Source organism: Colias croceus, chromosome 14, assembly GCF_905220415.1.
Source record: "Colias croceus chromosome 14, ilColCroc2.1".
Classification (NCBI taxonomy): Eukaryota; Metazoa; Arthropoda; class Insecta; order Lepidoptera; family Pieridae; genus Colias; species Colias croceus.
The window spans coordinates 7,709,768-7,827,499 of NC_059550.1; the positions used below are offsets into that span (position 1 = coordinate 7,709,768).

A 117,732-nucleotide genomic window follows, 5' to 3' on the forward strand; every position below is an offset into this window, starting at 1 on the left:
ACCGTTCAGGAAAGTCGATTTTTCAATAGGTTTGGTTCACCTTTAGGAACAGAAATATGCACGAAAATCTGACACTGTTTTTAATATTACCAATTTATTAGATAACTGCTAATATACCTAAATACTTTGTTGTGATACCGCTAATATATTACTTCCTTACTTCTATATTGCATAGACTTGAGGAGCTAGGCAATAGGTAAAAATTTTATAGCTTTCTTGACTTTGATCGTGTTTCAATGACTCTATCCACAAACAAATAACCTTCATATGACGTCGAATGTAAAGAGGCTTTCACGGTAATCCCTAATCCTCGCGTCTTTAGATTAGCATGGTGCAAATATTTGTGACGTGACACCTGATGGGCATTTCATGGAACCAAGGTTATATTAGATTTAGTTATAATTTCTTCAATTTCTAAATTATTCCATTTCGTCACAGATTTTTTGATGTGAAATTGTTTTGCACTAACAGCAATAACTTACCTTTTTGAAAAGTGTACCTATTCAAAACCCCAGGGTATAGTAATACCTCCCCCCCATTTTTCCAAGCCTTGTCGTGGCGGGGGGGCTTAGTACCTGGGTTGCAAACCAGCATCTTGGGGAAGCTAATATGGAATAGACAAGTGCCGCTCCCGATTTGTTTTCATAAAACTATACGGGATGCGGCTATTTGACGTTTGACGGAATGCCATTGGCATCATTGAAGAAGGTCCTTGGAGACCAACGGCTGCAACACAGCGATGGATGGCGGTTGGTGAACCGCGGCGCGGCGGGCTCAGCGGGAGGATGTCCCTTGCTGGGCATTGGGGCTTTGGCCCTCCGCCGGGCAAACTGTTACCTCTAACGTGCGACGTTGTCATGTCTAGCGGCACGTTAGAGACCAGGGGGCTTGCCTTAATCGGCCGGCCCAAGAGGAAGGTGACCTCAGAAAAAACCCCTCCAATTCGGCGTTGGGGCGCCCCCCGGGGCCAAAGCGCGGCGTCGAATTCCTGCCTCCCGCCGGGTGGCAGGTGGCTTGGCGAGTGGATCAAGTCGGAGCGGCCAACCCCCGGATACCGCCCGTCCTCCGGGGCGTAATAGGGTTACCCGGGAGCAGGGGGCACCTCCCGGGCGGACCGTATACATCCCCCATGCTCGTGGGAACTTACCAAGTACAATATGAAACCCCAACTTGAAGTAGAAGGCGATATGCCGAGAGAATCGGCGATTAAAAGGTGTAATGTTGTGTTGGAACGTGTGACAGGCGCTACCCCAACACCTACCACAGCTGCCGGTGGAACTGTCAACCGCTCTTATGCGGTAACAGATGCGGCCGCAGAGTCGGACTCTCCCCACTCTATGGCGAGCATCAATTCACAAACTACTATGAGTCCCATGGTTCGCCGGGAGGCTCTATGTACCCCGAATAAGGAGTCACGTTTTTGGCGATGTCGAAAACGTTCTCGGTTGGATGATGGAAGCTCTAGTGACACTTCCATCCCATCTTCGTCTGGAAGAAAACCTCGGACAGGCCTGCGCAAGGCGCACAGGGCAGAAAAGGATAGCCAAGAGGAAGTAGAACACAGAGCAGCAGGCTCAGGAGATCCAGAGCCAAAACCTGTGCGTTCACCCGCCGTAGAGTTGCAGACGACTGGCGCGAACACAAACACAGCGACCGAAGATCTACGGAAAAGGATCGAAGTTAATCTGGCGACCGTAGAACAGATCGCCAAAGCGTCCAATCGCCTAAAAACGACCTATGTAGCCGATCTGAGAAACGCTGCTAGGGCAATTAGAGAAGATGCCGATTCCCTTGCTTTTAGGACGTTAACTGACGAAACAAGTGCGCTTCGTGCAGAAAATGAGCGTTTGCGCATAAGGCTTGACTTTCTCCAAAGTGAGATGCGAGAAATGCGACTGCTCATGCAACGGGGCCCGGTTGCCTCTGCACAAGCAGCGGAGTTGCCGCAGGACTTCGAAGCCAGGATGATCCGTCTACTGGGAGAGCTGATCGATGCACGGTTTAATAACTTAGTGCCTCAACCAAATCCGCAATCGCGATCCCGCCCGTCTACTGCGGCGGATAGACGAGGTAGCCGGATCGCTGATATTCGACAGGAAAGTTGCTCTGAAGCCTCAGAGGATACGAGACCAAAACTAAGGGGAACTAAAACCATAATGACCCAAGATGGGACGAAGAACAAAGAAACTAAGGAGAAAAAGAAGGGAGACAAGAAGAAGAAGAAGAAGAAGGGAAAAGGATTAGGTAACGAAAAACAGATGGAAGAACCGGTCCCTGATATCTCCCCCGCGGTGGTGGTCTCCACGCATCTTGACGTGGAATCCCCTGCTGTGCCTGCAGCCACCTGCTCTGAGGAGGGATGGTCAGTTGTTGCAAAGAGGGGCAGAGCGAGTGCAAACAAAGTGCAGCAGGCCGGGCTCACTAAGCACACGGTGGAATCGCGAAAAGCGTCTCAACACCCCCAGTCAGCACAACCTAAGCTAAGGGCTCCGAGGTCCGCGGCAGTCGTTCTGACAATTCCATCCGAGGCCCAGACCAGCGGTGTAACGTATGCTACAGCTATCCAAGAGGCGAGATCCAAAATAGACTTGAAGGAATCCGGAATCGAATGTGTGAAATTTCGCCAAGCGGTCACGGGAGCCACAATCATACAGATTTCTGGACCGGGAAGCGACGAGAAGGCTGATCTGCTATCGGTTAAACTGAAGACCCTATTTAAGGACAAAATATCAAAGTCTCTAGGCCCGTAAAAATGGCGGATCTACGGGTGTCAGGTCTAGATGCGTCTATAACAGCGAACGACCTGAAGGAAGCCATAGTCAAAAAAGGTGAATGCTCGGCTGAACAGATAAGAGTGAGTCAGATAAAAAAGGACAAAACCGGATTGTACGCAGCCTGGGTAAACTGCCCTGTAACAGCGGCCAAAAAAGTCAGCGAGGCACGTTTCCTCGTTGGATGGGTTGCGGCGAGGGTAAGGGTGCAAAAACCACGGGAGCTACGTTGCTTTCGCTGCCTAGAAGTTGGTCACGTTGCTAACCGTTGTGTTGCGGAATGTGACCGCAGCCAGCTGTGCTACCGCTGCGGGCAGCCAGACCATAAAGCCGCCAGTTGTACCGCTAAGCCCAACTGCACAGTATGCGCGGCTGCTGGCAGGAAAGCAGACCATCGCTTAGGCGGCAACGGCTGCTCAGCGGACAAGGGGCCCAAAAAGAGGCCCATAAAACCTACTGCGGGCTCCCAGACAGAAGCATCAAATAATATGGAGACTATGGAAACCGCTACAGTATAGCATGGCTCTACGCTTCCTGCAATCAAATCTTAATCACTGTGCCAGGGCTCAGGACTTATTGATCCAGAGCCTGGCACAGTGGTCAATACACCTTGCAATATTATCGGAACCCTACGCTGTACCCAGCGGGCGTGATAATTGGATCGGAGACCTCGATGAAGTAGCTGCCATAGTGATGACACAGGCGGAGGGATCACCTCCGGTTCGCGCACAGGTGAAGGGTCACGGTTGCGTGGCTGTTAGGCTCATCGACACGGTTGTTATCGGCACATACTTCTCACCTAATAAAACGCTTCCTGAGTTTGAAGCGTTTTTGGGAGAAGTGGGCTCCCTGATTCAATGGGGCCGCCCTCATAAAATCATCGTTGCTGGAGACCTCAACGCTAAGTCTGTGGCTTGGGGTTCTTCTGCCTCGGATGCCCGTGGAGATGTCCTAGTAGAATGGCTCGCGGCCCAAAATCTGGTTCCGCTCAACCAAGGCACCGAAAACACATGTGTGCGAATGCGGGGAGGCTCAGTGGTAGACGTGACTTTCGCGAGTCCCTCTCTTGCCTGTCGTGTCCAAGGTTGGCGGGTCCTGTCGGAGGTTGAGACCCTATCTGATCACAAATACATCAGATTCGAGGTTCTCCCTACGACAGGCGTTGCTAGGAACACAAACCATGCTCCTGTCGAGACCAATCCGAGATGGTCCCTTAAAAGCCTAGATAGAAACCTGCTAGAATTAGCGTCTTTAATCAGGGCGTGGTGTCCAAAACCTGACGCTAAAAACGTAGATACAGAAGCGGAATGGTTTGCCGAGACAATGCGGCAAATATCGGATGCCGCAATGTCTAGACTGAAAAGATATCTCCCACATAACAAAGTTTACTGGTGGTCGACGGAACATGCGCGGCTCCGATTAGCCTGTGTAACCGCGAGACGCCGATATACCAAATATAGGCGAAGGAGGAGGCGTGCGGATTATTCAACTACTGAGGAGACTGAACGATATACCATGTATCAGGATGCCAAAAAGGCTCTCAGAGATGCCATTGCGGTCGCGAAGGAAAGAGCCTGGGCTGAATTGATGGACACGCTGAACCTGAATCCCTGGGGACGCCCTTACAGGCTGGTAATGAATAAGCTGCGTCCCTGGGCCCCACCGCTAACATCTACGTTAGAGCCAGCGCTGCTTCAAAAGGTGGTGACAACCCTATTTCCAGGTCATAGACAAAATGCAACTGATCTTGCAAGTCGAGTCGGAAGCGTTGATCAAGAAGAGCTGACCTGCGAACCCATTCCGGACGTGTCCTTAGCCGAATTGAATGCAGCAGTAGACCGTCTGAAAAGGAAGACTACCGCCCCGGGCCCGGATGGAGTGCACGGTAGAGTATGGTCCCATGCCTTGTCTCATGGATTGGATCAGCGCTTCTGCGATCTTTTAACAGAATGCCTTAAGATCGGTAGATTTCCAGAGCGTTGGAAAACGGGGCGCCTAGTTCTGTTAAAGAAGAGTGGCAAACCAGCAGATTCACCATCAGCATATAGGCCGATCGTCCTGCTTGATGAAGCCGGCAAGCTTTTCGAGCGCATAATCTCCAGCCGCATTCAGACCCACCTGTCACAGATAGGACCAGATCTGCAGGAATCGCAATTTGGTTTTAGGCAGGGACGCTCTACAGTGGATGCAATAGCTCGATTGCGAGACATCTGTGAAGGATCCGTCTCCCAAGGTGGGGTAGCAGTGGCAATATCATTGGATATTTCCAATGCTTTTAACACCCTGCCTTGGGACAAAATTTTAGACGGCCTAGCCCGACACCAACTACCGCCGTATCTACGCCGTATTATCGGTTCTTATCTCTGTGGGCGTCAAATTACCTTTCAAAGGCAAGGCGGCTGGGGTAGTCACAGAGTTGCATGCGGTGTTCCACAGGGCTCTGTATTGGGGCCTCTTCTGTGGAACATCGGATATAACCACGTACTACGAGGAGAGCTGCCGCAAGGAGTTTGCGCTATTTGCTACGCCGATGACACCCTAGTGGTATCCACGGGCCGAGATTTCAGGGAGGCGCGTCTCCGAGCCACAGCTGGAGTGGCACAGGTGGTCGGCCGAATCAAAAGTCTCGGTCTAAAAGTAGCCCTCGAAAAATCTGAGGCTATATGCTTCCATGGCCACCGGAGGGCCCCACCACCGGGGGAAGAGATTGTAGTGAGTGGAGTGCCCATCCGAATTGGGCCCAGACTGAAATACCTTGGTCTGGTGCTCGATTCGCGATGGACATTCCAAGCTCACTTTTCGGCACTGGCCACCAAGCTCGGCACCACGGCAGCGGCTCTCTGCCGCATTATGCCAAATATTGGAGGGCCGAGTTGGGGGTGTCGCCGACTTTTCGCTGGTGTTGTGCGATCACAAGCATTGTACGGGTGTCCGATATGGGCGGACAAACTGCTGACGCGCAATACAATCGTACTACGGCGGGCACAACGAGTGGTAGCCTTAAGAGTTGCTAGGGCGTACCGTACCGTCTCCTACGATGCGGTTTGCGTCATCGCCGGAACGGCACCCTGGCACCTTGAAGCCGCTGCCCTTTCACAGGTTTACTGGCGCAGAGCTGAGGCAAGAGGGAGAGACGAGAACCTGCCTCTCGAAACACTCCAAGAATGGAAACGGGAAGCTCGCGACGCGGTGTTTCGCCGATGGCGTCGAGAACTAGACTCGTCTTGCGTGGGGGCCTGGACTCTGAATGCAATCAGACCAGTACTCAGAGAATGGGTGGAAAGGCGATGGGGGTCGATCAACTACCGACTGGTGCAGGTTCTGTCTGGGCACGGGTGCTTCGGCAGCTACCTGAACAGGATAGGTCGTGAGCCGGCTCCCGTCTGCCATCACTGTAGCAGCCTCCAAGATACGGCTTTGCACACCCTGGTGGAGTGCCCTTCCTGGACAGACGAACGTGGGTCCCTCCAGAGCCTGCTGGGAGCAGACACCCAGCTTACCCTACAAGCTCTTGTAGAGGCAATGGTCACGGACGAAACTGACAATTCATGGAAGACCGTCGTCACGTTCTGTGCGACGGTAATGAAAAGGAAGGAGGACGCAGAGAGGGCCCGGGAAAATGACCCAGCGGCGGACCCTCTGCGACGGCGCAGACCCGGTAGGCGCAGACGTCTATATGACCAGCGCCAGCCGTAACATAACACTTAAGGGAAAAACACGGGGGGAGGTTTTCGTAGATACGCGCATACTGTAGTTATGCTCGCGGCAAGAAAACTGAATCCCCTCGCGTCATAAGATGGTTAGGTCCGGAAATGGACGGCGATATTATTCAATATTGGCGGCCATTGCACACTTCCGGGCGTCGATGAGCCGCGAAGAAGCGGCAGTCGCCACACGGTCGGCGGGGGTATAAGGCCTGGCTGTTAACCCCCGCCGCCCAGGGCGAAAGACGGCCACCGTTGGGTTTTAGTGGGTATGGCTTTCAGCGAGTCCCACATACCCCCTTGGACAGCAAAACTGCCAAGGGGGATGCGTAAATGCATTTCCCAACGTTAAAAAAAAAAAAAAAAAAAAAAAAAAAAAAAAAAAAAGGGTATAGTAATACCTATGTATTGACCAATCAAAATTATTCTTCCTGCAGTATGTAATCCGTTATCGGGGAGAACCCGATTTGAAGAACTTCGGTTTCCAAGTAGATTACCAGAGGTATGTACTAAGTATATTATTATTATCCTGTTTATTCTAGATTTTCCAACACCAGAATCCTGTATAACCTGTAAGAGCTTAAAACGTGAATGCCTACCTATGCATAGCCTATCAATCGTCATTTTTATTCTTTAACATTTTATGAGTATGTTTTTTTCCGTATTAGGGAAGATAACATTACCATTTAGTTTTATAAAATATCTTTATATTATATGAATTGGTAAATAATGTCGCAATATCCTTAAACAAAGTACCGATTGCAAACACATAAAGATACGAAGTTGTGAAATGGTAGTGAGAAATAAGTTATTACAATTATTATTTATGCAAGTCGTAATAAAATTGTTTACAATATTTATATACGCATTATTTATTTCAATGTACACCTTACACTTTTAGTAGGGTCAAATAAAGAAATCAAGTTTGTTCAATTTATGGTAATGTTGAACTTATACAAACATATTTTTGATTACAGATTTCAGTGTTCACACTATACTTTATAATTGGAGATAAAACAATAATTTTACAAGCAGGTTTAGAGCTAGCGTGCAAGAGCAACTTTTGTCTCCGCAACTATTTTGTCTCTCCCATCAACTCTATGGGGGTTGCGTCGCTACGTGCGCGCACTTTCTTACTAGCCCATAGAGTTGATGGGAGAGACAAAATAGTTGCGGAGACAAAAGTTGTTCTTGTGCGCTAGCTCTTACAGTTAAATAGTTAATTCAAACAATAAACTTCGGATTCATAGAGCAACGTTCAAAATCCTAGAATTTCATAATAGAAAATCCAAAATTGTCATGTCTGTTTGTTCATTAACTGGGAAACACGGTAATTGGTTTGAACAATTATAATTTATTATTGTTTAGAGGGCGTAATAAAACCATTTTGTGACTCATTATTACGTGTCGTAGTACGCGTAGCCTTTTGGAAACACGTAAATGAGGGCTTGAGTGGAATTGTTAATAATTCTTCGCAATTTAAATCATTATAGATTTCAGATTCTTATATCTCGTCAATTCTTATATTATATATTCTAGTTATATCATTAATTATTCCTCTAATGTTGTTTATAAGTTTGGTTCTAATTACCTACCTACATTTTTCAGGTATTTGTAGGTTCTTGAATTTAATTAAAGAACCTACAAATACCTTGAAAATATATTCCTAAAGTATTATTGACACTTGACAGGTATCATAATACATTGCCGTACATATCTAAATTTAGAGAAAACATTTTTTTTTGTAATTTAACCCGTACCTACATACGTAATTGGTAACAAGCACAGTACTTAACAACTAACAAGGTATCTAACTATCTACCAGTTTATGTTTATATCGATTGATATTCTGTGGCTACTATAATGCGTTTTGAATTTAAATCGATCATTTATTACTGCTTCAATTACAAATGCTTAGTCATATCGTGATGATCAATATCAAAAATATAACAAGACTAGATGCAATGCGCGCACGCGACAATCCCTAAGTTTTAGGAATGGACTATTGAATATTTTTAATTATTTCAACGTTTTTTGGATGATTATTCCGAAAAGATATCAACGGCATTAGCAAATCAAAGCTTATCTGTAATGTTATTTTCAAATATTTCAATCTTTATTTACACTTTTCCATTAAATACTTACTTACTCATGTTTTTATCATTCGGTTCATATAAATAGTAACAAGCTTAATGAATTAATTGCTCTTAATTACGTCAAACGATGTTAAAACATTTTGGAAGTATTCACTATCACATTAATGATGTAACGCTGCGAGACGACCATTATCAGGCCCAGAATCCTTTTAATCTTCCGTCGTAAACGGAAATCTTTCGTTGGTACGCGTTAGTTTTATCATTACGCTCACCTATACATGTATAATGCTGGCAATAACCTTACATATTATCCTTTACGACGAGTTAATGCGAGTTGCCAGTCAAACATTTAGATCTGTCCGTATAAAAAAAGGACGCGTCCGCCGCCGCGATTTGAAAGCGCGCGCGCCGGTAAAATCATTCAGTCGCATCGACCGCTTTAGTCGAACGTCGTGCAATTAAAAGTGACATCGATTTTCCTAATCGAATAATGGATTACGATCGATCAGAGTGTGCCCGCGTTCAATGATCACTCCGGTATCATGTGCTACGAAACGGCCTACGTCCAAAATGAGAGCGCTAATTTTACGGACACGAAAAATTTGAACTTACGAATGCATTATATTTTATTTGCGAGGACGATGTGGACAACTTGTATTCTGTGATTATCGTGTGTAACGCTCGTTCAAAACTGTGATTTATAGGATTTAAAATTAAAACTAGTCAAGATGATGTCCAAAAAGCAACTCGCGTGCATGTTAGCACTCCATATAGTGTATTTGCTGGTCGGAGCGAGTATATTTTATCACATAGAAAGCCCCTTGGAGCTGGCTCAAAGAGCCGAAGAAAAACTGGAAAGACTTGAAATCCAAAGTAAGTTGCAAATAGAAATAATATACAGGAAGTGTGACCCGCTGCTATAAAAATTATAAAAGATCCTTTTAATTTCTATATAATTTCAAGTTCATACATAATCAAACATACAATTTTTACTTATTTAGTATCCGCTGTAGAGACTAAAAACGAATATATTTAGACAAGATTTTGGTGACTTTTTGAAATGGTTGTTTTATACAAATTATTATGGTATGCCATACAATAGCTTTGTAATCAGATAAGTGAATAAATGCAATTCCTAATACACACTACAAGTGGAGAAAGAGTTGGCGAATATTTAATTTAATTAAACCGCACTGCGCAAAGTTACAGCAAAAGATAGTGGGTACTGTAAATATTTTCATATACGTACAGTCAAATTACGCCGGCTACTCACGTACCTGCAGCAGGGGCAATATTGGAAGAATCTCCGTTGAACGGCGGTATGCCGTATGAGTAATTTTTCGGTTCTCTAATTGCCCCTGCTTGCCTATACACATCACAATTAAGGGAGCAATTCCAAAATTGCCCCTGTAGCAGGTAGGTGACTAGCCGTCATACAAACTGACTAATTGGAAATCATATCGATACGTATTTATTTACAGATATTCTGTAAATTATTTACTTAATTTGTTTGGTAATTGTTTATTAATTGATTATTATTATTAGACCACAATAGAACTATAAGTATCAATTAACTGTTCACGTATTTAAATATAGGTACGTTATATTTCAGTTACATAAGTTCACCTATCCTACAGTAAACTAACTTCTTCTAAGCTGAAATGAGTTAAAATAAAATACAAATAATAACAATAAATACGTTATAAAAATTAAGATTTTTAATATTATTTTTTATTTATGCTTATTAAAATAAAATTAAAAAAATGTTGTGGTGCAATATATGTCACAAATTAACCGAAGTTCATCCTAATTAAGAAATACATAAAATTCTAATAAGAATAATATTTTACCGTATTTTGAACCGGCGTTCACTAATTCGATGTTATTTTTAAATTTCCAATACAATGAATTGAAAATTGCATAAATGGAACAAGTAGTAAGTTGAAATATTTTTATCTAATAAAATTACTAGATATTACATTTTTATTACTTAATTACATATAATAAATATTATCTAGTGGCTCTACTTTTAATCGGCTCTTATACTTTAGTTGCGTACACTTTATCAATCCACTTAAAGGACTGTCGACATAGTGATGCAACTCGACTGCACTCAATAACAATTAATAGTTGTAGTATCAATAGCAATGTTTAACAAACAAAAACAAGATTAAACTAATAAACACGATTGCTTCTGTCTGAAATGAAATTCTAGCTACAGATATTTACTTTAATTTTTTTTAATACTTAAATAATATGTACTTTCAATTCTGTATACTAAGGTAATATTTTGACACCTTATAATGCAGTATTTTATTATTAAAATGAATTATTCTACTTAGGAACGCACAGATAAAGCCAAGCCAAATAGTACCTCCCTATATAATATATTTTTGTTTTGTGACATGTTCTTTTATGATTATTTATTATGCAACTAGCGGTACATTTTTACGTTTTCTCTCCATAAGAACCATCCTCGTACTTCAAGAAATGTAATAAAAAAAGAATTAACGAAATCGGTTCAGTTGTTCTCGAGTTATGCGCTTACTTACCAACACATTTTGTTATTCATTTTTATATTATAGATATAATAAGGCTTATCATTCTACACATGTGGTTATCGTAAAAGTAGAAAATCTTTCAAAATTTATTCTATGAATTTAAATTAAATCTATTCTTGAGAAAATAATAATGTACCTGCGTACTTCATTTTCTGCCATTTGAAGCTAAAAATAATGCTATGATTTAATTAGCCTTATTATTATAAGTAACCACTCCACAACTATATCATATTCTCTATATTATATTCTATCCTTAATATCTAATAATCTAAACAAAAGAAATCAATTGACCTCCAACACATCTTTACATTGATCTTCATTTCTCGGACAAAACTCTTGATTCCAATGCATTGTTATACTTTTCCACGGCCCTCGATAAAAAAAACTTATAAGCGTAAACACTTACAGGCAATGAGAAAATAGACTTAGACAATTATAGACACAATCTAGGCTCTTTAAGGTCAATCCGTATCGAAGAATGCTTAGGATAACACGTGGTTTAATCAAAATATAATTGGCATACATTATTTTCTTTATTAAAATTAATTAAGTCACGTTTAATACTTTTTAAGGTATCGCTTTTAATGAGATAATTTTTTGTTGTAATAATTTTTTGTTGTTGTAGTAATTTTAATTTTTTTATATAGAGTAAACTATTTTTCACAACTTTTAAATTACTAAAGTTTTCTTATGGTTGCGAAAATATGATTTTCAGACGTGTAGGACGTAGCACATAGGTATATATTGTTAATATAATAATTTTTAAATTTATTGGCGTTTTATATCCTTTTGAAATGGAAAGTACAATTTTATATTCTCTTGTTTAGTTGGATTGTAATTTTTCATATTATTCATAAAGGTCATAATTTAAAAATATAATGTAGAGCTAAAAGAAATAATAAAGAACATTCCCCATAAAAAAACAAAGTTTAAATGATACGTAAACAGCACGTTAACTGACACTAATAAAATTTCATAAACAGTGAAATGAAACGCTGTTTTATTCTTTTGGAGTTTTGTTTTGATATTAATTTTTTATGCATTATATTTTCATTCAGAACGTATTATGTATTGTCTTAGTATTGTATATGTTTTTACTCCTATGTTGCACCTATTTCTTCCTAACCAAACGACTATGTTTTAATAGTATAGTAGGTATAATAGATATAATTAAAGATCGTCCAAAGTTTTCGGTTAAAAACAAATCGTTTTCATTTCAAGAAGTTGCTTAAAGGCCAAAATGTATGGCACTACTTCGAGTTGCAGCATCAGATACTATATAATATAATATTGCAATCTATCATCATTAAATACAATTATTACAGACTAGCTTCCGCCCGCGACTCCGTCCGCGCGGATATCGGTCTTCGCGTGGATGGTTTATTTCTCCATTTTGAGTACCTCTGACAATAACATCTTATAAATATCTATTGGACCCAATTCCCAAATACGGCTAGGCCTATAATAATACGCAACGTGTGTTCGCGGTTCTACGAAACAACGTCTATGGATAAAACTGAAAAATTAAGATTAATTTTTTTCTACGTATTTTTCCAGGATAAAAAGTATCCTATTTTACGCCCAGGATAATAAGGTATAATTATACCAAGTTTCATCGAAATCGAACCGCTAGTTTTCACGTGATGCCTTCACATACAGACAGACAGACAGACAGACAGACAAAAATTTTTTTAATGACATATTTGGGTTTGGTATCGATCCAGTAACACCCCCTGGTATTTATTTTTTCAATATTTTCAATGTACAGAATTGACCCTTCTACAGATTTATTATATGTAAAGATTAGACATAATACACGGGTTTCAATGTACGTCAGATTTCAGCAAACAAATCCAATAAAACTGATTATATATCCATAAGGTATTTACTAAGAAAGATACTATCTCTAAAGTCAATGTTAATCAGGACTAAACAAATATAAAATACATATAAGTTATTAATTTATACAAAATCAACTGATTACTGATCACATTCCTACCAAGTTAACAAATATATTATAGATCACAAGCATATACCCTATGCAATTTTTAATTTAAATGAAATATTTTTAAGAAAACCATCTGGTGCTGTATTATATGACCTCTTATTTCCGGACAGTTTATGCCGTGAATTGAACTGACTGGCAAATTCATATCATCTTAGCATAATACGGCTCCAGTCTTATTATGAATCTAAAACTCACATGCTCAAGCCATTTAAGCTAATCACTACCTCAGTATATTATAACTAATTTAAAATGAAAAGAACATAATATTTAGACATTAAGAAACATATCCTGTATTTATCAAAACAAAAGCTTTTCTTTACAGTAATAAAATTTAACGCGAGCGAAATAAAGGGGATCGTTCACTTAATTATTGTCGTTTACAATAATTATTCTACTCCTTATAAGCATTCCAATGATCGTCACTCCTTGTTTATTTTTATACTTTTACGTATATTTACTACTGTGATGAAAAAAGTTATTTAAAAAATAATCAAACCTTAAATGTCGTTTCACTTTTTAACCGACTTCAAAAAAAAGGAGGAGGTTATCAATTCGGCCGGTATATATTTTTTTTTTTTTTCATGTATGTACACCGATTACTCCGAGGTTTCTGAACCGATTTACGTGATTCTTTTTTTGTTCGATGCGGGATGGTGTCGAATTGGTCCCATAAAAATTTTATTCGGATAGGCCCAGTAGTTTTTATTTTATGAGCATTTTTGTCTGTAGGTATTTGTAAATTTTGCAAGTGCAAGTTTGAAGTCGGTTGTTTTTAACGCAGTTATCACTTGTCATATAGATGGTTGATTTAAAGCATAGAATATATTATATTATGTGATCTTGTTGTAACTTATACATATCTTATGGTATTAATTCCTTTAACTATATTTTGAGCTAATTAACCAATAACAAGGCTGCATTGTTGAATATTAATAATAAACTATATGTTTTAAAATTATTATATATCTATGTATGTATAATTTAAATCTTCAAAAAAAAAGACGTGTGCCACTCGGGGACTGCCACGGTAAAGCTATTACATAGCATGCCTTCAAGCCACACCTCCGAGCCCGTCGGAGTGGGGAGCGTGAGGTTTTTTCGTTACGGAATTTCTCGATTCGGTCCCCGCGCTCAAGGCCCGCGATAGAAGCTATGTAATAGCTTAAAAAAACAGATAAAAGTAACGATCGTAAGATACGTCTGCTATGATGATTTCAAAGCATAAGTAAGATATGTAATGGTATACACTATCCTTAAAGCATATCATTTACAAAATATGAATAATTAATTGAATCAATTAAGACCAAGACCATCCCTAACATGAGTTATTCACAGAGGAATCTATAACAAGTGGAAATATTCTACAATTTCATAAGTTTACGGAAAAGTATTGAAATGTCAGCGAATCTTTATTTCCTATACAATAAACAAGTAACGATGAGTATTTGGATGTAATATTGTTATGAAAGAAATACTGTAAAGGTAAATTGCTCCTTGATCATTAAAAAACAACTAACAATTAGAATAAATTTGCATTGATTTCTCATCGGTATAACTTGCGAAGTGTATTATCTTTTTGATCATGATTATTCACTGCGAACGTATTGTTTTTTGATTGAAAATGTATAATTTTATTGATTTTTTGACTCTACATAATTCAAGCTGTACATGAGCTTGTCTCGCGAAGCCTTACAAAATGTTAAATGACAAAAATATATAAAGATAAGAGTCTTATTGCAAACTTAAAAGACATGATTGTATTGGGTTAGAATTTAGATGCTAGAACTTAATAAGAAACCTTTTTAAATTACACAGCGAGTTCAGGATGTTCTTATGATTGATTGTATTATTATCTGTGGTACTAATATAGTGTTGATTGGTAGTTAATTGTGGACATTCAATGCAAATACGGAACCAGACTCTCTTAAGGTAAACAAATAAGCAATTCTCAACTACACTATCAAAAGATTTATATCTCAATTTGTAGACTTTTATTGAAAAAACGTGAACAAAAAAACGCATCTATCGGATCTTTTACTCTACAAGATTAATAAATACGCATTTGTTTTTCATCTACATCCTTAAAGCTAATCGTGAGAACATCAGGAAAATTGCCTTATTTTCATTTTCGCAAAGTGAAGGACTGCTTATACGCGGAAATTTCTAGAAAACATTAACATTCTATAGATGTCTCTTCATATATATTAAGGAAAACTGTGAGGACATGGGACGTAGTTCGGCGACTTCTGAATGTTTGATCGATTGAGGAAGGGATCCCCTTTGCTCTGATGCGTCTATAATTGTCACGTAAATGCCGTGATTCGATTTACAATTCATATGCAATAAGGTAAAGGCTCCTAATACGGCGGTAGTCAAAATCGCTTCCTAATACGGTGGTATTTCTTTTTTCGAGTTTTATTCCTGTTTTATAAATTTTAAGTACACCAAAACGTAAGCTATTTATTCCAAATTTATTACTCCATGACTTAACTAACGTTTGCAAGTATAGCACATAGACAACACAACAAGATCAATCAATCTGTGTAACGGCATCGACATGAGAGGTGTTTCCATACAAACGCGAAACAACAAAAGTAAGTACACTAATATTTATAAACTAAGTTTTTCGTATTAAAAAGCCGTTCAAGTTTGTATATGTATTGTTTATTGCATTTTCCTACTATTACACTCACTATTTAAATAGCTTGTTTCATATTTGTAAGTCATTTTCTACCCAAAAAATAAGAAATAAAATACCGCCGTAATACGATACAAATTTTATAGATTAATCCTAATACGGTGGCATAACTCCGAAATAGGAAAAATACTGGGCATGTTTAATTGTTTATAACTTTAATTTTATTTACTTATTGAATTAATTCCAAGATTAGTTGGAATAATTATTAATCTGATAAATTAGAAATCATATTCTGCGGTATGTTTTCTTAATTAGAAATCCAGTTAAATATGAAAATGGTTGAGTACAAAATGTTTGTTTCTTAGAAGGGGTAAAAATAGGAAGGTGTATTTTAATGTATCACAAATCATTTATTTTGTATAACTGTTGATTTGAGTTTTACACATCTGAGCCAAAAAACTGTTATCATTTGATTAAGCATTTACATTCTCTTGTTTATCGAATTTTTGATGGGTCAGAATTAGGATTATTAAAAACACGAGTAGTTTTCCTATTACGGTGGTAGATATTTCCAGGTAACTCTGTATTAGGTTATATATGATCTCCTATTACGGCCCTATTTCATAGAACTTAAAATTACCAGATTTAGGGTTGCGTAAATAAATAAGAAGTTTTGTGTCTTTTTTTGTGGATTCTTATTTGATATGCGTGTTTTTTTTTCGATAAAACTAAAAGCATAAATGAAACACATTAAAAGTGAATCAACGTAATCAAACCAATGGTTAATGAATAAAAAACTTACAATTTACTTTACTAACACATTCCTATTATTTAACAAATATTATTTGTACGGAACTTCAATGTATATACTATCTGACCCTCCGTATTAGGAGCCGCCTACCGCAGTATTAGGCTCTGACCAAAATCATACCTCCGTATTAGGGAAAATCGACATGACTATTTAAATATTTTTTTAAAATAAGAAATATTATGAAAATAAACATAGACTCAACAGCAATACAAAATTTAAGTTCCACTTTTAACGATAAAGTGGTTTGGCACCTTTACAAATACTTACAAATGCTTATTTTTGATACTTACTTTCAAATGTTGCGAAATACCTCCGTATTAGGTGCTTTTACCTTATACCTACTTTAAAAGCCCGAAAGAAGTTAGAATAGGTAAGACTTAAGAGACTTCATAATATAGTATAGTATGATATTTTGTATCACAATATGATATGACAAAAAAAACGTAACGTATCGGTATAAAATGTTGATAGTAAATTGGATACATTGAGGCAAACGAGAAAGGTAAACGATAAAAGTAGACGGTATTTAGTTTAATGGCCAAGCGCTAAGCCGAACTCTAATTAAATAAGACCCATTAAAATATTATTTAAAATATTATTAGGCTGAAGATTACGATTTAAAACACAAAAAAAAATCTAAAATGTAGAGTGACATAACTATTTCGACTTCAGTATGTGATTGGTAAGTAACCGACGATAGAGATAGTTTATAGAGATATATTTTTTTAAATAATTATACTATCAACATGTATATTTATAATCACAAGTAAATAATAGTATTTAATTATGGATTCTATTTCGGTACCTTTTTTACATATTTGAAGATAGGACAGTTGCATAATACACAGTCGATATGTAGAGCGATATACCATCAGACCATAAACTTATTTAGGTAACTTAAAACTTACATAAATCACACAACACACAAACACACACACACACACACTCACACACTCACACTCACACACACACACATAATCAATACACTTCCTTTCTTTAATATTTATACCTCTATCCATCTTCTATCAACGATATTTACAATGTTTTCTTACTTTAATATATATATATTTTTATTTTAGTTAATGAATATTTACCATGTTTTTGATACCGTTATAAATTTTAGAAAAACTTGCATAGTCTTAGTAATAAATCCTTACGTAAATTGTAACAAAGGACGGATGAATGTCTCCTATAACACAGGTTTTTTTCCTAGCATAGGAGACATTGTTCAAAATGTCACAATAAATGTACCACATATTACCACATATTATAGTTATTATATTATGTAAGTTATCTGTTGTGTTGTTACCATGTTTGATTGCAAATAAATGATTTGATTTGATTTGATTTGATATGTAAAAAAATATATTAAATATATCTCCAATCTCACTGCATTTTTAATAAAATTATTATTAAAGGATACTAAAATATTAAAAATTATGTGTACAGTACATCGGAATTTTTATACACAGTGCAAACAGCGCCGTCCTCCAAGCGACTTCGTGATTTGAAAATTAGGTGTTTAATTAGACTCGCAGTGGCATTAGATTTATTTGTAATATTCATGTTAACAAATAAATATTTTTCCCGTCACGATATCGTCGGTTTAAATACTACTTCCGACAAATAAGTTTTATAATTGCACCTGTCACTATTGTATCTTTAATAATGCAGTTATTTTAAAGGAATAAAACAATAAATGTACAAATAATTCATGTCAACACCATTTTACATAACATTTTCACAATTGTTACGACTGCGTACTTACTGGTTTCTTTAAAATTACAAGACCAATTTTAAACTCTACAATTCCCCACATAATATTATGTAATACGATATTTTAAAAATACAAAAATAGTTTCGAATTCAGAACCTCAAGTAAGAAGTGTAAGTAGAGCCGTATCATCCTTAATCGATGATATTTTAAGTATGAAATTGATTTTATTACTTTGCCCGTGGTTTACGTTTTCTCTACGAACCATCCTCGTACTTCAAGGAATTTATAAAAAAATAATTTACGAAATCGCAGCCAATCGAGTTTTGTGCTTAGCAACACATTAGGCGATTCATTTTTATTAAATAGAAGATTTTATTTGTTAAAAAAAAACACATTTCACTTACACGATGTATCTTTCATGTCTCATAAACACGCAAAGGTACGTGACGTTTCGCACTTGCTAATTTAAAATACCTACAGATACATCGTATGGCTTGCAAATAAAGTTCTTACAGTTGACAAATTGTATGACATTATGTATAAGTACTTTAAACTGGGTTTAAACCTTTGGTTAGGTAAATCGTCGAATAAGTGAACAACATCTTGGAGAAAAACTTGGAGAAAAACTTGCGCGACATTTTTCAGACAAGAAAAGCCAACAGTTTCATAAAAATCAATAGGTTAGCTTTTGTTAATTAATTCCCGAACTATTTTAATTAGTTAGTAAATTCGCAATAATAGATATAATTCATAGAGTCCTACTTAAACCTGTTAAAAAAAAATCTCACAGACGATGAATGTACTATTAGGTATATGAAAATCTAATTCTTTAGTGCATCGGAAAAGCGCTGTACAAAACCCTAGGTTACTCACCCACAATCAAAACATCCTTCATACTGATCTTGACAGTGACTCCGACCTTCAACATCATAATAGATCGATTCAATCGATTACCGTAAATCGATTTTATGTACGTTTAATGATAATCAGTTGACAATGCGCCACTCCTCCCTTTCAAGTTGAACTATTGAATAGGTTGCGTTTGCTATGAAAAAACCACTAATGATTTCCGTGACCGCAAGTAAACCTACTACTGTCTTTATTGCGTATGTTGCATGGAATATAAATATCATACAGTATTGTGTTAAATCTCTGGAAATATTGCGTAAAATACCTAAGAAAAGATTTTTCGAAACGTTAAATTTTTTGGAGACATTTTTTTTCATGTAAGTAGTCATAATCAAGTGGTTTCTAATCTAGCGACAAAATGTTATAATATTAATACATCAGAATTATAGGAATATTTCTCTACTCAAAAACGAATTTTGGAATGGCCAGTCATGAATCAATGGAATTTTTGAATTCTATATCAACAGACCAAAGTAAAGCTCAATTGTTTATGTACCTATTATTATTTTTTTCATTCATTTTTGTATGATACCGAAAACATTGTTATACATTCGGTGCTTAAAATTAAGTTTTCTCGCGGATAATGTAATGGGGCATTTATTATTTATATTTAACTAATACAAAATTATATTATTATGTACTGGCTATTTTGTGATTATCTTAAATGGTTTGCATCAAATAAATTGGCTGTTAATTCAGGCATCACTCAATCATTTACATAAGTAAATTAGATTTAACGAGAATTGTCATGATAAATCACATTGATTTATTGATTCATTTTACAAAGGACTCAATTTGTATATTTACAGGCTCTAAGCATGTTACTGTAGTCTGTAGGTCAGTTTTTAAAGAAGGAACAAAACCAGATTTGTAATTTCGTTAAAACTATAATATGAGGCCGCAATTAAAAAATGTGAACATATTTAAGAATTTTTAGCTTTTTTATCATGCTTATAGGTAGGTAATCAAGATTTTTTACGCATAACATCATTCAATTTCATCCTCTCTGAAAAAGTATAAAATGTAAATGTATTCCAATAGATAAGTATGCTTATTTTTATCTTTGGTGGTAGTTAAAAGTGATATTGAGACTCTGAATGATAGAAACTTAGAAATGCAAGATTTTATCATCGGTTATCCGTTCGTGATTTATTTTATCTTAATAAAAATTTATAAAAGGGCCAGTTTGTAATAAACAAAAAAATAATTGTATCTATATACATATAATAAATCTGTAGAAGGGTCAATTCTGTACATTGAAAATATTGAAAAAATAAATATCAGGGGGTGTTACTGGATCGATACCAAACCCAAATATGTGATTAAAAAAATTTTTGTCTGTCTGTCTGTCTGTCTGTCTGTCTGTCTGTCTGTCTGTCTGTCTGTCTGTCTGTCTGTCTGTCTGTCTGTCTGTATGTGAAGGCATCACGTGAAAACTAACGGTTCGATTTCGATGAAACTTGGTATAATTATACCTTATTATCCTGGGCGTAAAATAGGATACTTTTTATCCTGGAAAAATACGTAGAAAAAAATTAATCTTAATTTTTCAGTTTTATCCATAGACGTTCTGTAGAACCGCGAACACACGTTGCGTATTATTATAGGCCTAGCCGTATTTGGGTCCAATAGATATATAAGATGTCATTGTCAGAGTTACTCAAAATGGAGAAATAAACCATCCACGCGAAGACCGACATCCGCGCGGACGCAGTCGCGGGCGGAAGCTAGTTTAAAATAAATCGACAAGACTGTAGGTAAAAAAGGGATTACATCCTAGGTACCTACTTAATGTTTATTTATAATACCGATTGAGCTAAGTCTATCATTTATCGATTACCTCGAGTAAATTTGCTAAGCGGCTGACAGCAGGATACAAACACCATATACAGTCAAAGTTATGGTAATGAATTGTCGACTTGTCGGCAGCGGTAATGCCATCGATACTAACTGTACTATTTACGTCCAATTAAAAGCGTGTAAGAGCATAAAATACAGGTAATACAATGATTAGTTCATAAACTCATAAACTCATTAGCAGATACTTAGTAGATAATATTTTTTTATATATAAATTAAAAATGTGATTTCACTTTCATTATCGAACTTCGAACTTGTTTGAAAAATCTTGCCTAGCATCTTATCATGCCAGCAATAATTCGATAACTAAGAGAAAAACGTTTAGAATAGGTAGCTAATGCTCAATAGAGGATATCTACTAAAATATACAAATCGAAACATGGAAATACAAAAACCCATCGAATGAATTATTTATTATAATAATACATACAGTGCATACAAACTCAGCCTTTTTGATGTCATCACGATTCAAACCATTTCTGAGTACAGTGTTTGTTACCTTACCAGTACCTAGTAAACATACCAAACTTTTACCACAATACAATAATTCACTCTCACATTTTGTAACAATACTGGCAATAATGTCACAATAATGGTGAAGTAAGAAAAAGTTAATTACCTAATCAGTGTTGAGCCGAGCAGAAAACTGTCCAATACAAAAAGCCCTGCACCTAATTATTGAAATAGACCACTCTTTATCTACCTATTAGTACAGTTTTTGCATGACTTTTCAATTACACGGTCACTAATGAGATTGTCGTGAGACAATCAATTAAAGTTATGAAACAATGTCGCCAATCGCCAACTCAAACCTATAATTATTTCTTTACACTTATAGTCTAATTTAAAATTAAATAGAATTGAATCGACTCTACAGATTAATCATTACAACCAACAATTAACAAACAAATAAAAGTACTAGAGCATCATAAAAGGTAATGATTTTTTCGATAAAAAGCATTTTTTGACTTCAGCTCTATCATTGTTTTTAATGTACTACCTAATCTTTTAATCTCTAAGCTGAAGTGTTCATGTAAATTGTCACGTGATAAAGATGCGTCTTTATAATATATTATGTATTATGTATGTTAAGCATTCAACTGCCAACAATATCATAACTTTTATTTCAATATAAACATTGTTTATCTCTCATGTTCTTAAGGCGTCGAACCTAATCCTTCGAATTGCTCTTTTAATTATAAATGATTAAGATTAGAACAGATTATGTAGAATTAGGTATTTCTTGACAGTAACACCGGTTTTTCTAAACTAATTATAACATCACTGAGAATATATTTCAGAAAAAACTTGAATGAGAATGCCCAATTGACGACGACAATAATTTATACAATGATATTTGGCAGTTTTATAATCAAATGCTTTATAAATTAGATTTTTTTAAAGATCAGAAAAATAGAGTTGGACATATAAAACCAAAAGAGTAGAAGAAATTCGAATGTGGGCGGGCCGAGAGGTCAATCGTTGCCCCGGCAATGCGAAAGACGCTAGTTCAAATCCCGCCTAGTGATCGATTTTTTTCTAATCTTTAAAATTATCTCAGATTTGTAATCACTTATTTAAAAAAATATAGACGCCTCATTTATATTTTTTTTCTCGATTTCAGATCTCCTCTACGAAAACTACATTCCAAACGATCCTCAGAAGCAAGACAGTATCCTGCGCAAACTATCCGACTATTGTGGAAAGTCCATGTATAACTTTACAACGGAAGATGAAGAACCTCCTTATAAATGGGATTTTTATCATTCGTTTTTCTTCTCTTACACCGTTGTTAGTACTATAGGTAAGGTACACAATTGCAATGTTTATCTATTAATTAATAATATCATTTTTATAACCTCACTCAATTTAGATAGAGGGTCTGTCGGTATGTGAATATTAGAAAGTAGTGAGGCAATTCGGAATTCGGTTGTGAGAAAAGGTTATTCGGTGACAATGTTGATAATATTTATATATTATATTATATCCATTTTTTTTGTTTTATTTTAAATAAACTTTCGCTACGGACTACCATGTTATCTTGCCAGTATTTTTCCCAGTGTGGAAAAGTGATGGCACAGTAGACAACCTTTGAAGATTTGTCATTTTCCACACGAGTTATTATTAACTGAAGCAAATCAGTAACAGTCTAAAGAAAACTTTATCGAGATATGACGACGTGACATTGTAAAAATTGGTATTAATAACATTAAAAAAATAAAATGTATCAAGTAAAAATGTAATTAATTTAAAAACTCTGTACATTTCAGGATATGGTAACTTAGCTCCAACTACCCATTTATCCAGAATACTGATGATATTCTATGGATTATTTGGCATCCCCATCAACGGTATCTTGCTTGCCAATCTTGGTGAATACTTTGGTCTACAGGTAAGACATTTTATCTCTTTTAATGTGAAAACCTATGTGTTTTTATCTTTGACCTTTAGGTACCATTAACTAGCTGTGCACGCAACATCGTGAAGCATTGATAAATTTCATTAAATGGACTTTTGAAAAGCATTTCTGCTACGTCCAAAGTAAATTCCGAAATCTTGTATACTAGTTCGTTAGTAAATTCCTTTCACTCTTTTTTAAAAATAGTATTTCGTAAAAATATTGCTTACACTATCAAAGTAAACAAATAAATATCCGCAGAGATTGGAATGTATCAGTATTTAATCTAATTGTATCTTGAAAATTCCAAGAATACCGACAGAAATTATATTTGAATAACGCCAATCAATAATTTCATAGATATTTATCCTCATTTAAATAGTAATTACTGTTTATTGTAATGATTGACGGAAAATTATAGTAGCCTGCGGGCAAGCAGAAACAAAAGGATCTCAAAGACTCGAATGATTTTCCATTTGTATCTTCAGATAAACTCTATTCTAATATCAAAAAATATGGATCAGAATGAACATTTGACATTAATTTTGTTTATTGAATATGCTAATATTATTAAATCTATTTTTATGTAAGTAGGTAACAAATTAACTAACATCACTACTCAATCGATTTTGACATCGAAGTTACATCTTTTCCGAGTAACTTTTATCTCTTGTCACACCAAAACAAAGCCAAGATAATCAGCTAGTACTAAATTCTTTTATTTTTCAAATTACTTTATTCCTAACCTTTTTTTTTTTCAGTTAATATCTGTGTACCGCAAGTACAAAAAGCGCAATGAAAAGCGAGCAGACAAGCTCGACTACTTCTTCATGAACCTCGGCATGCTGGGTCAGATATTCCTATACCTGGTCCCGGGCTTTCTCTTCTTTATATTCTTGCCAGCCTGTGTCTTTGTTGTTTTTGAGGGCTGGGATTTCGTAGCGGGAGTGTATTATGCCTTTGTTACGTTGACTACTATTGGTTTTGGTGATTTGGTTGCTGGTATGTATTTGATATTTGTAGTTTAGTCTATAGATTCATTGAGTTTACATTAAAAGTGGATTTTTGAATTTATAATGTAATCTAACGAAGTGAATAAAATTTTATACACAATAGATTTTTGAGTTACTGTAAAGCATTATCCACAGGTGATCATTTGACCAAGATTTTCTTAAAAAAAACTTTAGTTGGGTAAATTTAGTTGTTTATTGCCGTATGGAATAAAATACGTTGGTAAAAGAAATACCTACTACCTATAAGCAATGGGTTTATTCATTTAAAATAATATTAATAAATTATTACTTTCATTCAAATAAATATTTGTAAAGTTCTCAAAATAACTCATTTACATATTATCAATTTCAGGTACCGTCAACAACGGCTTCAAATATGGCTATTTCCTTACCTACCAAATATCCCTTATTATTTGGATTACCTTTGGTCTCGGTTACATTGTAATGTTACTCGGATTCATCACGAGCGGTATGAGATCAGAAAGAGTTCACAGATTGGAGCAGAAATTCGCTTGTCAATTGAAAACTACGCAAAGTAAAATTCTGCAAGGATTCACGAGAGATATAGCGATAATAAGGAAGATAATAAATGAAGCTAATTTAATAAAATTGAAGGTAAGTTGGTATTATATTCAAAATATTATGTTTATAATATCGACATGAATTTACCTTATTGTTATTATTCAAGTAAAATTACAAAAACTGCTACTGGTTTTAAAACTGAGCGTTTAAAATATATAATATAACTGTTTAAATTATCTTTGTGATATTGCTTAACCGCAAGCCTTCTTTTCATTCTATGGTTTTGTAATATTGGTGTAATTAATCGATGAATTGCTCCACTATTCACATGCCACATAATACATAAAAATGATAATAATAACATATTTAAAATTTCAGCCTGTTTACGTTGAATCGAAACCACACATTCATCGCAGCGTAAGCTGTCCCATTTTAACTTATGATGTTGAACCAAGAGGACCAATTGTAAAAAGGAAAAGAGCCAATTCAGAAAATATATACCTTACTGCGAAAGATATGCTGAGAATTCAATCAGATACTGATCTACTTGGGATTGATAAAGAGAAAACATTCACAGCTTCAGCTATTGTAAAACCAGCCGAACTTTTAGCTAGGGTAGTTAATGTACTAGGAGGATTCAACCAAGTACAAGAAAGAAGAGGCATTAATATATTTGACGATGAACAGATTTTAGCGAGCGAAAATCCTCCAATATTTAGTATAGGAAATGAAGTATTAAATTCTAAGAGAACACGTGCTTTAAGCGTAGCCGTACCTAATTATAGAAAGGAATCTGTATCCAAGTTCAATCACGATTACACTTGGACTAATGGTGATACCGCTGAAAAGTATAGAAAAGAAGCAAATATTCGCAGTGGAAAATTATCACTCCCCACAACAATACAACCCGCTGAAGACATGCAACCAAAGAGCTTGTTCGCAAGATTATTTCGAAAACCAAGTTCTGGCGAGAGTCCAGCCGAATATATAAAGAATACAATGAGAGGCAGAGTTAGTGCAGCTCAAGTATCTACAGATAATTCTAAAGATAGTCAGAAATCATCGAATATATTCCCACTTTCCTATGGCCTAAGTGACGAAGAAAGGAACGATCTAGATAAGTACACAGAAAAGACAAAACGAGGCCGACACAGTATTTTCCCGACATTTGATTTCTCAGAGGACGAAGATACAGCTACAAGGACATCATATCAACAGAGACCAAAACGACACAGCATATTCCCGACCTTCAACTTTAGTGAAGATGAAAACGAAGAAGCAAACTGTTATAAAGAAAAAACGAAACGTGGAAGACATAGCATATTCCCCACTTTTGATTTCAGTGCACATACTAGTAACGATGAAGATACAATGGATGAAGATGAAATTGAAAGATACCAAAATCGCACCCGCAGAGGACGTACAAGCTTATTCCCAACATTTGGCAAATCAAAGAAAAACGACGAAGAAAATCTCCCAGAAAGTTCAGACGAATTAGTCAATTATAAAGAAAAAACGAAACACGGACGCAGTAGTCTATTCCCATCGTTTGGCAAAAGTCGTAAAATTAGCTCTCCCGAAGAATGTCCTAGTGATTTAGAAAGTAGTATTAGGCAATATCAGAACCAGACAAAACGTGGCCGTAAGAGTTGTTTCGCCGGTGACGCATCCAGTTATATGGGCAATCAGTTCGCGAGTGATCTAGAGAATTATAGAAATAGGACAAAACGAGGTCGTCCAAGTTTGTTCGATCCGGACGTAAACATTTCAACGTTACCAGAAAATGAGCAAGTTGAAGTGTTAGAAAATACGAGTGTGGCTGATTTGTTGCGTGCGTTGGCTGTTTTGGAGACGGCAAACGCACAAAGTACAGTTGAACCATTGGGTGATCCTAGACGTCGTGGTTCACTTCGACCTGATTATAACCTTCCTTCCATTCCAAATAGGGATTTGGAAGAACAAATTGGACCAAGACGTAGACGAGTTAGTGCAAGACTTGCGGCACCACAATTTACGCCTACATTAGCTACTGTGGTAGCAGGAGCTGAATTGCAAATAACAGCAGCTTCCCAAAGAGAGAATAGGATGTCTATGTTAACGCATCCACCTCCACCGTATAGCGAAACTGAGCATTACCAGCCAAGAGCTAGGAGATATTCTCCAGCCCCTAGTGAATCTAGGTCTGGTCCTATACCTAGAATGTACTCAAGAGGCCGTAAAGAAAGTAACGAAGAACCTTCTAGACGCGGCAGTCTAACGGATATTGTGATCGATACTAATAAAGATAAAACATAGTGCCTTATAGACTAGATTATGTTAAGTATTTATTCTTAATTAAAAGCCGTCCATGGTTCGCCAGTCATTCCTATTTAATGCATGTTAGTTAGAAATGCCAATCGCTATTGAGATTGTAGGTACTTATGAAATTGTTAAGAATTAAGTGAATATTGAAGTTTATTTTAAGTAAAATTCAGTTTTAAGGACCATTTTTGCAGTGCAATGTCTTGATGTTATTTTCAGCTTGTTTCTTTTTTTTATTTTTTAAACTCAACCTAATTGGTCGCTTTGAGATTAACCAAATACGACAGTAATTTATGTTCAGTTTCGAAGACCAATCTTAATATTATTAAGTCTCGTGTCACAATGTTTGTCCTCAATGGACTCCTAAACCACTTAACCGATTATAATAAAATTCGCACACTATGTGCAGTTCGATCCAACTTGAGAGATAGGATAGTTTAAATCTCAAATCGTTTTAGAGAAAGCGGGCGAAGCCGCGGGTGGTAAGCTAGTATTCTTATAATATGTTGGAAACTGATCAATATGTAAAGCTTGCAATAACACTAGTTAATTTTAGCAAATAAATAGCCAAAGGAGATTAGCTTCTAAAGCATATAAGTACCTACACGGCATTTGTCATTAGTTTTAATTATTTTCATTAAGCTAAAATGTGATCATTAAAGGGTTGTATGACGTCCTCATTAAGTCTTCCAATAGTTTCTAATCATTCCAATATTTTAAGATAATATTAAAAGAAAACAAGCAAATACGTATGTGATATGTTTTAATTAGTACCTCTGCATAATTTTAGCCTTATGTACTCGTACTTATGAATATAATATTTTATCTAGTCGTAACACTAATATAGTGTACTATAACAATATAAATATAACATGATATAGACGTCTCTATGAGTTTGTCAGTGTGTTATTTACAAATTTTCAACTAATTCATATATAATATACAATTGTTTGATTTACAATACAATCTTTAGTCAAATCCAATAAAATATTTGCATATATCAATTGTTTTTTATTTAATACAATACAATGCTTCGTCATATATAAATTGAAAGATATCAACAAAATAGGTGCAATCAAAATTGCGAAACGGCTTAAATTAAATTATGAGTATTTCGAAATTAACGTTATGATTATCATAATACTACGTTTATTTACAAAAATATCTCCCTAAAGCTAGGTACATCGTTATCTCCTTACAAGATCTGTACAACGCAGTTGGCCTGCTTCAATAAAATTCGATACAAAGATCATCCTTTGTGATTACAATGTGGTCAAGTGGCTAAACTATCTCTCCGGATATTTTTATCCAAATTTATATCTGTATAGGACTGGTCTATGTTCCCGTTATCATCTTTTATGAGGGATTCGAAGATATTTATTAAGTTATTGAGTCCGATGAGGTAGCCATCTTCGTGGTTGCCGACTTTCCAAGCAGAGTTATGGTCGATGGTAATATCTTCTGGCACTGGGACGGTTTTGGCAAAGTCGATCATCCAGATTGAAGCCTTTCGCTTGTCGTGGACGAAAAGAAGCGAACTTCCAATAAGTTCGTGGGTTTTGAAGAAGTCTGACTCTAGCAGGGTTGCTCGAATGTCCTTCAATCTTTCTAAGTATTTCGGCTGGAAATAAATAAATTTCAATGAGCTATGCTGTTAATATATTATACTGTTAATATATTATACCTTATAAACTGTTAGAAATAACTATTGAAGATCACTGTTGTTCTTGAAGAAGAAATAATACAAAATCATAGTATCAAAATTAGAGTTAAAAATCTAATTAGGGCTGCATTTGTAACGTATATATGGATTTTTCTGTACTAGAAAGAATTAAATACTTCCAATATAATATGGAAATCGTAAGGTATTTAGACCCTGATTTAATATTGAGAATAGGTATGTATTTTAACACTTATTAGCAAGGTTGTATCACAATAAACTGATTTGAATAAAAAACATTAACTTACCACAGCACTAGGGAAGCTATTCGTAAAGTCCGTGAACGCTTCAACTATCTGGTCCCTCGTTTTCGTAGTCTTAAAATCTTTTGAACTAGTACCATCAGCTTTCTTCACGCCATCTATCCTGAAGCCCAGAGTTGCTGTGGAACTGATTGTCTCCCGCCATATCATGTATCTGGGTTTAGTTACTCCTTTACTACGATGTTCCTCTTCTGTAGGCGCTTTCGGATCTATTTGTATCATTTTCTCGTACATGTCCTGAAAAATTTAATATGCTTATAAGTAAAGACTAAAGAGGAACAGTTTTAGATACGGTTTAGGACAGCATTTAATTACTTGTGTCAACATAAATTAAAGTAATCGTTTTGTTTAAACATAGCAATATTATGATCTTTGCATTCCAGATTTTGTATTCCATCTATTTTTCATACGAATATCATAAAAAGAATTAACATCGTTAATTGTTTGCTGTCGATAATTAATTTAAATAAAAATGAAGTGCATATGGCACGTAATTAATTAGCACAAATAAGGAAAGATCCTACATAGTCATAATATGTTTATCTTTTATTACAGAAGTTTACATTTTATGTTTTCTATTTAAAGATATCAATAACAGTGCAATATAAAGGTTAAAAATATAATAGTTATACCCAGCTATAAATAAACAATTTATTTTACGTTATATCTGTGTAAATATCGCTTTGACGTAGGTAATTACAATAAATAATATTATTGAACTGAGATGATATTGCATGCAACAGTTGCATGATTTATATCTAAGCCTTGTAGCTGGATTCACAGAACTATATCTCGATATAGTTCTGTGGCTGGATTCATGTTATTTAGGTAATTATAGTAATTTGCATTCATCGAGGCTTTGAAGTTATTTTATTTTTATTCCTTATTTTGCGTATTGGAGCAAAATCTAGTTACCTAGTTTTATATTGTCTGTGCCTATACTCACGGTTTTTTTAATCATAAAAAAAAACATCGAGGTCGTTTAATTTTACTCGAAGTTTAGCACCGATACAAACAACATTGCGTACCTATTGTTTGTATCGGTGCTAAACTGCGACATATTAATATAGAATCAGGCACATATTAATATAGAACCAGGAACCACATGTTCAATTTGAAAAAAAATATTTCACTGTTAGATAGTCCTTTTATCGAGAAAGGCTATATATGTATATCGTCAAGTTAAAGCCAAGAGGAGCGCAGTAATACGGGTAAAACTGCGGGGCACGGCTAGAAATTTGATTTCTTTTTTTTAATAAAATATGGGTTTGACATTACTTACTTTTCTTAATTTAGTCTTTTCTTTCGCCTTAGCTAGTTCTTCTTCTAGATATGTTCTAACGCCGATCTTGCAATCCATTACACAGGGGCAGTCGAAGTCACTTAATAGATCTTGTAGTTGTAAATATACTGTACGGTGAGGGTTAAGAAAATTGGGTTTAAAAATGATTGTCGCTTAAAATTTTGCTTCGTTGGAGATTTTAATTACATATCAAAATAATGTCGATGATAACTGTCTTAAAATGAATTGGGAATCATTATTAGCGTAGCTTAATTTATTTTGATTCAAGTTATAACTATATCAGAAAATATAAAATTAGACTACCTAATTCCATGCTGCAGAATGAAATGTCACGTATTTTGTGTAAAGCAGTTTTTTACCCTCTTATAGGTATGTTGACAATTTTACTTATTTCTCTTACATAAGAGATTATTAAGAAGTCATTTTTTTATTTAGGTAATTTAAGAAAGGATACATTCTCCGTCATCGCATGTGACTTGACCTTTATATTCAGGTACAAATGGTCGAAGGATGTCTTTCATCAGCAACTGAAACAAACAAAAAAAACATTATTTTACGTCACTTTAATTTATTCAAATTACGTCAGGAATCACCTTAAGCGTAATGAGTTTTAGTACGCTCGAAATAATTGTAATCGTACTTTCTGTGCATTTTTAAAGTATTTTTCTTAAAAAACAGCGTCAATGTTCAAAAAAATAATCATGATCGTAGGTTACTTTCCGTACATTTTTTAAATACTTTTACGAACAACGTCATATATACAGAAAAATATTTGATAATAAACAACTTACAAAAAACGTATAGAATTAAATATTCAAATATGAAGATACGAGTAGTGTTGTAAAAAATATTTTTATAGTTGTTGAATAAAAGGAGCTCCAAAATATTGTTAGGTTAGGTAATAAGACTCATGAAGGCTTTGGGTACTATTATAAATTATATTCTGTGCTTTGAGCTTGTACCTACTAGTTACTTATATTTCTTGTACCTCTACACGATGTCATTCAAAAGTCGAAGATAATTTAATCCAAATAATATGTGAGATTCAATGAGATTAGAAAATATTTACTATTAATATTAGTAAATATTTTTAATTTTTAAAATTTTAAAGATAAAATTTTTTAAATTTTAAAGATAAGCCTCTAAGTCGTTGTATTCACTTATCTTGTTAAAACATTACATTCAGTAACTGTAATAAATATAGAAATTTATTTCATCATCTGAAATCGAATTGATAAAGACCTCTTAATCAATGTTCGTCGAACGTTGAACCCATACAATAATAATTATCAAATTTACTAACGCTTGTGACGTATTTCAGTTAGCCAACACCAAACTTTATTGACGTCATTAGAAATAGAGGTTATTTCTCGTATTTCGAAATATACAATTTCACAAGTACTTCTGATAGCTAATTTAAGTATTTTCTTCAAATGCGTCAATACAATATAATAAGTCTGGTATGTTATGGTTAAACTGTTATGAACTATAAAACAAAGACCATAACTTTTTTATGTGTACAGTGATGTCAACATGACTCTTAAAATTTGAAGAATAAAACGTTCTAAAAAGTATTTGTTTTAGTAGTCACGTTTTCGTTTCGATATGACTTGATTTTATTAACACTTTTATTTCATTGCTTGCGAATTAGCATTGGCAAATAGAAATATGTATCTTCATATGGGTAACAGGAAAACATCATCCGAGGAATACCCTGCGTAGTTTCTAATCAAATTTACAGGTTAAGGTTAATTCCATAAAATTTAACATCATCATAACTAATTATTTTTAATTTACTTATTTAATTCCGAGCTATTTTACATTGTACGTAATGTTTGGAAATTCTACATTGAGAAAATAATTGTTCATATTAAATTGTCAGTAATTAAATGCATTAAATATTTTATGTTACTCATATTCGAAATATTTATAATTAATATTAAGATTAGACAGACGCCTTTACAAAACGACTCCTATTAAACAGAAAAGATGGATCTATTACATAATTAAAATTAAACCATAAACAATTAGGATTACAAACTATTTTAATAACCCTAATTAGAATACTTATTATTATTAAAAAGGAATGTCGTTAGTTAAATATCCAAAGGATACTCAATGACTAATTTGGTAATTAGTAAAAAACTTAAAATAATCAATAGGCGCCACTGAATCATACTTGGGCATTTGGTCACATGGAATTAATAAATTCGTTAAATATTACGAATAACTTAACTTCATAGAATAAGTTTAGACGATTGTTGGTAATAAAAATGAAATACCTACTTAAAATTATATTTTCATTCCAAATTAAATAAAGCGTTTGTATGAAGCATGTATTTGCTTGACCCGCGGATTTGCTTGACCTAGGAAAGCGTTGCATTTTGCGTGAAGGAGCAACAGATGATAAGAGCATATAATTCAAATTTTACTTTAAAATCAACACGCCATACAGTTAAATCCAAATACCTCTTCTAGTACAAAAAATCAAGAGTAAATTGCCATAGAGATGAAATTCAAGCTATAAAAATCGATATTCACCTGAAAGCACCTCTCCTCTTGCGGACTAAGTTTTTTAAGTATCGTGCCCTGGTCAGGACCGGCTTTGAAGTTGCCCTGGTGGCCTGCCAACTGTATCCAGGGGTACCGTTGTTTTTTGTACGTCTGGAAGAACGGCGTCCATTGCACTATGTTGCGCAGTTTACGCCATCTCTCGGATTGCTGTGAAAATGAAAATAACTTTTTAGTTAGGTATTTTACAGGTATTGGTAGACATATTTACGAAGGTTTCTTGTACAATGTAATGATAACACAGTCAAATTAACATTATTTTTATATAATTATAATAGGTAACTATATCAAATTGCAAAATTTAGAAGTGTGTTTTATTTTATCTAACTAGTCATTGATAATTTCGTGAATACGTCATATTATAGTAAACCTATAAGGCATGATTTTAACAGGATATTTTCATATATGTGTTAACCCGCGTTTAAGGAATAAGTGACAAAAACGTGGATTACGTTTCAGAGGAATTCAGTGGGAAAATTATAAAATATTCCTGACTCCAAATGATAACAATTACCTATTACGTAGGTAATTAGTATAATTGTTGTCCTTAAATTATGTAATAGCTTTATTAATGTGAGCTTTATGTAATGAGTGTTTTCTAACTTTTTTGTAGGTATGTTTGTGAAGAATTTTTTGGTTTCTTGGTTTCAGAAATACTAACATAAATGTTTTGTAATTTATACACATAAATATAAGTTTACAAAATTTGAACTTTAATGCTAGCATATTATGTCTAGAATTCCATTGCATAGTATTTCCTCTTACATTGAAAACCACATTAAATCTATGACGACAGTATATCTATCACACGATACATTAATTATGAAACATAACTGTAAAGAACCTAGTACTAAGCGAGAAACCATTACAATTAGTGACGTATCTATAATTAAATCAGAAGGCATTCTACAAGCTAACACACCTCGTTCTAATATGTGAGATAAATCCTTAAGAACAGAAAAAATATATGACGTAAGTAATCCAAGGTATTCATAATACAATATGCCGAAGTTTATTTATGCGTAAGGATCTCAAACTACGTAGGTAGATAATATTAAAGCGATCGATAGGTGGGTTTATATGGGCATACCTAATATTTTGAATATAAACTATAGATTTTGATATAAAATGTAATCACACATACATTCAATTAAAGTAATCTAAGAGTTAAGAAATTTTTCATCTCTGTATCTTGGTAATTTGATTTTGGATATTTTGGGGGTATGTCCTATTTTTTATATATTTTAAATTTAGTAAGATAATGTCAGAGTAACATTCAAATACTTAAGTAGATTGAATCATTTTTTTTAGTATAAATTAGAAATTTCACTAAGCTAAATTTTGATTTTAAAATTTTTAAAATATAAAGTGTTCCACACTCATGTTAAAACCCACACACACTTGCCAAATATCCTTAACCATAGGTAATTAAAAAAAATCGCACCTTGCTCGAATGCAACAGATAAGCACAGTACACTACATCCATGAAGCCCTTGATGTCAACACAAATATCACCTGACAACATGATAGCACTATCACAAAACACGTTCACAAGAAATGTTTAATATCTTCAATTGGTACGTGCAGCTAACACCCCAAGTGACACACTGAGACATAAAACCACAGGCTCGCTAATATAAACCGAGTAAACGATTGAGTCAGAACAGTTAAGTCGAATAGCAGCTGTGACGTCAGGACGCGAAGTTTTGCGAACGGTGGAATTCCGGATTGATACCATAATATACGATGCTTTTTGGGAGACAGATCGTCATGTGTTACGTCACTACAGATTTTGGCGCGCAAAAATATGTCATAAATATTTGGCCAATTTTTTGTATTTTATATATTAATCTCGCGTAAGGAGTGCTGTCTGCATTCTGTACCTAATAATTAATGTCGATATTATTTTTTATCTGAGTAAAAAATGAATTATGTTTTGTTGTTGAAATATTAAAATATTTAAACATCATAAATATCATTAAAACATACGACAAACAAACAGGAAACAGTAAGAAAATGAAATCCGTTCTATTGGTTTGATGTATTTTTTATGATAATTAAGAGCATCTCAAAATATACAGTTTAAAAAATTGAATATATTATGTTATAATTTAACACCTTAAATTTCTTATTGGAACTTATTCGTGCTACAATTATTATGTTCTACTTACATATTTCTACAGTACCTAGTTTAAATATTTTTTTATATTTTACGAATTGATGCTGATATATTGCATACCTACTTGAAATCATTACAACCTACATGTAATTTAAAATGATCAAATTCTACCCACTAGGATTGTTACTCATATTCAATGTGTGTAATAGATATGAAAGCATAAGACGAACTATTGCAGAATGTAAGTTTATCAGAATTTATGTGATTCATCAGTTTGAAGGGAAAATGATTTTAGTTTCGATGCAACTCCGGTTATGTCAAAACATTCGACCTGAAAAAATTTCTGTACCTACTTATCTCATTAAAAGGATTAAAATTTATCAAATTTTCTCTATGTATATTTTACTTCAATAATAATGCATAGATCTCTATAAGCCTTATTCATAGTAGAGCAAGCCAAGGAAATAGTGGCCTACGTGATTTTAAGTGGTTGTCACTCGCCTCTAGTGTAACAGGTGCTTTGCCAACCATATATGGACATAATACAATTTGTTTAAAGTTATTAAATACATACTTTAAACATTATTATGTATACTGGGAACTCTTTCTTGTGAACGTGTTATATGCACGTACATAGGTCTTAACGTGTAAGATAATTACTATGAAAAACCCAATTAAATCGTCGTAACATGAGTTTGACGCATAGAGTTTCTGGTTCGCAATATTTTTGGTTAAAAATTTACATCGAAAATCCCAAGATTCCAAGAAATTCTAATGATGTATTAAGGAAATATAAGTTTAAAATCTTTCATACTCTTTTTATCTGCATTCTTGGCGGATAAATATTTAAATCATGTGTAAGTTTTTTATTGTTATTGATTCGATTTGTGATACCTCTAATATCTTAGTTTTAGTAATATACCTACCTAATATAAAATTATGAAAATTAATAAATAATAAATTAAAAGTTAACCTTTTGAATGTCGATACAGAGAGATACCTTCTAGGAGAAAGCTGGGTATGTTGTCTGTTATGAATAAGTATTGTAGTTTAATTATATTTTAAATATATAGATAATAAATATTATGATTGTGATATTTTCAATACTAAAATGCCAATATAAAAGCTTATCCATAAAATAAATTTCAAATGGCGGTAATAGCCTATGGATGGTACATTATCTGCTAATAGCATGAAATTACAGCTATTCATTTGCCTTTCCGCCCAATAAAAAATAAAAAAACAAAAATTACATTGAACATCTGCAAAACAATAAGCTTAATTCAGTTCAAATACATTGACCCCGCTCCCTGACCAATGTTTTATAAATCAGTTTTGTTACAATCAACTTATTGCTGCATTGTATAGGCACGTGATCATAATAATTAAGTGCATTTGCTATGATTATTTTTAATTTAATTGTAATTCGAAACAACTAAACTAAAGTCTAAACTAAGAACTGAGAAATTAATATGAGAGATAACAACAATATCAATTACTGCTTAAGATTTAAAAAGAATTATATAATTTGTAAAACTATTTTAAATTCAAAGGAATGATGAAAGATGTTAGCGCGAAATTTTCATTAGATATTTCGTCAACACGATCTTCAATAAAACTGAATTTAAATGAAGGTAATTAATAAAACATTTCGATTAGTCATTGAATAAAATTTTACTAAGTACTTTAATAAGTAGGTACTTAAATAAATTTCCCAAGTTAAAAAGTCCCGAAAAATATCATCAAAATGAACTCCACTTTACGAAGAAATATCTCTTAGCACTATTTAAAGTGATTAAAATATCCACACCAAGTTTTTACCTCCATATTTATATACAAAGTTGTCTTTATTAGGAATCGTGGCAATCAATCAACAAGTCAATGCTTCTATGTAAAAACACAAGTCAAGAACGAAGGTGACAAGATTCTAGCTTTTATTAAGACTTCTACTTGTTAACACTAATATAACCACAAGTTTTAATATAAGAAAATTTATATTGTAAGAAAAAAATGTATTAAAATGACCCAGAGTACTAAAAAAACTCTTAAAGTAAACATTCGTATTTCGTATCATTTTTTAGGTGTTATTTATCTATAAAATACTTATTTATTCAAATCATTAATCAAATTTGTTGAAAAATAAAAAAAACTTATTTATATTAAAGTAATATAAAAACAAATGTATTAAAGAAAACGTATCATTGTTTTCTGTTATTCATCTATGTTTTTTATGCAAATATTCAAGGTTTGATCAAATTAAATTAACAAACATTTTGTTTTAATAAATATCTACCAGTATCCACACACGTGACCGATAAAAAATATTGCAAAGAATGTTCAAAATTAACAAACCAACACGTTTCACTAATGAGATGGTTTTTAAATACGTTTGCTTTTGCAAAATATTTTTTTCAACACACATACGAAATAGAAGTCTAAATCTGGAACGAATTGACCAATGATCGCACGATTTTGCGTACAATATAAGTTTTTAACTTACTCGTTGACTATAAACTTGTAAAGCGCTAAAATATTAAGCGTTTGAAGTTATTAAAAAAAATATGGATAGGCATTTAATTAAAGCAATAATTAAGTACAGTTAAAAAATAAAAAAAAGGATTAAAAAACAAAATACATGTATTTTTAAATCAATTTTATTAGATCCCAAAGACAGGGAGCTAAAACTAATAAATGTGTTTATGCTAACAACTAAAGAATATATATTATTTTAACGTATTTTCTGTGTAAAAATGGCCTACGTGTACTGTATTTGAAACGAGTTTACACATCTAGCGCCAATTATAGACAGGTTGAGTTTTTTTTTTAATTTATCAATAAAACTACCACAGAATATAAACACAATATACAGATACATACAGTAAGGAAACTTCATACAAAATTTTCGAAATGGCTCCCCCCCCATAAAGCGTGTTTTCGAGGGTATTGAGGGGGATCGATAGTAGCGGGTGACACATCCACAGATTTTGAATATAGTATGGAAAAAAGTTTAAAGTGATGTCATTTCACATTAAATAAATATCGATTGTTTCAGTTTGTAGCCCTTTCAATAAATATATATCTGTATCGTATCTGACTACAAGTTAAAAAGAGACTATTTTTTAATTTCTATAGATATGGCAGTATGAGTTTTAAATTATGTTGACATATTTTCTACCAAAATGATAGCTACAAATAGTACCTATTAGGAGTCCAGTCTGTTTAAAGACCGCATCTATTTTTTACGCAATCTAGAAGAGCACGAAAATCTAAAAAATGGAAACCTTAAAAAATCTTGTTTAAATTTATGTGCATAATTACGTAAATATTAGGGAAGAAAAAGATAGATATTATAATAATTATTGTATTTTTATCGATACGTGACTTTACCACTTTGTCAAGCACTAAGCCTGTCAAACTATTTTCTTTTTCATCCTAAAACAAAAAGGTTATATAAAAGGAGGTTCTATGTTCGTATAATAATAATTTTAATTTATTTTTGCATATTTTGTGTTTTTTAATTTAATTTAATTTATCGTTTTAAAAATAATTTAGTAGGTATACCTACATACAAGTATTGTTAATTCTGGTTTAAAATAATTATTGAATACTTATATGTATCATACAAATATCAATATAGGTACCTACATTAAAATAGCCTTCGGCGTCCAAAAAAGACAAGATTTCGAAATATAGCACTGAAAAAAACGTACCTATTTACTTTTACAAGGTATATATTTTATTGAGATTGTTTCTTCTTGTAAATTCATATTTAGGCTACACCATTTTTTAATATTAACGGGTTTTAATCTCAAAATTACCACAAAGTCAACTGTGAAAAAAAGCAAACAGAAATATACAGGCCGAATTGATAACCTCCTCCATTTTTGAAGTCGGTTAAATATCAAAAAGGTAACAGCCCTATAGCTATACGTCATAATTTCATCGCAGGGGCTTAGTTTCCTAACTGTATGTACGTAGTATATATCTGTCAACTGTGATATAAATATGATATAATTGCGGAATTTTCTTGCGTAAAATGTATCAATTGATATTAATTAACAAGCTTAAATTTGAATTTATATTTTTGGTTTTATGGAATTCAAATTATATTTGTAAATTTATATAAGCTTAAATTTGTCTTAATAAAGAAAAGTTGAAGATTACCTACTGACGTACTTATTTCGATTAGTTCGATTATGATATATGAAGCTAACTATAACTAAACCAATAAGCAAAGTAGGTACTCGTAATTAATTTCTCTAATACGAAAATTTGTGATATAACTAATCTCTACTAATATTATATAAAGCTGAAGAGTTTGTTTGTTTGAACGCGCTAATCACAGGAACCACTGGTCCGATTTGAAATTCTTTCGGTGCTAGATAGCTCATTTATCGAGGAAGGCCTATAATATCATCACGCTAAGACCAACTGCAGCAGTGGAGCAATGCGGGCGAGACCGCGGGGCACAGCTAGTGCTAAATAAGTGTATGATACTGATTCAATGAAATAAATCATTTATAAAGAGAAATGATATTCCACTAGCAAAAACACGTCTCATGACAACAATATAAAAAAAAAAACAATAAGTTTGCAATCACAAACGTCATACTGTGACGTAGTTCGACTGGTATGAATGGACAATGATTCAATAATGTTTATCATTATCGAATTTAATTGAATGTGCCTTTTGTGATATTAATCGAAACGTATCTATCTTCTTGGTAAAGGTTACCATTGTATAACAATGCAGACAAAGTGTTGTATTAAAAGCTTTTTTTTGTAGTTTGGAATTTTGGGATGTTTATCTATACTAATCTATACTAATATTATAAAGCTGAAGAGTTTGTTTGTTTGAAGGCGCTAATTTCAGGAACTACTGGTCTGATTTGAAAAATTATTTCAGTGTTAAATAGCCCATGTATCGAGGAAGGCTATATAAAAATAAATATGTAAAAACTCCATATTATAATGAAATATTAATATATATTATAAATATTAATTTTAATATTTTATGTTACTAGTGAATAAAATAAACTGCAGTTACCCATTTTCCCGCAAACAGTGCAAATATGAGTAAAATTGACGTAATTATTACTTCAAATACGCAACGCCCTTTTTCAGGATGTCATTACCGTCCTGCATTTGGTAATATATCATTACACTAGCTTTCCGCCTGCGGCTTCGGCCGCGTTTTCAAAGAAAAACCCGCATAGTTCCCGTTCCCGTGGGATTTCCGGGATAAAACCTAGCCTATGTTACTCGTGGATAATGTAGCTTTCGAATGGTGAAAGAATTTTTAAAATCGGTCCAGTAGTTTATGAGCCTATTCATTACAATCAAACAAACAAACAAACAAAGTTTTCCTCTTTATAATATTAGTGTAGATAAGCAATTGCCTCAAGGCATAACAATGCATGTAACTTGCACGTTATTTTTGTAATCATTTCCTGTAAAAAACGCTCTACATATAGGTCACTATCCTACATTAATTTTTATTATTACATCAGTTTTACTTTACCGTTAAGTGATCCTTTGATAAACATCAAAAATAGGTTAAATACAAGACGTGTACTCTATAACCAGTAAAGGAAAAAATTGTATTATTAGATACAAAGGCTTTATTTTTCTTTTATCTCCTTTTAGTCACTCCCGTTGAAGCAAATAGTTAAAACTTAATTAATATAAATAAATATAAATAAAAAATAGAAACCCTGTATGTCAAGAACGTCTGTGACGCACACAGCGTCTTTGAGGACAATCCGTCAATGCACTTTAATCTGTCCTGGGGCCTTAGACAAACGTACGTAACGCCATGGAATAGAAACTGCTAACGCTAATTATTGACATAAGCTCATGACATTTTGGTAATGGTTCGATCACACTACCAACGACGCAGACGACCACGACCAAAGTTCCAATCTTGCCGAAATTTGTTCAAAATCAATATTAAAATCTCCCGTCATTCTGGTACTCAGGAATAAAAAAATTCGAGGTCAATTAATAAAAAGAAATAGGGTTTTTTGCGATTTTCGCCGAGACGGTAAGTTTATCTTACAATCACCTGAACCAAAATTGTATATTATCTAATTATCTATAAAAAAGGTTAAATACATTTTTTTCTAGGAGCCACCGTTTCTATGAAAAACCTGTTTGTTTATCCATTGATCTCAAATTTTTTTTTTTCCAAACACCAATACGACAGGAAATTCTTAAATTTCATTTTTAATTGTGTTTTGCACAATTTTATTTAATTGCGACTGGATGAAAATTTTGTTCGTGGTCGTCGTTGTCGTTGGTAGGGTGACCGAATCCTTATGCAAAACATCATACGCTTATGTCAATTTCTATCGATAGCGTATTCTATTCCTTGGCGTTTTGACGTTTGGCTAAGGCCCCTAATTGCATCTGTTTAATTATTTAATATTTGTAAATTACATAATTTATTATAAGGATTAAATTAGATTAACATTAAAATATATAAATTATAAAATAAATGTATAAAGGGCAATGACGGCCGGTTGAGTTATCTTCATTAAAAAAGTCGGAGGTTCGAAGGTGGTAAGTACTAAATTTTAAAATTAATTTATTACCATCACTCCTTCATATATCCCAATCGTTATAAAAATTTAATCTCATTACATTACTTACTGCAAAATACGGTTACTTTTGTATTGATAACTATGGAGGATATTAGTAATACAACTACACTAATGTATAAACTAAAACAACTGAAAACTCATTGGAAATAATAAATCTGTATGTTACTTGCATATTTTGATTCACAGAATTTTAATTCTCGGTATAAACTAGGTAAAATAAACAAATTTTCCTGAAAATAACAATCATTGGAATTACGACTGCCGCAACATTTTTTTTTTGTAAAAAATAAATAACCTATAAGACATAGAGCAAGATCTTTTATAAAAAAAATTAAAAGTTATAGAGTTTGTGTTTATTTATTTTTATTTTTATTTATTATTATACTTCTTAGAGAAGCACTTTCGAATCGTCATAACATATTTTTAACATTTACCACCGATTCGGGAAGCAGTATCTATAGAGAAGAACCAGCAAGAAACTACATATTCGCTGCTCTTTTAAAATCATGTCAATACTCTATTTTTCTATTTATTAGCTTACTAAAATAGTTTGTTAACTCTTTTTTATACCACAATCTTGGTTTGTCCCAATCCTGACAAAACCTTTGGCGGGTCCGCTATAGTCTTATATATAAAAATGAATCGCAAAATGTGTTGGTAAGCGCATATCTCGAGAACGGCTGAACCGATTTCGATAATTCTTTTTTTATTATATTTCTTGAAGTACGAGGATGGATCTTATGTAGAGAAAACGTAAACATGTACCACGGGCGAAGCCGGGGCGGACCGCTAGTTTTTTAATAAAAATCACCACCTAATATACTTTTAAAATATTAATTTTAAATTTCTGTTGATATCCTGTATATATAACTATGTACATGTATTTGCATCGTGCAATATGTGTTGTTTGACCGCTAATTGAGATGGCGCCAATAATTTCCAAGCGGAACTGAAATGAATTGATCCATTAACACTGAAGTCATTTTATTAATCATATTTTCAGCATCTCATGGGTTACAATGTTACTTGAGAAATCATATTTCTATACAATTTTTGACCTTTATTGAAAGACCTTTATTATAACTGTAATAAGCGTTTAAAGGATTCATAATATTATTAAGTTTTATTTAAACGAGATTAAGACCTGAACATATTTTGTAAGTTCTAACGACATTATTGAACCCACGATGTCACCGTTCTATGCATAGGTATACCGTTCTATATACATTAACCACTGTACCAAAGAGGCAGGAAATAACACATGATACGTATTCCATGGAAATTTAGCCAACACACGGTGATACTTTCAAATTCACCATATAAGGACGATTTCCTAAGAAGTACAGTATTATTAGTTCACAGAATATTACTATAATTACTGGTTAATAAGACAAACCACAACAAATACGCAATTCAACAAATTAATTCCGAGAATCAGATGTAAACTTGCAAGCAACCATTACACGCCGCATTGTTTACTTATTACAAGTAATATAATATAATAATAACTCGGGTATATTATATCATTTCGTGTTAATAAATACTGATAACAATTACGACGCTAATTTATAGTATAAGATCCCGCCGCAGGATTAGTGCGTTTGTAGTTTGTTTGCTAAAACCAAAATTTCATGTATAATGTATATATTTATAATTTTATAATTAGGAGAATATAATATATCGACTGGGTTGCTAGTCAAAGTTTGGCCGCAAGCATTTTTAATAAAAAAAATTTAATCGAATTTTCGGGAAACATTTCGTTCACTACTTATTTATATGTAATTGACGGAAAATATACCTAAATATCAAAAAGAACATGCACAATTTTCTTTTTATTCAGTATTATTAAAACACATACAGTTTAGATACTTGAAGTTAGATATTTTGTGTCGCACTATCACATTTAGAATTCAACCTGACAATCAAGATATTTAATAACAGCTAAAAAAAATGAGAGACAAATTGATATACCGACGACGAGCTTATAAACATACTAGGAAATTTGAGAGTAAAATCGAAATCATATCCGATCATGCTGTAACATTGACGATTTAAATTTATCGTTATATCTATTTCAATTAAATATCATTATTTTTTTATTAAGTATAGATTTCTATTTCCGAGTGTTAAAGTTAATCCATTTGTATAATCATAACAAAACCTACAGAACATAATACATATATACATGCCCTCAATGACTCAACATCATGTTTATTTAGATTTTAGACTGTAGCCAATCTAAAACGCAGGCTCGAATGCAGTATGTCTAGAACACTCTATATTTAACTAATTAACGAAAGAGGATACTCAGTGTTGAATCAACGAACGTAATTGATTAAAACAAATGATCATTGTCCTTAACAGGCGACCACAAATGACCCCACACTTCTTTGAAAAGCGATGTTTGTGATGTCAGTACAATTAATTGCATTGTTTGTAGATAGGTACTTGCAAAACGAAATACTATGAGAATATTTTTTTAAATATTATTCATAAACCAAACAAGATAGGATACGTCATATCTATAAATAAGTGATGTAAAATGTATTGTCGATTCTATCTTATTTCACTTTATGACGTCCGGTTTCATAATATTAAAATGTTTGTAAACACATTTCACAGTTTTCAAAAACTTAAATAAAATTGAAGAGAAAATGTTTGAATGAAATCTTGTCTTCTACGTGTTATGTGTTTTTTTATCATTAACGTCGGGCGTTTATTTATATAGTGTGATAAACATTTATAAATGATTTATTAAAGCTCGTTAAAAATACAAAGAGCAAATTACTGAATCATTAAGGTACGCTTTCCAACTTTTTAATCCAATACATTAAAATAAATATCAATACAATATAAGAACTATAAAAAAACAAGTAAACTAGTATAAAAATAAGGTTGGTTCGAAATTAGAAGTCCGATGGTAATATTTTCTCAACAACCATTAAAAACAGTTATAAAATTTGTAAACAATAGTAGAAATTATAGTATGTAATCTTGTAGTTTGCAATGACCATGACCTAAACATTTTACAAGTTAGCAAGGAACAGTAGTTTCACCATGCGTTGTGCCACTTAGAAGCTAGCGGTTACTTTGAATGATAAAAAACACATTAAGGATGTCATAAATACGTGCAGAACTTAAGGAATTTCCGGAGGAAAATAAAAAAATTCGTGACAATGCCCTTCGATCCTTTAATTTTGTTGTTGGATAGAATGATTAATGTGCTTATCGTTGATGCAATAACTTATAAATTGTGTATTTTTGTACAGAACAGAATGTTAATCTTGGTTACTGTCTTCAGGTTTTTTGAAAATATTGTTATTAGTAAAGCCTATACAAGTATCATATAATATAAAGCCAACTGTTAAAGAGACATTTAAAACGAAATATTGTATCGAATTACACATTAAATATCTATTTTATAACATAATATTATATATACATTTATTCTCTGCCTATTTATCATTATAATTATTAACATTGTATACATAATTTCATTTTATTTATTTACATTATATACATAATTACATGCTTATATTATATCTACCTATATTACATGTTTTAACTGATGTCCTATTTATATTTTATTAGTATCTATCATATTAGGTAATAGAAATATTTCTTTCACATAATATAACATGAGTATGTTAAATTTTCATCATGCAATTCTAGACTGAAACTCCAATAGTCACTTGGGGTCACTGAAAATCAGTGGTGGTAAGGTATTAATCACCTTGCCATCATAAACTGAGTTGGCTCTATTTGTCAGGTCACTCACTGCCACATTACCTACTGTTTCTCAGGAATAAGCTTCTTTTTATTCTTATTATTTTTCTTTTTCCTTTGTAAATGTATATCATGATGTGATTCTGACAATAAATGTGTTTATTTATTTATTTATGTAAGAGCCAAAATATAAGTGGATATATATTTTGTAGACATTCTTTAATATAAACCGTGAAATATGTTTTCTACCTTAGCTAGCTTGAAGATCCTTCTGTCTACAAATATTTTTACAGGTCAGACTCCAAAAACACATTATTCCCGCGACTGTACCAAATTCACAAACACTCAGGGTCGTTGATCGCAGCACTTCCCTCATAATCATGACAATCCATTAGTAAAATACTTCATCATCCTCCTCACGACCTCTAATATTTTGTGTATGGAGATTCCTTTGGTGTACTTGACCCCGAAACAATAAGGACGAATAAGTTTTGCCTATTTGCTTGCACGTGCAAGTACGCATTTGTGGTTGTACATAAGTTCTTACAAAATAATGTATAGTCATCATCATTGTTAATTGTTATCTATTAAAAAAAGACGGGTTGCACTCCGGGAGTGCCGGCAGAAGTGAAAACTTGATTATTAACGTTCAGCATGTTTGATATTTTGGAATGGTATCCGTCTTACGCTTTTTCGATCAGGCCACGTGTCCTAACGCGAGTTTAAAATTTTATACCCAACGCCGCTAAAGAAGTTTTCACTTCAAAAACTGGCTGAAATAATATTTTATCATAGTTAAGTGTAGATATCTTTGGCATATTATGCCTTTAACATCAATTTAGCTGAAAATATGTAAACGTTAGTACCGTACCAATTTGACAAACTGAGTCTAAGATTGAACCCAGGTGCCTAATAAATTGTAATAAAATCAAAAAGTAAAACATTACTACTTACTACAAAAACACATTCACAATTTCCTAACCGATAACTTCAAAGTACAGTAACAATATTAAAATGTATTAGTCTGTATGATTTGACCCGTAAACCGACTGGTTCAATCAACTACAACAACTTATCAAAGCCTTATAAGATAACCAGATTGATGGCACGATAAACTCCATGATTCTATCCAGATAGCCTTTTAAACATAATTTAATAAACCACTTATGTAACGATGTGTGAATGCCAAAATGTAGAATTCGATTTGAAATAGATATAACGTTTTATGAGTCTCATAAAAAGATTATTTGATTCATTATTTGACCATTAAAGGACGATTGGCCGTGTATTATGGTGATTTTGAGATATGAAATTTATATTTGAATAACTGGTTATAACCTTAAACATATAACATATTATGATAGTTTAAATCCAATAGTTTTTTGCTTTATTGCGTACTGTCTCGGACCTCGGTAGTTTATTTTATTAAAAGACGTAGGATACGTCTTTTAATAAAATAAAGTAGATACTTGTGATGGGAAACAAGCACACTTTTATTGGTTTCAAATAGTGTTCTGTTTTGAGTCTATGGTTCTTTGCTCGCATGATTTCTATATATTTTGGAAGGATGAAAACTCCACTTTTCTCGCGTCCACACGGGTTCAATCGCTTGTAAGCAAATCAAGGCACATAACATTTATATGGTAATGCACACTAGGTGAACCACTCTATTTAAATACACCATAACGGTTCAATTTTCTGACGTTCAGAACCCAAATGTAGCGTTATTTTATATGTCTTGACAGTGACATGCTAAATGTGGTCTGGATACTTTTAAGGAGATCGTTTTAACTAATGATATTTATTGGCTGTTCAAATGATAGCATTTATTAAGCAATTATCTTAATAAGGCTATAAATAATGGATGCGTTTTTAATTTGGAATTGAGATTTGTTTGTACGAAAAATGTGTTGTGCCGAAAGTTGGTTTTGATATCAGCTGATGCAATATGTTAAAATATAAGTATTCTTGCTTAGTTATGTAGCTTATATATATTTGTTATTAGAGCGTTCAAGAAAAGACCAGTTTTTCGAAAATATTATAATGTATTAACGAACACAAGATTCTGATTTTTTTATATTAGCTATTAACTACCATATTCTGCTTGTCGATTATTAAAGTTTCATCTTACTACCTAAATACTATTGAATGTTTAGGTTTTGTATAGTTAAGTTTTCAGGGAAATTCAAAATATGACCCTCTGGAAAATAATATGTCATAAGGGTGTACATTTTTAGTTTCTATTTAAAAACAAATTAATCGATATCTCGTATCATTATTTCTGATAGCAAATAAGTGTATTAAATTAAATATTTTAGGTTCTAACTTACGAAAGGAGTATCTAGCTTTTAGCGGTGTCCATTACCTGTAAAAAGAAAAAGAAATCAGAAAGTGTTCTTAAAAAATATTTAATACTAATTAATCAAATAACTGGGAATTTCAGTTAAATTAAAGCCACAATAGGTTAAACTATAATTTCACATATTAGTTTAATTTAAATCAATAAACATAAGTAGGCATTGGTTTAACATCTTTGAAATTAAATCTTGAATATTTATTTATTCTACTTCTTCCAGAAGACTTTTATCGTCAATTGTACACCACCGGATCACAAAGCAGTTTTTACAAAAAAAATATTTTATATTACAATCCACGATAAAAAGAAACCTGTACCTAAATTACATTTAAACCCTTTCATTTAAAAAGAGCGATGAACTTCCGTTTTAAAAGAAGCTATTTTAGTCTTAATTTTTTATAGGATATTAATGACTTAAAGTAATGCCATACCAAATAATTGAATTAATCTCTTTGTAATTTAAAATGCAGATTGGTTCCACGTTTAAATTGTTTTAGTTGTTTGACGCAAGCGCAGGCGGAAATTAGGCCAGTGTCCATTGAAAAGAACTCATGCGCATCGAGGCAAGATCGTGTAAAAAAAGCACAGATAAAAAATGTTAATTAAAGCGCAAAGTATAATGATAATAGCATAAAATTTATTAAAAAAATCATACTTTTTACCGATTTACGTTAGGTGTAAAATTTATTATATTATATTTAGTAACTACTAGATTTCCGCCCGCGGCTTCGCCCGCGTTTGCAAAGGAAAACCCGCATAGTTCCCGTTCCCGTGGGATTTCCGGGATAAAAACTATCCTATGTGTTAATCCAAGTTACCCTCTATATGTGTGCTAAATTTAATTGTAATCGGTTCAGTAGTTTTTACGTGAAAGAGTAACAAACATCCATACTTACAAACTTTCGCCTTTATAATATTTATTAAGATTTTTGGATTCGGCTTGTTTTAACGTCTGTTTATATGCATCTTTTAGTTATTTTTTAATGTGTTTAAAAATAATACTAATTCTATGTAATTTTAATTTTAAGTTACAACTTACCTTCCATATTTTTGTGTTAAAATAAGTTTTTTTTTATAATTCAAAAACTTATTTATGATAAAATTATCTTAGGGCCGATTTTTCAATCCTTGGTTAAAATTTATCCGTCCAATAAAGAACGACGAACGACGAACATTTTAAAATGTCACCTGTAAACTGTCAAATACGGACAATTAGAATACATTATGAATTGAATTGAAATTGTAGTTTATTACGTTATTCGATGAATAAGTTTTAACCAACGATTGAAAAATCAGCCCTTAGTGTAAATAATGATAAATATCTAATAGTTACTAAATATAAAATGTAACTTTTACAAGTCCTAATTAGATAGCAAACAGCTTAATACAACTGTAAAGTTAACTATCTAAAGCGCTCTATCTGTGGCTCTAGTAAAATCGAAGATACAAAGGTCATTTTGTACTAAAAGCGTGCAAACAAACATCGAACAAAACAAACCATTAAGTTGCATACAAGATAGCATTCTGCTTACTTTTATTAAATCTGCATACAGCAAGTTATGTAGGGCAGTAATGACGTCAATGTGTTGTTATACACACAAAACACGTACGGAAAGAAGCAGTTGATTGCAAAAATAAATATTTCGCTAAGGCTGAGGTCGATATGGCAGTTAAAATATCTCATTTGTGATAAATTATAAATATTTCATGGTGGAGATAAAATCATGTTATAATGATGTTTCGTTTTGGGCATAGAAAATCTAGAAACAAATTTATAATTGCCTTCCTCTTATGGGACTTTGTGCATATAATATATCTAGGGAAACGAATCTTATTAAATATAATTGTCTTTACACAGTTATGATAAAAAAACAAGACAACAATTACACATTTTATGCTACCTATTCGTTCACTAGGTTTTGCCTGATTACAACAAACACACACAAAGACAAAAAATAAAAGTCTTTAGTAGGGAAACACAGTAACCAAGGGTTTTATTTGTATCTAATAATAACATTACAGTTTCATTATAACATTTATTTATACAATCATAGAATAACAATATCAATTCGGCCGGTATGTTTTTTTTTTTTTTTTTATGTATGTACACCGATTACTCCGAGGTTTCTAAACCGATTTCCGTGATTCTTTTTTTGTTCGATGCGGGATGGTGTCGAATTGGTCCCATAAAAATTTTATTCGGATAGGCCCAGTAGTTTTTATTTTATGAGCATTTTTGTCTGTAGGTATTTGTAAATTTTGCAAGTGCAAGTTTGAAGTCGGTTGTTTTTAACGCAGTTATTCTATGATAATTTTATGATAAGAGGAAGTTTTATTTTCAAATTAACAAATCGTTGATTAATTGATAATAATATCTTTACTTTATTTTACTTCAGTTGAATACATCAATTATTCAACAAAAGTTGTTAATAAATATCATTATAATATTTATTATACTACATCTATTTAATCTAGTTCAATGAATAAATCTAGTTCAATGAATAAACCGAAATACAAGTTTAAACTCATTAAATTATTGTATTTTCACCGATCCTTGATAAGTTGAACAGTACAGTTTGAAGTTGTCCGTTTAAAGTGGTTCAAACTGAGACTATGGAGTGGGTTACATACAAACAGGTGAAGTTTTTTTTTTAATGCTGCGATAAGGGAGCGCTTGGCCACGATCTCGCCTGCTGGTAAGCTGAGATGTAGCCTAAGATCCATCTTAGGCTAGGAACAGGTACATTCTAGGAAGCACGCTCCAGCCTGCTTCCCTAGAATGTACCTGTTCACTCTCCTCTTGAAGAAGCTAATAAAAGCGTGTTAAAAAGATTAACCTTTAGACAACATAGGCTGTATTAGATACCAAAGATAAAAACAAAAGCTACATTCTGGACTAGTCGTTATTTTGAATAGCAGCATCTCAGCTAATGTTTCTAAATGCAAATAGCGTGTTTTGCTGTTCTAAATTGATAGTACATAACATACATTCATACTTTTAGGTCTAGGACATGCTCGTTTCCTGACGAGGCTAGATAATTTAACTTCATATTTAGTACCATTAATAAACGGATAAAAACAAACATTAATTCAATATAACTGTTAATTATTTATATTGATGCTTGATCTAAATAAATAAGGTATCATGCGGTGTGAAGTTCCCACCGAAATGTTGATCAAATTATTATAAATAATATATTACAGACATAGGTACACATTGAACGGTAAATTAACATTATTTTGATAAATTTTCGACATTACACAAATTATTACAGTTTTCCTTCTAATTTGAAAAATAGGTGTACAATTAAACGCATCATTGACACAATTTAAGAGTTTATAAATCACCACTATGTACAAACTACATGTACACTATGTAGGTATGTATTGATTATTATAAATATAGACAACCATAGTTAAAAATAGGCTCTACCTCTCTATAAAGGCTGTCGTCCTTTCAGGCCTCTCCCTAATTGAATACACTTAATAACCCACCATTAAAACAGCTTATCGTAATGAGATAATGGCTTAATTATTTCGCCCATTCCTTGATGACGTAAGCGATGACGTCAAACTTCATATAAACGAGTGCAAATGACAACGATGTGGTTAGAATGTGTTTATTGGAAATTAATGAGTTCGCAATTGGTTATGACGTTGGTTATACAGGGCTGGTTCTAAGGTTTATGAATTGTCTGTGTTCGTTTGAGCTGTAGTTTGGAACTATACTGTGCTAGGTAAATATTATGAAAATCCCTTGGGTAGTGTTTAAAAGTGTATCTATAGACTATATATGAGCTAATTTTTAAGCACCATGTTTAGTTATTATCATTCAATGATGAAATTCAAGAGAAGGAATTAACTATAATTTAATGATTATTTTACGCGCTTTTGGTGCCTTCTATTTGTACACAATATGTACAAAAAGTAGCGTTGAGTGTAATGTTACAGCCCTTTATTTTATATTTACGTTTTTTACAAAAAACATGCAAACCGTTTAATAAAGTAAAAATATGATAAATAGACTTGACACAGATAAACTTCCCTTGACTTTTGAATACATAATTTGTTGTAGGCTGTAGCGTCTACAAATTACTTGTTTGCGTTATCATTCGATTTTTTTCGCATATCTAACGACAGATATATAGGTAACTACTAATTACTATCAATGTAGAGCTCACATTATACCATTTCTGCAAGCACTAACTACTTGTGCTCTTATCGTTGCGTAGTACCTATAATTAGTAGGTATACCGTATACTTAATACATTTAGGCCTTTGTCCAGCTGTGGACGTCCCACGGCTAAAACGACGACGACGACATTTATGTGTATCTATTACTAAATTATTGCCTATTTCAATGTCCGTTTCTAATAGAAACATGGTGTATAAAAGTTTCCCATGTTTCGCAATGATAGGTACAAGATATTATATTGTTTTTTATTGTTTTATTTGAACGTAGCTGAAATCGTTAGAATAAGCCCAATAAATTTCAACCACGGCACCATCCTATCAAACACAAAAACTTATAAAACAACTATCTTCCTCACAAGCAAGAATGAACAAAGAATAAACATTATACAGAAGTGTAGGACGATAATGAATTAATTTATTATTATTACCCCCTATTAAGCACGCTCATTGAGGACCACACATTGAGTATGCGAACAATGACGACTGAATGCGTGGATCGACCACACACTTCAATACAATATAGTATCTAAGTAACATCGCTAGCAGTTCATTTGTTGGATAAATTAGACGCATATGCGTCTCTATTATATTTTACACCTATGAACATAAGTATGAACAGCATCTTTCTTTTCATAATCATCATCGTTGTAATTTGTTTTACAGAGAGAGAATATCGAACACCCAGAATAAAGAGCTAAGAGTCAGAGGGCTAAAAAAAAGCATTTTTTATTTCTATATAGCGAAGAATCGTTGTAACTTTTAGCTAAGGTGTAATTCGAGGGCGATACTAGATAAATTAAGGTGTGTACTGTGTAATTCGAGGGCGATATAAATGTAGAGTAAACGCTCTTCAACTTGATATCCTTTAGTTAGATTTATAGAAAGTAATAGGTGTGGTCTTCATATGAAGTATATATCTACTTATGACGAAGTACGTAAACCGAAGCATAAACTCATCCACTTAATCGTATCGACATTCATGTTAGAACAGAAAAAATAATTAGCAACGCAAAATAAGGTAATTGCAAAACAAGAATCCAGATTGACTTTTAACTCCGTGATAATTACAGTTAATTGACGCCTGGCTAAATTATATCACTTTTAATTACTTGACTTTTTAAATGTGATACGTATCAATGGATATACGACCTTGTTGAATTGAACTTAAATTCGATTAAGAAGTAAATTTCCAAAGAGTGTCAGTTAGTGCGAAATATGGTCCCCTTGACACTTTGCTTTCCGTTAATTAAAGCTGAAATATTACAATCGTCTTTAAATTCAAATAAGTGGAACTGACACACGAGCCGATTTTGTATAATTTGAGCGGCCTGACAATGTTTGTTATTAAAGCAAATTAGCATGTAATTGCAGTAAGGAACTGTCATTTCGAAGAATTCATTCAAATTTCTTTAATTGACATGCGATGCATATTATGGCCTTAAAAATAATATAAATAAAAACATAGAACATCATTCTGCATATTCCAAAAAACTTAACAATCTCACGGTTGTCATTAATTTGTTATCTATATGTAAAAACTCTCACATTTCCATAACTTATTTATTCTCTTACAAATGTACTCCGAAAAGCTAATTTCATGGCAATCGAAAAACACGTTATGAACGAGTAAACAATTCACGTCATTAATTTCAAAAGAGTTAAATTAAATTACACGTAAACATGTTAAGATTTCAAGAAAGCTCATATATTATGCGAAATAATTTCGTGCGAAACATACAATTATGGTAAATACCTTGCTTGATTGTTGACCTCCGTAATTATAAAGAAAAGTAATAAATAAATGAAAGTTTTATTTATTAAATAAAAAAGTAATGTGAACAGACCTTTTTCGTCATAAAGCATTAGAAAACGGTTAACTTAATTCACGGTTGAGCAAATTTAAACAAGAGAATCATTAAAAACTATTACTACTTATAGAGATGATGATGCCCACTTTAAGTTGAATTATACATTCAAGGGATACGCAAAATATACAACTATAATACACACACTCTCATACATACACACATGCACATAAAATGCAGATAACAGAACCATAATGTACGATGTACATGTTTTACTAGCTAATGTTATATCAATAAAAGTTACTTTATTACAGTACGCTGACTACGAGCGCTTACAGGTTCTCACAACACATGATAATAAGATAAATTTATAGTTACTATAGAGAAGTAAATTGGTAATAATATAACATCACTACATACCTAGTATAAAACAAAGTCGCTCTTGCTGGCTGTCCGTCCCTATGTATGCTTTAAAAATCATTAAAACTACGCAACGTAGATAGAGTGATTCACGAAGAAGGTTTTAGTATAATTCATTTGTTAGGTTTTAGACACGTATTTACTACCTATTTACTTAGTCGAAGACTATTATTGCGCTTGATACCTACGACAAAAATGTAACGTAATGTTAAGTAGGGTAATGATACAGAAGTATATAATTATGAATGAATATTATCGTGTTTAATGTAATAATAATAAGATTAATGATAATTCGCAAATCAAGGTAGAATAATTGTGTCATTATAAAAGTGAAAGTATTTAAAAAATATTGTTGTGAAAATTTATTTTAAAATTTTAATTAACTGAAGCAGTTTGGTTACTTATACTCGTACGTGCCTATACTCTTGTAAAAAACAATTTTAATTACGAATTAGGATCTATTTACATTGTACATTGCTATTTAAAACGATAACAGTGAGCTAAATGTATGCAAAAATGTTTAAGTCGATAATTAAGCAAGCCATTGTTTTAAACAGTGAATCATAAAGACTTATTTGTTTAACCGATAACGGAATGTTGAAAACTGCGAAATGTTTTTCAAAATGTTAATTTGCCAAAATGTGGAGTAAATAAAGGAATATTTGTGCTACTGTTCTTTAAATATGCTGCCTTTTAGCCAATATAAGAATAAATGAGTTCTTTATTTCGTTTATAAAGGTAGTTACAAAAAGAAGACATATCCTTTATAATGCCATAATTGACTTCACAAAAAACGGGCCTCCATACGTTACATACTTTGTTCAACTTATATTTAACGTTAGTTTTATCACTAATATTATATATTTGATTTATTGAATTATAAAATTGGAACCAATGCATGATATTATATCGAGCTAATAAATATACGGGTGACAGACGACATCGGAGGTTATCGTGACGTCACAGGGTCAATAGTACGTGCATTGGGGTTACATAATAACATACATAATACGTTTATTAGTTTAAAAAGTACGCAGAGTAATGTGTATTGAACTAGTATGTATTACACATTCACATTCTTTTCTATTAACCACGTCATAGGTATAAGGAAAATATATACGTACCTAAAACGAATAAATATATACGTCTTATAGAGGTAATATTATAAAGATGAAGAGTTTGTTTGTTTGTTTGAACGCGCTAATCTCAGGAACTACTGGTCCGATTTGAAAAATTCTTTTGGTGTTAGATTCTAGATAGCTCATTGATCGAAGAAGGCTAAAGTATATAAGTAAATGGAACTTATCAGTTATCATATTGTTTCTAAATGAATATTTTATTTTTTTATTTTTAAGCGATTGTTGTGAACTTTTGCAATATAACATTGACAATTGAATTCTATTTATATCAATAAATAGGTACAAATATAATTTCAAAATGGAACTGAAAAACAATAATATAATTTTATAATAGAAATTTATCATGTTATTTTAATTTTATTGCGTTCGTGACATTACCTACCTACTTATGATTATGAGAAATCGTGTCTGAAATATGAACTGGTAAGCAATATCACCACAGATAATATTATAATACTATACTAGTAATATTACTACATTTTATACGCGATAATTTAATAGGTAGGTACTAAAGTTACGACTTATAAGTATTAATGGTGTAAAGGTTCATATTATTATAAGGCTAAGTCTGTTATTGAACAAAACATTAAAAATTTATGCAAAAGTTTTAATAATCCTTTTATTTATCTATACTTAATAATAAAAAAATAATAATAAAAATCTTTATTTATCCATAGTCCATACCTTCAATTACACTGTGTATGCCACTCAATTTATACAAACACAATACTTAAAACTATGGACATTATCGTCTAAACTAGGCCGAGCCTGTATCTTAGACGATAATATCTTCCCACTATGTAATATAAAATAATTATTCACAATAATACAAGCGTGATACAAGCGTTCACAAAGTTACAAAAATTATCATAACAAAGACGGTAATTTGACATTTGCGTACTTCTATACTAATATTATAAAGCTGAAGAGTTTGTTTGTTTGAACGCGCTAATCTCGGGAACTACTTGACCGATTTGAAAAATTCTTTCGGTGTTAGATAGCTTATTTATCGAGGAAGGCTATAGGGTATAATATATTATCATCACGCTACGACCAACAGGAGTGGAGCCACGGGGGTGAAACCGCGTGGAGCAACTAGTATTTAAATATTGGTCTTCTTATTCTAATAGTCTTTAATAGACAAATAGTTTCTATAATCTATATTGACTCCATTCATCGCTCGATTATAACAAGCACACAAGAATTTTCCCTTGAGAATACATGGTGTTCACTTTAAAATACAAAAACCAACAAATAAAACACAGCTAAACGAAACACATTCCTTACAATTCATCTTCATCAATTCATCAGCGCAGGCTTCAAACACACACATACAAAAATAAGGGACTTGTATTTATTATAAGGAAGCTAGTAGAACCCGCATAACGGACTAAACAAGTTTTTGTTGATATTACATGCTCATACAATCATACATGAGGCTTTGTACTCGAAAGCCACAAAAAATACATTTTTCATTTATTACATCATTAAATAAAAAGTGATTAGACGTTCATTTCTGTTTTGTGTATACGATGATGTAAATATATCTTAGACTAGCGGTCCGCCCCGGCTTCGCCCGTGGTTGACGTGTGACGTTTTTTTTTTTCATAAGAACCATCCTCGTACTTCAAGGAATAGATTCCGCAGCGCACGCAATGACAGAAGAATTTTTTACACCTTGGGTTACATTATTGCATTTTTGGTAAGGATCTCTATTTTTTTTTACATATAACCTATGTTGCTCAGTGAAGTTGCAGCTTTCTAATGAAAAATGAAAGAATTTTTTAAATCGGTCCAGTAGTTTATGCGTGAAAACCATACATACATACATAATACCAAACCTTTCCTCTTTATAATATTAGTATAGATTAGTTGTAGTTTAGGTTATTATTTTATATTCATTGTAATTAAAAAAAAATACTGCTTCTGAAGGCAAAATATTATATTATGTAGAGTTTGCTCTATAAAAATATAGATAGTCAATAAAAATTACCCGTAATATATAATTGGAACAAAAAAAATCTATAGAAAAAAATAACTCGCTGTATACAGCCAAAATTTCGTTTCAACATTGAAAATTTCGTTTCAACGTTCAAAAGTCATACGATTTTCTGTCAAAAGGTATTTGTACATTTCATTATTGTAAGAATATGAACTTTGGCTATTTTTAGCAAAGCAATTAGATGTGCTATACTAAATTTGTATTTGATCATTAAATAGAATGATAGACATGAGAAACCATTTATGTTTGTTTATCTATTTTAGGAAAGGTATCGATAGGAACTATTTGACAAAAACAAATTTCGTCCAATTATCATTAGTCATCCGAAATTAACAAAAAACGAAAATCTTCTTATTAACCGTTTTCATGTTTTTAGATAGTTTACATTGCGTCTTAATCGGAAAATACACCAGATTTCTTGACCTTCTTTTTGAAAATCGATTAAATTCAAAATAAATAAATTAAATTATATTATACCGGTTACATTGAAAAAGATTTTATATAAGGGACTGACATCACCTCCCATGAGATGATATGCTATAGCTATAATATGACCGCTCGTATCCGCTATAAAGATTAAACAAAATACAATGTTCGCTTACAATGACTCTGTAGGTGTTTGTAGGCGTCTCGTAAATGAAGACATCCATAATCGGTAGTTATCCTTCGTTAGAAGTATTCATTGGTAGTTATTTATTGATTTTATATTGTCTTATTTAGTTATAAAACCCGAGCTTTCCGTATAAAATACACTAATATAAATTAAACCACTTATTTTAATTGGTTGGTAACTATTTTCTTCGTACTATATAATTATTATACCTACAATCTAAACATGCACTTATTATTGTTTACATAGATGGGCGAATTCTCTAAATATTACGTAATTGTGTGCAGTTCCCATTGTCTTCGTGTTTAATTATGTTTCTAAAACAATCTTTGTTTAAATTAAAGTGATAGTTCGGTATCTTACCTACTAACACACTTTCGAATCAAACAAAGATATGAGATAATAGAGGTCAGATATATTACGAACTAAATTATAAAAGATACACACACCATTTTGATTCGTTTTTAAATATATCTTAATCCAATTGAATGTGGTTTAAAATTTTATGTGTCAGTTTTTTTATTGTTTGTGTGTAAAATATTGCTAGGTATGGTAATTTTCTATTCAATATGCTAAGTAAATAATATTAAGCGTATTTTCTAATCTATACATATAATAAATCTGTAGAAGGGTCAATTCTGTACATTGAAAATATTGAAAAACTAAATAGCAGGGGGTGTTACTGGATCGATACCAAGCCCAAATATCTGATTAAAAAAAAATTTGTCTGTCTGTCTGTCTGTCTGTATGTGAAGGCATCACGTGAAAACTAACGGTTCGATTTCGATGAAACTTGGTATAATTAATTATACCTTATTATCCTGGGCGTAAAATAGGATACTTTTTATCCCGGAAAAATACGTAGAAAAAAAAATCTTAATTTTTCTTAATTTTTCCGCGCGGACGGAGTCGCGGGCGGAAGCTAGTGTTACAATAATTCCTATAGTCCTTAGTTATTTTATTATTAACCACTTTATAATTATGTTTAAAATTATACTCTATAACCATCTGTATCGTATCATTCTTTTTTTAATTCAAAAATTAGATATTACCTTGATAATACATACGATACACTTATAACGACCTGCAGAAAAAAATGAAATAAATCAGAACTGTCATCTGATTTATGAAATAATTGCTATTTTATCAAATCCAATTAGTGATCAATAATTTAATTGACCACGTCATTGAATTGACTCTTAATTAATAGTAATCTACTAAAATGTATAAAATCATTGAGCCACTTACGATACCACGTGCTTATTAAAATTCTATCAATATAAATAAATTAATAAACTATAACGAATTTATTACGATCCACCGGACGAAGCTAAATTTAATAAATTCGTTCTAATATTACCTATAAATTGGAAAGTCTGTTTATCTGTCTGATTTGCTCTCACGGCTAAACAACCACCGATTTGATTAAAACTATCAAATGAAAATATTGGTATGACAAATAGTAAGGCTCTTTTTTTTCAAAAATCGAAACGAGTATAGAGTATGAAAAACGTACTATGCGAGTTTTTGTCTGTGATTTTGAAGGTATGTAAAACGACAGGGCACAGTTAGTATTAGAATATCTACACTCTACAGGATGCTTTCCTTGCGAACAATTCACATTACCAATTTTTACTGTCTGTTTCAACTTTCACCATCACCACAAAGAAATTTTAGCTGCGCGTCATAATTACATAAAAAGTATGCCCTTCTCCAAGCTTCTATCAACATATAAAAATTAAAATTAAACCAAATCTGTCAACATTTCACAAAATAAGTTAAATATAAACTTACTTTCGCATATTAGTATCTACGGATGTAGATCAGGGTCGTCATTAAAATTAAATTCGTAATCATGGTAATCAGAAATATTAGACATCCATATAAAATATATTCATCGATATATTATAGTGCCAATTTAAACGATTATTACTGTGATTATTAATTCAAATCATCACTTGATGTTTATTCAATAGAAATCATAATATATTTACCACCAGTTTTTGGCCGCGAATCAAGATTTTAAATTAGCTTTTATAGTGAGAGATAATGGTTTCATTATACAAAGTTTCATAACGTTAAATATTTCATCGTGAATAATAAAATAATATACATAGTGAATAGTTTTTTCTTATTGTTCTTTTAAAAAGACCTTGAATTTGGCAAATCAAAATATTTTCAAACTATTAAATATTTTATCTTCATATATTTTGTCTAAATACCTACTTATTTAAAGTTCTAAAAGCTATTCAAAGATTACTCACACAAAATAAATTATACTAAATCAGATGCATACTTATTAGATATCAATACATTTAAATGTTTAGAACTGGTTTGGATTGAACGGATCAAAAACAATAGTTACATATGAGATGCGACTTTTTAAGGTCAGTAGGGCACCACGCGTTTATTCGATAACGGTAAACGTAATGTCGACCATGTGCTTACTGCTTTGGGAAGTACATGATTTATATCATACTAGCTTACCACCCGTGGCTTCACACGCTTTATTTAAAATCTTTTTAATTATATACCCAAGAACCACTCCATCTAGTTACTAAAAAAATGTGAGCGTGTACTAGTGTACACACGTAAGAAGTGAAACTTCTTTATGACCTTATTTTTCAAAAAAATAGTTTACTATATGCAACTTTACAGAAATACGTCGAATCACGCGTGGTAGGGATAAGAAAAAGATGGCGCGTAACGGAAAAATGTCACGCATAAAGAAAAAATGTTACACTAAATGTTTTTCCAACCCCGATAAAGAAGTTTCACTTCAATAATACCTGATCAGAATCCGTTTCGTAGTCTTAAAGATAGGGACGTGGACAGATACCGGCAGCACAGCGCCTTTGTTATGTGTATTATGTGAAAAGTTGAAGAATTTTACTAAATATTGTAACCGTGCTATTGAATTAAGTAAAATAATATATGGAATAGGATATAGGTAAAGAATTCATTAACATAAGTAATTATAATGGTACTGATTTCTTTAGAAAGTACTCACAATAATTGGTATGCTTTGCTAGTTCGATGGTAGAAGTAAACTGTACCGTGTCTTGACTGAATTGTATTTCCATGTGGAAAACTAAATTTAAAGCCAATTAGTGAAAATTATGATGATCATCTAGCAGGTAAAGATTTTATAACCAAAGAATACATTAGAATATTGATTAATTATAAAACTTCTGGCCCAAAAAGGCGCTAATAAAATTGATAGAGCACCGCTAATTTAAATTTTATGTGTGTTAAAATAACGATTAAGTCCTGCGTCTATAATTATAAAACAAAGTATTTTATGTAAAGTTATAATCAGGTTTTTTAGCTACTTCAATGTAAGAAGTCGCTCTTTTTATATTATAAGGTACCTAAGTACCTAGGTATTGTAAAAGTAGTGCTTAAAGAATTGCGCTATCAATACAGAAACGTCATCAAAATTGTCACAATAAGTAACGTAATAAATATGTGACTAAAATACTATGAAACAATGACGTGAAGGTATTGTAATAAGTAGAGTGATTCACAAAGATACTTTATGACGTTTTTGCTATATATTTAATTGGTTATTACATGTAACTAATCCATCAACTTTAAGAATTGTGAACCGCATGAGATGATTCATTTTATTCGCAATGTTGCTGGTAGTCATAGTTTTTATAGAGCTCGTAAGTGGCCAGTAATTTTCCAATGGTCACTATATTTTCAGAGTATTACTTACGTTAGTTTTGTTATCTGTGGTATTACTTCTTAAACCTTTAAATCGTTTGTTTTATTTGCTTATTCTCTTTTATTGCATTTACTCTCAAACACTATTAATTACCTTTGTATTAAGCCTGAGTAAGTAAAGTACATTTTAAGATCTTACATTCCTACAACCTTTGTCGATACTTTTTTTGCAACTTCCATTTTTTGTGCCGCCTTACCAGTTATAAATTCAGAAAACAGAAATAGACATGCTAAAGTAAAAACCAAATATTTTTATAGTTTATTTTTAGACCTGCAATGTTGCATAATTTGCATATGCAAAACAATAAAAAAAGTTCAAAGCGATGTTACCACGTGGTAATTGATTATAAAACCAGATAAAACGACCTTCGAATGTAACTAGCAACACCTACAGAATAAATGATGACGTGTGTTAATACAATGGACTTAATGGCAAAGATGTTCTGATAAACTGGATGGAGCTTTATGTTTCAGGTTATATTCCTTAATAAACCTTCCTCATATACATTTTCTTGGAATGCTCTGTATGGAAACTGTTCCTAGTAATGTTGAGTATGCGGGTATTTTTATATTTGCTTTTCTAGCGGCTTGCGGCCACTATCCTTGCAATGAGTCATTTGAAATCAAACCGTCGCACTGAAAGCACGTCTAAGTTGCGGCGTTGCGTGTTCTTCAAAATGAAAAGTAATATCTTAAATATTAATGTGTTTAATAAAACTTGAAAAGCTCGACAATCTGAATGATGCACATTAATATGTCATTAAATTTTAATCTTGAAATATGTACTTACAAAATACCTTTATATTTTAGGACATAGGTATCAGTTACAATTTGTATTCACCAAATCGAATATTTTATCAATATGCATTGGAATTTACCCACATTAGGCATTCGTAAAAAAATACATAGAGAAAAATATTAGCATACCTACATTCTTTATACGTGAATCACATGAACAATAAAAGTTTACTACTGATTTAGTTATTCTTCAATTTGAGCAACAAAATATTGACCTCGCAACAAACTAAAATACATTCAGTCAAATACTGAATATCAAACGGTTTACGAACTTATGCTATATATCACTGTCATAGTAATGAGCCTAGCTAATAAACCTCTTCACTAACTAAATACGTCAATGCTAAATGCGTCAATACAAATCTTATATAACTTACAATTTGTATGACAAACTTTAAATGTAAGCTACACTTTGCAGAGAATGTTACTAAGTAGTAGGATAGATATTTTATCTATACTAATATTATAAAGCTGAAGAGTTTGTTTGTTTGTTTGAACGCACTAATCTCGGGAACTACTGGTCCGATTTGAAAAATTCTTTCGGTGTAAGATAGCCCATTTATCGAGGAAGGTTATAGGCTATATTTCATCACGCTACGGGCAACAGGAGTGGAGCCACGGGGGTGAAACCGCGCGGAGCAGCTAGTGAATAATAATTGTAGAACGTTATTTTGGGCAAAATTTGCGTTTAGAAATTGTTGAGTTTGTATGTTATGCTGTTTGATTAATTTTATATTTTATTACTAATACCCGATGTTAAACTATGCAGTGAACTGGTCACGGGTATATTACCGTCTTGAAAACTCCCAAGAACGGAACGGATTATTTTATATAAATATATATTTTATGTATTTATATACTACATGACATAATTTAGATTATACTGCCATTTATATTTAAATAGATTATTATAAATGTACCCTAATTTGTAATGTTGATAACCGTCAGTGATAAACTACGTGCGTGTAGCATTTGTTAATGCCAAATGGAAAATTTTCACAAAATGGCATGATCTTCTGACGAGTGACGACCCGATCACAAAGTCTATAGTGGTAGAATAGCGTGGTATTATACCAGGGGGCGGGGTTTGACCCCATGTCTCGAAAAATATTATTAATTTCGCATTGTCTTAATTTGAGCTTTGGATCTTCATAGCTATGAATATAAATTTGCTTATAAAGAAAATAATAAGAAGGTATTATTATGTCTAATATAACATAATATTATTAATTAGTTTTACTTACTTTGAGCTATTATTAAAAAGTTCATTACTATTAACCATAAAATTTATTTTCGTGATGGATAAAAACATTGTTTGGAGGTTACAAAATTAAACAAAAAATGGCAAATTTATAGGATTGGAAATGTTGATTCATAAGTCGCAACTTCAATAAAATTAACTTTGGTATTTAAGTATAAATAAATAATAAATCGTTTATTTAGTACCTAAGTAATACATAACACAATACAATTTGAACTCGACGATCGCCTCAACTAGGTATATAAGAGGCAACGCTAGTTATACCTAATGACCTAATTAAATACAATTAATGTTTTTTTAAAAAAATACAATTAATGTTTTTTTTTTGTTACAAAATATAGTATGCGTGTTTTGCAAATACCTAAATTTAAAAGTGACTTTCTTTATAGAGCATTCCTCGATCTATTGTTTCAGTTTAAAGAATTTTATCGACAACACTATTGTTTAAACAAAAATATCTATCGAGACATTCATCTTTTCGTGCTTTTTATTTAAAATTCAAGTACAAAAAATAGGCTGTCTATGTTTACATAACTAACATGGACGCCACTTGTCTGAGCCTACGAAGCAAAGGCCAAGTTATGACTGCAAAGTTATAAACAATCTTTATTTATTATCAATATTCAATGCACTGAAAATAGAAAACTAATAATGAATATAGAAAACTATGTTAAAAACCATCTCATACTTTTTTATCTCTATTAACTATAGTTCGGCACAATTCATAAAAAGAAGTGGATCATTATTAGCTTTAATATATCGACAGCTTCTTGCTGACTTTTCCATAAGCTCCCGCTGTGAAAACCAAATAACGTAAAACTTAAAAAGTCAATGATTCTGACTCAAAGCGTTTTTTTTTTCTCCTGTTATTAAAAACATCTACGAGTAATAATGATATGAGATGGGTCGTTAAAAAGAAAAAAACTATAAATAGGTACAATGTCTATAATTAAATATAAATTATCTTTTTTTTTTCTTGATTACATTAGGCAGTAAATAGGAATCATTATCGTATATTAGTTTTGTTGTAAAAGTAAGAAATTGTTGCGAAAGTAAATTAAGTAAATAGGTACATTTTATTTAGATTTAACGTGACCTTTTATTTTTACCGTTGTTATCTCTACAGTAGATACATGTAAACTGTTCAATGTACGTATCACGTGTGTGTATCAAGTGCGAGTTATTATCGTTCTTATGATAATTACATAAAAAATAATAGCGTATATTTAATCCATAGTGGATGAATATGATAATTAAGAGCTAGCGCGCAAGAGCAACTTTCTGCTCCGCAGCTATTTTGTCTCTCCCATCAACTCTATGGGCTAGTAGAAACTGCGCGCACGTAGCATCGCAACTCTCGGGAAACTTCTTTATTAGCCCATAGAGTTGATGGGAGAGACAAAAGTTGCTCTTGCGCGCTAGCTCTTAAAGACCGTTTGAAATGTCAGTCAGAGTTGCTTTTGCGAAAATCTTTTATAAAACATCTACCAAGAATGTAATTTTAGTTTCCAAACCATATAGGAAAGTAATATGTGGCAATTGCAAAACATACGTATAAAACAATATTTTATATTTCGCATAATTCAATAACCTTCACCAATAATTATTCATAAAATTAAAATATAAATAGTTCATTATCGCTATTAATAACGACCAAAAATCTATTTAAGAATTAGGTTAGGTATTATTGTTTATTATAAAGCTTATAATAAACAAAACGTGTTCGAAAAATTGCTTAAAATTCATCATCTAAAATATTACACGAAACACGTTTCTCTGTTATTGACGACTGTTACGACACTTCGACAAGTCGCTTACGAAATTTGCAATTCAATGGGACAGTATTAACCCCTTATTGCATGAATTATTAAGGAGATGAAATAAAAATTATTTTTTTGCAAAAAAGTGTTTATTAGACCTTACATTATGAGATCAAATTGAGAAAAAAAATTATTTACTTATATTATAGAAAATATATAACGGCGCCATATATGGACTCGTATGCAGTGTTTGTTGTATTTTTTCTGTCATATATGGCTTCGTATGCAATTAGAAAAAAGTAACTAATTAATAAAATAAAAACATATTCCGGATTAATTTCACACACACGGTTGCTAAGCCCCAAACTAAACTTAAGCTTGTATCCTGAATGCTTAGTCAACTGATATGCTACATATACTTTACATAAATCCTATCCTACTTATATTATAAATTCGAAAGTTTGTGAGGGTGGATGTATGTGTATGTGTTTGTTTGTTACTGTTTCACGCAAATACTACTGAACCGACTTCTATGAAATTTAGCACACATAATATAGAGGGTAACTTGGACTAACACATAGGATAGGTTTTATCCCGAAAATCCCACGGGAACGGGAACTATGCGGGGTTTTCTTTGAAAACGCGGGCGAGGCCGCGGGCGAAATGTTAGTACTTTATATGGATACCTAAATAACACCCAGAATCACAGCCAACTTATACTTCGTGAAATTGCTTAAAACAATTACGTTTGTCATTATAACATAAAAACACGTTATATTTTTCACATAACGTGAAGGAACGAAATTGGAACAATATAGGCATAGCTGACGGGCGTTCTTCTTCCAAATTCGGTAATGACTAATCCCATCAGACCGTACAGAATCAAAGTGAAAATCTAGAAGTCCTGCAGGAGTTTTTCGTAGCTTTTTTGCGGTAATTGGCGAGTCAGAAATACTGAGGAGACTCCAGAGATGCCGATGTTTCTAAGTTTTTGAGAGACGACCACGTCTTTTGGTAATAAGAGCTTTCCCTGACTTTCGCATTTGCTCTGAAACGGCTAATTAAAAATCATACAGTGGCATATAGCATGAGTCTGTATTTATTGATGATGATATAATATTTACATGCTTAGCATAGTGAGATAAAAGTGTCTAGGATTGATACTGGAACAATCAGTGAAAGTATCCTTGAATGCTGTGCTTGAATGCATACCCAGCCACATATGACATAATATATTTTGGACGGAATGCATACGAAGCCAAATATGACAGATTTGGAAAAGTACAAAAAAACATGATTAAAGCAAAAAAACAACCTAACCAAATGTTTTACCTTATTTTAGAAAGACTAAAGAATGAAGAAATATTTTTTTTCATGGCTTTACTCACCTTTTTGATATTGAAATCTTAATTTGAAAATCACGGTTTTTTCCGCGCACCCAAACCGTCGCACGCGCTAGACTAAATCTATAATATATCTGATGGATAATATTTACACTGTATAAATTAATTACATTCCAATTCTCGATGAAATGCTGTTTAAGATGTAAGGTAGTTTTTTTAGATATTGTTTATAGTTAGCCTATAAAAAATTCATAAACTTCGTCGTCCATATATGGCTCTGTATGCGGTAAGGGGTTAATTACTTATTCTTTTGTACCAAACATGTTATTGTATAGTTTTAGGCTTTTTCGTATGTTTTCTGGTTAAATAAGCCATATTTCTTATTCTACATTTAAATATAAATTCGCAATTGTGTGCATCATGTGGATATGTTAATACATTACCTTTGATTGAACTGGTGGTGGTTCAGCTACATCGGAATCCCACTCTGAACTAAGATCATCGCTGGACGCTTCAGTAAAATCATCAGTCCAAGGAACGTCCAGCAATGCGGTTTTCATTTGATCATATCCAGGGGACATGGTAGGGGGTCCATACCCTGCCGGCAATGGACTCGACGCTCTGCAATCTTCACAATTACACGGCTTGAGACCGAAGCTGTCTTTTATCGCTTCATCTCTGACATCCGCCTTGGAATTTCTCCTGGAATCCCGCTTTCTCGCGGTTCTAGGCGAGAGCTTGTTATTACACTGCGGAGGAATGTAGTACCTCGTCGGTTCTGACGCTCGTCTCCCGGCGTCTGGCGTCTCAATTTTCACGGGAGTCAAGAGAGACATTTTCTTTATCGGCTGCTGCCTCTCCGCAACGTTGGAGTCGTCAGAATCCATGGTGTACCGTATAATGGGTATGGTGAAGCTGAATGATTCGGGACACTCCGGCATTATTGCTTATCACATCACACACTGGTCCACGCGTTTCGGGGTGTCAACGACATTGTAACCACGTATGTCAGCACGTTGGAACGACTTGTATACGCATTTTTGACAGTTATCAGAAACACGAGCGTCAGTTAGGCGCGGCGGTCGCGGACTGCGCGCGCCCAGTGCCGGGGCCGGCTCTGAGAAGGCACGAATTGTTGATTTTCGTCCACGTTGACAGACTTATAATTTGTAACCTTTGCATAATTTTGGCTGGAATCATTAACTTTGATGGGAGAGATTTGTATTTGCAGCCTTATTATGTTTTAATAAGGTACTTACGAACGTTGCAAGGTTCATAATGACGTAGGAACGGAATGATAACCGTAGCTCTATAGCGGATTCATTTCATCTTAACTCAAGTTATTTGTTATTCATGGTAATTGCGTTTATTACAATATTGTTTCCGCAAGATGATACATAATATAAATGCACATATAAATTTGTATGATGTCTCCATTTTCATGTTGACGCCAGAACTCTACATTTTATTGTTTGTTTCAATTATATATATCTATTATCTATCCGATCTCTATAATATTATGCCGCTGCAAAATATAAGTTTGTACTGTTGTAAATAAATGAAAGTTGTTATATTATGTGAACGAAGAAATATTTATACTTATTTAACATTTAAAACTGCTCTACCCGTTTTATTTAAATTCGATCAAGACAGTTCATATCGAGGTTATTTTACAATTGAGCAAAATTGTATACAAAAGAAGTGAGATTATAATTTTCATCATTAAACAATTTCTATAATTTTAATAATAATCAATACCATTGCAATCCATACTAATATTATAAATGCGAAAGTAACTCTGTCTGTCTGTTACTTAATCACGCCTTTACTATTGAACCAATTTGCATGAAATTTGGTATAGGGATATTTTGATACCCGAGAAAGGACATAGGATATGTTTTATCCCGGAATTCCCACGGGAACGGGAGTCGGGAACTATGTGGGTTTTGCTTTGACTGCGCGGCCGATGCCGCGGGTGGAAAGCTAGTTTTTCATATATCTACTTAATAAACATAAAGCTAAGAGCTAACAACATAATATTAAGATTCTCTTCTGAATAAGCGACCCATTGTTTATCTTTAATCTACAATCAGGTTGTTTAATGTTTAAACTGAATGAAGACAATGGTTTTTATCTGATACAATTTTGAATTGACTAAAAAATGAAACAAAATAGCCTCCATACGCAATAAATTATAAATAGTCAATGCTAACTTGTTGCATTATAATTATAAATACCGTTGAAACCGCATTTTAATGATAAAATGATTGATTTTCTGTATAGGTAATTTATGAATGAGGTAAGATATATTATGTAGAAATTAATTTATTTGCACAAAATAATTTAACAAATTAAAGCGAGTAGCGACCCCTGCAGGCTCCTAAGATAGGAAAAACTCTTTTTCAGTATACTGTGTCTTCCATTTACCATTTTATAAAGTGCGAACACGAATATATATCAGTGACAATTTAAATAATGAATTAAAACTTAGCGAAAATAAAGGTAAGTATATCAATAAATACTCAAATATAAACTTAGATTATTATAACTGACTTAACTGAGATTACTATACATTTCTGCAACTACTTTTACGAAACTACAAACGTATATTCTCTTCTCGATATATTTCTGTATTTAATTTTCAAAAAATCTCATATGAAATTGTTTTACAAAGAACTTGCTCGCGGTTAATAAAAACACACGTGTTTTTAAATTAATTTTAAAGTGAAACTTTTATTACATCGTCTCAAACTTTTTGGTCTGTGTAGCGCATGTCGCGTGACGCACGATACGTACGATTATTATCGTACAAATACGATAATTTAAATTAAATCTATACATATAATAAATCTGTAGAAGGGTCAATTCTGTACATTGAAAATATTGAAAAAATAAATAGCAGGGGGTGTTACTGGATCGATACCAAACCCAAATTTGTGATTAAAAAAATTTTTGTCTGTCTGTCTGTCTGTCTGTCTGTCTGTCTGTCTGTCTGTCTGTATGTGAAGGCATCACGTGAAAACTAGCGGTTCGATTTCGATGAAACTTGGTATAATTATACCTTATTATCCTGGGCGTAAAATAGGATACTTTTTATCCTGGAAAAATACGTAGAAAAAAAATAATCTTAATTTTTTAGTTTTATCCATAGACGTTGTTCCGTAGAACCGCGAACACACGTTGCGTATTATTATAGGCCTAGCCGTATTTGGGAATTGGGTCCAATAGATATTTATAAGATGTTATTGTCAGAGGTACTCAAAATGGATAAATAAACCATCCACGCGAAGACCGACATCCGCGCGGACGGAGTCGCGGGCGGAAGCTAGTGTCTAATAATAGTGTGAAAAAAAGTTTCACTTTTACCGTGGTTTCATATAACCACACAACATTTTTTACGCTTTTTAATATCTTTAAGTTTTGATACGGTACCAATAAGTTTATGCAAATAAAACCTACGGATATGGCTAATATTATGTTTTATGAGGATAGAACGGCCATGAATTATTAGAATAAGCTACAAATAAGTTCCTCTTTTTTTTCAGTGTGTGTCGGCGACCTTACTGAAAAATGTTGATAATTTTCATATTTATTCAGTCGTTATATATTCAATCACGTTTACATATGTATACATTATATTATCACATATTTTATTGCACTAGTGACTAGGCGCTAACAGAAAAATATGATTTTGGATATATTTTTTTCCACTACACATTGACGTCAATGAGACAGGTTTCCAATTTTATAATAATATAATGTTATTTACGAATATGATTTATATTATTAACAATTATGTTTACTTGTGGATATTTTAAGTACCTACAATATAGTAATAATTATCGTTATGAACGTTAAAAGTATTTATCAAACTGGTAAATAATTATGGTTTGAAATAGAATTTTCATTTATTATTTTCAGTAAATACTTACAAAATTTTGAAAAAGTAAAATTGTATCTAAGGTTACTACCACCGCTTTTTTCCCCCTATTTATTTATGAATTTATCAATAAAACTGTTTTGTATGGTTAGTAGCTGTTACACTTAACCGTATTAGGTAATAAATAATAAATGCAAAAATACGGACTGTGCTTGGAAATTTCCATAATGTAAAATAGAAATATAGAGCTATATATTATACCAGCTCTGGTAATTATTATTCATAATAATAAATAAATAAATAACTTTATTGTCATAAAAAAATAGGAACAGCTTATATATGAATCCATAGGCTCCTGAATTAGTTAAATACTGTGTCTCAGGAGCCAGTGGCTTCTCCCATTAATTTCGAAACAGTATAGTTACCTACGTTATACAAAAGAAAATTTTAAAAATAACAAATAAAGGTAATAAATAAATTATGATAAATATTAAAGCTTTTATAGTATACTAGCTTACCGCCCGCTGCTTCGCCCGCTTTGTCTAAAACCTAATAAATTATATAGGTACTCAAACCTTCCTCTTGAATCACTCTATCTATTCCGTTGCGTAGTTTTAAAGATTTAAGCATACAAAGGGACATAGGGACAGAGAAAGCGACTTTGTTTTATATACTATGTAGTGATGATAGTCCAATACAATATAAATTGTACTTACCTAAATGTCATTGTAGGTATGTGTAGCTCGTTAATAAACTTTCCTATAATAAAATGTCTCTTATTACCGTTATATAAATAACAATAAAATCTTTTGTAAATCGATAATTGAAAACGCATTTATAAGGATTATTAAATCAATTACAGAAAGAACAAAAAGGAACGAGTTTCATTGTAATTTTAACACCGTTCAATAATAATTTAATGATGCCAATTTTCATTCATTCATTTATTGCGCTTGTATTTTCGACAATATACTTTTGTATCATTTCACTTAATTGACACTTCACACCAATTGTCTTTTCATCAGATTCGTTTTTAAGATCATAAACATAATAAAAATGGTAACTTGGGTTAACTCTTAAGTCTAATTGGTGAATTGATCTTCTTTTAAGCTGTAACACAAACACTAATTGTTATTAAAAAAGAGTTATTTATTGCGCTTTCGAATCCTCATAACTTATTTCATAATAGATGCAGTAAGCAGTTCTTTATTTTTCTCCTTCAAAAGATTGGAGGATAGAAACTTGACCCGGATTTTAGAAGTATGTATATATATATAAATGATACTTTTCGGTCGGGACTACGTCAAAATTCCTAAAAAAAGCTAAACTACTAGTCCCATTCTTGCTTACTTATAAGAATTTATAAGAAAATTGTTATTTTTAATTTTAAACGTTTCTGAAATCTAGAATTATCGAGATATATGTGAGTAAAATATTTTTAAACCGTTGTCTGTGGTTTTACCTAAATAAGTTTATTGGGTATTCGTTATCTAGATACCTTTTTTGTTCCTGATGGTACCTGGGAAACCAATGTGGTTATTATTTGCGGTTATGACTAGCTTTTATTAGAACTACGGAAAAGAGCTTATATATTATCTGCATAACTTTAGAGTTACGTCATCCTTATAATACATCGCATAATTATCCCTTCTGTCTGTCCCGTCAGTCCGCATTGGCCATAATTGATGAAACTTTAATAAAAGTTGCATAAAAATATTTAGATACAAATGAATCATTTTCATCATACTGAAAGCCCAGTTGGTTTCTATTAGCACAGACTAATAATAATATACTACGTATACAATTAGTGAATTTTATTTCCTATGATTTATAATTAATTCTCACGAACAAGTATTCCACCCTCAAAAACTTCCATGATTACTGTTCCCTTTAATCATTGACACTTACAATTATTCCACGTAATTTCATCTAGTAAATAACGATCTTGTTCTTATGACGAACGAAAGCTATATACAGCGAGCAATAAACGTTTAAAATGTCATCGTCTCAGTACGATTCCGATTACATACCGCATTTTATTCCACTTAAAATGCCTCGTGACCCGTTCATTGTTCAATGGCATTTTTTTCTATAGGAAATGCTATGTTAATCGCACTCACTTATTCAAGAGATGTCATAGAAAGCAAAGAAAGGAATATGACGTCAGAGTGACGCACAAAAACTTATACGTCATAGATAGGCGATGTGCTTAGAATTTAAAACGCACCTTCGAATAGTGTGAATGAAATTTTGAATGTTTTACAATTCAAAGGATGGATAAAAAAAGCTGAATTGTACTCGTTGATAAACAGTATTAAACTCTTTGCCATATACAGTGGCGTAGCTAAGGGGACTAGGGCCCTGGTGCATAGGGAAAGAATCGGGCCCTCCTCCTCCCCTCTTTCCGCGTAATTTGAACTTATATTTGCCTTCAAAATTATAGATAAGAATAAGAATAGAAAACAGTACGTGAACTTATCCCTAGTAGGCTATTTAACCTGGATGGATTTCCATATGTCGTCTCTATTAGAATCTCCATGTGTTCAATAGAAAAAAAAGGGAATAAATAAACAACGACGCACATGACAATATAGAATATTTATTATACAGATGAGATTAATAGGATAAACGGAAAAAACGATTTTTAACAGAATTCCCCGCCCAATTAACAATCTCTTGCGCGCTTTAATTTTTGCGAATTCGTCTTTAATTTCACTCAAATCCAAGTTTGATGCCGCCTCATTTTCTATTGCAATTAACGATAAATGTCGGAGGCGATCTTGTCGAATGCTGTTTCTTAAATAATTTTTTATAATCTTCAATTTACTGAAAGATCTTTCTGCTGCCGCGGAAGTAACAGGAATTGTATGAAACAGTAGCATCGCTGTATACACTTCCGTAAGGTCACATTCGAGCACGCCATATTTTGTTATAATTTCTTTACAAAGCTGGCGAATATTATACATCCAACCATAATCATCTGTCGACCTATCGATAAAGCTATCGACAATCCTTCCGTAACTATACAAATACGCAAATACCAATCATTTACTACTCGCCAATAATCCGTATGAATTGTTTTTTTTTTTCAAAGCTGAGGTTTGAGGGCCCCCTGAGCTCCGGGGCCCTGGTGCACTGCACCACCTGGCCATATGATAGCTACGCTACTGGCCATATACATGCTTGGTGTAAAGAACATAATTAAATCACGTACATGAACAGAATTCATTCAAATTTCAACTTTACAAAAGAGTAACTAAAGAGCTCTTGCAACCTGTCCAACGAATCCTGTTTCAGAATTCTATAAGTACTAGGTATATTAATTCCTAAATTCTTATATTTTAATCTATTGTTATTGTATAGTAAAATAATCGATAAGATGACAAAAAAATATAACGCGTTTTTACAAATAATCGTACTTTAATTATCATTTTTATATAAATTATTCTTAAGGGCCCTTAGTAGGTGAAAACGGAAAAATGGACTGTTTTCTATGAGCTATTAATCCATACTAATATTATAAATGCGAAAGTAACTCTGTCTGTCTGTCTGTCTGTTACTCAATCACGCCTTAACTACTGAACCAATTTGCATGAAATTTGGTATAGATATATTTTGATACCCGAGAAAGGACATAGGATAGGTTTTATCCCGGAAATCCCACGGGAACGGGAACTATGCGGGTTTTTCTTTGACTGCGCGGGCGATGCCGCGGGTGGAAAGCTAGTTGAAAATATTGAAGTTTTATCGCACTGGGATGATGGGATGACTGTTTCCAAAACACGATTGGAAAAATTTTGCTCGATAAGAAAAATCCTGAAGTTACCTCTAAAATATCATATTAATGCTCACTACAACCGTATTTTACGATAATAATTCGTATTAAATCACAAATACATAAGTAGGTATTTACCTTCTCGATTTCGTGACTGTTTTAGGTTTAGAAAATACTAAATATTTTCATTCACTTTTTGATAAAAATGTGAATGGCGCTTACGATTTTTAGTTTCGAGCACGTTGATTCCATACTAAACGCGGACCCCCTCACCCCTTACCTCAGGTCCGAATAGCTGAATTTTCGCTGACCACCTAACACCCCTTAAAGCGTCTAGGTAGGTATTCATTTTTCTAGAAGTACGTATATTATGTTAAAAAATGTATTTTCTTATGAAATGCGCATCCGGTGCCATTGTCATATGAAATTGTTTTTCATATTTGAATTCATTGAATAAATATTTTTTCTCTGGTCAGGCGCCATATTAACATTTACGTAAGGATTACGGTTGAGCGGAAAAATATCTATTACTAGATTTCCGCCCGCGGCTTCGCCCGCGTTTTCAAAGAAAAACCCGCATAGTTCCCGTTCCCGTGGGATTTCCGGTATAAAACTATCCTATGTGGTAATCCAAGTTACTCTCTATATACGTGCTAAATTTCATTGTAATCGGTTCAGTAGAATTTGCGTGAAAGAATAACAGACACACACACACACATATCCTCACAAACTTACGCAATTATAATATTAGTAGGATTGAAAGGAAACACATTCGTCAATAATATAAATACGTCAGGAGCTTCTGGAAAAAGGGAATCCCTTACATAGTTTTGCAATTTTAAAGACCTTTTGAGAAGAAACAAGCCGAAAAACCAATTGAAATAAATAATCGAGACGATTTTACCTGCATTAAAATTGTTTTGTTAACATTTTAAATTATAACTTTTCTGCATAGAAAAAGAAAATAATTGGAAAAGAATGGAGAAGTCGTTAATTCAGTTTTATATAAAATTTTCTCAATATGGACCAAGCTAAAAAGTATTTTGAATATCTTATGGCACATGACTATAAAGTGGAAACTTGTGTGAGTTCATATATGATCCATAAAGTGGAAACTGGTGTGAGTGGAACTACGGCGTAACGTCAAATAAATAGGCATCAAATGAACTCCTGTTTTGGAAAACATTATACCCTTTTCTACGCGACACTTTATAGATTTGTGACGTCGACACCAGCAGATAATAAATGACGCAAGCGAGACACCTCCATGAATGTTTCATGGCATCGTCTTACGGGTAACGAATCTAAATACCTAGGAATTTATAAATAAAATCCACATTCCTTAATCGGCCACTGCGCAGTGACATTTTGTTGTTTTGCAGTTATTTAATACCTGACTCTTACTAAATTCAAATGTTTTATTTTTTCCGAATTTTGTTTTTGTTGCTTAGTTCAAAACAACTTTATCGATTGTCACCGATTCGAAATATCCTTGCAATGTTGTTGTCGTATACGCAATAAAAAATATTCTTGTTTATATAATAATGTAGAGATGGAAGATTTTCTAGCCTGATTTACGTATAATATTACTAATATGCATAAATTACTGTCATTTATCTAAGGAGTATAAAACAGGGTTTTGTTATATAGGTATACTGTACTTAAAGCATAGGTAATATATTTTGTAATGGGTTAGTTGTCAATTATTGGTATAGGAAAAAACAACAGTACTTATTCCAAAATACTGCTCAATGGTCAGTCCATATTTAGCTTAAACGCAGTTTAGTCCTCATACAAGTTATAATTATTGAAATTTTCAAAATTATAAACTTTCATATTATGCCGCAATAGCGAACCTACATCGTCTACAGACTGCCTAAGGCTGCTGTCACGACTGACTCCGGGCAGGCTAAGTTTGGTATACCCACAAAAAAAGTTTGATAAATCTGTACTGTTCAACACTAACAATATATTATTATAAAGAGCCTATCGGTAATATTACATTTATGCCCGTTTTCACCAACAACCCGTAAAATTTAAGTGTCACCTAAGTCAATTTAGGGGATAGGTACCTAACGTAAAATTTGCTTCCACCGACAGATAAGTGTCACCTAAATCGTTAGGTTCGGTAGTGATTTTAAGGGTCCCTTAAACTAAGGAACCCTTACTTAGGAGACTGTTTAGGGGTTATTGGTGAAATCGGGCATCAAAGTATTTTAGTTGAACGAAGAGAGAACATATTCTGAACGAACATTTAATTTTTAAACTCGTTCTTTTTAAAAAAATTGAAGTTATTAAAAATGTAGTTTCACACAAAACAATTTTGAAACAACAAACACAAAACATACGGTCTACGTCAAATAAAAAAATAACGTTTACTTATTTCCTAACACTAAATTATTTTTCGCGCCATCTACCGGTATCTGTATAAACAGCTACATTGGCGCATGCGCATTGCGCACCGTTTTATTTGAAGCAAAGAATTAGTGTTGCAACTCATCGCTAGATGGCAATACTAATATTGTATTTTGTTGTTTGATTTTTTTTACGATTCTAGTCGCGTTTTATGTAATGTATTTCAAAAATATTTTTAACAATTATTGTTACCTACTTGTAAATAAAAGAAATAAAGAATTCTGAATTTAATTTGAATATTATTATTTCTGTTAATTAATAATGGTAGGTAGGTGTATTTACATATTATTTTTAAACGCAAAAATATTTACTAACGATTAAGAACTTTAGGTCCGAATAGAAAAAAAATGCCAAATGTCGATGCTACGGAGATATACCTATTTTATTTTACAAAAAATATTGGAAGTAGGTAGGAGTTTTCCTACAATATTTGAAATTAATCTACGAATTAGGTATCCAATTTATCGAGCAATTTTACATATTATTATTGTAGTATAGATTGAAGATTAGAATTTACATTTTGTAAATCATGTTGCATCTTATTTCTTCTACTTTAAATACGTAAAGAAAAACATGGACTAACCAGTTTCCTACCAGATGATTGACCAATTAAACAATTAAATCGAATTATTTCGTTAGCCCAATCATCAACCTATTAAACTTGATTAGCCTCCAAAGTTTTTATATCATCAAAACGTCTTGTTAATAAAATAGGTCTAAAATCATCATAATGAGAATGTCTAATTCAGTTTATAATAAAAACAAGCGTGTGTGCCGAGCACACGTGCCAGAAGTGAAACTTTTTTTGCAAGATTCAAAGATACCTTCTTCTTTCTTCTTCTTCTTTTTTTTCAAATGGCAACTCCCGATCCTAGTGAGGACGGATTCTGCCAATATCAGGTTTTGAACGGATGGTCAGTCAAAGATACCAAAATCGTCGCCTTACTCCATGACGTGACGGTACGGTATTGCCATGACGCGAACTTGAAACTTTACCCTCAACGCGCTTATAGAAGTTTCACTTCAAAACTGCATCCAATATTTACAACAATGAAACAATTATTAAAAGTGTAGGTAATAAAATGAAAAACATATTGTTCAAAGAACCAAAGAAGTCCTGCCCAAGCCCAATCGATTAAATATTATTAAATTTTATAACGATCTTTAGATACCTAGGTACCTGTTCTATATTATGATAGTTCATGTATAAAATACACACGAATTATTTAAACTTTAATTTCATAATTTTAATTTAAAGTAAGATGTTTTTAATTTTAGCATCTGCCTGCCATCCATCAATACGCAATCAATCAAAAAAGGTTTATCATAATTTTAAATCGAAAGTTGCTCAATACACAAACTTGATAGTTAAGCTTTGTACATAATATTAAAATTTCAAATATATAAAATGCACATTTTTATGGATTAATTTTAAATAAATTGTATTTTTTTATTACTTGCAGCCTTCTTGCTGCAGATTAAGCATGATCTCATTTCGTTTTATATAAATTTACGCAATATAAGTACTAATACTGAAATTTAGTTCGCTTAATTAGGTTTATCTTTTAAATATCAGATTACCTTGTGAAAAATGAATAAATCTATATGAAATAATAGTGATGCAATAATGCCATAAAACACTAACCTTTCTGAAGGGCCTATTCGCGTCAGCCGAGCTCGGAAGGTAAAAGTCCACAATCCCCAAGAGGCAGTCATCACACCGGCACACATCACTGGGCAGCGACGACATTGAACCAAAACTGCTACAGCTGTCCAAAGAATCGGTCCGAACTAACTTCCCGGTACTTAAAGCTTCCATTTTTGCAACTAATAATGACTCCATTAGTGATCTCGGGCGCGCCGGCGAGCGGGAGCGGCGCGGGAAGTCAGGGGACAGAGTTCGCTCAAACAGATCCGGGGATAAGGGACGGTGCCGCGAGAAATCGAGCGACAGGTCCGGGGACAGCGCCCGGTGTCGGGACAGGTCTGGGGACAACGGCGCGACCAGGTCCGAGGAGGTCGCGCGCGACAGCGGCGGCGTCACGCTGCGACAATGTGACGATGTCATTTTGGTCGCCCGCATTTGATCACTCACACTAATTTACACTGCACTCGTTTCCTTATTCGTTAGTTCCGGCCCTAATTGAATTACACCATAGAGGTTCACTAGCGAGACAATTTGTGTGGTATTTCGTGCACTCTGTAAATAACTCAATGTTGATCGATGCCCATGTTTTTGCCAATGTTTATTTTTATGGTGCGGCTTTCGGTATTACGGTTACCGTTTTAAGTGTGTCCACTGTTTAAACAAACTGCTTTATTTATCGCTCCTTGCATTGTATGGCTGGTTATAAAATGAACCGCCGTTAAAAATTCATGGCACGCACTATGTAGCCTTCGCAAGCCATGTCGAGATACACATGAAGTACAAGGAAATATTATATATTTTTTTTATTTTATGATGTGCTTTTGATTGATGATCTGTATAAATAATAATTTGAGAGATGGCCCTGCCATTGGTTCATAGCTTTTTTGGAATTGTATTTCATTTAAAACACAGACGTATGTAAAAATAATGATGATTTTATTTCAGTAAAGAGATTTTGAAAAAACGTTCTATGTATACTAGTAGTTATAGCTGAAGAAGATGTTTCAGAAATGTTATGGACGACTATAAGACATAAAAAATTGTGTAATATGCAAATATCACGCTTCGGTCTTCTTCGATCGATATACATTTAATAAATATTGTTTGTGATGTAATTAATTTGTTATCTACCTATGTACCCTTTAGTTATATATTTATATCGCATAAGTGCAGTACCTATATTTGTATAGAAATAATTGATAATGTTTGATGAACCGAACACAAGTATAGTCTCTCGCTAGACTCTGGTAATAAAAAAATGACTTTTGCAAATGTCTGGTTTCTGGATATTTTAAAATGTGTCTTTTGTAATCTGAAATTTTTCAAATTTTTCAAATCTTCTTCTGAAATCTTAGTTATCTAATCACCTATGACCACTTACATACCTACGTCCTACCTACTACGAAAAACATAACCTAATTAATGGAATTAAATTAAATATGATTATTTTTCATAGGTAGTACTCTGAGAGCGAAGATACCTAGTAGTAGGTGGTAGTAGGCTTATGAATTTGACAATTGCAAAAAATTAAATTAGAAATTAGATGTATTTTCATTTTCTGCGTTTCATAGAATTATTATTTTTTACTGATATGTAGGTATGCTAAGCTTACGGCACTACATTTTTCTTTTAAATAAATAAATCAAAGAAAAGTGCTAAAGTATCGTCACCATGGGCGTAGCTAGCCATGGGCTCAAGGTGGGGCAACAATAAAAAAATAATATGTAACTAGCAACTGTATGTACACCCAAAGTCATATCCAGGTCTTCGAACCTCAAATGCCGGTGGCACGGCCGGCGGCTGTGCCGCCGGCATTTGCGAAGGCATTTGCGAAGGCATTTGCGAAGGCATTTGCGAAGGCATTTGCGAAGGCATTTGCGAAGGCATTTGCGAAGGCATTTGCGAAGGCATTTGCGAAGGCATTTGCGAAGGCATTTGCGAAGGCATTTGCGAAGGCATTTGCGAAGGCATTTGCGAAGGCATTTGCGAAGGCATTTGCGAAGGCATTTGCGAAGGCATTTGCGAAGGCATTTGCGAACGCGCTTGCGAAGGCATTTGCGAACGCGCTTGCGAACGCGCTTGCGAACGCGCTTGCGAACGCGCTTGCGAACGCGCCTGCGAACGCGCCTGCGAACGCGCCTGCGAAAGCGCCTGCGAACGCGCCTGCGAACGCGCCTGCGAACGCGCCTGCGAACGCGCCTGCGAACGCGCCTGCGAACGCGCCTGCGAACGCGCCTGCGAACGCGCCTGCGAACGCGCCTGCGAACGCGCCTGCGAACGCGCCTGCGAACGCGCCTGCGAACGCGCCTGCGAACGCGCCTGCGAACGCGCCTGCGAACGCGCCTGCGAACGCGCCTGCGAACGCGCCTGCGAACGCGCCTGCGAACGCGCCTGCGAACGCGCCTGCGAACGCGCCTGCGAACGCACTTGCGAACGCACTTGCGAACGCACTTGCGAACGCACTTGCGAACGCATTTGCGATGGCATTTGCGTTGGCATTTGCGAACGCATTTGCGATGGCATCTTCTTTACCTTGAAAACTTTTTTACAACACTCACTTCATTCTGTGTTTTTGTGAAAGTTTTTTTTTCTAAGGCCCATATTTTTTTGAGTTTTTTATTTTTTTGAGTAACTCACGTGACACGTTCTATAGAACGTGAAACGTAAAACAAAAGTGAAATTGGATAAGATAGTGGGGTAACTAACTGTACTACACTCATTTTTCTTGTAGTTCATGTAACATAGAAGCCTCAGCTATTTTTTTTTCGTGTGTAATTCGTTATTCGAATTATTCTTATTCAAAACACCTTATTGTTCACCTACCACATCACGAAATAGATCCAAAATGTGTCCCTATCTTCAGCCGTTTGGTCGCTGGGCGTATGACAATTATTTGTTAATCAGTCATTGTAGAGGTAAATAATACTAATGTTTTGGTCTCATTTTCTGTGTCGACTGTCGACTTTCGAGAATCGAGTGTGAATTTTCTTACGGATATTAAGCTTAGTAGTTAGTACCTGGATAATTCAATTTTTAGATTTGGTTAGGTACCTTCCAGGTCAAAGCCTGGGTGGGGCAAGCGCCCCACCCTGCCCCACCGTGGCTACGCCCATGAATTCGTCACTTTCAAGACTCGCCTGTTATCATACGGTAACAACAGCCTGTCTTCCTCAACATACTAACACTACAACCACCCACTTATCTAATTAAAATATAACCATAAACTATCCTTAAAGTACCACAAAATATGGTCACCATCTCATTTCTATTCCAAACGCTGACGCGCGCTGGGTGGTCACCGTGTAAATGTGCCTCCCAACATGGGGTACTCATTACCCAGTTGCAAAATCATCACTTAGATTAGATTGTACTTGTCGCACTTGACCATCAATGGTTATATAGCTATATAAATATTTTAGCCGGCTGTCAGTATAAATTTGTGATAAACATCGACGTAGGATGGCGTCGATTCGAAAACTTTAACTTTTTTTACGGATAGAACTGGCCAGATAGAAAAAGTTTTTACTTTGACGTTTTCTTTTTTTTCAGAATGAACAAGCCAGTACAAAAAAATGTTTTAATTTAATATTCGTTTCTTTACAAGTAGAACTGGCCAGACAGAAAAGTTTTTCTTTTGATAATTTGTTTTTTTTTTTCAGATATAAATAGCCAGACAAAAGTATTTACTAGGGTTTGAAAAAAAAAATTAGATCGCGAAGAATGCAATAGTTGTTTTTGTCGCTTGTTTGCAATTTGGGTAAGCGAGGTTAAGCTTTAAGAAAATTTAAAACCCGTAAAAACTGTTAATAACATCCGAAAGGGCTATTATATGTGAGAACTTGCTAATTATTATCCTTACTGATCAGTGGTTTCACTGAGTACCTACAGTCATTAAGGTTCATGCGTACAGCCATATGGTGAGCCAAAACCGCTGTTTTAAGCAATTTGGTCGATAAGGGCGATAAGGCTTTCCAGAGTTCACGAAAATAATATTTATTGTTAAGAACTTAACACGTATGAAAATTCGTCATCTTTTTAAATAATGTATAATAATAAATACCTACTTTACGACTGATTATAATAATTTACGTTTATAGTTTAGGAGCTTACAGAACAGTTTTCAATTTCAATAAACTATTTTTTAATTACTACTTATATAATGTTTCTGCGAAATATAACAGATACTATTCAATCATCCCATATCTATATGACATCTGAAATTGTCTGCGACACATCTAGATAATGCTTCAGATGCTTTTACGAAAGCACAAAATATTGATCTATAAAACGACGCTAAAGTTACTAACTCTACACGAACATTGAATTCAGCCGAATTCTAATAATTTCTCGAACAGAAACGTATAAATTACAATCAATTATATTATTAAGTAACGTAACGGCACCAGTCTTGTACAGATTAAGGAAAAAATTCAAGTTTTTTGCAAATTTCTCATAGGTTTTTTAATTTTATTGGATATTGTTTTTGAATACCTTTAGTTCAATGTTAGTTTAACATAACCATTGTTAGAAAAAAGATTACAATGCATAAATAATGAAGTTATTAATAAATTAAAAAACCACTTTTTTGCACCAGTGTTGGACAGTTAAAATCTAATGATGGACACCCAGTTTTGGACAACATCCAGTTATGAACACCCATTTATGGACTGTACCTAAAGTTGTTTCTCCAGTTATTTACACTTGGAGAAGACTTATAGTTATCAATAAAATGTTGCAAATGATGATTGGAATACAATAAATCTGGGATGTATTTATAAAAAATTGTATTTATTAATTATTTTGCATACTTATAATATTTTAAACAGTCTTAATTTCCATTTTATAGGAAAAAATTGGACAAATGCGTACACGATTTCGAATATCGGATGTCTCTTTTTAACGGTTAAAGCTAGTGCGTCGTACTCTTTAGTTATCTCAGTGGTCGACGGGAGCTAGAGGACGGTGCCTGTATCGTTAAGGTAAGTCCCGCCATTTTTGATTTATCGAAGTGTTGCACGCCTGCGAGACGTATGTTTAGGCTTTGTGTAACATTCAACTAAGATTAAGTGATTTTACTTTTGATTGTTTTTCGTGTATTTTATATCTTTTTTCGGCATTGTTTCAGTTATAAATATGTTACGGTCCAATATATCAAATAAAGACGATATTATCACAATTTTCAACGGAGAAGACAGTCCTCACGAGGATTCAGATTCCAAAGTTGAGGATGACCAGTTATCGACGACGTTCAAAACGAGGACGAAAATTATGAGATGTCTGAATTCGTTGCGTCATTTCAAGATCTGAGCCCTCTGAAGAAACTAATCCAACCATGAATGTCAAAATTAGAGTGTATATAAATGTAAAAAATCTGTGTGTGGCGAGCACAAGGTTGATTTATGTGTAGTTGGTGTAGTCTATTCCTAAAGTTAATCTAGTCCTCTAAAAGCTGGTTAGTTGTAATGTTTGATCTAAAAATATATAATTAGCGTAAAAAAAATTGATACTCTATAAAAATAATGTAAGTATGTTTTAGTTGATTTTGAAGAAGTTAATATTTTTGTTCCAATTTATGCATATTGTTTTTTTTGTTGTAACAAGCACCTGTAATTATAATTATAATCGATTACAGTGTAGTTTTATTTTTAGTTTATTTCCCAAATTCAAATTTCCGCTTTATTAAAACAATAAAAATTATACAATATACCTAAAATAAGAGCTATTATATGTGTACGCCTCTGAGACGTATATTAAGGCTTTGTGTACGTTCTATATAGATTAGGCTTCTAGGGTTAAATAAGAGTTATGTCTGTTAAGAAAAAACAATATGGGTTTTCTATTAGGTATTACTCAATAAGTCAGGGATGAAAAATATAACTAAAAAAAGTACTGCCACACATCCATCCATTTTGGGAACTCTTCTTCTTCGTCGTATCACTACTCTAGTCAGAGTGAAGGGTGGTCAACATGAGGTTTGAAGGGTAGATGTTACTCGCTTCACGATGTTCCACCATATCTCTCTGTTTCCTGGCATTCCGCTACACTCGTGAAGTGAACCGCCAATAGCAGCCTTAATCTGATCGATCCATCGATATGGATTCCAAATTGTAGCACGAGGCAAAAAGCTTCTTTTAAACTGTTGTCAAGATGGTGTGGATTAAATTTAAGCGGTCTGCTGCTAAATTGGAATGGATCGCTATCCAAACAGTTCATCAGAGATGATAGATGCGTTACAATGCGCTTATGGGTGCGATTTATCTACGCAGTGATAGAGGATGAAGCGAGAACGAGTCGCACAGCACATAATGACCCATTGTTCTAAAATATATTCTTCATGTTCAGATATATATTATGTTGTTGGACCCATTGAGCAGACCTTAGGACTTTTAACTGATAGTTTATTGTGCAAAATTATTCTTGGCACTTCAAATCCTTCAGCGGCTTTTGTTACTTTATCCCCATTATTAGGGCATTGATTGCATTACCAATTTGTCGGGGAGTGTAATTTTAACAAAAAATATCAATGTCCATTATAGGAACCAAAGCAAATCCAGTCATGGACAATTGTTGTACAATATTGGAACCCTGTGTTTGAAATGATCGTGATAGGTATATTATTAATCAGAAAGAAAAGACAATATAGAAAAGCGCATGTAATTAATATCTTAAAAAAAAGTTTAGTTTCGACATTTGTCCATAAATGGATATATCCATAGAATTAAATCCAGTTATGGACACTGACGAATTTTATTTAAACAACTTAATTAACCTATCATGATACTAAATCGTATAATATTTCGTACACTTAACTACTATAAATAAAAGGAATGTCAAATTTTGCTAAGATTTATACAAAAATTGTTAAAAACAAAATTGTGTCCTCACTTCCTTAAGGATTTCCTTAGTAAAAACGGACTTCTTAGAAACGAGTCGCAGCAACTAAACACAAAGTTATGCCATCTTCAAACATTTTGACCGAATAAGACGAAGTGTCGTATTTTGATAGTTTATGAACCAAACTTTTATTTTAAGTATTGCCAAATTATATAACGTTTATTTTGGTCTTATTATTTTAATTTTATATTTATTTTGTCCATTACTGGATGCTTGTCCACCACTGGTGCCGTTACCTTACCTACTTTATGATCGATTATTATTTTCGAACAACAATATTTAATGACCAATTGTACAAGCCATCGTAAACTGACAATTTTAATGATTATAAAATTATCTCGGTGTTTTCGAATTAAAATTATTAATGGCGATTGGCGATGCATTCACGATTACGCGCCTGAACACGCCGCGAATGTCGGCTGAAATTTATGTTACTACAAATTAATTTATTACCAATGTTGCAAATGAGATTAAATAAAAAAAAAAAGAAATATAAAACTTATTCACACACGATCGAAATTTGCAAAGCCGCATACCGATTTTACTCACGGCGGTAAAATAAAAGAAATTTATTGTAATATATTTAAAATTTATCGGTTTATCGACGAATAAAGCCTGAATAGCTTATGATAAGATCGATGCTGGCTCATTGATTATTAATGTGACTTCTATACTAAGATCCGCTCATGGTATTTCTTGTTTTGACGCTCATAAATAAATACCGTAAAAGGGTTTATTTTATTGGTAACAGAGGTAAACTATAGGGAACTGGAAACGAGGCGGGAAAAGCGTTGGAAATATTAGCGAGCAAAGATGGATTAACGGTCATTACAAATAGAGCTTTTACTTATTGCTCGAGGAATGTACCGTTATCGTCGTATATTTATGCCAATTAATATGAAATACCTAGAACATAATTTTGATACAAATAAATTGGCACTGTATCATTTTCCAGCAAATTAGAAAATTTGCTACAATTTTACCGTTTTAAATCTATTTCGCTAGATATACAATTATATGCTTTTTCAATTGCCTTCTTTTCTTTAACCTTTTTCCAGAAGTACACTCATATAAACTTTTACACTTTTAGTTCAAAATTCACTTTCCATACTGAATTACAACACACCTTTCCACGGCACGAAAACCAAAACCACGCACCAAATTACCGTAACTTGTTACCTATATGAAAATCCAGACACAACTGTTCATACAGTCTTCCCCACCAGAATACTATACATACACTAGGTTTGAATCAATCACGATACTCATTTGCCTATAATTAAGTTAACAGTTGACATGCGCAGACCACGCCTCCCATCGGGCATGCAAATTAAGCCCCTCCTTCATATACCTTCATATATTTACCTATAGATACACCGTTTAGTAAAAACTCCACGATTAATGAGGTAAGATAAGTATTTCGTGTTATTCAGAACCGTTTTTAGACGTTTCATTTGAATAGCGTCGTGGAAGTATGCGAAGGGAAGCTTTGGTGTTTTTAGTAGACGGTATGCAAATACATGTTCATTAGGTCCATTATTTATATCTTCTTTTAGTTTATGCATTGCTGTTACGAAATAATTCTTTACCAAGAAAACAAAAGCTCTTAGCATGCGTAGAGACTTAACTTTTACTTAGCATAGAGACTAATCTATACATATAATAAATCTGTAGAAGGGTCAATTCTGTACATTGAAAATATTGAAAAAATAAATAGCAGGGGGTGTTACTGGATCGATACCAAACCCAAATATGTGATTAAAAAAATTTTTGTCTGTCTGTCTGTCTGTCTGTCTGTCTGTATGTGAAGGCATCACGTGAAAACTAGCGGTTCGATTTCGATGAAACTTGGTATAATTATACCTTATTATCCTGGGCGTAAAATAGGATACTTTTTATCCTGGAAAAATACGTAGAAAAAAAATAATCTTAATTTTTCAGTTTTATCCATAGACGTTGTTCCGTAGAACCGCGAACACACGTTGCGTATTATTATAGGCCTAGCCGTATTTGGGAATTGGGTCCAATAGATATTTATAAGATGTTATTGTCAGAGGTACTCAAAATGGATAAATAAACCATCCACGCGAAGACCGACATCCGCGCGGACGGAGTCGCGGGCGGAAGCTAGTACTTTCATATATATCTATAATATCTATAAGTACTGTGTTTGTATTTACATTTATTTCTACGTTCAACTTGAGTGACATGAGCGAAGCCGCGGGCGATTGGTTTACTTTAAAATGGACAGTCAAATACAGTACAAGTACCTATACAATATAGTAGAGATTATAATGGCCAATTTAGTGTTGGTAATGAATGTAATAATGTTTTGAAATAACATATCGTACGATTTGTTATTATACAATATCAATACATTATCCATAAAGAGTCCTGAAATAATTTATAAGTTGTATGTTACTATATAGTTTTTATTTATAATACGTAAGTATATACGTTACGAGTAGTTATCCCATTATTTTATCGAAAAAGCTCAGTTGCCTTACTGTTCATATCTATTTACTGTGTCTATGCATTCGATCTGTGTTTTGTTTTTTTTTTCTACATGCTTTGTATTTTGTTATGTTAATATCAACTTGGTTAATATTTTTTTTACATGTTATTTCAATAAATAAAAATCGTTTCGGTAACATCAATGAGTTTAATTAATGTTCGTAAGTTTAATTAGTCGAAGAATGTGTGATTACATGATTTTGTTAATTAAATGACGGTATGCGCTTACAAATTGCCTGGTAAATAAATTGGATATTTAAGTACTTGTGTATTTTATGTAGGTATTAAATCTTTTTGATATTAATTTATGAACTCGATTTTAGATTAAATAAAATTCACTTCTCCAGCTGCCGTAGAATTAACTCTATCAAAGTTAAAATTATTTTTCAATTTGCTCTTTATAGTTTCTATTTATGTTATTGAAAAATTTATTAGAAACGAAAATGAAGGAACCTAAACGAAAATAATCATCGCTATAAAACATAATTGCTAAAATTATATTTCTGTACTAGCTTCCGCCCGCGACTCCGTCCGCGCGGATGTCGGTCTTCGCGTGGATGGTTATTTCTCCATTTTGAGTACCTCTGTCAATAACATCTTATAAATATCTATTGGACCCAATTCCCAAATACGGCTAGGCCTATAATAATACGCAACGTGTGTTCGCGGTTCTACGGAACAACGTCTATGGATAAAACTGAAAAATTAAGATTAATTTTTTTCTACGTATTTTTCCAGGATAAAAAGTATCCTATTTTACGCCCAGGATAATAAGGTATAATTATACCAAGTTTCATCGAAATCGAACCGCTAGTTTTCACGTGATGCCTTCACATACAGACAGACAGACAGACAAAAATTTTTTTAATCACATATTTGGGTTTGGTATCGATCCAGTAACACCCCCTGCTATTTATTTTTTCAATATTTTCAATGTACAGAATTGACCCTTCTATAGATTTATTATATGTATAGATTAAAACATAGGTAGCGTGTTCTTAAGTGTCTTTCCTCCAGATTAGATTCTGATTTCTGCGCCATTTTTTTGAAACCTACATCTACCCTGATCGTATGTATCGAATAATAGAGGCAATATATTTATGACTAATATAGATCGAGCTTTTAAATAAAATTTAGACTGTAGTGATTTACGCTATATCTCTGTTCACTAGGAGGCTTTCAGGCTCTATCTAGCAATAAACATAATCACGATTAAAAAAAAATAAAAAATACCACACACACATAGCTATAAAAGTTTAATAATAATAATTAAACCATATTATGTGACAGCCCAGTCATACTATTTTATCTATAACATTCAACATTCAATGTGTGCGTGTCGCATACATGCACCAGTTAACTTCAATCATTCATTCTGACAGACAAATGAGTACATTGAATTGCGTAAAATATAATGCGTACGAGTGTCGTGGAAAATCGTCTGTCTGTACAGCGTACAATCATAAATATTTCAGCCTACAAGCAATGCGTGGTGGTAACATGGACTTACTCGTAGTTTATGTTATAGCGAGGTATCTACTTGAATGTAAAGGAGATCGTGTATTTATTAATGTGCCGTAGCATAGATAACACATGACCGTAGGGCGTAGGCGAATGTTTCCTTAGTTTGATGGTATAATGTTGGTCTGGAATTTGTACTGAGCCTCTCGTATAATATTATCCAGTTATTAGTTGGTATGGAGTGTTAATTACGTAATTTTTGGGGCTTAAATTGTGTATTATTATGTAGAGTCAAAATCTCTACATAATAATAAACAATTCAAAAATAAATACAAAATAAATAACACAAGTTCTAAAAAGATATAATGTGAGTTAGGTACTTCTTCCTTAGACCAAGTTGACCAGGATTTAAATGTAGAAGTTTTGAAATAGTTGGTGATTATAAATAAAAAATATTTTTATCGCATAAAATTGAATCTCGATGCAAATAAACTGAAAGCGACGCGACGCGGACGGTTCCAAATCTTTCAAGCTTATCCCTCAAAAGATATACATATTACAGATATGGAATTTCATGTGCTTTATTACTTTTTATATCTGACGTTTCAATAAGATACCTTTCAATTAAAAAAGAGCAACGTCGGAAAATCACAAAATTCCAAGCAAATCTGATAAATCTTTCCAGCTTAATAAATATTACGGCGAATGAAGTGAAAACATAAAGTTGATATTTCTGTGTTAATGAAACCTCGTGTATTTTGTAGAATTTATTTCATTACGAAGTTTATTTATTTATTTATATTACGAGATTAAGGAAAAGTTTTGATCGCTTTAAAGAGCTTTTTTTTTAAGTTTTCCTATGAATATTTTGATTATATTAGATCAATGAACCTTGAGAAAGCACACTTTTCATATAATATGTTACTTATATACACTTTTTACGCATTTTTATAGAGACGCTTTCGAGGTAACTTTTACTTTCATGTACAATTAAAAATACTAACATATATCGTGATAATTGATTAAATTCTATTATGTTCTAAACGATACAAAATAGATCGTTAAATTTTTTTATCTTATTGTTTACTTATTTGTAAAATTCTGATCAAAACCAATCCAAAACACTCATAAACATACACACTTAAGCATATTGCGGATCATTAAACTATCATAACATAAAATCTGACAGATTGCACATATTAAGTATTGAGGTGAGTGGATAATCGTACTTCTAACGGATATGAGTCCTAGAAATGTTATTAAAACTCACTCTACGTCTGATTTATGTCCTTTAGATAATCTGTGGTGATGGAAACACTGGAACGGGTTCCATGGAAATATAAACATACGTTTATTTATTGGGAATTAAATTGTTAGATATGTATCGAATGTAATCGGTATAATATATTACTGTTTGTGTTTTACTACTTGATTTTGTATTGAAATATGTGATTTACAAGATAAAAATGTTAGCAAGAAGTTTACTGTCAGTTGGGCAGTCGTAAAATATGTTCAATTATTACTTTTAAATATATATTTAAACAGTAGAATCTATACATATAATAAAATCGTAGGAAAGTCAAAACTGTACATTGAATATTTTTTTAAAAGAATACTTGGGCCGTGATCTATAATCGATATAAAAGCCAAAAACATAGTTTTTAGAATTTTTGTCTGTTTGTCTGTTTGTCTGTTTGCCTGTTTGTCTGTATGTTTGTCTGGGCTAATCTCCAAAAGTACTGCATAGATTGACTTCAAATTTTGCATGAATATTACTAACAGGTCGGGTGAGGCTATAGGCTACATATTATCAAGCTATCACCTACGGGGGAGGAGCTGTGAACCTTTATTTTTCTTACATATTCCGTGTACTACGACAGCGTACAATCTAAAGACTCATGTTTAAATGTTGTTTTTGAGTAAGCCATGCTATTATCTACCTTTACACTATAAAAACTACGTCATTTATGTAATTTTGGCAGAGAAACAGTTAAATGAATCTTAGCAGTATAAAGACAAATTTGAAACAGCGCCATCTATAGCCAGTGTTATAAAAATCAAACACACATTAACTATTGGAAATTAATAATTAAATGACGCTTATATAAATGTTGTTTGACAATATCTAGATTGAAACTATAAAAATTATGCCATTTAAGTAACTTGGGAAGAGAAACATAGTTTAAAGAATGTAAGTTGTATAATGTTAATTTTGTAACAGCGCCATCTATGAGATTTCGTAAAAATCAAATCAATTTACATGTTAACACTACTGAATACACTGTTGAAAATTAATAATTTAAATATAATCATGTTATTTATTTAACTCTTTAACCCATATCTTCCCTTCCCTATAAGGTATATTTCGTGTAAATAATAAATATACTACATTTTTTTAAAGTGAGGGTAGATGTTTATTATTTTAAGTAAAACTAAACACCATTATCTACAGTAATTAATCTAATATTGATTGTGTTCATTAGTTACAATTTTAAAAATCTTCGTGTTTTATAAATTTACCGCCCGCGGCTTCGCCCGCTTTGTCTAAAACCTAATAAATTATATACCTTGCTCTTGAATTAGTCTATTTATTTAAAAAACCGCATCAAAATCCGTTGCGTAGTTTTAAAGATTTAAGCATACAAAGGGACATAGGGACAGAGAAATCGACTTTTGACTATTGAATGCCATAAAACCAAAAATATCAAATGCAATCTTAGTGTTTTGTGAATTTTCACCATCATGCGTTCCCACTAAAGGTAAGTTGTTACATACAGGTATTTATTTTTTTATAATGATAGCAATTCATGTGTTTTGTTGGTATTTTTTTTTTTTTTTTTGTATAGGCACCCGTCATCACAGGGTGTTCGCGCCACCTCTGGATTATAGTCCAGAGACTTTTCTTGCCTTTTTTTTTTTTTTTTTTTTTTTTTTTTTTTTTTTTTTTTTTTTTTCAATTTTTAGAAATATTAACATACTGGTTAGGTATTATATTATTACACTTTTTGAATGAAATAATAAAATGATGAATTGATGAATTCTTTTATATATGACTTTTACAAGATTTTGAGGTGCATTGGGAACAGTAGTTTTTGATAAAATTTTATTTGTAAGTAGCTTTTTTTATAGATTTACAGTTAACTTTTGATTTTTTTATTTACAGATTCAATGCTCATAAAATTATATCGCCTTTGGAAGACGATTTCTGCTGACAATTTTACAACACCACTTGAAAATTGATGATTTGATGATAAAGATAGTGGCAGCGAGGATTATGTGGAAATTAGTAATCATCCGCTTCGTTAATTTTTGACTGAAGTTAATGTCCAACGTCCAATGGTTCAATCATTGATCAATATCAATAATAGTGTTAATCATAATGGTTCAATCATTGGAAGTATCTCGGGAAATTTTGGAGGATATTTTTCAGGAAGGAGAGGAGGGGCAGCCAGCCACATATCAAACTACTACGTTTTAGTACCGAAAAAATGTTATTGCCAAATGAAACGTAAATTTTGCACTCACAACTGTACAAGTAATGTTTTTATTTTGACTTTGCGGTTATCTGATTATAATATTTATCGTTATGGCTATCGAGGTACCGACCGTACTGGGATCAGAGTACATGATATACAGTTCATCATCCAGGATTGCTAAGAGCATTTTCACACTGAAAAAGATGTTTTCTTTGAATCGTAGTTGCTTCATTTATTTATTTTTAATCATTTTACATAACTAATATGTTTTATATTTTATAAATATATAATTTTCATTATTTATAAATAAAATGGATCCAACATAACTTTGTTGTGTATCATTTCTCTATTAATAACCCATAGGCATATTTTCCGAGCGCCCCATTTAAGTTGCGGTCCTGAAATTATAAAAAATTTATGTATACTTTTGCCAAATATGTATAAGCTCATTGCTCAAGCTCATTTTTACATAAAAATAACAAAAACCAAACTACTAAATAAAATAAATTATGTAAAGATTTTATAAGAAAACACAGTATATTTATTAGGAGACGGTGATCTCTTCCAGGCAAAAGATATTCATCAGCTCAATAAAATTGAATAGTATGTTGTTAGTTATTCTTTAGATTCACAATTGTAATGAGCATTTCCGCATGCAAGTTATTTCAAGTAGTATCGTATCATAATATTATTCGATCTCTTGAAGATGAACATGAGCATAAGCAATAACTAGAGTAGGGACGCGAATATTACAATTATTTGAGACAAGAACGATTAATATTTGTTTAATGAAAGATTAAGAATTGAAATTATTCAGTCTCTGAAAACGGACGAATAGCGAGAGGCCCGTCTTACTGCAGACGATTTCGTCATAGTCTTGATGACTTAGAGGTAAACAATCTACGAATTCGGTGGTGTGGTCCGACAAATATAAAAGTGGGTTTGCTTATAACCTCATAATTTATTACAGATCATCTTCTGTATAGGCGATATTAACGTAGTATGTTCTTTGCATGCTTTACATGCTTTAAAGTGGAGTAAGGAGACGGCTTTCGTTTGAAGATACACCGGAACCTTTGAAATCACTACTTTTAGAGGAACATACTGTGCAATCTAAACTGTTATTAGACAATATTCGCTCTTATAGTAGTGCGTTTCAAATGATCCTTTGGTGCTCAATAATTATCAGAAGGTCCTTTCATGCTTACTTTTAAGATACAAGGTCAAGTTTACCATTTGATAGGATCCCTTTTGCCTGAAGGCCAACCTAAGTTTGTTTAAATATATTTTGTATTCGACTACAACGAATAGTGGAATACAAGAAATCAATATTTCTCAAATTTAAAACTGAACTCATTTCACAATTATTTTAGAACAGGTTAATTCGTATGTATGCAGTTTTAAATCGACATTAGAAGCTTTTCCTCAAGATGGTGATATCGGCACTCAGGAACTCCCTGGACGTGTTATAACGCCCAGGCCACAGTATTACAATTTTTCCTACAGTAGAGCAACGAATGTATTTTCGCATAGCAACGGAGGGGAACTCGCGGGGGGTCAAGGGACGCGGGCCACGTACCACAAACATGCTTAGTTTGTGGTACCGAGCGCGAAAGAAAGTCATCGTGTTTTTAGTAAAGTTACTATGTATACTGACGTAATTTAGTACTTAGGTACATATTCTATAATGGTGCGCTCAAACTGTTAATCTACATTTAATTTAGATTATTATTTGAAATACTAAGTAATGTAGAATTTAAATCACATTCATTCATGTTGTCTTTAGATTTTAAGATTTTCTTATCAGTGTTCAATTTTAATGTAGTTAAATTTTATAAGAGACAATAATTAAGAACATTCAAAAATAAAGTGTCACGTATTTTTTTTTAAACGACGAATGACGAAAAACGACGTAATCGCGGACGAAGTCGCGGGCAACAGCTAGTACGTATATAAATTTATATAAAGAAGGTAATCTTCTTAATCATCTTCCTAGTAATTAATATAATAAAAATATACCAGCTAAGAATCCAAGCCGCTCTGCATTTAGCCGATAGATAGGTATATTTTGTTACTATAACTTAAATGGGACTTAAAAAATCAATTGTAAGTAGGTAAGTGAATTAGGAGAAAACAAACAAAACGCACCCGACAGATGCCAAAGTTAGTTTATCTAATAACCAGCAAATTAAGACAAATGAGCTGTATTTATACTTAACGCAAATACATTATGCATGTACGAGTAAAAGTAGTTAAACACCCAAAAGCACTTAATTGTGTGATTGGCGATAATTGAAGGGATTTATTTAGTAAAAGGGATCATTTAGCAGGCGTTTTTTGTGCCGCGTTTCAATTGATACCGTGAATTGGTATGAAGAATCAGAAAGTCGCCCTCGATCGACGTCGCGGCGACATTAAACTCGTCTTAGGGACAGCATACATTTATTCGTATAAAGTTAAGAAATTACTACGCATATTATATGCATATTTCTGTGTATTAACACAGTTAAATGAAGACTCAACTTTAAAGAGACCGTATCTTATACTATAGAAATAAATATAATAACTATAATAAGATGCCATTATTGATTATAGCGCGATATATTATTCTGCGAATTAAAAAGCTCAATACAATCTTTATCTTCAGTAAAAAAATACTCACATCACAATATCTGCTATTAATTATTTTTTACACTTGAGATCGTGATCGTGGATCGTGTATTTTCTTTGCACAATGTATTATTTTTCGCAATATATTTATTTTCAACTCTCATAGGTATACCTGTCTCCATGTTCTGGCAACTATTATATCGGCAGAGTAGTTTTATGATATACAAAGCTGAATCTCGCGGTCAAGTGTGTGCAGTCCCTCAATAACGATAAACTTCCAAGGAACCGAGACGTAATATCTCGAGCTTTTTATCAACCTGTACATTTTTGGCACAGTATCGGCAGCGTTTTGATTATCTGATATCTGTTCACCTTGTTAGGAAACTTGTTTGTTCTTAACATTGTCAAAATCTAAGTGCCTTACGTGAGTTTATTTTATAAATGTTGAAGTGGTGGTATATTCTGTATACTACATATTACGTAGAATGTAGATGCTTCTCTTTCTATATTCTCTTATTGTAGGTACATTAGGAAAAGTCGTGTCGATGTTCTAATTTATTACATAGGGAAAATATCAGTTCAGTTCTTATTCATATCTGCTCTTTAACAGACCACCAGAGAGATTTCTTTGTATTATTAACGTTATTCGTTTATATTTCACACAGTAATAACACGCTACAAAAAATAACGGAACCTTTGAGGCATCGGTAAATGTAATTGCATGCCGATGATTTGCACAATCAATCATTTCATCGTACTCAACTCAAACTCAAACAATTATTAAGTCAAGTCGAATTGTTTAAAAAATTACTTATAATGGTAATAATTAGTTACCACTAGGTATGCAGAAAGGATTTTAGAGAGGAGTCGTTCTGCTATTTTCTCTTTTTAAAATGGAAACGGGTATTATAATTCCCATCAATCCATCATCTATAAATCCTTATTATATTATATATAGAAAAAGCAGTGGGATACATGGAATAAAACAAAATATATAAATAGATCGTGTAGGAAACACTTCTGCACATAACTTTTTCTGCAAGACGTGAATTTAATTGCATCAACCACAATACATTTAAAAAGTATCAACACAACATGTTTCATTGAATAATAATTATTTTATCAAGTATCGAGAGGTGTCACTCCGATTGCATTTAACATGTCAAAATACGAGAACGTAAACAAACTCAAATGCCACTGAAACATTTTTACATAAACCGCAATAAATTGAACAAAAAGTCATTTTAAGGTGAAATGAGACCCAAAACAGACGTTTCGAGCTCACGGAGAATTAATTTTTTTGTTCAAAAACTACCAATTTGATTTTTTTTATTTATCGATTTATTTAATTGAAGAGTTGGTCTAGTGACGCTTGGGCACCGAAACACGATTGAAAAAAATTGCCTCGATAGAAAAACGTTGTGAAGTTTCCCAAAAATTAAACGGAGAATCAATTTCATTTGGACAATAGTAAAGTAATATCAATGAAACTTTATCCACATCCACTTCCAGTCAATTCTTGAGAGACGTGCGGGATTAGATTTTACAACTAGTACATCAGGAATTAAAAAAACATATATTTATAAATTATGAGCACAAAATTGCGCGTAGGCCGGTCGCTTCCGCCGTTCTGCCTCCTGTTAGTCGACGCCAACGCGTCTTAGAGAGCAGTCCTGTACAACTTTTTCGCGCGATGCCGTTGTCTACTCGCATACGTGATTTAGTGTTAGTGATACTAAAGTTTTTCATAATCATGGTGAATTTTGGTGGCCAAAACATTGATGTGGTGAGAACATTAGGAAGAAAATGTTGCGAAGGCAGATGAAAAAAACTACAGTTATTGAACCTAAATAGGTAAGTTTAATGTTTATCATGCTTATTTATATTTATTATGTCTTTCGGCCGCTACAAGTCTAAAGATTTCAACTTCCAATATTTTGATTACTAGGTATGTTTACAAGTCTAAATTGAGAAACGCATAGATCAAAATTTGATAGCTACATATTTTTATTTGTAGTAAGTAATAAATATTATTTTAGTTTTTTTAGTGGTATATGTTTACAAAGTCTGAATTTACTAACGCACAAATCAAGATTTTAGAATTTTATGCACTCCGTATTTATATTTATTTATAATTTTATTATTGGTATAGATAAGTAATGTTTTAGTTATTTTTTGAGATTTCATCTTCCAATAAATATACTACTGATTTGTGTATGTATGTTTATTTCTAACAGCGAAGCGCGACCACGAAAAATCCGATGAGCAGCCTGCAAGCCAGGACGCAATAAAAGACAAACCATGATTACCGGAAACTGATGAAGATCAGACAGTTTCACATAGTACCTTTTTTGTAAGTTTATCTTATGTCATTTATTTATAAGTCATAAGATTGAAGATAGTAAAATATTTCAGACTAGTGTAAGTTATCACTTACAAGTGAGATCAGAAACAACCCTATTGCGTATAACTTTTTTGTTTTGTTTTTTTTTATGATGACATACAGCGGCATTCTCGATTTGTTTGTCAAGAAATGTGAGTTCGCTTTCTAGTTTTTTCTTCAGTAACAAGCGAAGATGTCAGCATCGTTTTATGGAATTTAATTTAACTGCAGATGCGATCGCTCAAATTACCTACGCGTCCGTTTAATTTTAAGGAATGGAAAAGCGAGTTTTACAACAGTTGTTTCCTTAGTAATTTTTTCACAAAATCTCAGTGAACAATACCTTTCCATGGTGCTCACTTTAATTTAAAGTTCATAATTGAAACGAAAATATATTATTTTTGTTTCTTTATTGGTAAGTACTTGAGTTTATTGTTATAATTGTTGTTTATTTTTAGTCTATTGTCTCTTCTTTCAATTAGATAAATTAATGGTGTTGTAATTTTATTATTATTTATACGTAATAAAATTAATTTCGTCTATTTGCCTGCAAATAGTCCAAAATAAAAATTGTAAGATGCATTTTTTATCAGAAGCACATTAAAATTCAAAATTTTGATGTATTAACTCGTAAAAATAGAAACATCGCTACCAAACCACGACTCACGAGTAGTGGTATAGCAAAAGCTTAATAGTACCTGTACTACTTATCTTTTACTCCGAATTTAATTTTAATTTATTATAATTATCATTATAGAGAGCACATCCGTCGCTTGGCATTAATCCTGATCGCTAAGTAGATGCAAACGAGTTGAAAACCAGTGTGAAGTTAGCACTTGTTATAAACTAATCCTTATCAATCCTTATTATATATTCATAACATTTTATGTTCTGTGACACTCATGGCAATTTTAATTTGCAATTAATATGTATTATGTATGTTAATACTTGGTCCAAATCGAATTTGCGTTTTCGAGTAATAAGCTTAATAAATAGTACCTAAGTATTAAACTAATTTTTATTTTATTTGCACCGTCTAATCCCGGATTGTATTTTTATGTATGAAAATATATAAAATCTGTTATTTTACAAATATTGAATATTTATTACATTTTTCCATAGAAAATAATGACACCCAACAAAGGTAAGAATTTAGAAAAATGCACACTATATTTTATGAATGGGAAAATAGCAGCCTCAAATAAATAGATGTTGTTCAAATTTTCAACAGTTCATTAAACGCAGCTTGATGAAAAGAGAATCTTTTTCTATTTACTCAAAGCTCAAAGATAGTTACTACATGTAAGTGTCTGTAATAAACATGAAGATATTTTTTGAATATTTTATATGAGTTAAAAATCCAATTTACAAAATTGCAATGTCAAGATTGCCATTTCACTACCACGCACTGTTACCATCACATCGTAAATTTTTGACTAATTGTGTTGACATTTAAAAAATGTTACGTTTAAATCCGTTTTACAGGATTAAGGGCAGCCAATTAAGTTAATTTAAAAGTGTTATTGTGCGAAATTAAGGGGCTTTTAGAAATGTTTGCTGGCACTTGTTTATTATAATAATTGTCAGTCATTACCATGACTCGTCGTTAAAAGGTTTTCGACTGTTAAATATTGTAAGTCTTGTATTTACATACGCGATAATTTTACCGAAACAATTTTTTTCTTAATTTGAAAAGCTCTTAGCTTCTTTATAGAGATATTCAATTTAATTGCAATTAAATATCTATTAAAAATAAAAATAATATATTCGCACTAATTAAATAAATGTAATATCTCTGAAGGATCAGACACATGTGCTTTTATTCAAGTTGACAGAAAATAATTGTCCTGCTAGAAACAAATATGTATGAGACTAATTGCTTGAACGAGCTTTTAAGATCTCTGATAAAATATAAATCTATCCATCTTTTTTTTTCAATTTATAGGGTTCCTTAACTAAAATTCTAGTACTCAAGTTTGAACGAAACATGCTAAATATAATAAAATGCAAGAGAAAAGATACACCACTTTATATTATTAGAGTAGGTACATACTTATTTTAACTACGCAAGATAAAAGAGATTTTATAGAACACAAGTTGAGATAAAGTAGGTAATGATTTAGATGAAACTTTCGTATTACATATAATATCTATATCTAATATATATTATAAAGGCGAAAGTTTGTAAGTATGGATGTATGGATGTATGGATGTTGTTACTCTTTCACGTAAAAACTACTGAACCGATTACAATGAAATGTAGCACACATATAGAGGGTAATTTGGATTAACACATAGGATAGTTTTTATCCCGGAAATCCCACGGGAACGGGATTAATATGCGGGTTTTCCTTTGCAAACGCGGGCGAAGCCGCGGGCGGAAATCTAGTATATGTATATTTAGACCAACTATGGAGAATTATAAAAATACTTGTACGGAACCAGGCTTTTCTTTATATGAATATTTCGATATTTATGCGTGGGTTGGCGTAACTATGAAACGTCTCAAAAACTATGCCAAAATAGACATGTTGTTTTGACATACGGAATTTATTTTGTCAAGTTAATGATCTAAAAGGAAAGTACATAACCGCATTTGAATGTATAAAATATACAAATGTAGTCTAGGGTCATAACTCATAATAGGAAAAAACATTATTTTTTAAGAATTATTGTGTAATATTTTATTAGGAAAATACATATAAATAGATATATCTTAATCAGAACGTTTAACTATTTATCCAGTGGGTATATTTTTCGTAGATATAAGATAGTTACTTTACATGTGCAACATCTTATTTCAGAAAGGTCAAAAATGCCAATGGACCTTTCAAATATTATGCAGACAGGCATTAAACATTTTGAAGCGTGCGGTATTTAAAAATACAAATTTATACAATGTAAACATGTCGGTAGATAAAATATTACATTAAATTTTTTTGCTCTTTTAAAATAAAATTGGGGCAACACATAAATACGAATATTTACTGCTTTAAAACTGTTACAGAAAAGCTTTAAATTATTATAACAATTGAAACGGCATGTTATGATATCGAATTTCGCAAATAAATTCTACCAAAGTATCTTTTCACACTTAAGAAGCTATAAAATTGTATCTCGATATTATTTTAAGTAGACGGATAATCTCGACGTTTATGTTACTGCTGTTATTGAAGGATATAATAAAAATCGCCGATTGTGTAATATTTATTTATGTATATATTTAACCCTTACCACCTCGAAACTGTCTAGCTTAGAACATCGTCGAAAAGTGGCTAGTTTGGCAGTGTTCTACAGGATCTACCACGGTGAATGTGCTGAAGAACTGCACAACCTGATACCCGCTTCTCCCTTTTATCACCGGGTGACTCGACGCCGTGCTGGTCTCCACCCCTATGTCATCGACATTCCACCCATACGCACTAAGCGTTACGCCTCATCCTTTCTCGTGCGTACCAGCAAGGAATGGAACAACCTTCCGGCGTCCGTGTTTCCCGATAATTATAATCTGGACTTGTTCAAAAAAAAAGTGAATAGGCACTTATTAGGTCAGCATGCTCCATCCTATACCTCGCTTATCGCTTTCCATCAGGCGAAGCGATGGTCAAATGCCTGCCTAATCCCAAATTAAAAAAAAAAAAAAAATGTTCTATATCTTTACTATTTTCGATAATGTACAAAGGCACGTCAAATATAGGTCACTTAAATGAATTAAAACTCGTGCAAATATTTATACTACACATACTTCAAACGTTACAAGAGTCGTTGAACTTATTTAGAAAAAAAATATCAGCATGTGTGACATCTGTTAACCCGCACTTGACCAACGTTGTGACATGGTAGCGGGAACTTAATGGGTATCATTATTATTTATTTTATAAATTGATAAAACAATCCATGCACATAAATAATTGGAGACAATTTAACGAAACAAAAAGTTCAATCCAAAATAGGTGATTCAAAATTCTAACCTCCAACGTATACTTTAGTAGGTACTTCATACACATGGTGTTCCACTTTACTATACTTTTTCACCATAAACGTTCAAGAAAACACATGTAGGTACATTAACAAATGCACATATATTTGCTCTTCACGCTGATCACGCGACCCCTGCTATGAGTCTAGCAAGAAATGAATTGCAATAAAAGCAGTTAATTATGCCAGCATTCGTCATTAATCAGACGTGATACTGCGAAACTGTTATCTTTTTCTGCATCCTGTTCTCAAAAGTAACACCCTGTAGTCCACTTCTGGGTATTGATTATTAAGAAATCTAAGAGCATCGTTTCCTAGGAGTAAATTTTCTTAAACGATTTTTAACAAAAAAGCTCAACTTTTTCAGAGTCATCCATTTGCAATTAAAATAATAATGCATTTAAACAATTATATTGGCTATATTCTAATTCTTCTTTTGTAGGTTAATACTATTAATTAATTTTTCGTACAGTCAATTCATATTATCTTATCCTTATTCCTATGCATTTATTGTAATGTGTTTTTTGAGACTAGTGTGCGAAATTTCGACGATATTAAAAGCATACCTTAGTTCGACCACGTGATAAATTAGAATAGTTAATTGACTCATTATCAACTCCCAATAATACAATTTATAAACCAACTAAATGCTACCTATAGAGATAACAAGGGCCATTATAAATTAAGCTAAAGGTTCGGTCACATTTAACAATTATCTGAACAAACCTACGATGTATTTTGCACGTTTTTAAGAGTAGAAGATAGCCTTTTAAATGCATTTGTATAATTTATTGTGAATAACCTAAAGTAGTCTAAAAAAATATTATCATTTTAATATTACCTATAGAGAGAGCTTGTGGTCAATCTAAGGATTTACATTTCCTTTCTTATTTTGTTACGAATTCTGTACCTTAGTTCTTTGCTCTATCAACGAGATCAAATTAAACTTGGAAGCGCTATTTTCTATTCTATTTTATAGATATCTAAGAAATATATTAAATCAATAATATTATTTTTATGTAACTATAAACGGATAAATACAATACAACCACGCCTTAACAAAATAAACTTCAAATAAATTGGTCTAGTTGAGGTCAACAAAAACAAAATAGCTTTAAAATAAACATAAATTTTTCAATGAAAATGGTCACGACAAATTATTTGGAGTTATTGCATTATTGAATAATTAAATTCGTTATTACGGTTAGATACTACACACATTTAGCCATTTGAATGTATTAGTTACTAAGGTACAATAAATTATTGTTATATTTTTACGGTTTTCGCTACCATGATATATTTAATATTTCTTATAAAATTTCAGTATTTGTATTGTCATATTATTATTGTATAAAATACTATTAAAGTTGCATGACAATATTGGGTAAGTAGGTATATTGTTTTTTTCCGTTGCGTAAATGTACTACATATCCAGATATCAGTGTCTATAATATGATACATGTTGCAAATATTTGCAAGTGACACTACAAAAAAGCTTTTGCTTTTATATGTATAAATGCCTAAGACATTCTTCGTCTGTACAAATAAGTTTAAATTTAAAAATTATCAAAACTAAACAAATAAGACAAAAATATTGAATGTTCTATGGTTTCCACGTAGGTACAAGGTCCTATAATTTGATCATGTCGTTTGACCGACTTTACCAATAATTAGTTGTTCAATCAAATATTTCAATAGAATTCATTTCCAAACAAAGCGTTGTTTAACTGACCTCAGTAATTAACTGTAAGGTATAATGTATTCTGTTATAAATAGAATATATTTTAAAGGTATTTTAATTGAATTTTTAAGCTTATTTGAAATTTATATTATACCTAACGAAATTCGTCAGCCAATTATTGATTAATTCGTTCAAATGAAGACAAATTATTATAGACGAAAATTTATTTTTAGTATTAAAGTTAATTTAGATATATCTAGTTGTAATTTTAAATAATACCATTTTTACCGATACCTACGTATCGGTGAAACCACAGACAATATTTAACAACAAATTATATTAAAATGTTTTATCTATTCGTACTGAAAAATAATACATATTAAAAAATCTCACTAAGTATATTATGATCATTTGCATCACACTTTATGAATTTCAACGAGATCGACATGAAACATCACTTACCTACTGTTACCTACACATATCAACGTCTCTCTAGTCTAGTAAATATTATTACAACTTTTTCAATAATCGATCACCTTCTCTTCCCACTCGATTCTGATAGCAAACCGATGTATCGAGTCCCCACGACTAGAACCGAAGATTTATTGATTGAATCGATTTTATCATCGATGTTAATGGATTTTAAAGCCCGAGGTAAAAATATATTATTATGGGTGAAATAGCGAACGGACATTGTACAGGGGAAATATTTATAGCGGACATGAGAATGTATTTTTAATTGAGGTATTTTGTCGATTTATTAGGCGAAGCATTGTGGAATTATATTCATGAAATAAATTGATTTAATTATAGTAGAGCTTTATTGGAGATTAAATGTAAGGGTATATATTTATTCGTTTGTTTTTTAAGAGATAAAATAAATGAATTGCATATTTGTATGTTAGTCGTGGGAAATATTGTACCTATCTAGTATACTGTATTACTTAAAGTGAAATAAAATATATCAATCTATAGTTACATCATACATTAATGTTTTAAGTGTGTATAAGAGAATTAAAGTAAAATTACTTTATCACTATATATCAAAGCGCTATTCAGGTAATAAATAAATTGTATTAATTTGAGGATGCAACTTAAAAATGTAAACTCATTCATCATTCATTCATAAACAACACTTTGTTTATCTTACCTTTGCAAAGTCTCGATAATCGATAACAATATAAATTATGCTCACAACTAAAACATAACTTTGAAAGCACAAGCGAATAATGATAAATATAGTAATATATTTGATTTACAAACGCGTACTTGGTAGTTTTAAGATTTAGTATCAATGCAGAATCAACGCGGTACATAAATTGTCTCCAACATTGCTATGTCGAATATCAGCAATATAAATAACGCTTTACGAAACGGCTTTATTTGCGGTATAATTTTATTAAGATTTTAAAGGTAAAATATTGAGATCTTAATGTTTGAATTTATATTTTTTGGTTTTTATGGCATTCAAATGCTTTATAAATATAAATTTATAAAGAATAGAAAAAATTCGATCACGAGGCGGGACTCGAACCCGCATCCTTCGCGCCATTCCGGGCCGGATGCCTAACCAACTCAGCCACGCGGTGTGTCCCGTGTCCCGACACATAAAACTGAAACGATAGAATAAATTCGATTGCTCAGGCGGGTCACGAGTGGCTGAGTTGGTTAGGCATCCGGCCCGGAATGGCGCGAAGGATGCGGGTTCGAGTCCCGCCTCGTGATCGAATTTTTTCTATTCTTTATAAATTTATATCTTAATATTTTTACATTTCAGTAAACACACTCATATATTTTTGTGTGCTCTCCATTGCACGTAAAAAATTAAACAATTACTATTACCTATTAATTAACCCATTGAGCCCCGAACGGTCCCAGACACAATAGATTTTCTATTGTGTCTGTGGTTCCGGGGCCTGAGTTATAAACTTAATTAACATTCTTATGTAATTGTTTTTCTCTAACTGTCTAAAAGCTTTCAAACAAAAGCGCCAAAAAAACTGAACTTGAACTGTGACGTACCTAACAAGTGTTATAATAGAATACAGATAACATAAAAACTATTAGACAAGCGTTACGATATGTCTATCACGCGCCTTATCTCAAAATCTTAGCATTCGTTTATTTTACATTCTTAAACACAAAACAAACTATGTAATTGAAGTAGTGGTTCTTGATATTTTTTAATATCAAAAACAAACAAGGATCCGATTAAAGCCATGCCATTCATAACTACAGGTAAAAACTTTTAACGTAATTATTTGCCTAAACTGCAGTTTCATATTGAAACATTCAGTATGAAAATTAAAATTTAACTAGATATTTAATTTTAACATTTATTGTAGGCAATAATTTTATTGGATTTTCTAACAATAAACAACATCCTTGAAATAAATTGGCAATGTCTGCAAAGTTTATTTAATCTGTGGTGGAATACAGAACTTTTATGTGTATCTGTGGAAAATATGCTGCAATCGGTAATTTGGCGCCAAGCGCATTGCAATAAAAAATAATAAATGATTTACCTACATAACTTTCATTAAAATTTTGATATGTGAAAATTACAATTAATAGTGCATCAATTAAAAGAATTAGCGCATAATACATGAAAGAAGTATTTCTTAACGTCAACAATGTGAAATACAATATTCATGTTAGGAAAAACGGTAAGTAGGTACTATGTCCTATTTTGCTTTGTAATTATTTTAATATTACTTTTCATACAGCAGGTTCATTCATACTGAAGTGTGTACACTCTAAAAATGCGAAAGGAAACTGAATTTTGTTCTGTTGAAGTTCGATAGTTCGAAAATGCTAGTCTGCTAGGTTTGATGGTTTGATGATGGAGTCTTTATGAAACAACATGCATTATCGATGCGTGGAGGTAAGTGCTTATAATATTATCTATCAAGTCTCAACTGTATAATATATGTATTGGCTTTGACGAGCTTCCCTCAAAATTGCGAACCTTTGTTTGGATAGACTAGAAAGAAATCATAAAAACTGAAATACTTTTTGGTTGTGCTCACTGCTCAGGAAGTTTTAAGAATAACACGAATCAGGTCATCAAGGGACCGCAAAAAATGTTGTTTGAATTATATTATCTAACAGAATTTGATGATAAATTTATTATAAGTAATCTGAATCTCTGTTCGTACACAAACGTTTCGTACGAACATGTGGTTCACAGCTTGCGTGTTTTTGTTTTAAATTCTTATAATTCATTATTAAGAATGATTTACATTTAAAAATGTCTGTTCCATATATACGAGTCATTTTATTTTTATTCAACTTGCTTCTTCGTGACATTTTATCATGGCTAACCTATTTTAAGAATTAAAAGGAGGAAAAATTTTCCGTTTTAGTACCTACCTAATAATATTAATGATGAAGTAAGTAGTCCAATATAATACAAACGTTGAACGTTCGTTCGGTAAATTCAAACAGAAACATACTATGAACATATATAAAATTTCGTCGACTTACCTACAAACAAAAAGAATAAAAAATAGGGTTGACCGCGCTTTTCTCGGTGATTATTAATCGGATTTAATTTGATTACGTATATTGTTACGTTTTATAATTGCATTAAAAAGGAGAGCTTTTGTTACGTATACAATTTAAGCAGTTTAACATAAGATGGTGATCTAGTGGTGGGTTTCAGAGTACATACCTACATGATAGAGGTTACCCATGCGGCGATTTCAAATAGAAATAAATAAATATATAATAACAATTTGATTTCATAATAACGTACCTAAGTAATTAAAAATAGTTAATAATTAATACGTACATATACCTACGTAATATTTCGCTTAATTGACACATTAATTATATTTCTAACAAAAATATCCGCAATTTGTTCAACTAAATGCTCTATTTGAGCGTAAAAACATAAAACCTATTACAACCATATCGATTTTATATTCGATTATTAATCGATAAACTATGTCAGTAATTAACGTCACGGACGTCCAAGATCACGCCTTGCGATAAAAAAATGATTCTCAAAATGTATTGATCGGTTTTTATCAATAAATAAACAAACTTGTTTATTTGTAACGAGTTAGGCAGTGTGTTTTACAATTATACATCGTGAGAAATGGATTTATGTATCGTGTTTGTGACAGGTGATGATTGAATGTAACTTACAACATGACTAGTTAACCTCTGTATGGTGGAATTCAGTGCAATATCGGCTTATTGTTTCGCACAATCGATTGTTTGTCACTCGGAATCGATTGTGTTCGAGCGGAGTATCGATTCACGCGTACGGCGGGATGGGATCGCGTCACTGTTTACATGTTTCAAATTATAATCGATGTGTAATTATAACGGTTAGGAGGTCCACGGAATGCGTGCAAGCGGTTCACGAGTTGTTTCACTACTGGCTTTGGCTTGGCTTAGTACGTTGAAAAGCCGCAGGCTGTCTTGACTCTTGAGGCTGTGACCAGGGTTGACAAAGCAGACTCTATTATAAGTAGGATAGTTTTGGTTCATTACCTATTTCACGAAAACGTAAAAAACATTATCTGTGTAAAACGGTATTTGTGTTTTCAAATATGTAGAACTTTACAAATTAAGTTAACACATTAGCAATCTACGGTATGTGACATGCAGGGACAGAATGCTTTGCTTTTTCTGTTTGGCGGAGTCAAGGTTTTAAATTTTAATGGATACCGTGTCCAAAAGAACGTATTAATAAAAACAAAAAGTACTATATATATTTCAAGTAAATTTTATTGCATATTACAGCTTAATGAAGTCGTTATAACATACATTATTTTAAAATTTAAATGTACCCATATTTTCAAAAATAATCCTAAATTTTCTAATTTCTCTATGTTCGGTACATACCTACAATTGCCATCAAAATAATCTTCCTATATTTTTATTAATAATTGATCCAAATAATTGGACAGCCCTAGCTATGACCGGTGTATTAATTCATGATTTGAGATAACTCGGTGCAAACATGGAACTAACTCTCGTGGGACCGAGACATCGGCTCGCTTTTTTGATCGTGACACCGGCGATCGATCTATAAGCACATTTCCACCGTATTGTATGAACTTACGTTTGTGGCAACCTTGATTTGCAGTGCGTTGATTTTTCGTTGTATTCGTGAATGAACTATCGATATCCGTGATTTTTTCTGTTGGTTTGAAATACTAGACCTTCCTAGGAAGGTCTAGTATTAAAAAAAAAGAATTACTAGTAATTGTTGTCATACAAACTACATTTTTTTCTATTTTTCAGTGTTTGAAAAAAAATATTTCAGAAGGAAAAACACGTCATTTACTTTTTAGAAAAAAATATTTTATTGTAATTGGAATATAAAATTTAAGATTATTATATCATAGCATAGGCATTGCAATAAATGATAAAATGTACCATAAAACCAAACAAAATGTTATACAAAAGTACAAACCTGATAAAAAAATACTTATCCAGGAGAACAAAATTATAATAATTAAACCTTACAGATAGGAGAGTTCATAAATTTCCCCGCGTTCAATAAAAAGAAAAATATATCTGCACACTGATTTACTATTTTTTAATTATAATACAGAGAAGTTCTCTTCCATCCAAAATATAAATTTCACATTAAACGGAAATTACTATTGTTTACTTATTATAATATTAATTTTAAATATTACAAAGCATTTTATTGTATCAGTATACCAATTAATATACATAAAACGTGGTAAAGAAAAAATGAGACATCGTCTCATCAATCAATTTAGAATCGTAATAAAGAAATTTCTAGTTAATAGACAGGTGTTTATTAATTATAGAATTCTCAGAATCTAGAACCTAATATTATAAAGCTGAAGAGTTTGTTTGTTTGCTTGTTTGTTTGTTTGTTTGAACGCGCTAATCTCGGGAACTACTGGTCCGATTTGAAAAATTCTTTCGGTATTAGATAGCCCATTTATCGAGGAAGGTTATAGGCTATATATCATCACGCTACGGCCAACAGGAGTGGAGCTACGTGAGTGAAACCGCGCGGAGCAGCTAGTTATATATATATGACATCCTAGAGGTCCACCCCGGCTTCGCCCGTGGTACATATTTCGCAATAAAAGGTAGCCTATGTCCTTTCTCGGGTATCAAAATAGCTCCATACCAAATTTCATGCAAATTGGTTCAGTAGTTTAGGCATGATTGAGTAACAGAAAGACAGACAGAGTTACTTTCGCATTTATAATATTAGTATGGATAAATGGCTGATAGAATTTTATTGTATAGATTGCTCTATGAGGGTTGTATTGTAGTGTATTGAGAAACGACTTTCCGAGTAGATGCCCATGGTATCAAATATATTTAATTGAAAATTACTGGTATTATTGTGTGAAATTCCAAGTGTCCCGAAATGATAGAATTTATTATTTTTGTAGAAACAGACAAATTAAGGCACCTTTTTTCATATTCGGTGGAAACTCAAACCACTACCACCATAAAGACCATCTTGAAAGAAATACATAATTACATTATTACCTACTAAAAGAAGCAAAACAATGAAGTACGCATCAAGTTAACTAAATATAAAACATTCGTAGCACTATATTTCCGCTAAATCATACAGTACCAACCAGTTTTTCGCTTTATTTATACGAGATGACAAAAACTTAAAACATCTCATAAGTTACACGTTCGTCTGATATGGGTAAGTGATCATATTAAATATTGGATATAAATATTAATGTCTTGTACAGTACATATTACACTATACTGACATTTAATAAGAAGTTGTTTCATTTACAACATGTATAATATAACTTTTTGCGCTTTTATTAACAACAAGTAGTTGTATTTTTTCGTTTCTTAATCAATTTAGTTAAGTCAACAGCTGTTTGAATTTTAAATCGAAATATAGCAAGTCTAATATGTACAATTTAGAAGTAGCACTTATTGAGTAAAAGAAAAGATAATATTGTCTTTTTATTTCAAACCTATAGGTGTATGTATTAAGAATATTTTTCAGCATACATCTATAATTTAATTGCTACCTACAAAAAATCTAAGTTAGTTTTAAAAGTTTCAATTCTCAACTCGCCCTCATAGTTACAATACATCTATTTTAGAAGAAACTAACCTAACGATAGAATGGGCAAATTATTTACTAATTAAATGGTACGCAAGAAAAACGAGAAAAATGTAGTTTGCAAGCCTTTTTTTAGCTACAGCACATTTCTAACCATAATCCTAAAAGGACCATAATACTTTATCAATTAATTAAATTTCAGATTAATTACAAGTGAAATAAAAATTAAATTAAGAATTTTTATGGACATAAAATAGTAAAAGGTCTCATGTATTAATTTCAGTATCAAAAACACCAACGTATCGTTCGATGCGTGTAGCATTTACCTACGTCTTCTTGATAAACACACAATAGAATGCCATAAAGCTAAGGTGTTTAACATTCAAATGTCAAACGTATTGTTAACGCATTTACGGCATGTGACGAAAAACAGATCCCTGGCATTTGCAGAGGGCAAGCGGGTAGGCCATCAGATATGGAGTACGCAACACCTTGTGGTATTGCCAGAGACGGACTTCTTCGCCCTGGAGCTTTTAAAATCGCTTCGAAAATAATTTAAAAGGAAATTTATGACGGAATTGATGCATATAATATGCATCGTAAATATATATTTACGTGCGTTATTTATAAAAAAAATAACGCAACCGCCAACCACAGCTATCACAGGTCATACCTACTTTATAAAGTTCATTTAATGAAGCCGTTGAAGTATTGTCAATGTAGTAAAAAGGTACAAACTGTGCGTTTCCTTAATTTGAAAAGGACTTCCCTAGAGATCTTTTCATCTGTAGGTATATTCTTCTTCATTTCATGTATCCCTAACAACAAATGAAACTCTGAAACATGAATCAGTGGTCCTATGATTCTAATTAAGATTAGTGACAGAATCTCTCGGTGTTGAATTTAAATCCACGCCTTGGTGTACATTACATGGTATTGTTAAGGTTCGGATACTGCGCCAACTGAATTTACTCGACACACATTTGCACGTATTTGCTATGCACACAATATTGGCAGATTAAAAGACTCTTATAAAGATGGCATTGGTAAGAATGCTTTCCAGCAAAAGTGTTTCGATTATCAAAATAATTCCTAAAAAATGCGTGAAGCATTTTCAATGATCACGACCGAAGCTGCGACTTTAAGCTTATTTAAACTAACCAAAACATTGACTAATACAGCTTTAAAATCAACACTTATATTTATCGAAAATAAAAACGAGTGCCAAACTAAGAAAATTGCATTTAATAAAGATTAAGTAGGTATGTAAAAAATGACTTAATTTTTCATTACATTATGAATAATGTAATGCACGATTTCCATTTAAATTTTATATCAGTTCTAGCTAGTTGTGGCGTGGCGTCCACTTTACTTACATCTAAATTAATAGCCCACTTTAATATGAGAACAAAATTACTTGTAATCATTTCATGTTCCAACAGAAATGGAAACTCGGGGTGGGAGGCTATCATACCGTGGACAAGGAACTTTTTACATCAGACTATATACAATATAAGTAATTTTCGCATCGTCATGTATACTATAATAGTCCAAATTAGTATGTATTATGACTGGCAAATAATCAGATACTTAATAGTAGTTTTCTATTCACGTTGGAGACCATTTTATAATCAAAGATCATTTTATAAATCAATCCATACAATTTAAATAAGGAAATATAAAACTCAAACTTCTAATATGTTACTAATTAATAGCGTCATTATTATAACAGTAGGAAGTAAATAAAAGGAAATAGATTTTACGTCCCATGTTCTTATTTTATAAAAATGCGGCAAGAAGCTATTTATATAATATTAAAAAATAGATTAATTAAAGAGCAAACACCAAATTATAAGTCTTCAAAATTAATGTATTTTCAATGACTAGAGAAGCATTGCAATATTACTATAGAGAAAATATTTGCTGATATCTTGACTGACTGTCGGACCATCAATCCTCTCAACGAACTGATAGATTGATGGAATTTTAATTACATTTACTACATGTACCCTATAATACGTATATATTATTACTTCTAATATATCTCCCGTGTTATCCAGATAGGCCTCCATAACCCAAAAAAATATGTTGCGATTTGATTGCGACGCCGAACAAGTCTTATGGGACTACTCATTCATTGCAAACCCGCCGTATAAATTTCCCGCATTCGTTTAAATTTAAATGTTTTTATGCAATTACCTTACATTTCACATTAACAAGCGCCACTTCCACACTATCGTACCGCGACTCACGCGCAGTTTTACGGAGAGGCGAAAATAAATCACCACCTGACACGTCATATATCTCGCTACCAATATTGTTTGCCTTATTTATATCATCTAACACTGCATCGATCACTGATATTCTCTTCGCTATATGATAATTGTGAAAGAGTCGTCTAGGTACTTTTTATTCGAATCAATCATTGGGTGTCGATTGTGAGGATCTAATGTATTCGCGCTTTTTATTTGCTGTATAGTATTCATTTAACGGAACAAATAGCGCGAAATTAAATTAAAGCGTCAGTGTTTTATATAAGTGAATCAAACTAGATATATCTATAACGTAAATCTTTTCTCCAAAAACTCATCCGTTATTTATTCAGTTGTGTTACATTTATTGAAAGTAGGTATCTCAATCTAATAAAACATCTGTACATCAGTGAATTGCAAAATCTGATGATTATTTTCAAACTTCCAATGACCGTTCCTATACTAGTAGACGCGGCATACGCCAACATCATTGCACTAAAAAACAGCGTAATTAATACATACCTACTTACTAACGCATTATCACCAATACAGTTGTTCTCTCTTTCACTCTCACGCACGAGACATAATACATGTCTCACTCATGTACTTCGTAATAACAACTGCCGATTAAAATACAAAAAGAACGTCCAGCCACGACGCTGAATGGTGCGTGACTAAGTGAAACTCGGGCACTTACCTGAGTTTTTTCTTGCCAAAATAGAGAGCGGGTAACGTATCTAGCTCTTTTATATATCATAGCAAACTTCATGTATTTTTTGCACCCATTTAAAATGAAAATTAATGCCGAAATATTCAATTAACTTTACTTGGATATAAAATCCGGTCTATGATTATATCAGTGGGTAGGTCTCCTGATAACATCGATCATTATTGACATTCAAGATTTCGAATAACAATCGATTAGAGAATAGATTCTCATTGAGAGCCTTCCGTGTTTGTTATATTATGGGTACATTTTTTACGTACGAGAGTTAATTTTTCTGTCTTATTACATATCATGTTTGACCAACATATTATGGTCTAAAATGACACTAATTTTTTTTATTTTTCCTAGAAAGTAAAACTTATACTTACTTACCTTATTTCTTACCGCATCACAAATTATTCGTAGGAACGGTAGGTATGTAGTCGTATATTATACCTTGTGATTATACCTTTTAGCTACTATTTGTTAGACGTAGCTGTACCTAGAGAAAACTATAAATTCTTCCCTATGAACAAAATACATAATATTTCGAAATAAACAAACGTAGCCGACCTAAATGAATCAAGATCACATTGTTGATAAACTGACAAATAGTAAAATAAATCACTATTATCAAGATATAGTAAATTCAATCGAGTAAGTAAACACGACTTACAAAGGTTCAACCTAACATTTCATGTTAGTGTATCTACTGTGATCAAAAGCATAGCATTTATAGAGAAGGTTATAAAATGAACTGTTTATGAATTACTAATAAATCTTAAAATTTCGGAACCTAAATATTATCTATCTAAATACAAAAACAAAGTGTGCAGTTATTTAAAAAAAATCCAATTCCAATTCACATCAATTTTTTAATAATATTGAAAATAAATATAAAGGAAACAAGTATCGCATATTAAAAGCATACTATTGTAAATTTATAAGTACACTAGCGGTCCGCCCCGGCTTCGCCCGTGGTACATAATTACGTTTTCTCTACATAAGAACCATCCTCGTACTTCAAGGAATATAATAAAAAAAGAATTATCGAAATCGGTTCAGCCGTTCTCAAGTTATGCGCTTACCAACACATTTTGGGATTCATTTTTATATATAAGATTAGCGGTCCGCCCCGGCTTCGCCCGTGGTACATGTTTACGTTTTCTCTACATAAGATCCATCCTCGTACTTCAAGAAATATAATAAAAAAAGAATTATCGAAATCGGTTCAGCCGTTCTCGAGTTATGCGCTTACCAACACATTTTGCGATTCATTTTTATATATAAAGCGCAATACACATTGAGCCCGCCGGGCCGCCGACATATGTCGGCAACTTTTTGTCGGCGGTCTAGTTGGCGGCTTCACTTATTACAAGTCGGAAAATTTGGTCGGCGGCATGTCGGCGGCATGTTGGCGGCTTGAGATGAGAAATTTATTTGGCAGTCAGTGATTGCCGTGTGTCGATAAAGGTTGTGTGGTTGTGTCATATAATTTTGGTGGTGTATCTTCGATAATTCAGTAAATAGAAATAATCTTAAAAATGGACGATGGCAGTGATCTGTTGATAGCACTACAGGTCGAGCGTCGCCGGGCAACAGGCGTACCCAAGCCGCCAACATGTCGGCGGGTAACACGCGCGGGCGCATGTTGCCGACATGATTCTTTTCATACAGGCCGCCGGGTTGTGTCGCCGGGCTTTGTCGGCGGCCCGGCGGGCTCAATGTGTATTGCGCTTAAGAAGATTATAATCTATGCTACATGAGTGCTACGCGAGATTAAATACGCCTGTCTATTTATTATATCAATAAGTATGTTCAAATAATTTGCTCCGAATATTTTCACAGGCTCGGCAGTTTGAAATGATCTAAAATCTAAATTGATCAAAATCATTTCTATTTTTTTATGCTATTAAAAATGAGAAGACAAATCGAATCATTAAAAATTCGTATTGATTTCTTTCATCAGAAAATAGATATTATTTTTAATACGTAACCAATAATTTATATTTTCGACGACTTTTCCATCAAAAAATGTATTGTTCAATATTAAAATCATAACATCAATAGCTATATAATATGTACTTATTATATTTAGGAAAAATCGAAATGCAATATGCTATACAATTTATTTAATCGATTTCACTAAAACCTATCTAATAATATAGGTACCTACCAACTTGTCAGAATTAAAAATAATTCTAATTACATATATTGAACTGGTTCTAATTAATTCCAAGACTTTGGATAGGTTAAAATTACTTTTGGCTTTTAAACAGAGATTTCAATTAAATATTAGATATTTTATTCATATTTAACATAATAAGTAACAACGTAAAATAAATCAACAAACAATAACACGACGTAAACAATGCTTAATTTTAATTTCCTATTATTGAATTGACGTCATAAATGAGGAAAATTTTAATACTTTAACTCGTGTCAATAGCTTTAAATATTATATTCAACCTGATACTGAAATGCTAGAATCATATTTATGAACTAGCTTCCGCCCGCGACTCCGTCCGCGCGGATGTCGGTCTTCGCGTGGATGGTTTATTTCTCCATTTTGAGTAGGTACCTCTGACAATAAAATCTTATAAATATCTATTGGACCCAATTCCCAAATACGGCTAGGCCTATAATAATACGCAACGTGTGTTCGCGGTTCTACGGAACAACGTCTATGGATAAAACTGAAAAATTAAGATTAATTTTTTTCTACGTATTTTTCCAGGATAAAAAGTATCCTATTTTACGCCCAGGATAATCTAATATATAAAAATCAATGCCACTTTTCGTTGTAATTCCATAACTCGAGAACGGCTGAACCGATTTCGATAATTCTTTTTTTATTATATTCCTTGAAGTACGAGGATGGTTCTTATGTAGAGAAAACGTTAATATGTACCACGGGCGAAGCCGGGGCGGACCGCTAGTAAGGTATAATTATACCAAGTTTCATCGAAATCGAACGGCTAGTTTTCACGTGATGCCTTCACATACAGACAGACAGACAGACAGACAGACAAAAATTTTTTTAATCACATATTTGGGTTTGGTATCGATCCAGTAACACCCCCTGCTATTTATTTTTTCAATATTTTCAATGTACAGAATTGACCCTTCTACAGATTTATTATATGTATAGATTATTAATGTTGTTCTTTAATTAATTGCAATAATCAAAACATTTTCGCAACAAAATAAGAATATCTCTCTTTTAAATTAAACCTACTTTTTACTCTTAAACCTTTTTTAAACCTTTAAACCTTTTTAAACCTTTTTTTTACTCTTTTAAATTATACCTACCTAATATGAAAAGAAAAAGACTACGAAAAGAGTTTTCGTAGCATATTATGTATTTAAATAAATATGTTGTACCTACTGTCACATATAAATTATAATAAATAGTACTCTTCTGTATACAAAAACCTAATAGTCTGATAATTTCATTAATAGTATAACAATATTATGATATTTGCATTATATCAAAATTTTTTGATAGTTTATACCTTTTAGCTACTATTTGATAAGAGAATAGAAGATAACTGTTAATATTGATAGAAAATATGTTCAGATATTGCTACTGCCATTTTTAAGATAAAAGCAATTAAACATTTCTGCTTTCATTTTGTAAAACTTATTTTTAAAGGAAGAAGTAGGCAATGAAACCAGTAGATAATATACTGTTGCCTGTCGGAAGGATAATAGATTAAATAAATATAAAATTGATAGATAAATATTCAATTTTATTGTTTATATTTAACACAAAGAAATAATAATTAAAAATGTTGGATTCTATACCTAAAAATACGTTAAAAAACTAAAACTAAATTATATTGATATGTTTTATTCTGCTATTCTTGATAGGAATGAAATAACAATAATCTATATTTAAATAAATTAATCATCACGTGAAATTAATTACACAAAGCAACAATTAATATAATATATTTAACAATAAAATAAAGCTACGAGA

The 117,732-nt window shown here is 32.5% G+C and overlaps 2 protein-coding genes and 1 long non-coding RNA gene across 5 annotated transcripts; 2 read left to right on the top strand and 1 right to left on the bottom strand.

Moving 5' to 3' along the window:
* The first annotated feature begins 8,981 nt into the window (after positions 1 to 8,981).
* LOC123697437 (open rectifier potassium channel protein 1) lies at positions 8,982 to 27,946 on the top strand. Its single transcript, XM_045643955.1, has 6 exons — positions 8,982 to 9,444; positions 22,699 to 22,878; positions 23,345 to 23,466; positions 24,234 to 24,474; positions 24,838 to 25,100; positions 25,386 to 27,946. The coding sequence occupies exons 1-6, from the start codon at positions 9,300 to 9,302 to the stop codon at positions 27,300 to 27,302; spliced, it is 2,868 nt and encodes a 955-aa protein (XP_045499911.1). The 5' UTR covers positions 8,982 to 9,299; the 3' UTR covers positions 27,303 to 27,946.
* Positions 27,947 to 28,054: 108 nt separating this feature from the next.
* LOC123697438 (inositol-trisphosphate 3-kinase B) lies at positions 28,055 to 108,107 on the bottom strand. 3 transcript variants are annotated; one of them, XM_045643957.1, is made up of 7 exons: positions 107,897 to 108,107; positions 78,745 to 79,299; positions 33,136 to 33,315; positions 31,049 to 31,121; positions 30,574 to 30,701; positions 29,277 to 29,528; positions 28,055 to 28,929 (listed from the first exon to the last, which is right to left on the bottom strand). In XM_045643957.1, the coding sequence occupies exons 2-7, from the start codon at positions 79,180 to 79,182 to the stop codon at positions 28,582 to 28,584; spliced, it is 1,419 nt and encodes a 472-aa protein (XP_045499913.1). In that variant the 5' UTR covers positions 79,183 to 79,299; positions 107,897 to 108,107; the 3' UTR covers positions 28,055 to 28,581. The 3 variants fall into 3 exon arrangements, with proteins under 3 accessions (XP_045499913.1, XP_045499914.1, XP_045499912.1); XM_045643958.1 differs by lacking the exon at positions 107,897 to 108,107 and having other exon boundaries at positions 78,745 to 79,317; XM_045643956.1 differs by lacking the exons at positions 78,745 to 79,299; positions 107,897 to 108,107 and adding an exon at positions 67,473 to 68,132.
* Positions 83,623 to 84,374, top strand: LOC123697441. Its single transcript, XR_006752238.1, has 2 exons — positions 83,623 to 83,726; positions 83,873 to 84,374. It is a non-coding gene; the product is annotated as an uncharacterized LOC123697441 (long non-coding RNA).
* Positions 108,108 to 117,732: the final 9,625 nt, after the last annotated feature.

Bases quoted from the DNA above. Each gene is read 5' to 3' on its own strand.
- LOC123697437 (XM_045643955.1), top strand. From the start codon at position 9,300: ATGATGTCCAAAAAGCAACTCGCGTGCATGTTAGCACTCCATATAGTG. The intron at 22,879-23,344 runs GTAAGGTACACA...TGTACATTTCAG, and splicing joins CACCGTTGTTAGTACTATAG to GATATGGTAACTTAGCTCCA. The intron at 24,475-24,837 runs GTATGTATTTGA...TATCAATTTCAG, and splicing joins TTTTGGTGATTTGGTTGCTG to GTACCGTCAACAACGGCTTC.
- LOC123697438 (XM_045643956.1), bottom strand. From the start codon at position 67,970: ATGCCGGAGTGTCCCGAATCATTCAGCTTCACCATACCCATTATACGG. The intron at 33,316-67,472 runs GTAATGTATTAA...TCATTTTCACAG, and splicing joins CACCACCAGTTCAATCAAAG to CAATCCGAGAGATGGCGTAA. The intron at 31,122-33,135 runs GTGAATATCGAT...TGTTTGTTTCAG, and splicing joins AAGAGGAGAGGTGCTTTCAG to TTGCTGATGAAAGACATCCT.